Source organism: Blennius ocellaris (assembly GCF_963422515.1).
Source record: "Blennius ocellaris genome assembly, chromosome: 14".
Classification (NCBI taxonomy): Eukaryota; Metazoa; Chordata; class Actinopteri; order Blenniiformes; family Blenniidae; genus Blennius; species Blennius ocellaris.
Window position 1 is genome coordinate 13,082,064 of NC_137663.1, and position 122,367 is coordinate 13,204,430.

Genomic DNA, 122,367 nt, shown 5'->3' on the forward strand with positions numbered 1-122,367 from the left:
TTTTTTTTTTTGAAAGCACCTCCTACGACTTTCATTACGCAAGCAACACCAGATCCACCACCCTCTCTGTGTGGTTCATCCATGGTGTGAGCAGTCACCTCCATCCCACCCACTGACCGCCTTCTTACATGTGGGAGTAAGACAACTGTATCCATACCAAATGAAGTAGTGCGCAAGAATATTGCCTGAAGCGTTTTGTTTCATTTGTGCTTGTGAAGTTCGTATGATCATCCAGTTCTTGTCAGCCACAATACACTAAACTATGAAAATACCTCATAGCGACACAGCTTGTACTGTATGTATGTATGTATGTATGTATGTATGTATGTATGTATGTATGTATGTATGTATGTATGTATGTATGTATGTATGTATGTATGTATGTATGTATGTATGTATACAGCAGCCTACCTTTAACTGGTTATAAGTCGGTGGCTAATAATTATTAGCTCACAGATTATATCCTTTACTCTCAATATACGACAATGAGGTCACAGTTAAAGAACACTTCATAAAGGGTGATTTATTCCTAAACTAATCTATGACCTTATGTGGAAGACTGGCATGGCAGAGAGTTTTAGTGACAAGGGAACTGGCCTTTAACTCAAAGGGCAAAGATCAAGCCCTGGTGACAAGAAACATCAGACCAACTGAACTGTCTTCAAAGAGCCACTGAATGCAAAAAAGAAAACTTCAAATATTTTGTGTGTGTGCGTGTGTCTGTGTGTGTGTGTGTGTGTGTGTGTGTGTGTGTGTGTGTGTGTGTGTGTGTGTGTGTGTGTGTGTATAGACACACACACACACACACACACACACACACACACACACACACACACACACACACACACACACACACACACACACAGACACACGCACACACACAAAATATTTGAAGTTTTTAAATAAGATTTATTGCTAAGAAGCCTTGTTATAGTAAAGAAATAATCTACGAAAAACAATTTTTGCACTTTATAAGAGTAGTTTAGTAATATATGGTTGATCACTCAGTTTCTGTATTCCTTTATGTTAAAAATAGCAGATTACCTAGGTATTGAGATATTGGGATATGTAAGTTGCCATTTTATGCTTCCCACACTCAGTCATCCTTTAAATGAACCCAGATCTAAATCCCAATGTTCAGTAGGGTTTGGTTTTGTTCAGGTATTCAATCCTTGTTGTGCTTGGCTGTCGCGGTGCGCAATCGCAAATATTCTACAGTGACATGTTGTTGTTTTTTTTATTTACAGGTAGGGAGACCAATTTTGCCAGATGAAAGAGAGACTTGCCTTTGGCAATGAATTGGCTCACTGCTTTTTCTTCTGCACTTCTTTTTCACTCTATTTCAAGTACAAGCTCATTTTAGTACAACTCACTGTAGCCTGCTTATGAATCACGCTGCCACAGAGCACCTAAGATGTTTTCCGTTGACAGGTAAACCAGAGTGACAAATAACTCCAGCATCTGTCACAACACCATGAATCGTATTGAGGCTGCTTTCCCAGGCCACTTTACTCAGCCCCTCTTTCTATTCTCATCAAATGTAAGCTGCAAATATTGCCTGCGTGTCCTTAAGCGTGTTCAGGGGATTTTTTTTTACAAGTGTGCACGTGTTTATCCACAGGCGTGTATGAGAAGCTGTGAGATACGTCAGAGTACCAGACTTTGACAGCTTCTTCCACCGTTTACATGCCACACTGTGTGAAGTCCTCGTAGCATTAAGGTGTCATTATTAATGACAGTGTGGAAGTCGACGATCTGCAGCATTTTTCAACATTTTGAATGTGTTGTTTGCTCAAACTCCTTTTTGATTTTTGAAATTAAAGCAGTTACGATATTTCAGTTTCCAGATTGAAACCAAATTAAAATTCATCATCATTTCATCTGATTAACTGAGACAATATAATCATTACTACTCACTACATCACAGCCACACATGAGCATGTACATACTAAACTGTACTTCTTCATGTGTGTGTTTTTAAAAACAAATGTTTGAGTTGAAAAGTAACTGGTCTTGTGTTCCTAACATAAAAAGTAGTACATGTCCTCTTTAATGCGCAAAGCGAGATCGTAAAATTGCTTCATCTGCATAAATGTGTGCTACATAGTTAAATTCACAAACAGGAAAAAACACACACCTGCAAAGTCAATCCTTTGTCACAGATGTTGAGATTCTTATTCCTTTATATACAAGACAGTTATTAATGGAAATAACTGTCATGCCTCAGACCCAGACTTGGCCAGTTTGAACAATTACTACTTGAACAAGCTTTCCACTGGCATTGAATTCAATATGCTTCTATCACTCCGTTTTCTTGACAACTATAAGTCAGCTGCTCTGCTTAAACAAATATACAAATATATTGTGATATTCCAAATCGTTGACTTCTTCTAAAATTGCAGTGGTTGCTGAAATATGTCATCCAAAGCCAGAACTGTTCTGACAACTTTTTATCCACAGTACTGCTAAAATCTACTTACCATAATGTTTCCTGTTGTTATTTGAATATGCCCTTTTTTCTTTCAGGAAATATTCTGTACCACATTTGACCAGTTTTCCTGAGACTCATCCAAACATCATTTTGTGACGTACACTGGATGCTCATGTGAGTTTCCCCCAAAATAGAAACTCTGTGACTGTCTCAAACTTTCATGCATCGATTTGCTCAGGAAAACAGCCTCAGAAATATTCAACTCAACTCAACTCAACTCAACTCAACTCAACTCAACTCAACTCAACTCAACTCAACTCAACTCAACTCAACTTATTTAGCACCAAATACAACACAGTCATTTCTAGATGCTTTTAACAACCCTTTAGAAACCCAACAAATCCACATGAGCAACTGTGAGCGAGGGTGGAAAGGGAAAACTCCCTATAACAGGAAGAAACCGTAGCAGAAACCAGACAGAGTTGGCGGCTTTCTGCTGACCGGTTGGGGTTCGGGGATAGAGGAGAGAAAAGGATAGGACAGACAGACAAGGAATCATGTATTTTATTTGGATATCTTGTGCATTAGGTGACAAGTAGCTTTGAGGACAGAGATGCAAGTTACATGCCAATTATTAACACCATTTACATAAAACAGTTTCTAACAAAGTAACTGTATTCCACCGACTAAAACTGTGCCACAGTTAGCCCAGCTGGAAAGAGACAAATTGATGGAACTGACACAGATAGCTGATGGGTAACACGCACACACAATGTTTCATCAGGGATGTAATAGAGTGAGATTATGTGCTCTCTGAAGGTCATGATGTAGGTCACTGGTTTACTGTATTTCACTTTGCATAGAAAAGTTTCTGTCTAAACCAAATACAGATTTGAGTTTTATCTGCTGTAAATACTTTTGTTATACCTAGTCTTGGTTCTTTTATATTTATTGCTTAATGTGTTAGCTTTCCTTCATGGTACTGTGTTTTGTTCTTGTGCATTTATTGTGGTCAAACAGGATACTGCAGCTCCATTTCACTACTGTTAACACTGTCTTTTAACATTGCTTTCAGAGTGACAATAAATAACTATTCTATTCTATTCTATTCTATTCTATTCTATTCTATTCTATTCTATTCTATTCTATTCTATCCTAGGGGTATCTACTGATTTTCTCAGCCAAACTACTATGACAGATTTAAATGTTCCTAAAATATACTTACAAATTATTTATGAAAGCGAAATGAGTGTAAATGTAAACATCATGCTGGTGAATTGATGGGTTACATAACAACTGAGAGAGGATATGGTTGTGGGTAAGACTCATCTCGAGACATAAACCCAATTAAAGTGCTTGGAGAAGAGAAAATAGTTCACATTACGCGTCAATATCAAATGAAATATGTTTAATGGTGTATTCTCTTTCTTGAAATGTAAAAAAAAAAAATCTATTTGGTTCAGTGTTTCCTTTGGTGGTGCACCGGAGCGATGTGCCTTTAAAGCAGCAGCTATTTGAATTGACATAATAAAAATGGGTTGATCGACCCCCTAACGCGTGTCTCCGGGGCTGGGGGGGCGCAGGTCCCGGCAGCATCCCCAGCACGGGTGGGAAGCGTGGCTTCGCATCCTAATGAAGGGTGGGGGTGCTGAATCACGACTGAGTGACGTGGAGGAGGAGAGAAAAGGGGGTGGGTGAAAAAAAAAAGAAGAGAATGAGAGGGGAGGCAGCTGCTACCTTGTCCATTACTGGTCCAGCCTCTGCTCCACGCTCATTACGCACACGCTGTTCACTGGTGTTTTGTGGCGCAGGACATCAACCGGACAACAAAGGGACGCACAGGAGGGGGAGGCTGACTGCAGCCTGGACAAAATCACACATTCCCACCATCCGCAATCAGCGACAAACCCACTGAAACTCCGTTTTCCACATCTACTGGGAAATACAGCATCAGGCAAGCTGGAGGTGACCGTGACAGAGGCGTTGATTGCTCGCGTCGGTAAGCCTGTTCACAACATTTCTATCAGCTTGTGTGAAAGTGATGTTTGTCATTTGTTATTCACTGTGTAGTCCTAAAATGCACTTCTACAAGTGAAACACCAACGGTAAAAAAGTAAAGCCACCCCTCCATTTAGTCTGATCTGCGTTTAATAGTAATTGTTATGTGATCGCGGGTTAATGTTGAGCAGACCTGCTGTGGCGGGTCTTCTGAATATTTATATGGTGAAATTAATAGGTTATTATCGATTCGTGACTGTCTCGTGGTCGTCCATCCATCCATCAGTCCTGTTGGACGCGCTCCGGCGCACCACGCGGCTCGTGGTGAAGCGCACGGCTCCACCGCGCGGCTTAACGGCACTTAATCTGTCATTAGGGGGTTATTCTGAGACACCGGCTGGCTACTTTATCCAAAACTCTATCCGCCCCCTCTCTTCCTCTTTCTTTCTCTCTGAGTTGGTGCTCTCCTCTTGTTTTTTTTTTGTTTACTTCTTCAGTAGTGAAAACTTTCCGTCCTGCCGCCTCCTCTTTGTCTCAGACAGTACCGCCGTGCTCGTGAGCCTCGTGAGCGAAATGGAGATGGAGCATTTCGACGAGCGGGACAAAGGTCAGAGGCACGGTCGCTCCAGCGCGAGGATGAACGGGGTGCCCAGTCCCACACACAGCGCGCACTGCAGCCTGTACCGGACCCGCACCCTGAAGACCCTGAGCGCCGAGAAGAGAGCCAAGAAGGTGCGCTTCTACCGCAACGGGGACCGGTACTTCAACGGGATTGTGTATGCCATCTCCGCAGACAGATTCCGGACCTTTGACGCCCTTCTGGCTGACCTGACCCGCTCCCTATCTGATAACGTCAACCTGCCCCAGGGGGTCAGGACCATCTACTCCCTGGATGGCACCAAGAAGATCACCAATATTGATCATCTGGCTGAAGGTGCGTGTGCAATAATGACAATAAATCCCTCCGCTGGAAAATATACAATGTTCTGACTTGTGGCCTTCTTATCACTTACAATAGATCATAAGAAAGTTGCTTGCCTTCCTTTGACCTGTGAGCTGCTGTGTTATATGATCCTCCCCTGCTCCTCTTCCTGATACACAGTGTAAGATAACCAGCAGGGAAAATGTGAGCAGTCCCAACATCTGAACCCATTCATTACATTCACAGGCCGGTTTAAAATTAGGCCGAGCAAGATATTTTTACAGGCATAGATCCATAAAAAATGGCGAATCCAATTAACTATAAAGGAGATCACTATTATGAAGATTATATCAAGTATTTGATTACCATATGGTAACACGGATGCCTGCATTCAGATTAACTCCCTCTTGATCTGTTAAACTCTGTAACACAGTGTTTCCGAGTGCAGGTCCCCAGTGACCCCTGTCTTGTATGTTAATGTGTTGTCTTCTTAGCAATCCACCTGACTCCAATCCATGGATTGTCATTAGACCTAATCAGGTTCTGCAGAAGACCAATAACAGTTTGCCCATTTGAAGAAACTCTGTTGGAGGAGCAGTCTCAACTGACTGACTGAACTGTAGTAAATTATGTTTTAGTGCCCTATAAATTCTTGCTCTGCATTTTTCAACTGGCACAAAAATCTACAAAACACTACTATAAACAAAAGAATAAAAAACGCAGTATGATTTTGGTTAGACAAGAGAAGGGGCAAAATTATTTGAAATTATAAATGCCAAAGCACAAAGTCATCAACATCTTTTGCTTATATCATATTGTGATCGCTACTCAACAACATTATTGCATACCTCATGGATAACTAGAATCGTGCAGCAGTAGACTATACAGAGTATTATACTTAGATGAATTGTTATGAGACAAGGTGTGAAAATGCACTTACAGACTTCTATACAATTCTGTTATACTATTTTAACCCCCTTGTAATGCCGGCTTCTGTCGGGTTCTCCAGTTTTCATCTTCTAAACTTCTCTACCTCCAACAGGAGACAGTTATGTGTGCAGTTCCATCGAAGCATACAAAAAGTTGGATTACACAAAGAACGTGAACCCAAACTGGTCGGTGAACGTCAAGGCCCCGGCGGCGTCGTCCCGCGGGCCTCCCTCCCTGGGCAGCGCTAAGGCCAGCGGACCCGATGGCCGTGAGAACAAAGAATTCATCCGTCCAAAGCTGGTGACAGTGGTGCGGGGTGGGGTGAAGCCCCGCAAGGCCGTGAGGATCCTGCTGAACAAAAAGACAGCCCACTCCTACGAGCAGGTCCTGACTGACATTACTGATGCCATCAAGCTCGACTCCGGAGTGGTGAAGAAGATCTACACACTGGAGGGCAAACTGGTAGGACAGCTCCACATTGTTCTGATTGCAGGAATGTAGTCATCATTGCCTGATTTTATTTCTATCAGACATTTTGTGGTTGAAGAAATTAATGTTCACGTGTCAGCGGAATCAAAGGATGAGTTGTGCTACGGGGGGGGAAAAAATGGGGATTTAAGTTAATATAAGTATCAGTGGGACGACACACATTTAAACTCTATTATTTGCCTTTTTATGAATGAGGAACATTTGTGTCCCCGATCTTAACCAGAGCAGTTGAGAGAAAGTGTGACACGCAGCCTAAAAGGCGTTCAGGACAATGCAACGATGAAAAAAATAAATAAATCTATGAATGGAGTCTGGGTTACCTACCTACGCTGCTGTGTGATGAAGGTTCACCTCTGAACACCAGAATAAATCGGAGTCTGGTCCCCCATGGTCCTCCGCCCACCTCTTCATCTCCCCGCTTCAACTGTGGAGGAAGACGCTATAAAAAGAAACAGTTGTGTATGTGGACGTACAGTTGGCTGTGTGTATGCATAAGGACCTTTTCTGTGTTCCAGCTCTAAAATGAAGGCGTCCCTTGAGTGCGCTTGCGTGTAAATGACACTGAACTTGGCCTTCACTGCAGCTAAATGAGGGCAAACATGCCTTCTCTCAGGGACAATGTGTCTCCATTAGTATGTCATCCTTTTTTGCTTTTACATGACACCTTTCAGTCTTTTGCCTTTGCCTCTCTGTCACTGATCTTATCTGCCCACTCTGTGGACTCTGCTTTTCTTCTTGGGTTGTGTTGTCGTGATGTAGTGAATCGAGTGTCACAGCTACTCTTACGCTGGCAGCAGCATCAGAGTGTCACCATTGCTTTTTAACAGATTTTGTTGGACGTCAAGGGCACCCTGCCATTTTAGTAACACTCGAATAATCGTCCTGTAAATTGCCAATTTGTTACTCATGCTCCTGAGTAGGATCCTCTCTCTTTGGGCTTTTCATCCTTAATGACCATTTTAGCACTATTTATCTCAGTTCTGAACAGCCAGTTGTCCCTTTTCCAAAGCCGCACTGTCCATTTAATGACCCACGGCGAGCAGGAAGTGACCTGGAATTAGATCCCGGCCAATAAAATCCCAGGATCAGGTTTTCTTGAGAAACCTCCAGTTGAGGATTAAACTTGCGCCTTTGCACAATGCCCACGAACACTGTGGTTGCCATTAGTTATAATTATCCTGAAGATTACACAATAAACACTTGCCATGCTCACCCCGCTCTGATTGGAAGTAAGACTATTATGGTGAGGTTATATTTAGACTTTGTATTGATTTGGCCTGTAGGCATGGAAACACGCTCACTGCCAAACTGGCTGGGCCATGTGCAGAAGCAACTTCTTCATATTTTTCACTCAATTTTTTATTTATTTATTTGCTGAATTCTATGGAGCGTGGGTTTTTTGGGTTTATGTGTGTGTGTGTGTGTGTGTGTGTGTGTGTGTGTGTATGTGTGTGTGTGTGTGTGTGTGTGTGTGTGTGTGTGTGTGTGTGTGTGTGTGTGTGTGTGTGTGTGTGTGTGTGTGTGTGTGGGAGCATTTGTGTTTATGATAATGTGTGAAAGAGAGGAGAAAACAACAGAATGTGGGCTTCTAATACAAGAGCAGAATTAATGATGGAGAAATAAATTCATTGCTACTTTGCAAAGTGTTCTACCACAATGAAATTCACTGCAAGGCTGGAAGATTCCAGCTTTGGAATGGGTGAAAGGTCCACTCCACACTAGATAAGCTTTCAGGAAATCCAAACCCCCTATGAAATGCAGTTAATCTGTGTTGCAGCGGGAATCAGGCTTGGTTTAAAGAGACTCTACCTCAATAACTCATAAATGAAGGCAGCATGATAATGTCAAGAATACTTTCTGAAATATTAAAGAATGAACACTAAAACTGTGTTTTATAATTGCTGTCCTAATAATCATAATACTAAAAAAAAAAAAAAAAAAAAAAAACAGCTCAAAAAGTAGAACAAGTGAAGTCAAAAGTGAACGAGATGACCCGTGAAGAAACTTTGTATCGATGACACTTGAATATACATTATTAAATATCAGGGGAGTGCTAAAGGTAATTACCTGAGTATCCATAAGTATAAGGTTACAAGTTAAGTAAGTGTGTCTTTGTGAGTGTAGGTGCATGTTTTCGTATGCTTTTCTGTGTGTGGGTTGCTTTCGTCAGCTGAGCTGCGTCAGCCATTGAGACTCCAGCAGAAGTAGGTTTCTGGGCTTGGCTGCCAGTTACGATGAGTCCCAGCGGTCCCAGAGAGGAGGCATCTGACAACCAGAGCTCAGGCTTCATGCCACCATTAACCCCTGTAATGAGGCCAGTGAAGAGTTTACGTGTCTTTTTATTTACATTTTTTTCCTGAGAGGATTCTCAGAAGTCTGGTACAAGACATGCAAGATTATGATAGGAAATGGATATCTGTACTTTTTGAAATACTCACATTTCTCATAAAACTAGAGCTTTCACCTCGTCAGTCAGGTTGACGGTCCAGCCATTCTTCTTCCATACTGCTTCATCCAGCCGAGGGTCACGATGGCAAAAATCTACAGAGAATTTCAGATACTAGATGATAGACACTGGCATTTTTTGATACTCGCTTTAATTGTCGCAAAAGTAATGCAGTAACCTCGGGTATCCTTTTTTCTCACGCCACATTATGATATGCAGTTATTTCAGTAAGTGCCTTATTAAGGGTTACATTTTACTCCAAGTTTTGCAGTTCATTTGACACCTTTTGGGCACCTGAATGTTTATGTTGCTATGACCACCAGCACATTTCAGCCAGTAATTAAGTACATGTGTTTATTATGTTTGACTTAAGATTATAAATGTACATGTTTGTTAACAAATTGGAGTTTCGCTGTTCTTTACATCGGTAGTGCAAGCCTGTTTAGCCATCTATTGGAACTGGGAATAATAAGATCGTGATACGATATAACAGGCTGTGAACAAGCATCTGTGACCACCTGATACTCACTGAATCCACCATACGCTCTGTTCAACGTGAGCTTACTTTACTATGATTGTTTTGGATATCATATGTCTGTAATGTGAGAATCTGAGTGAAGTGGACCGGATGAAGTTTCACCCTCTCACTGTTATATTGCTTCTCTCACTGTTGCTGGTCTCAGAATCGTCGACCAGTGTTATTTTTATCGCCCCATCCCACCCCACCCTGGAAAATCCTCTGGGGTTAGCGCAACCTCATATATCAGTCTCTTCATTTTGACAGTCTCAGTGATGATGTGATCTAGTTGCCTAGGAACCAGCTAACCTGCTGTGATGTCATGCAGTTGCACGGTGTCATGGTGTAGAGGAGCTGGACCGATCAGAAGATAGACAACCCATAAGTGGATTAGGACAGGAGCATGGCCCGCCTATTAATACATGTAAGCTCTATTTACACACACACAGACGCAGACACGCACACGCAGACACTGTGTGTGTGTGTGTGTGTGTGTGTGTGTGTGTGTGTGTGTGTGTGTGTGTGTGTGTGTGTGTGTGTGTGTGTGTGTGTGTGTGTGTGTGTGTGTGTCCCAGCTGCCCGCCTTGAGCCTTCCGAGGCACACGCATGCTTAGGCATGGATAGTGACACACACATTTTTTTTTGTTTTTAATGGACTCATCCAGATTTCTGCTCATGCATCAATAGTCATTTACTTCAGGCAATTACCAAGCAGTGCATGAATTGATGCCATTTAGTCATCTCTGAGGTTGGTTGCGTTCTATTATTCAGAGTCTCATTAAGAAGACTCTTCAGTTTGCACTGTGGCTTCCCCGTGGACACGCGGCAAGATGAAAAAGATACATCACATACAAAACAATGTAAACAGTGAGAAAATGGGTTTCAGGGGACAGTTCAAAACTCCATGAAACATACCCACTTGAATATATTGTTATTTCTATTTATTTTGCTGAGCATTGATTGTGAACAGTTCAGGAGCCAGAACTCGTCCAGCTGACATGTTTCCATGTTTTGCCTCTGCCGAGTTCTTTTAATAAATACATAGAATTATAAAATCACATATTAATATATTTTGGATTTATTCACATACAGTGATGCAGCACCAGTTTTTCAACTGATGGTTGGTGAAGAACGCTTGTAAGCAGAGGATTGCATCCCTAACTTGAGTTGAATCAAACATGGGGCCCACACTGTTTGTATATGGGTTATCCATTCATTTACAGTCAAAGAACATGGCATTGTTAGTATGGATATACACCTGTATATGCATATTTAATTCTTTCTTTCAAGTGTAATGGAAACAAATGAAAATTTTTTTTTAAACAGCTTTAGCATCTGCGGCATGGCTTTCGAGATGATGTGAGGTGTGTTCACTCCCATTGAGTCACACAGGTTAAATAGAGGTTACAAGCAGCAGAAGAGTGAGAATGAACCACCTGGTCACTATCTGCAGTGCAGCTCTCACTTCTTAAACTGCACTGCTGGCTTATTCTTCTCCTTGGCAAGGCTGAAGCTCCTTCAGTGTCTCTTTTTGTCCCGTTCTGTTTCTTTGCAGCCATTTTTGTATGTCTCTCTGATGTTATCGTAGTCATGCCTGGTCTGCTTTTAAAATGTTTACCTCTCCTCTTCTTCTTTAGAATTTAGCTTTGTTTTATGTATATCAGTCAATCCTCCGACTATCTCTTTATTTCTTTTTCTCAGAGACTGTCTGTCGTTTGCAGGCAGCCTTCCATTGTTTTTACAGCTCTTTAGTCCTCTTTAATTAGCACACTCTGCATGCACCCACAAATCCAAAAGCTGCAACATATGGCATTGCTCCCTCTCCCCCACTCTCTTTTTCTCCTCCCCCTTCTTCAAGCTCTGTGTCCAGCTCCACAACGTCTTGCCTTCAGCTTGTATTTAAATAGTTTTTCCCATCTTTCCTTTCTTCTTACTTTTTGTCATTGTTTCACTTTCCTACCTGTTTTTTTTTTTGTCATTGGTGTGAATCCAGCTCTGCTGGGCTGCGGATCTACAGTCTTGTCAGTTAAAAGAATTGCATATCATGAGGGGGGGATTAGAGTTTATACTCAAAGCATTTGGTTGGTTTTAATCTCCACGAGATGTGCTGTGCGTTTGTGATGTCACTTTTTGTGCTGCATAGGAGGATTTTGAGAAGCGAATTCCATCTGCTCGTGCTGATTTGCTGAGTCACGGCGAGTATGACTCAGCAAACCCCCTAATCAGCTGTTATATAGAGAGTGTTTGCTGCTGTGCTGTGTATGAGACTGATGATAAATGCCATGAGCATTTCAAAGCAGGAATCACAAGGTTAAAGAGTCTTTTTTTTTCATGTCAGGAGGTTATTTAAGCCTGCTTTTCAGTTTGTCTGTGTCCCTGTTTATCAGTCAGCCAACTTGTGTGTGTGTGTGTGTGTGTGTGTGTGTGTGTGTGTGTGTGTGTGTGTGTGTGTGTGTGTGTGTGTCTCTCGGTCTACCAGCGAAGAGTGATTGTAGCAGATTGGAGGCTGATTGCAGTCTGAGAATCTGCTGCCAAATTAGGATCGATGGCAGACGTTTCCACCACTCACAGGCTGTTGCAAAGTTAGTCACAACACACACACACACACACACACACACACACACACACACACACACACACACACACACACACACACACACACACACACACACGCACACGCACACGCACACACACGCACACGCACACACACACACACACACACACACACACACACACACACACACACACACACACACACACACACACAAGCACACACACACACACACACACACTACTTGACTCATTCCCTTCCTGACTCACTGACTCTTTAATCCGTATCAAATAAATCCACATTTAAAAGATTGTGTCCTAGTTCTTTTTTTCATTTAGGTTGCTTAAAGAGATGGATTGACATCTCAGCTGGCAGATTGAACTTATTCTCATCTGAGAAATGGCTTTCAATACAAAAAGCAAACATTTAGCTGCTTGGTAAAGAACAAAAAGTGTTTCGGAAATTTCACCATCTTAAAATTAAATGTCAATGTACCACAGACCATGAACAAGGTTTTTGGAGTAACACTCTTTTACTTTGGCATTTTAACTATATTTTAAAAGCCTCTGCCAGCCTCCGTAGGATTGCAACTTCTGAACCACCGTACCACTGTCCACATAATTCTTTAATGGTTTTTCTGCCTCAAATATCTTAAATACTTCTCTCTGCTGTCAGTACAAACCTAAAGGTCAGGGGTTTACTTTGAAAAGTTATGACATGGGTTTAGATTAAATTTAAAGATTTATTCCATTCCATATATGGTACAAGGATAACTTGTATAATGACGTTGGACTTGTAGTGAACCTTGAAGATGGAATTATTCCTTGAAACAATTGATCAGTTGTCAGAGAATTTGTGTTATTTAATTGTTAATTGAGTGCTTTTAAATGTGAGTAACTGCTGTATCTTTTATTTCTTTATTTTACATTTTGTTTTATTTTAAATTTTTTTTAATTATAAACATAAATTAAATTCGGATGATAGCGGTTGATTAACTTTTTTTTTGGACTAAATTGTAACTTTAAAGAACTCAAGGCAGATTAGTAAAAAAATCAAAGTAACATTTGAAGATGCATCTAAAGACATCATCATTAAAAAGTTGTTTTTGCATTCACTCACATGTAAACAAACATATTTTAAAATTTTGATTTTGATGATTAACGTCCCTGGTTGCAACAAATAGCATCTTCAGAAATATTGTAACATTTTGAAATACTCTATTCTTTTCTTTTCATAGATTATAAGCATTATGAAAACTAAAACAGAATAATGTCCTATTTAGTTTGTAAGAATCTAATATACAGAATCATAGTTTAAATTATGTCAATAAGTCCTCTCTGTTGGTGTATCCAGTTAAATCCAAGCCCTGGGTGTGGGGTACCTGAGCTTGGTTGTCACAGGAAACGCTGCAATGCAGGTTGTACAGACTTTCTGTGGCTCTAAACATAAAGAAGAGCAGCTGAATAGACACAGAAATGTGTGAAAAAGTTTTTACATTTTGTTGCTTTTTTGTTTTGTTTGCTTATTTCTTTTTCCTTTGGAAGAGTAACTATTTGAAGTGACTCTTTCAACAGATCTCAGAATATACCATGATGCACTGCTCTCATACTTTCTCTCATGCCCATCTTTGTACGTGGGCAGATATTAAGTCATTCTTGACAAATAAAGCCAAAACTAAAATCTTAAAGCATAAAGGGGAGCTCTTAAAGTGGGAGGAAAACTAAGGAACAGCAGTGAGGCAATAAAGACATTTTGTATAAAGCAGATAGATTCAATGGAATAAAAGCAAGGCAGTGCAATACAAATCATGTAGTGAAGCAAGACAGATGAAGAGGGAGAAGGTTGAAAACAGCAGAGTTGAAGATGATGCCATGCGGCATCCTTCTGTCTCTTGGGAAACATCCTTGCATAATTTCATATTTATAATTTGTTTCATGCCTGATGAAAGTTGGACAGAAAGGACAGGAACGTGCCATCGCATTCAGAAAGAAACATATATACAACTTCACAGGGAAAAGTTTTCTCTGCCCCTGCGGAGAGCTGTAGCCGTTACATAAGCTGTTATGTAACAAAGCAGCCAGCCAGCCAGGAAAGCAGTCTGCTGCACTGGTTTGAGGTGAACTCAGCAAACCCAATGCCAACTCAGCTCGCTGAACAACTAATTGGCCTCACATCAGTGTTGTCCTCTTATCTGTTTCTTATCTGTTTTCTTTTTTTTTTCATCCTCTTCTCTCATTTCCTTTACCCTCCCTGTCACCTCTCGCCTCCCGTCGCTTGTCTGATGAAAACAAGGCTGTTCGCAGCGCAATGATTGAAGCTGTTTTGTGTGAGTTCTCCCTCAGGGAGCAGAAGATTTATGGCTGTCTTCTTACCTCTTTAATGATGCATTCTTGTGCGTCATTTTTTTTGCCAGGTACTCTGACTCTTGTCCGATTTGGAGAATTCGCCTGAAGATTTGAGGAATGTATATTGGCTGTTCAATTTCAAGACAGCAGATTCAGTGACTGATATTAATTTCAATCATGTCAATGACACTAATTGTTGAACAATATGCAGATATAGGTAGTCACATCCTTCTAATATTTGATTGGAATGGAGACAGAATGAAATGGTGAAACAAGTTTTATTACAAAACTATGAATGCAACAGTCGCAGCATTTGCAGACTATAAACAAATAACTTTCTGACAATTCACAGTAACTATCTGAAAAGTTTAGCTTTTTATTGCTTCTTGATCCCAAATGCTGTTCAACATTGTTTTCTTGTGATATTAAAAGTATTAGGTGCAGTGGTTCAAGTTCTATGATTGGGGGGGCTCATTCACACTCACTTTGAAAACCCCTGGTCTATCATACTGATTGTATAGATTGAAGCTGAATGCATCGAAATGCTTTTCCTTTTATGTTTCTGTCTCTCTGTATTGGTATGGATATATCCATCTGTGGCACTGCCTGTCATTTAGTTTTGTTCTGTTGGCCTCTTCGGTTTCTGTCCGGGGTTCGTGTTTCAGAGAAAGCATAGCCGGCTCGTTGCACTCGATTCAGCACCACAGACAGCTCCACCGTGCTAAGCTCCTCTGGCGGAGCACAGCGACAGCTCATCCCTCCAAAATGTGGTCTTTCTGAAGGCTGGATTATGTTGACCTTGCCATGTCCTCTATGTAACCATTGTGGTAAGGAAGATTAGTGGTGGGGTCTTCAGTTTTTTTTGTTGTTGTTTTTTTTAATTCTGTTTTGCTTTCTTGTGGCATTGTCAGCTGTCTGTTTGACTTAGATATGGGTTTTTTTTATTATTAAAAAAAAACACAAAAAACATTGAAACCTTGGCAAGTTTTTATACTGAAGTAGGAATTCAGTTGCAGTCCCACTTATAATGTATTTCTCTACAGATAGAAACTGAAAAATGTATAAATGTTGATTTTAGATTGACATTCCAGCAATTCAAACCACAAAGTGATACCATACAATACAGAGTAAAAAGTCAATCCAGATTACTGCTCCTTAGAAACTGTTTGTTTTAATAAAAGAAAATTCATTTTAAATGGATTAATTGATTCACTAAAACTCACAGTTTATTTTGTAGAAGCAACTTGCCCTCAAACACTCAAGCATCAGCTTCCACAGAGCTGTCAAAAAATTTCCACTCAAAAGCTGGCAGAGAAATCCTTGCATAAACCCAAACTCTTAAAGGGAGACTGAAATAGCAGTTTTGAATGAGGAGGATGAAAAATGCTGCCATCCATGATTTGTTCCCTGTGGCTGTATCACACCGGCTGCAGGTTAAAACCAGTCATTCAATGGCAAATTGACGTTAAATATTTTGTTCAACATAAGATTGTGAATCAATGTTCATGTATGTATTGATTTTGGCCACTGAAAAATATGAATCAAGATATTCTGTGTGTTTTCATAGAAAGCTTGATTACAGATCATAACGCTCACTTATACTTTACGAGATTTATGATGTTATAATCTGACTGTTACTGTGTTGTACTCAGTCATTCAAATCCACATGTGGTTTGAAGCTATTTTGAGTTCCGTTATTTGATATTTAAGCTTTCAGTTTCTCGGGAAAAAAGTTTGCATATATGTCAGACATTAATCATCTAATCTTTTCCTTTACTTTTCTCTTGTCTTTGGCCTTCATCTCCCTTTAAAATTGTGTCATATTGAGCTACTTTTCTTTCTAAATTATGAAACAGAATTGACTTTTGGTGTCGCTCTGTCTGCCTCAGAGAATCACGCAGCTTGCCCGTTATTGTGTTTGATTGTGAGATGAATCATTCCATCTGCAAAAGGTTGAGTCTGCATCTTGCAGTTGTTAAACAGTGCCACCATGTGGTGCCAGACATTGGCATCAATTTTTGATCGTCACATGCAACAATAATGTGCAAGTTGTTTTCATTGCATCCCAAATTCTGTCCAAGACAGGCAGGCTTCTCAAAGCTGAAAAACATATAGATTAAACATTAAGGAAAAGAAGGGAAAAAAAGAACAGGAGAGTGATCCACATACTAAGTAGTAGTTGTTTGGTGAATTATACACTAGGTGGCGCAGTGGCGACATGGAAAAACAGTCTGCTGAAAGGCAGTCATAATGAAAAGTCATTTGTTGCGTAAGGCATTTTCAGGAAGAGATTATGGTTGCATCTTTAAAGGGGTCACAACTCTCAGGAGCTGAAGTAACGATCCACTGGGGGTCATGTTTTGTTGAGGCTTGAAGAACTGGATGCAATCAGTTTTTCGATCAAATATCCTGAGGTCTTTCTTATCTCTGAGACTACAATAAATAGTTAATTATCCTGTCAGTCCTGGTGGGTGTAAAGCTGGACTGAAAGAAAATTCAGATGATAACTAAATTTATTCATCCTCTGTCTGCCTTTGGACTATCTTATTCATTTTAAAATAATGAATTTCAATTTGGAAATTGAAATCCCCTGGAATAACCCACTCTGAGAACCTAGTTTTGTCTTTAATAAAGATTCATGCATTTTTATGTCAGGGTTATGAAATCACTAATCTCCACAGTTTTGCATTTGATCACTATTTTGCGACTGTTTGTCTCTTTCTGTCCTTATGCGGGCATTAGCTGTAGGTGTTGTGTAACGGTGCTGGTTTCCCGACAAGAAGGGAGCACCAGAGACATCAAAGTGGCTTTCTTTGTCATCGGGCTCAGAGCAGCAGTCAGGAATAGATCGCCCCGTCTGCTGCTCTTTTCCCCCCCTGTCTGTTTGATTCCTCTCTAACTCGGAGGATTTGAAGATTTGATTAAATCTATATGTGTCTTTTTTTGTTTGACAAGTTTCTTCTCATTGCACTTTCACCAGCTTCTCTCTCTCGTTCTCTTATCTTTCCCTGAACACCGTCTTCTTTCAGGGCACAATGCGTTAGAACTAACCGGGCCGTGTTCCACTTATGCGTGTTTGTGTGTGGATTTGCATGAATGGCACAGTTCTGTGGAGTATCGTGCTCATAGTAGATGAAATATGAATGATGGTGCTCTCTTATCGCAGTGAGCACATCCTGTTGTTAGTGGCACGCAACAGCCATGCACCAGTGCCTGGAGGGCATTATCACCATGGCAACCATACTTTTTCACACCCTTCCCAGTTATATACTTGCTGTTTGTGTGTCACTCGTCGGCTTAAAGCTGCCCTCGGATTCTGGCCTACAGTAGGATTGTCTTTGTCTCTATCCTCATCAGTCTCATTACATTCTCTGCATCTTGCCTTTTGCTCCTTGCTTACCTAATATCTCTGCTGTGCTGCGCTGTCTCTCTCCTGATGAGCAGTGGTTTTCATAGAAGCAGCAGCAGTCCAGACACGATGCAATCAGACTGTCTCTGAACCAGAAAGATTCTATCATTTGCTTATATTCTACCACGATCCTTCTTGACAGGAATAAGGCTTTCAACACAATGTCTGCCGTCTGAGTTGAAGGGTTTCAATTAAAACTCAGCATCTAAATGATTTACTTAGTAAACATGTCATTCCTTTAATGGAATCGACGTTTGATATATTTACCAAATTACTTGTATTACAGAATTACAATTTTCCAAAGCTCAAAAGGGCAAAGCAAGATTAAATTGTTTTTTATGTCGGGAGACATCTGCAAGTCACTCACTCTGTTGCTTGCATGTTTATATAACATTGCTTTTTATGTACATGCACCTGCTTAAAAATAACAGGCCAATCATATCCACTGTATATGAAATATATTTTAACATCTTGAGCTGTGGTTATGTCAGTACACCAGGTTGTCTTCTCATCCCAAAGCTGGTCCATGTGTTGAAATCTTTATTTTAAGCACGACAATGAATCTCAAGTGTCCTCCAGGAAGTGGCAGCCATGGCTCTTGATCATTCAAAAACATACTGAAAATGCTCGAATGCACTGCACAAGACAGTGCTATTGCCAAACAAGCTTGTTTGGCAAGTATTTGCAGACACCATGTAAAGATTGACCAGATATTTCAAGTTAAAGCATCTAAGTAACACGTGAAGAGTTGTGCATTTTATCCAAACAGCTGTTAACCATAATATTTTGAAAAGTCTCATCACACAACTGATCTATGAAACTGCTACTCATGGACTAATCAGTTCAATAAAACCATCTTGCTGTACTGAAACTAAAATTCCCTTTTTTGTGCTGACTGTGTGACAGTAGCTGTTGGAATGAATCGACGAGGGATATAGAAATAAAAAAGATATGAAAACATATTGAATAAAACCCAGTTAAAGGTTGAAGTGGCTGGGAGTTGCCGATCCACACAAACGCACTGGGGAAATGTTAACAGCATCGCCATCTGTATCACACCCGTCTTGTTAGGAAGTCGAGCCGCTCGCCCCTAAAATAATCACGAGCACCATCAGGGGACATCAGGGAACAAAGCAATATGCACTCTGTTATAAAACGAGAATAATACCGTCTACACACACACACACACACACACACACACACACACACACACACACACACACACACACACACACACACACACACACACACACACACACACACACACACACACACACACACACACACACACACACACACACACACACAGGCATTCTGATTGACACGGTGCATTTAATGGCATCTTACCCTAACATTAGCCATTACAGCCGAGTCCCTAATGCGAACTCGAATGCTAACCTGATTTCATCCTGATCTCCTCCATCAGATACATGTGAACCCGTTTGGGAGCCTGTATTTTGAGCTGGGAATGACATGTCGGACTCCTTTACACAGTATCTTCCTGTTTGTGGGTCTGTGTACATCCAGCCACACACATGCTCAGACACCAGGCCTTCATTTGAAAAGTTAAACGAAAACGATCCGTACCCCACAGAGAGTCTGCGTGTTAGATTAAACTTGGTCTCCCCCATCCCAACCCCCACCCCCGGCTCATTTAGGGGCTGTGGGGGGTGGAGAGGGACACACACACACACTCTCAGTATTGTTTATTTTTTGCATCTTGTAGATAATGCTATTACATCAGCTGTGACTTTTGTTTGGGGTGCTGAACGGTGCCTAATAGGAATCTAAATGGATTCTGGGATGTTAATTGGCATGAAAATGCAATAACAGTGGTTTTCTGTTTATGTGTTAACTCCAGGCGGTGCGCGACATGCATGCTGCCTAAAATATAATAGCTCCTAACGGGTTTCGGGTGGAGATTTTGTCAGAGCAGATAAATGATGTATTGTGTTTTCGTAAATTTCTTACTGAGTTTTACCTTTGACTATCTCGACGTACAATTTGGAATATTGATTGCTTTTCGATTCAAATGTAAGATTTGCCACACGGGGTGTAATTAGGATCTGTTGTGCTCATCCCGCAGAGTTGAGATAAGGTACGGAATTAACTATTATCAAAATTAATAGAAAATAATAAACAGTTCATGTTTCTTAGTCTCACTTGTGATAATAAACATCACTGTTGATGAGCGAGTTTTCCCTTTGAGTTGATATGTATGTTAGAATTTGTCAATAATGTGTTTATTCAGCACCCTTAATTAACACTAATTCCAAAGAGGTTGAGGCAATTTTTAAAAAATTTAATTAAAAACATGATGCCATGATTTAATGCACAGCAGGTAAAGGTGACATATAGAATATTAAAGTTCAGACATTAAAAGATGTGACCTTTGCAATATATCCTAAAACTATTGATATTGGGGTTGTACATGTCCCAGACCCTCATTTTATAAAAACCCTGGTTTTGGTTCAGAATGCGTGTTTCTTTTTCGCTGGGCTTTCTCACTTTAGTGTTCATTACCATTTATAAGAGACTCGGAAAACAGACCCCCTACCTGCTCCTGTAGACATCAAGAGCCTGTGCCGCTGTGCATCAGCCAATGAGTGAGTCAGCAAGGTCTCTTTAAAGTCTCTCATAGACTGACTGAATGCAGAAACAGCACAGAGCTGCAGCTCAGGGACTCGGGTTGGGCGTGCAGTGCACAGACAACGAGACAGCATACAAACAAAAACAAGCATGCCCAGACACCCCTGATTCTCTTTATCAGCCCCACGGGGTGAATGAGCATTTTTGCCCAGGAAGAGAAAGTCATGTTTTCTAACATAGTCATGGAGAAATATGTTAGCACTTTGACATTATGCAATGTGTCCACACAGCCTCGACTGTGATTATACTAGTAATTGGGATAACTAAATCATGTAAACATAGAAATGTCAGCATTTCTTTCTGATAACTTCTACCTTTGCTTATAAAACAAGCTTGATCCTTGATTTTTTTTTCATCCTACTTGAATACCAATTGTCAGTCACATAGAAATGAGGTAGACTAGATTGTTTAGGTGCAATGTTAGGAAATATATGAATGAACATAGTCACTCTTTAGTCCTTAGGTTTGAAATCCACTTAAGAAAAAGGCTTCTACTATATACTTAATCATTTCCAGGGAAACAATTATTACAAGTGGCTTCCAGGTTATTTTACAAAACTAGTTATTAGAGTAAAATATTGTATTTTTTGGCTTCATTAACGACATCAAAGCGTTCTGTTACAGTGTCTGAATGACTGGATGGCTGCCTTTTGAACCAAAGTTGTTGATCAAACCCCCTGTTTCAGTTTATTTTTGTTCATTCAAAAATTGAACATTAAGTTTGGCCAAGAAACAGAGAAAATGTCATAAAATATCTATAATGGAGTAATAATAACTGAACTCTTCTATGTACGTCTCTGTTTCCAGGTGTCGTGCCTGCAGGATTTCTTTGGCGATGAGGATATTTTCGTGGCTTGCGGACCGGAGAAGTTTCGCTACCAAGAGGACTTGATGCTGGATGAAAGTGGTGAGACAGCTGCTCGTCTTTCTGACATTTCTGTGCTGACATTTCACACTTGACTCCTTTTCAGTTCTTGCTTGTCCTGCCTCTGATTTTTTTTTTTCTTTGTAAACTTTTTTTCTTTGTGGTTGTTTACAAGTAGCTGTTGCTGTGCTAATTTGGCTTTGATTATTTCATCTCCATTTCATCTCAAGCTTTTGTTTTACATTACAGTCTAGTTTTAATGTAGTGACCAGCAATGTCCTAGAAGCCAATGACAAGGGAATGTAGGTATTTTGTGTGCATGTGTGTATCCTGCGTATATGTACTGTGTCATTCATGCTCTGTTGTCCCTCTCTCCTCTCTTCTTTCCTCTCTCCTCTTCAATGCCCTGGTCCACTGCACTCCAGCCATTGTTTTGCTCCATCCCCTCTCTCTGCCTGCCTCCCCCCGCCACCGCAGCCCACAGGGGGATGTGCTCTGTCCTTACTTCACCCGTCTGTGTAGCACTGCCTGTCTCTCTCCGCCTCCTGTAGACTCCTGCCGTTTAGCGCTCATCTGTATTCTCTCTCTCTCTCTTCCCCTCTGCTACATGAGTGAATTTGTGCTTGCTTTTGTTCAAAGGTTTATTTAATTCATTTGTTTCCCGTAGTATCCCTTCATCCATTAAATAGCACTCATCCCACCTGGGTCACTGACCTCCCCCTCTTCCCTCTTTTGTATTTCTACCTCCTTTTTCCCTCCCTCTCTCATCCATTTCTTTTCTTTCATCTGGGAAGTATAATGCTTATCTGCTTCCATCAGCCAGACTCCCTTTGGTAACCTACCTTTCTCTTCAAGAAAGATCACAGAACAACCTCCCACACTGTACAAGGCTAACTGGATTTTCATTAATTACTAATGATTGTCTCCACAGGCAATTTGTCATTGTAATCAACAAAAGAGGCACGTTTTATCGCTGTGATGAAAATTTCATTATCGAGTTCTGTCTGCAGCTGCTACACGTGCACAGACCTGACTGTTCAGGAAACAGTCCTCTCTTTTCCATGCTTCCTAACATTATGGGCTTTGTTTTTACTTTACATGGGATATTTTTATCACATAACCAGAGGTCTGTGCCGCCTTGTTGAGCCGCCTTCTCTCAATTACCTTCTTGCCCCAACCGGTGCAAACAGAAAGCCATCATCTCTGAATGTGGCTTTTTCAAAGTGTCAAAGCATAAAACAAACGCTGTTTGTTTTGTAAGTCTAATAATGGATATTCTATCAACTCTGATTTCACACTCTCTCAAGACTCATTCTCACCTTTTGATATTCAAACTCTTCAGTTTACACTCATTTCAAGATGCTTGGCATTTTGGTTGTTCCAAATGTCTTCGAGAACTCGTTAGAGTCAGCATGTGCATGTAGGCTGCCTTGTTTGCTTCTGTTCCTTCATGTAGTTCCAGACTGACTCAGTGATGTTGAGATCAGGGCCCTGTGGGGGCCAGACCGTCTGTTGCGGGACTCCTTGTACTTCTTGTTGCTGAAGATAGTTCTTCATGACTCCAAGTGTGTTGTCATCAAACAGATTGCATCTGAGACCAATCAGATCCATTGTTAATTATATCATATGATTTGTAATGCCCAGACATTTCTGAACTTCTATGGAGACTCTTCATTTCATTTATAACATCATTTCTTAAAGTTATTTTGCTTCTAAACGCAGAAGTCCGACTGTAAATCTTCATCAGCACCACGTCTTGAGGTTCCTGATGACTAGATTATTATGCCTAAATGCGAAATAATATAATAAATAATGTGTGTATTAGGAGAATTTCTTCTCAATAAAGGTGATAAAAACACACAGTTCAGTCAAGAGTCAGCCACAGATAGATAGGAACGCAGCGCGACAGAGGAGACAGACAGACAGGCAGAGTCAGCGCTACAGACGACTTCGCCTCCTCTTCAGCATCACTATAATTATCGCCTCTGCCTCAGCTCTGGCACACTGTCATCATCTTAACACTCTGCGTTGTGCATTAATCACTGGGTCACAACGACTGCCACACAAGAAAATGGAGAGAAAAAAATGCCCCCCCATACACACCTATACTGTCATATGCACACACACACATTCAGACAAACAAGGGCAGGCTGTATAATTTCCCTTCCTCACTGGTCCAGAATGGTAATGGCCTATAATGAGGTTGGGTTAATGAACAGGATAGGAGCTAAGTTTTTTGGGGGGAGGGAAAAAGAAGGCTGGAACACTGTGTGTGTGTTATGTACCGTCACATGGCTCATTTATCAGGACTGTGTGCCTGCATGGTGTCAGACCTCTCTGAGTCATACCTGCCACTCCTGCAACACCACAGTAATTGCATTCAGAAAGTGGGCCCGATGAAGGTCAAGGCTCATTTATGCATGTGACCCGAGAGTCAACACATAGGTAAAACCAATTACAGTTGAGTTGATGGTTTGTGTCAGAATTAATCAAAATAGAGATAACATAATAGTTGATGGGTTAAAATCCATAAAATGAGAATTTCAATCCGGTAGAACTGATGGGTGTTAAAATATTGTGCAAAAAAGTCATGCCACAGCATCTGACAATTAACCCCAGACAGAGATTGAAGTAATTTGCTCCATTTCGCATGCAGCAGTTTAGTTGCGATGTGTGGTCTTTGAGTTCATGTGATCTGTTGAGCTGAGGGACAGTAAACAGCAAGGAAATATATGATTCGCAAATAGTCCCTGAACACGTCTCTGTGTCTTGTGTGAATGTTTGTGCACAGAGTGCCGTATGATGAAGTCAGTAACCTATGGAAAGATGTCAGGCTCTCTGAACCGAAGCTCCCCCAGGGCCATCGTTCAATCACGGCGCAGCAAGTCCCCAGCGTCTGGTAAGACAGTAATAAGTTTCTCCTCCTTTCTTCTTGTTGCCTCCTTATCTTGTTAATGGAGGATAGTCTCTTATCAATGCCTTGTAAGACGTCTGAGTGAGTGGACAAAGTCGGGAGTTGTTTTCATCCTATTGCTGCTTCTTGTAATTGCTTTTCTCGCTCGTTATGAATAAACACTGCAACGAAGTCTTGTGCGGCGAGTCTGGCAGTACCTACGCTAATGTGAGCTGTGTCTCGTTGCATTCAGAACAGAATTCAAATGAGACTGGTTTCGCAGGGGAGTGTGTGTGTGTGTGTGTGGGGGGGGGGGTACAAACATGGATGAGGGAGGCATAAAGAAAAGAGGGAGGAGGGAAGATGAGAAGAAAAGAAGAGAAATTGGGCTGGTGAGTCAATCCTGCAGCTCCCCACAAGCCATTCCCTCACCTGACTAATGAAATGTAATGTGATGTGGGGAGCTTGCACTGGCACCTGCTACATCGCCTGTGCCTGGTAATCAGTCAGAAACTCATTTTGAGGCAACAAAATGTGCACAAAGAGAGATTTAAACCATGCACCTGAGTGCAGCTTTGTTTTAATACACCCAATGGTTTGTGTCCTGAGTTCACTCTTGATACTCTCTCTTTGTTGGGAACCTGGCGGTGTTCCAAACCTGAAAAATTTTATGTATTTGGAAGCTGAGGGATTTGTTTTTGGGCTCAGCTTTAGGTTATGTGGAGTCACCAGGTGAGTTGTTAGAGTTAGCTTGAATATGCATTATGTCATTGAGATGTCTCCTCGAATATCTGCAAGTGTGCGCGCGTGCGTGTGTGTTTTCTTTGTGTACGTTTTTCTTCCATGTTGGTGCGTCTGCCAAGCCGCCAGTCTGACTTTAAGCTGGCAAGCGCCCGCAATAGCTTTAGAGCTCTGGTAAAAAAAAATGGCAGGTATTGTTGTCCTGATTGCACAGCTTGAGCTTTGGCTGTCTGTAAATGTGTCGAATGCTTAGTTGTGTAACAGTGCTCTTGTGTTTCCATCCTCATTGTAATTATCATTTTTTATTCAAGTGTACAGAGAGGTATTGAGCGGGGATGATTGGATGGGTGATGCAACTCACAGAAACTCCTGAAAATAAATGAGGTTCACCTACTGTTACACTACACGGGCATGCACCGATTTATGTATTTTTGGACTGGGGCCACATATATTACTTTAAATCGGCTAAAGCGTTGCAGGATGCAAATCGGCACCCGTCAGTCTGAGGCGTGTTATGGTTTGGAGGTCAAAACATGAAGAATGATACAGGAAGGGTGAGAGAAGAAACTTCTGGAAGCTGATGGTTTGAAAACTTTGGGGAGAAGGTTATGAGAGTGAGTCATACACTATCTGATCCTGCTGGCTGCAGCAAGTCTCCAGCGAAGGTGTTTGTGTGCGTGTGCGGGTGCGTGTGCGTGTGTGTGTGCGTGTGTGTGTGCGTGTGTGTGTGTGTGTGTGTGTGTGTGTGTGTGTGTGTGTGTGTGTGTGTGTGTGTGTGTGCGTGTGGAAGAGAGAGAGAGCAAGTGAGAGAAAACAAGAAAGGGGGGGCTGACTTCGTTCCCATGGAAACCTAGCACAGTTGAGCATTTAGCTACAGACACAATAGCTTGTGACAGCCATATATGGCAGTGACTTCCTGTGAAATGGCCTGCAGTGAAAAGCAGAGCTGACTGACGCTCTGTCCCTGAGTCAGACTGTCCGGGTGTTTTCTGCTCGGAGGAACGTCGCCCTTCTGGTGCCACTTCCACTACTTAAAATCATCAATTGCTCCCTTATTGCCGCTGACTGCTGTTTTCTGTCACGCTGCATTCACGCCCCCAAAACATTGTCATCTGGAAGCAACTTGAACTCAGAGATCTGCCTTCCAACCTCGACTGTCCCTGCTATTCGACTTTCAAGTTTTTTAAACGATATCTGTTTTTTTGGGGGGGGGTTTCACTTTCAAAGGGAAAGTTTCACTTTGTATTAGGTGATGACATTGCTGTGCTTTTATACAATTCATAAATCTTGTCCCAGGTTCACTTGCAGGTGTGTAATTCAAGGTTGAGGTTTTATCATCAGCATCAGATTAACTCATTTGTTTTGCTATACTGTCAAGATGGTTTCTCCACAGTCGAATTGACGCTGATGTGAAACATTATGACTTAATTGTGAGAGTTTTATGAAAACATGTGACTCAGTTATGTTTTGTAATGGTTCTTAATTGGACAAGTTTTGTCTTTTGGGCCCTCTTTCATAAAACATATCTTTTTCAATATCGTTTTGGATAAGAGAAAATAATCAAAGTTTGTACATTCTTTTCAGTGATATCAGTCATATGGAGCTAATTGCAAGAGCCTTTAAAATAAACAAAATGATTACAGGTCCTACCCACAACACATTTCTGGGAAAAATGGGTTGCTGCTTTTCTCGAGTTTTCAGCTTCACCTGCTGCATCTATAATTTATTGAATATGCTGTTTAGTGTAGTCAGGTTGTGTTTAACCTTGTATCGTTGGGCCTTGGCTTTTTTCTGTTTGGGTTTGCAAATTTCAGGGCTGACATTGCAGGTATGAATTATCTTCTACAATGCTACAATGTAGAACAGCTTTCATCACTCATATTCATAGAAATTATTGAATAAAATTTTAAGTTCAATAACTTTGCACAACAATGCAAAATTAATGGGAAAATGTATCCAATGGTTCAGTTTCTTTTTGACTTTGTTTGTTTGCACTCAAACCCTTTATTATTTATGTTATTTTCAATAAGATGGAAGAGAGAGACTCAAGAATAGGCAGCTCTGTCTATTTCCAGATATTGTACACCTGCCTTGCAGGATTGTATTATTTCCAACTGCTGGAGCAGTGATTCATACATCTCTGTTGGTTTTTTAACTTTGCTGCAGGTATTCAGGACTTCAGACTGCAGCCTTGGAAGTTTCGCAATAATTTTTCAATTCGAGCAGCACACAGAAAATAATTCTTTATCACATCTAATAAGCTGGTCCAGAGAACCTTCACAGAGCAGATGTGAAGTGTGAATTAGCTCTGCAAGAGAGTGAGAGTGTGGAGCGAAACACGTGCGCTGTCAAACACCACCTGGTCTCCTTCGGCGTGCCGGGCGGCTCCTCATTGTGTGCACGTCTGCAACTGAGACCTCAATGCCACTGAAGAGCAGAGGTATTTGTGGGGGCCAGATGAACAGACAGGGCAGACAGATGGGAGACACACAGACACAAGGTGTGCTATACTGCAATACTAAAAGAAGAACATTTCATTATAAAGTATTCCTCACTGTTTTATTGAATTTTTATTTTTTTACCCTGATTATTAACACACATGACATGACCTCAGAGTGAAATCATACAATAAAATGCTGGTTTTCATATGTATTTACTGTTTAAGTGAAGCAAACGTTATATTTTCTAAATCTACGGCGTCTTCCTCTCAACCAAGGATTTGCACAGTTTATCAAATGATGGTCCTTATGGACCTGATCTTGAAGTAATCAAATCAATGCTTGGTACTCCAAAGTATTTTTCTCTTTTTCCAACGTAATACAACAATCATGCAACACTCAGTTTAAAAATAAACTGGATGGATGGATGGAAGAAGAATTTTTCATAAAAATAAGTTTGCAGGAGTTGCTTTTTTACAACAAAATTATGTTATTAATTGTGCATATTTATCATATCACAGAAATATTCTGGAAACCAAAACATCTCAACATTCTGCATGTGATTATATGAAAAGGTAATTCAGAGAACAGCCCTGATGTATTGTGTTTAATGTAAATGATATCAGGTCTGCTGAAGACATTTACGGGTTCATGATAATTAAGGAACTTTTTAGGCTTCCCACCAGCACAGATTAGAATTGTGTGTTCTTGTTTCCACTGATGAACTCAAAGATTTGCGTGTTTATTAGATGAATCATGCAGCAGGTCTGCCTGATGAATCATAGCTCCACCAAAAAAAAAAGAAAGAAAACGACCGGATATTATCAAGGTGCATCAAACTGTTAGAAATGATGATGAAACGTGCATACTTTAATGAAATTGTATGCTTTCTGGTAGAAGTGACAGGTATTCCCTCTCATGTCGTGGAGAATATGATTGGACATTCGTCTGTGTGTGGGCATGGTGTCACTTCTCTGCCTGACATTGTCATCACTGCCGTTTTATTCTGAGATGATGTCACAACCCCAAGCTGAGTGTGTATTAATATATACTCTGTATGTATACACAACACACACATAAATCCGGAATAATGTGAGAAAACAATTTGCACCCAGACACAGATTCTCCCCCCTCGTCTCACCATCTGTCTCGCTGCTCTCCTCTGATGAATCTTGTCAGCTAAAATTAACAGAGGTGCAGATGGTGTCAGAAAGCGTCGCTCTCATACTTCAGGGTCTCACCTTTTACTCTCCGTGAGAACAACTCTGCATGAGGAGAGAGACTTAATAAGAAAAGCTGGAGTGTCACTGACAAATACAAGTCAGTATGTGTCCAAGAAAACTGTAGCCCAGTGTGACATTTATTCAACGAAGATGTCTGCAGCCACATGTAGCCACTCTGGAACATCTGAAACTCCTGGAGGGGGGTGGGGTACACTTTCTGCAAAAACTGATAAGCAGCAGGAAGGTAGCAACAAAGAAAAAACCAAATAACACAAACGGAAGAAGGAAAGGAAGTACATGGCCAAAGCTTGCACTAAAGACATAACGCACTGGATGCCAATTAGTCTTAAAAGTGAAAGAAAAAGTCCCCTTTTGTCCCCCTGATGTTTAAACTTCTAGCTGAACCTTTATGTTGTTGTGTTATTATGAAAAGCATATACTATAGATTAGTCATTGCATTGGTTGCATTGTTACACAATATGTGTTTGATAAGGTTGAAGCCTTGAATAAAGCGAGGCTGTTGTTTTTAAATGTCCAAGGTGCCTTGTCCCTTGTTTCAGGTAATCACATTTTTTGAAAAATCTAGTTTTTACAGATTTGATTTTCAGCTGAAATGACACCAATTATTCCTACATCTGTTGATATTGTTCTAAAAGTGTGCACATGCATTCATGTTTCTAGGTGTAGTGTCCTGATCACTAATGACATTATTAATATGTTAATTATGATCCTTTACATGCTTGCTAAAATAATTGAAAATGTACTTTAGACCCTACTTTTGTAAAAGTAACATAATTTAACCTAACATTTTCACAAATCTCTACAGGCACTTCTATCAATGTTTAGCTCATCATGAATTTGACCATATTGATATTGAAGAAATATAAAGAAATACACACAAGGTACTGAATGTAAGGATAAATGATTAAAACACAGCATTTTTGATAATGTGATGTTCCTGCTCTTCTTGTTTTTTGTGTATTTTGTCTGATAATGGTCACACAAATTTCAGTCTCCAACATAGCCGGGGGATGTGTACAAGATTCCAAATCCAAAATAAAAGCAGGCCATTTGTGTTGCGTGCTTCATGTGCACTCAGTTTTTGTTTGATTCATTAGGACGGGTAGGAACAGCCACAGGCTGAGTGAGCAACACAATGCTCCTGTAGACTTGCTTTTTGCTCGGATCCAAAAAATACACACAGTATACATACACTGAGTCATAGGTTTGACCTTTGCTGCATATAAAGGAGATATATCAGAATGCTTGTCCAGCCATTCACCACCTAATTTTAGCTGCAATTCCCCTGTATATATATTTCACAGTTACAGTGAAACCTTGTTTTTCAGACTTTTTTCCAATATTTATGACATAATGCTGTTAATAAATCATCCAACACATCACACAGCTGAAGGCAGGAGTGCACACATGTGCCGTTTCACCATATTCATCACTCACAAGGCTTTCTTAAGAAGGTTTATGCAATAATAACACTGACTGTGTTCAACAGAGTAGGTGTGAAAGATGCTGTGCTGCGTTCTGGACAAACTGGATTCACAGTGGATGTCTTCATGTCTTAATCCAAAAATCCACAGAGGAGGAAACCGTAACGTTAACTTGTTCTCTGCTTTGGTGGCTTTTTAGAAATATAGAAGCAAGTCCAGATTTGATTGTTTTATTAAATGGCTTCAACTGCTACTTCAAACTCTTGTTGACTACTATTGTGAAATATTTCTCAAGCTGGTTATCTTCTGGAATAAGCAGAGTCAGAGGAAAGTCTCCTTGAACCCTCACATTTATTATGGCTGTTGCTTTGAGTGAAATCTCAGGTCAAAAAGAGCAGGGGGTTTTTTGTTTTTGTGTTTTTGTTTTATTTCTTGAGGATGTTTCCACTACCATCAATAGAGCTTTCATAATCCAGAAGGCATTGCTTCAAGTAGCCATTTACAGAGTGTCTTCTTGGTCCATTGTGGCTGCACAAGTCTGTGCTGCCTGTCCTCTGTGTTTGGCATCCAGTTAGGATCTCAACGTAATTGGCGCAGTTGTAATAAGGACTCAGCCAAAACATATATTTCGAAACGGCAGATTGATCTCTCTCTCTCTCTCTCTCTCTCTCTCTCTCTCTCTCTCTCTCTCTCTCTCTCTCTCTCTCTCTCTCTCTCTCTCTCTCTCTCTCTCTCTCTCTCTCTCTCTCTCTCTCTCGACCGGGGGTGCGCGTCAGAGCGTGCGCAAGCAGCGTCTCTCTCTCTCTCCGCCTCTGTGTAGTACAGCTCCGCTCCGGCTCTTCCATTCACTACAGTTTACTATCGGACGGACGCAGAGCGAAACACAAATAGGTGCTGTTCTTCCTCTTCTCGTTGCCCCGCTTTTTTTTAAGGATTATCACTGTGTTTCTCAGCATGCTGGAAGTGGAAGGTAGGGAGGCTTTTCTTTTCTTCAAACTTTGATTTCACTCGGATAATTTTACGCACAATTGTTTTGTAATAGACCGGGGCATCAATGATGATACTTTTAATATCGCTCATTTTATATGGTCGTTTTGTGATGATTTGTGTCATGAAAGGTCAATGATATGTACTGTAATTGTTCATTTGAATTTTTTATTGTTGTGTAACCGGTAGGAGCGTCTGCCCGTGTGCGTAACACCGTTTCATGTTTTTCATCAATGAACCTGCCCGGGGATGGATTAAACAATGACTTCTTTCTTATACATTCACGGCGTCTTTGGTAAATAAAAATACTGGTGTGCATCGGCAGCCAAGGCTATTTGCAGTCTGTGTGTGAGAGAGATTTTTTTTTTTTTTGTAATCTTCTTTGTCTTGAATAATTCAGAAAGTTGTTTGATCTCGGCAGGGATTGTACACTGAGGTTTCACTTATCTGCTGCTCCAAGGATAGACGCGGTGGACGACAGGAATGAAATATTGTTTACATGCGGTCATCCTTTCAGATGGTGTGGTGAATGCTAAAAAGGCTGGGAGATGCCAGTGAAAGAGACAGGCTGATAAAGGGCTGGGTGTGTTTTATTTATACAAGCGGCTCTATAACATTTTCATTTTTATATTCCAACATTTACCTCTGGTGTGACTCACTGCTAATAAATCTACTGCTTTGGTAGCCATTTTTGTGTTTCCCAAGCATTTTGCGTTTTTCCATTAAACCATAAATCATGTTTGCTACATGATGACAAGCAGTCATGTCTTGAACTGGCATAATGATGCCATTGAGATTTTTTTTTTTTTAATTCAATCTTGTTTGTGCTTGACCAAATACATGAGCCAGGTGCATTTTTAACTAATAGTCTGCTCTTATTTAATTAGATGATGCTTCAGGGTCATAAGTGCACTGAATGTAGGTTCTGACTGAAAATGAGGACAGCCTGATGTTCATGTTGACTTGGAGTCATTAAAGTCTCGAACATGCTGTAATGTTTCACTGCACATACGTTTATAGGCTTGGGGAGAGTTCCATAGAGAATTCGAGCAACTGTAATTTGGCTGTAGTAAAAAAACGGAGTGAAAAAAAAGAGCCGAGTATGGATTGCAGTGCCACTCTTTCTTTTTCCCGTACTCCTCCGTCTTCGCCTCTTCCACCCCCGCCTCGTTGATATGAATGGATAGACGTTGAGGGCGGAAGTGTGGGCTGCAGTGAGAAACCGATATAACTGTTCTAGAAAACATGTGTCCGCAGTTTTGAATTTCGTCATGTATTTCAATGTTTCCTTTTCGCCCTTTTCTTATCCACTCTGCTCTATTTTCTCCCTGGTTTTCTCCCTCCAGTGAATGGGACGCCGGCCAGTCAGCTGTCCACTCCTCACTCGGGAAAATCTCCCAGCCCCTCCCCGACCAGCCCGGGTAGCCTCAGCCGACGCCGGGTAAGACAGAAACACACAGACGCAAAGACAAAACAATCACCCGGTAGCATTTAGTCACACTGGATCATTAAGTCTATAACACAAACCTTCTATGTTCTCAGGAAAAGGACAAAGCCCTGACTGAGCATAGACCAACTACATCTTAGAGTCACTAGCATATGAAGAAACCACAGCATCTTTATTATCTCAGAAAGGGCGAGGCGTTGACTTTTGACCTCGCCTAGTGCTGCTCTGGGAGTCTCACGTTAACACACGACTTTATAGTTTCCAAAGGCAACTCTTCCTATAATGCCGATATTTTGGCTCATTTCACATCTTTGTTCCTCTTCAAAAGATCCTCCCTGCCATTGACAGCTCAACGATAAACAATGCTATCTTGAATATACAGAGAGCAGCAGATCTGTCATTAAATTTGTGCAATATCTTATTGAAAGAGAAAACTGACCCATTCTCTTTTTGAGCAGCCCGCTCGGATCTTTATTGTCATTTGTATTTCACAGTTATTTGCATACTTCATTAAGCAGTGTGTTGCATTGCAGCTTATGCGTCTTTATAAAAGACGAGTTGAGTACCACCTATTGATATAAAATAACATTTAAAAAAAATCAAGTTATGTTCTTTTGTACATGTACGATTGTGTAAATTATGTAGGACCTAATTTTTTACTAGTGCATTTCAGGAATTCTTTTCCTCGGTTTTTCTGTCAGCAGCCTGGGTTTTTGAAAGGTCCACGTAAAAAAAAGAAAGAAAGAAAAAAAAACACATTAAGAAGCAAGATATGTTTTCTCTAGCTATCGGGAAATAAAAGAACATCTAAAATGCAATGCGACAAAATACTACTGTGCAGAGCAGGAGCATGCAACTCAAAAGGAAAACATTCTGCTTCACGTTTGATATCCTGAGTTCATATACAGGACATGTGCAGGTTTGCGTGTACGCATGCGGGCACATTTAAGACCAAAGTATCTGTTAATCCAGTCCTTGACAGTGATGGTGGCAAGCTTTAAATATCAGACTCAGTCCCAATCAGACACTGTTATCTCACAGCAGATCTTTAATTTGCAGGAACTGTTAAGCCTGCTGCTGATTCAGTTCCTTCTCTCTCGTAAACAAACCCAAGCACGTTCCATTCACTTCAGCAGTATATGTGAAGCAGTGACGTGTTAGTATGTGTATTTCTTTGCATGTAGCCTGACATTTTTTTTCTTCTACATGCTGATTGAAACTTGCTGCCTGACAGCAGGGACACGAGAATGATTTATGCTGTAATTATGTAGCCAGTTACTGTTACAGTATTTCTTTATATTCAAGTGTGCAGGGCTGCGTCTGTAAGTAGCTGTATACACTCAAATCAGCGCAGCAGAAAGCAATTATCTCTCAAGCTTAGTTTATCCATTCTTGTGCTACATTTGATGATTTAATGGATGGTAGAGAGTATGCCCCTTAGGCCTCTGAATCCATCAGCGATGTGGTTGTAGTGAAGTGATATGAAGGTCAGCTCGGGCAGCAGGAGCATTCCAGATTTAGGTTATAGCTACTGAGAACAGGGTGAAATAGAGAGTCCACGTTCGCGTCTATATTGAATCTGGGTCACCGTAGATTACAGTGAGAAATGCGTTGTCATTTGCATACATTTATGAACTCTACTTTCCTTTCTGTCTCTGAATAGAAAATACCTGGGTCAGTTATTATCGAACGTTACACAGACATTCCCCATGAACGTCTCCAGGAAAATAAAATTTAAACAGCATTTAAATTGCTGTTTTACTCAACACAAGTTGAGCGTGTGTTTCTCAAAAGGAGATTATTTCTAGGTTTGTACTCACTGACACTACACTAAGCCTGCCGTGGCTTGACTGGAAAGAAGGGAGGAAGCCTCACATCCCATTATCTCTGCTCTCCACTCTGAAGCTTCACATTCTTCAGCCATATTACTCTGTAATTCTCCCCACCCGCCTCTGACTTATTTCTATCCACCCTGTTAGCGATTCCCTCCCTGACAGTCACTAATTCCTCTTTCACTCCTTCTCTCAGCAGTTCTCATTTTACCCCCACCCTCTTCACCCCAGCCCCCCTCTCTCTAGCTTTTCCTTATGAAACGGTATTAACTTCACAAGGGAGAAATTATATTCCACCATTTCATGTGGAGATGAAGTTTAAGCTTCTTTGAAAGTTTTAACCAAATTCGGGACACTATTTGCATATTCTTCTACCCCCATTCTTGTTACCTCTGTGTATGCACACGGGTGATTAATGTACAACACACTCACACAGAAATCCAGTCAGGCTAGTGTGTCATAAAGCAATTTCCTAATCCAGAGACGCTTCAAATTCATATAGATCTTTTATACCTAAATTTTGAATGTTAACTTTTGGTAAATTTGACATAAAAATTTTATTTTTTAAATGCAATTGCTGAAAATGAAGTAATTTTCATGAATAAAGCAACTATGTAGCCACTGTAGTAGCAGTGACCCACCAGTCTTGTAGCTTGAAAACAGTTCCCCTCACTGGATCCTGCATTTAAACACTTAGAGGCACTTTGCTGCCTGAAGCAGGTTGCTCGCCCGGCTCAGACCATTACATCCTATCTCCCCGAGCAGAGTACAGAGACGTGGCACTGGATCATGGCACTTGCCTCCATTCCTCCTCACGCACACGCAAAGCTGTAAGCACACAGGCATGAGCAAATCGTGCAAGGAATTCCACAGAGAATCATTTACATGTCCATGCCTTGGTCGGAGAAAATGTTCCTTCATACAAAAAATTGTCAAAGAGGACAATATCTTGAGTGAGACTCGCACCTGCTGTGTGTTTTAGATGTTTAGTGGCCCCGTGACCCATTTGTGGGAATTATCACCAAGCATGAAAGAATGGTTTACATTCCCCCTCCTCCTCTTTGCAGTAATGGTGCAGAGAGTAAAGGCCACTTACCTCAAAAAGCGCCATGCTGCTGGATTCTCCTATCCATTTTATATTAAATCTAAATACACATTAAATCAACACAGGCATCCGCCCTGCTTTTTCCTGTCGATATCAGGCCCAAAGCACATACAGATGAATTGACTGACCTGGTGAGGTCACCTTCATCCTGGTCTGTTGGCTCCATTAGATTTGAAAAACACAAGCAGAGATAAATCAATAAAAAAAAATAAAAAAAAGACAATACATAGGGAGCAGCGGATGACAGATTGAAGGTGAGAAAGACAGAACGTCTCTTGTTGTAGCAGCTGTGACAGAGTCAGGTAGCTGTTAGTTTGACTGAATGAGAGAAGCAGCACTGTGTTATCTGTAGTATGTCACCTCCATCCTCCTCTCACCATTTAGTCATCCATGTCCATGATTCTCTGAGTTGCATGCTCCAGCTCTCGTTCTTACCATCCATATTTTGTGTGTCGGGTGATTCATTGTTAAATTATTTGTGCATGTGTGCGAGTGAGTGTTTGGAAGAAAGAGAAAGAAGAAAGTGTTTGTTGACATTGTTTTCATTCATCTACATGAGTGTATCGATACAAATCTCTGTATTTGTTTTGTTTTTTGGGGAATATTTGTCATTTTATGTTGTGTTGATATCATTAGACAGATTGTCCTATTTTGTTTTTATGATCGCTGGAAAGACTAGGTTGCATCACATGAGGAAACGGTGAGAAATGCCATTTTCAAGCTAAAAGTTCATTGTTTTGACATTTCCATGAGCAAATTATTGAAATCCCTTGACATTCTCATTTATAATGGATTTAAAAACCCGCATTTGTGTTTTTTTCACTGTCATTCACATACAAAGAATATATGTTGAGTGTTTTTTATTCAGTATGGCAAAACCTATTACTAATGTGGATTAACATGTAGGTTTCATCATGTGAGGCTTCCAGATCTTTTTGGCTTGTTTGTTTTGTGTTTGCGTTGCTCAATGTATTAATTTTATCAACCCATTTGTTGAAGTCATTAAATTCATTTCCATTTCATTTCCATTTCGTGTCCTTTTGTTCTCCTCATTTTGACTCGACACTTCAGATTAACAGCTGCTCTACATTGTTACATCATCATTATAATATTTATGAAGATGATGATTTTCTTTCCTCCTCAGCCGCTCTCCTTTGTTAAACTTCTTTATGCAGTCAGCAGAGCGGAGCGGCTATAAAATCACAAACTCAGTCCCAGTAGTGCATTTATCATTGATTCCCAGGTCCTGCTACTTATGATCTGGATTTTTTTGTTTTTGTTTGTTTCTTTGGGTGGGGCAGCTCAAATCTTTGGAATTTCTTTTTTTTTTTTTTATGCTCCTTAAAGCATTTAATCACTCTCCTGTGATTCTCCAGGATTGCAGTCCATTAGGATTTTGATTAAAAACCCTTCAATGTGTCCAACTGGCAGATTTCCCCAAACAGTGTTGATCTCTTCAGATGAGATAGAAGTAGATTATGTTTTCCATCTGTCTAGACATCGAAATAAGGGTGAGGGAAATATTATCTTCTGCACCGCGTGTTCCCATACGAGACAAAGCGGGAAGCCAGGACCAAACAAAGTCCCATTTCCATCAAATAATATAAAATTCCACCACCAAAGCAAACACTAATAAATCCTGCTCTTGCTCGATATTGCATGACAGTGAAAGTGTCAAGAAACGCTGCTGAAGAAAAAGGTTTGGCTCCCGCCTGAGGGGAAAAGCTCGGAGAAGGTTTTAGGACGTGTGTTGTAATCAGATTCAGACAGAGAGCAATGGAGGACACACTGGCATCACACTGGAGTTGGTTATGTAAATGAGTTGAGGATTTTTAATGCTCACTCCTGCAGTCGGCAGGCTGCCTTTTCAACAATGTTTGCAGGCAGCAATCATTATTGCTGCCTGCAAACATTTAGTTTTGAGATGAGGTTCAACTTTTAAGGTCCGCCATGGACATCCTGTTTAGATACTATTTATGCGCCGATCAGTATTCAGTTGCTGAGTGTTGCCCTTGCAGGTTTGAAGAGCAGCGGCTCCAGCCATGATGTAAAAGGTTTGTTGGTGTGTTTGTCGGTAGTGTGAGTCATAGTGTAGAGATACAGTGCTCGGAATAGTGTATGTTGTGTTGTGCAACAGGGACAAAGCGGGATTGTCTAACAATAACAAAAACAGTTCCTGCCAAATCTCATAATCAATACCAACCAGACCAGACCCCATAGATCGTTGTGTCTGTCAGTCTCTCTGTTTGTCCTCTCTGTCTTTCTTTGTTTCTCACTTTGTCCGTCACTCCATCTGTGTCATAGATTTCTACACAGGAAAGAGAGACACGGCTTTCATAGAAGGTTGAACCTCGCTCGGAGCCCGCAGACAGGAAGCAGCCATATATAGGCTTCTGTCTCCACACTGGAAGTCTCATAAGCCACTGCTCTCCTCTCTGTTTCCATAGCAACAGTATTTTGTTTCCCTCTGTGGCAGGAAGGGAGAGATACGTGTTCAAAATGAGAAAGCGAGTAAAGGACAAGGCTGGATGTGCGATAAGGCCACGAGAGTGGTAAATATATGTGTCGGGAGGAGAAATTAAAAGAGGAGAATAAGGATGTTTTTCAGTTACAGCTCAGGAGGGCCATCAGCTTTATGGGTATTAAGTGGGTTTTCTTGTTCCGGGAAGAGTGCCCGAGTAAAAACAACATTACATAAACCAAAAGCAGCCTGACTCAGAGCTACATTCACCTAGTGATTTTCGGGTCACAGCAGCAGAGATGAGTAAAATCAAGCTGACAGCTACGTTGGCAAGATATAGGGCACACCCGTCCTGTAAATTTAGAAAATTCTTTCTGAACAGATAATATCCCCTTGAGTACAATGGTCTTGCATTCAGCAATTTAATAGTATACTGTACAATAAAAATAAAACAACAAAATACAGCACAACAGGCAAATACATGATATACAAGGGTCTTCTATTGGAACCCCCCCCCCACCTATCAATTCTAGAAGACCATCATACAACTATTTATTAATGCCATTATTTAAATTTAAGCATATCAACTATACTATATATTATTGAGATTTGCCTTTGTGCCTCCAGCAGCCTGTCTCGTATAATATTTTTCTTAATATTGTGACAAGTATTAGTTGCCATAAAATGCTTTTATATTGCATAGGCAAAGTGGAAGTTTTATTACATTTATTGCCAAAGTCTCGTTCTTTCCCCCACTGCACTGTTCTTAACACTGGCTGGGTTATTCTCACAAGGACGAAAATCCATTGGTTCACCAACACTTTTTTTTCCCAATTTGATGTCCTCCAAGAGGACGGGACTGATTGATGTGTGAATTATGCAACGTGCTTTCAATTCAAGGGAGAACATCAAAAATATGTCTGGCTGCACCTGTGATGAAGTGAGATGAAAGAAGAATTTCTATTTGCTAACTTTGAATCAGGCTTTTAGAAACTCACTTATCCTTGAGTTTGATATTTTTGGAAAAGTTTCACATGCACGGCAGACTTAGTGTGTACTGCACATGTTGATAACCCGCAATATCTCATCTGCTTATGTTTTATGGCATCCTGTCCCACTGCTGGCCCAGTTGCATATTCCAGCTACACACCTCTCTGATTTATTCGAGCTCTGGAAATGTCTCAAAACCTTGAGATTCATAGTGTGCCAGAAGATGAAAAAAAAAATGAATTGGGAGGAGAAATGAATTTTAAAAAATAATAGAAAAAAAAGGCCCACTTAACAAATTAATTGTACAAATGGGTAAAATCCAAAGAAGAGGCTCACAGGACAGAACAGAAAGATGGATAGGTGCACAGAACAGACAGAAATATGAGATCCTCATTTACAGTCCTGACTAGATATCTGTTCCCCATCCCTGTTGCTTCCATGACAACCAGACAGGAGGTTACAAGGTGGAGGGCGTAATGAGTTTTTGTCTTTAGCTGGATGCAGACGCCTCATCTCAGACGGTCTTTTTCACTTTAATGACCTCCTACATACCAACCGGATGAAAGGCAGTAATTCACCTGCATTTATTAGTGTCAGCCAAACCTGTGTTTTATTAAAAAAAAAGTAGTCGTGAGAAGTAAAAGAAGGGAGCAATTACAGAAAAATTAGTTTACGCTGTGGAGTGAATAGAGATGAGCTCATTTAGATACGATCACTCATGGAAGTGGACGCACTCAGACACACACAGTGATTGCTGTGTTCTACATGTCATGGCTAGGCTTAAAACAGGGAAAACAGGTAAGGAAATAGATAAGCATAGTATTTCTTTAATTAAAAAAAAAAAGACGGGTTTCAAACACAGCAATAAAACAAGGTTAACTGCAAAGATGTGCTTGAAAGGACACATCCAGCTCAGGAGAGGCACGTCATTGAAAGTAAAAAAAAGACAGAAATACAACTTTTTCCTGGAGGAAGTGGGGCCTTTATAGGCTCGGGGGCAGCAGCAGTAATCCCCTTCAGCCTGCAACATCATTTAAATATACAAACCACCACAATAAAGAGCTGAACTCAGCATCATGGGGTTTATGTACTTACTTGTACAAATGTTTCTCATGGCTTTGATTCACATGATGCTTGGTAAACATTCACAGAACAAATTTGCTTTCTCTGTTCACATGCACAAGTATGTGTTCCATACAGGGCAAAACATCACAGCAGACAGATCTGCAAACAGAAAGACAGCCTTGAGGATAATCTGGGGATGAGTAGAGCTGCACATAGCCCGTTGTCTATTTTTAGAGATACATATTTTGTTAATTTTCACAGCAGCTGTGATCACGTCTCTGTGAGGAAGTTTACATGCTATTTGGAGAGATGTTAGGAATAATTACATTTGTCTTTTTCCACTTTCACCACACACCATGCTCAGTGTGTACCCTCTCTCATGTTGCAGGGGTCGCAGGGTTCTTCCACCTCTCTGTCTTCCACTAAAGGTTCCAGTCCAGTGGAAGATGAGGATGGACTCATCACTGAAGGTGAGGGAAATATTGATCATGCATGTGTGACTCATGTTTGTGACCGTTGATGTGTCTTTCGCTCTCTCTCTCCCCTATCAGTCTGTGCTTCTAATGTAAAAATCTTGGTCTCAGCTCCTCGTTTTAGCACTTTTCCTCCATCCTTAGCTTTATTTATTTGAAGTGAATCAAGGGAAACGTTTTCCTATCACCACAAAGTAATTAATAAATTAATATATCAACGTTTGTTTCACAAGTTGGTTCCACATTTATTCTTTCATTTGCCAGCGTGATCATCATGCCAGTACAGACATGGTAAACTACCATGGATTTAAGAAGGAAGAATTCAGTCTGTCCCAGCAATGACACATATTATTTTCCATCATATCTGCCACAGTCTGCTTAAAAGTTATATTTGTCAATTCCCATCAGCCTCGATTTTTCATTCCTCCGCTGCTCTTCTTTCCTCCCTCCAGCTGAGGTCCTGGTCGATGAGGTTCCAGCTGTGCCGTCCTACATATCAGACCGCTACAAGGTGGGGCGGATGTTAGGCGATGGGAACTTTGCAGTCGTAAGGGAGTGTGTGGAGCACTCCACTGGACGGGAGTACGCCCTGAAGATCATCAACAAGGGGAAATGCAGAGGAAAGGTATGCAAACTGTACGAGAAGATTTAACTGAGGCTTGAATGAAAAAATACATGAGTGGAGCACTGTTAAAGTACAATATCTAAGATTCAGATGTTCAGGCACAATTCTTGAGAATTATAATAGATCTGAGAAAGACACCTAGCTTTTAAACACAAACTTGTTTAGAGCCCGTGGACATTGTGCTGAAGTGATTCAATTATACCTTTTATATCGCTACTGCTGTTGGCAACCTTTTGTAAAAAAAAACACAATAAGCATATAATCCTTAAGAAACCACTTCTGTTGCCTTTTTAGGTTGATTCATTGAACAACACCTCTCATACTGCATTACATTTAAATCTAGTCACTTGAATATTTTGTGTTTGAACCCTTTCATTTTAAGTTATTCGTATTCCATCTATAGATGTGTACTGGTTGACAATAAAATCATCTATGTGTGTGTTTATTCCACTAGGAGCACATGATCCAGAACGAAGTGGCGATTCTCCGCAGGGTCAAACATCCAAATATCGTCTTACTCATTGAGGAAGTGGACACTTACAACGAACTTTACCTGGTGATGGAGTTAGTCAAGGTACGTGGCCATGTTTGTATACTGAAAGCCCATGTTTATTCCCACCATCTGCCTCACTTAGCAACAGGCTGGGGTGTTATGGCAAACAGAGAGAATGGGTAGTTGCATTGCCTATAGTGTGGGATGGTGATCATTATCTCAAATTTACACGTGACAAGAGAGAAGCAAGGAGGCTGAATTGGCAACACACACAAGCACAGCCACAATCAAACAGTGAAGCACATGATGAATAGCAAACACTCACACGCTACTGGACAGGGCAGAATCGGTCTGTGGCCCAAAGTGCTTGTGTGTTCACATTCTTCATTCTCTCTTGCTCTCTGAGTCAGGAAATGTTTTTGCATAATTCAGGAGCCAGGAATGTGATCCATCTGCTCGCGCCGTGGTGTGGAGTACTACAGAATATAGATGAGAGGCAATCTGTGAGAGAAATGTGTGTACATGTGAGCGGTTCCAAAGGAGGAGGATCAGGGGGAGGCTGTGGATGAATGAGGTGGAGGCAGTCAGCGCCAGAATGACAGGGACCGGCGAAAGGGAGAAATGTGCTTTGAAGGAGGAGGAAAATGATAAAAGCAGAGAGGAAGGGAGAGAAAGCAGTGCAGAAAGTATGGTATAATGATACTTGAGTGCAGAGGCAACACATTGTGACTGTTTTGGGAGGACACTTTCCTCTTTCAATATCACCAAGTGACGCCCATAAATTGATGTTGTTTAATGTTGTGCTGAAGAATAAATGTGGCTTGCACTGAGACCTGACTCACACCTCATCCATCATGTTTCGGGATGTGACCTGCAAGCCATTTATCACTTCCGAGGGACTGACCTCATGAATGCTGATGAGATGTCGGTGCAGCTCGGTTCCATGTCTTTGTTTAAAGTCTCGGAATTTGTAGCAGGCTATTAATGCCCATGCTTTTGAGAATAAATGTTCAACAATTGCATTCACATTTCCCTTTGGACTTTGGAGTTTGGAGATGAATATGTATGGACGTATCAGCTGGACGGTGGCATTTAACTCTCATTCAGCTCTCATACTTAAACTGTCACTGTGCAGGTCGAACCCTGACACTGTGTCGGAGTCTGTGCTGGAGGAGTCAGATTTAGTCCTATTTTGGGCCACTGTTCCACTTAGTCCTCTCAGGGAGAGAGGATGGGGGAGAGGTAAGAGGAGGGTGAGACTCAAGCAGATTGAAAAATATGCAAAACTGAAAAAAAGGCCTGAGAGAATACACAAGAGACTGAAATAAGTGTTTTTTTTTTTTTTTTTTTTAATAAAAAGGAAATATTAAAGTCAAAACAGGTGATCTTTCGGCCTAGCGAAGGAACGAGGACACACTTTATCCCTTCAGCCGCTGAGCTGACAAAACAAAAAGCCTCAGCTGCTAAATGAACTCTCCAGCCCAGAAAAAAAAAATTCTTCGGCACCAAAGACGAGCAACTGTGAAGCAAATGTGTCTGGATCTGTTTGTGTGAACACAGCAAACAATTTGCCGTGACATTGTTCCCTCACACTGACAGCCCGCCTGTCTATCATGACTTGTCCACAGGGGGGAGATCTGTTCGATGCCATCACCTCGGCCAACAGATACACAGAGAGGGACGCCAGCGGCATGCTCTACAATCTGGCAAACGCCATCAAATACCTCCACAGCCTCAACATTGTGCACAGAGACATCAAGCCAGAAAACCTGCTGGTGAGTTCACACAGTGTGTGCAGATCTTCAGTTTTTTTTTTGTCAAAATTGTTTTGGATGCACTGATGTCTAAATTGTATGTTTCTTTTCTGTGTGCTCAGGTGTATGAGCATGCAGATGGAAGCAAAAGCCTGAAACTGGGAGACTTTGGCTTGGCGACAGTAGTGGATGGACCCCTCTACACAGTCTGTGGTACCCCAACATATGTAGCACCTGAAATCATCGCAGAGACAGGGTAAGAGCCGTAGTTAAACAGCTTAAGTTGTTCAGCCGGATCACCACAGCACCCATTGGTTCTAATTTGCAGACACTGTTATCATGCAAATCTTCTTCTCTCCTTTTGCCTTGGTGCAGGTATGGCCTTAAAGTGGACATCTGGGCAGCTGGAGTCATCACTTACATCCTGCTGTGTGGTTTCCCCCCATTTCGAGGGTAAGCCATACTCCAAAAAATAAATCCTGTTTCATTCATTCCATCTGTGATATATTTTTGTCATCATGTTTGAGTCCCTCCGATGTCTTGTAGCTGTATTTGCATGTTGATTCCTGCGGACTGTGTTTCAATGAGACGATTTTATTTATTTTTTGCTTTCAGGAGCAGTGATGATCAAGAAGTGCTTTTTGATCAGATACTGATGGGACAGCTTGAGTTTCCTCTCCCATACTGGGACAACGTGTCAGAGACAGCCAAGGTTAATATCTGCTCTGTCAACATGGATTGTTTGTTTGTTTGTTTGTATTGCAAACAGTTCACCTGTCAAATATTTATAAAGGTGGTTAAAAACTCATCATTGTTTGTTTGTGGCTGCAGGAGCTGATCCGATCCATGCTGGAGGTAGAAGTGGATCAGAGATACACAGCTCTCCAGGTGCTCGAGCACCCCTGGGTCACTGTAAGTATGGTGTTATTGAACCCATTGAGTCCCTCACGTCTGGGTTTTTTTCTATGATGCTTCCCCAGCATGCTTGTTATGCGGGGGTTTATTCACGTGCTCTTTCTTATGATGTAGGATGAAGGTCTATGTGAGAACGACCACCAGCTGTCAGTAGCAGGGAAGATAAAGAAGCACTTCAACACCAATCCGAAGGCCAACGACACTGATGCAGGAGTGTCAGTCATTTCTGTAAGTTATCCTTCAATACTCCTACAGGCTGGCATGATCTAACTGTCTGGTTCTTCTAGCAAATACAGTCTGCGGAAATGGTTTATTCTGAGGCCTACTGCTGTGTTCAGCGCTCTCACAGAGAGACAGATACAGCTTTCGCAGCCAACTTTCTATTTTGTGCTATTTCTGTCCTCAAATGAACTGGTGTTTAGATTGATTTTGCTGGTTTCTCTTTGTGTTCAGTTGGATGACAGCTTTTCTATGCAGAGATCTGGGTCGTTGGATTTCTACCAGCACCCGGCCATGTACTGGATAAGGTACGCCCGGTTACCATGGAGACACAAATGGGCAGACAGACACAAACCAGCGAGCAAACAAAACAAATAAAAATAGGGACTCTGAAATTGATGTCTCGCCCCTCCCTGCGTGCCGCCCCGCTGACTGGCTGCTGCTGTGCTGCTTTGACAGCTCCATGTTGTCCCTGCTTGGCTTTTTGCACCTTTTCCTTTTATCCCTCGCTCATTATTAACACAGAATTCTCACCTGCATCATTTTGGTTTACTGCTAAAGGTTTGTCCTCGATGTTGTTTCATCTGTGTGGAAATGGCTGTGTGCAAATTATTGTGAATAATTCCCCCTAATTTCATTTGGAAGTTGTGCAAAAATGTCCTAACATTGTAAACAAACTGGGTTTGCTATGCTCACTGAGTAACTGACATTTTGTCTACAGTTTTGTTGTGAATGCTGCCTGGCCAAAGAAATAATCCCTTTTGTCCTGCCTGTTGCATTAAATATCTGTGTCACTTTGTTTTATTTGTTTCCTTTGTGTGCTGTAACGTTCCCCTCTTGGCTGCTTCCTCTAATATCAGTCCCTCCAATTTATCCTGTTGTGTAACATCATTCACTGGTTTATGAAGGATGTTGGCGTTTATGCTTACAAGAGTAAGAGAAGCCAGCGTGTATCAGTAATAAATCTCTGTTATGGCTGCTGAAACCACTTTGCTAAATTTGAGAGATTACAAAAAAAGTATATAGAGACACACTTTTGAAACTGAAAATAAAGTAGCAACATCTTCAACAAGTGCAAAGGAGTGGCTAAAAATGAAAGACACAGAGCAGCTTTAATTAAATTGGTGCCAACTTAATGTAAGTAAGTCCTTCAGACAATCATGCCACAGTTTGCTGGGACAGTAGACATTTCATTTAGCAATATTTGGAAATAATCCATCTCCAGCTTCTATTCTGATAATATGTAGAGGTGGATGTAGCTATGAATTCTGAATTTTTCTTGACAGACTTTTAAAGTCATAAAGAGTGAAGTGGATCCACTCCAGATTGAATGAGACACAACAGAGTTGTTGATTTTTCGTGTTTGTTTATTCCTCATGTGATTGTTCAGTTCATTAACTCGGAGTTCTTCTGTTCTGCCACACTTTATCATCCTTGTTTGTGTCATTGGATTTGGCTCTAACCCTCCTCTTCTCTTGTGCTTCTTGTTTTCAGGCCACCTCTCTTGATAAGGAGGGGCAGGTTCTCAGACGAGGATGCCACCCGGATGTGAAGCCTTTGCAAACACTGCCGACTGTGAATTCAGAAAAAACAACAAAAACACTTCGGGCGGAGCCTCCCAGTTGCCTCCCGGGCCTGCCCACTGCCCCTTCCTCCCTTACCCCCGACTCTTCCTCTGACCAGTCCCCAGACACCGGCCCTCCATCTGACTCCGATGATGTCTCCATCAGCTCCGCCAGCACCGTCTGCTCCCCCAACTCGCCCTTCTAGTGAAGAGATGGAGGGGAGGAGGGCGATAAAGGTGTGCAGAGAGGGAGGCGAGGAGGGTGAATCTTCATCCTCCAGCTCCTCCCTCTGGTTGGAGGAGGAGGAGGAAGAGGAAGAGGAGACAGATGTTTCCCCGCCCTCACCCACTGCTGTGGGTAAATCCTGAAAAACTGAGGGAGGAAAACAAGCAAACAAACAAACAGACACAAAAATTAGAGACATTTTCTTTCCCGAATCCATTTGTCCAAATTAGGAACAGAAATCGATCAAGGGGTGGTCAGAATAACATAAACAGTGGCAGAGTGGGTTGGGAGAAAGACTGACGAGGAAACATGATCACGAAGCAGGATTGAGTGAGTTGAAAGACTTTGTTGATTTACTTTAACGTTCTCTCATCTGAGCACATGTTCCAGAGCTCAAGGAGCAAGAAAAGGAAACAGTATTGTTCTGTTCACCTTTCAGTGATGATTCGGGCTCAACATGGAAACTTCCTAATGGTGGAACAGCTCTCCAAGGCAATATGAGAATATGGACCAATGTTCATGTTTTATTGAACCTTATTTAATCATTCTTTGTTCACTGCATTTTTTTATTATTTTTTTTTTATATGTATTTCCCTTTTTCATGAAGGATAGGTTTTTGTTGACTTGTCCTAGGAGCTTGACAAAAGAAAAATGTGTGATTAAGTAGAGTTCAGGATTGTTTAGGTAGGTCATGGTAGATTTAACGACAGTGTAATGTTGGGAAAATGACAGCTAAAGAGTGTAGTGAAAGACAATTTTCTTGTGTTTTAAAAGAAGTGTTAACTGAAAGGGGTCAAGAACTTACGTGCTATATTCCTGTGTCCCACACAGTATTGGCATTGCCTTTCCGTGACGTTGGATCGCAGTTTTACAGTTTACATTTTACACAGACTGCTATCACGACAACAATGGTGCGCTCGATTGCTCCTTGTAATTGTGTCAATTGTTTGGTTCATGATGACATCTCGATACACAAACTTCAGCAGCATTTGGGTGCTTGTGTAGCAAAATTAGCATCTGAACCTCAAACTCATAATCATCCTATAATGACTTCACAATGATCCTGGATCCTCTCATATACACATAGAAAGCCTTGTTTATATTCTTATGAACAGAAATAACATAATCCATCAACGTATTCCAGCAGAAAAGAAAGGTTTTTACAGTTGCAGCCAAAGTGTCTAACGTAAAGAAAAACAAACAAAAACAAAGTGTCTAACTCATACGGATGTGGAGATGGAATGTTTTTCAGTGATAAGCTTACACAGTTAACTGTTTATGAGAGCTGCCTATTTGCACAAAGGTACTGCAGCTTGTGTGCAGTCAAACAGGAAGGAGAGAATCTCCATTGATGCCAGAGAACCAGCAGCACTTGTGCAAAGCGGTACAGATTTTAAAAAAAAAAAAAAAGATGGAGGAGGACTTATTTCAGCTCTGTACAACCTCATTCATGGCTTCATTTCTTCAGATGAAAGCATGACACACATACAGTAGCCTATTCTTATATATATTAAAAAAAAAAGTTGATAGTGATGAATTATTGTTTATTGTTATGTAAATAACAATTGTATTTATTTTGATAGCTCACAAGACAGTATATTTCTTTACCAGTAGTACATTGAGGAGAGTTGTTTAAAAAAAAAAAAAACATCGGTCATACAAGTGTATCAGTCAAAAAATAATACAGAAGAAATCAAAGGGTGGAAATGAAATTCAACAGCATCTTTGACCTGATGTTTCAAGGATTGAGCATTAAAAAAAATAGGGGCGACCATTATCTTTGCTTATTGTTAAATGCAGAGTGATGTCACTTTTTCTGCAAAAGTGTGTATAAATGTGACTTCCAGTAGCTGCTGTGAAACAAGAATGAAAGAAAAGCAGTGCAGTGTCCAGGTTTCTGTCTTTTTCTTTTCTTTTTACAGATGATTTCCCTTGCAGTCATCATACTTGTCTCAGTTTTTGTATTTCTTCTCAACATCGCATACAGTAATGTGCCGTCATATTGACCGGATCAGTATGAACTTGCTGTGCTGTTGAAATCCAGCTGTCTCCGGCACATGTGCACATGTGGTTTACCAAAGTGCTCTCACACAGCTGCACCACCGTATTACAGTCCGTCGCAATACCGATTCATGTACCTCTGTTCAACAATGGTCTATCAATAACAATAGTAATAATTAAAATATGTTCCAAAAATTAAGTGTGGTTGTCTTTGTTTTACCGTTTATAGTTTTGGTGTGTTAAAAGTTTTTTTTCTTGCAGATTTATCATATTTTCTTTTTCCCTATTGAGTATATTTGCTATAATTGTACCCAGGTTGTATTTTACTCTTGTATACTGCTGGGTGATGCTTGACTAAAGAGGGTACTCAGCAAGTTGTTATAAATCCCAGATCGTGGGAAGGGATTTGTTAGTTTTTTTGGCACTCGACAGAAGGAGAGCCCTGCACATATGTGGGATGACAGAATGAAAATAGAGTGAAATCAATTGTGCCACATAAGAATTATTTAAAAAATGTCATATATGTATAGATTTAACCTTGTATCAGGCATGTGGTGATATTTGGTAACTTCTACCAGTGTTTCTGTTTCTTTAAACTACCAATAAGTACACACTTTATATCATTCTGTTATTATGTTTCTGTGTGAAAACGCTTTTTTTTTTTAAATGATGGATGATAAAATCTTTCCTGAGTGTTAAACTCTGATGGAACCTGGATGTCAGACAGCTTTCTCTGACTCTTCTTTAAGAACTTTCCAGGCACACAGCTATTTTTTTCCTATTTTTACCTGCCGGGATGACAATATGCTAAGCAGTGATGCTCTAAAGTATAGTGCTCTCTCTGAGAAAATTGCCTGTTGTTCTAATCTTTTTGTGGTTTAAAATTCTGTGAATCTCAAATATTATTTAAACAGTGTTCAGTTACTTTAGTCTTGTGACAGAAGAAGCTGATGGCAGTGTGCACCCTTTCTCCCACAGCCACAAAAAAGATGGCAAGCTCTCTCTGATAGATTATATGCATAAACTGAGATTTTGTTTGTACCAAAAAGCCAACCTCTTACTTAAGATTGAGTCACAGACAGCCTCACCACTCTGCCATTTTATCTTTTCTTTTTGGTGAGTGTTTGGAAACTGGCCGGTTTCCCCATCTTTAAAACTTCAGTTCAGGGTCTCTCTTTGTCATATTGAAGGGGAACATTGTCATTTAAATTTAAAAAGAAATTCGAGTCATGCATTTTTCGAGTCAATGATAATTCTTTTCTTAGGCATTATTAGATACAATTCCTGTTTTTTTAATCATATGTTCACTAGTCTTTTCAACTCATCATGTTGATTGATATTTATCACATTTTATGTTGTGTTTATGAGTTGTTTCATAGGAGCCAGGGTCTGGCTGCATATAGTTTGCTTTTGCAAAATGTGGTGTGTGATGCAAGAAGGCAAGATATTTTGTGGAAGCAATCTTATCTGAATGGTAATTTTACTTTTTGAACATTTCAGATCTTGTCCAAGGGCTGAAAACTACCTTTTTAGTCTCCCTTTATGATGATAGTTTGTCTGCGTTTGCCCTGTGACGGGTCTTGCAGTGTTCCATTTTGGCCACTGGGGGTCACTCTGGTGCAGGAATGAGCGAAGTAGGAACATGTTTTGGAGCAGAGAAGAAAAACATTTAATGGAAGCTGATGTAAGCGAGTGTAAGAATTGAACCAGAAACTAACAGTATTTCTTTGTAAAAACCATGCTTTGTTGACGACGAGCCGCCTCCAGAAAGTAGATGGACGCTGTGCACATTGAACTGAAGTGGTAAATAACAGCAGGCACGGAAAGTGGCTTAAAGTGATGAGTGAAGAAGACGCGCCGGCGGCCTCGGCCAGTAAAGACAAAGAGTCCACTCTGCTGCTCACCAAGGACGGACAGCGATACTACGTGAGTAAAAGCGGCGTGGTGGACAGCAGGAATGTGACGACGCCGCACGAGACGGACAACAACGCGTCCTCCTACGACATGGACGACGCCGACGAGGAGAGCGACGTGCTGGACACCTCCGACCCGAGAGACAGCGCCGCCAGCCCCGAGGAGCTGAACGACGAGGAGGCGTCGGAGGGCGACAACGCTCCCAAGCAGTGCATCTACGATGGCTGCACGGAGACCACCACGCAGGTGGCCAAGCAGAGGAAACCGTGGATGTGCAAGAAACACCGCAACAAGATGTACAAAGACAAGTACAAGAAGAAGAAGAGCGATCAGGCCATGTCCAGCGGGAAAGTAGATGTAAGAGAAAGCTTTGTGAACTGTCCCACTCGTGGGTCCTCCTTTATGCTTCAGTTCAAACTATGAATGGCACATTAAAAGACAATATAGGAACAGTTCTAGCCCTGATGAATTAATATGTGTGTTATTTTGTAGTATGTCTTAGAGTAGTATATCAAGCCATCCATCTGATTGATGCATTTACTCAAGAAATAAGAACACTGTGGAAAAACTGTTCCTAAACATAACTATTGCACACAATAATACTATCTTGTTTTTTTTTTCTTCCTAAATAGCTTGTTTTGTATGGCAGTAATACATTATAATGTAAAGTCAACCTTTAAAAGGGCGAAGTTCCATTTAAAGAACTTCAAACATAAGATTGATGGAATATGCGTGATTTATGTCAGGTTTATGTGGTAGTATAATTTACTTGAAATGTTATATCCTTATGCTGACTTTGAAGTAAATAATATCATGGAACAACACCTCGTGGTTAAAACTTTAAATATACACATGTTTTTGGACGTTATAAAAGGTTCATATTGGTCCAACACAATCACATGACGCTGTTTCTTCAAAACAGAAACTGTACAGTTTTGCCAGGTCATCTTTTTTTCTTTACTACCATTTCATCTATAAAAATCTGGAGAATAAATTTAATGGTTGGATTTTAATCTTTTTTTTTCTTGTTGGTTAAACCAGGAAAACTCAGAGGAGCGGCCTGTGTCGGTGAACAAACAGCGTCTGGGGGCCATGGGCGACCGTCCTGCCAGGCCATCCTTGATCGAGCAAGTCCTCAACCAAAAAAGACTGGTAAGTCTGAAATTCAGGATGTGTCTTAGTTGTTTATGTAATAATAATAATTAAAAAAAATAGCCCACTCAATTTCTGACTTCACAAATCAATAGCTGTCCTCCAACTACATAGTCTGTTAATGAAAATAATAACTTTGCAAAGTAAACAGCGTTGTGATGAAGAAAATTCCGGCAAATCATTTATAACATGTCTGACATGTGAACGTGTGTGTCCTCCAGTCGCTGCTCCGGAGTCCAGAGGTGATCAGGTTCCTGCAGCAGCAGCAGCAGCTTCTGGCCACGCAGAGCCGCAGCCAATCACAGCAGCAATTTCAGGGCTGCTGACGCTGATCGGTGCGGCATTTTACGCTGTTCTGTGTCTACGTGTTGAAAACACGAAAGAAGCACCCGATGCATGAAGCACTGGAGCCGTTTTGAAAGATGTGAACCGAAGCTGGGAGTTTTTAAAAGTAGCATCTTAAATCATGATTGGTGCTGTTCGGAAATATATTTTTCTAAATTTTAGTGTCTGCGTTTCTTTTCACTTAATGTGAATTTATTTTATGGATGCACTGATGAATTATAGTTTTTATTATTTATTTAATTTTCTTCATGCTGCGGTAAATAACACGTTTCTCAGTCGTACTTGTTCTTTATGTTTTATCCCCAAAATAACGTCCCAAATCAGCTTGATCTGTTGTTTTTGCTTCAGAAAGACACAACCTCATTCATATCTGGTTAATTTAGTTTTATTATTATTTAAGCCTGTTTTTCCCTCATGTGTTGTGTGTGTTTTAATTTTTTTTGAAAGTGTGCTTACACGTGACAATCATTTGTGTACTTTGTCTTTGTTGTCAAGCTGGGATTTCCAAACCGGTCTTTAACGCATTATTTTATACGACTTTTTATCTAAAGCAGACGGATAAACCGTTTAGAGGAGAGAAGTCATTGTATGGTGTCCCCACATTTGAGTTGTACTCTTTGTGTTGCTGTGACTGAGATTAAAAAGAAGGTACTCTCATTTCTCAAACTGTGTTTTTATGTTGAGATTTTTTTTTTAAGGAGAGTTGTAAATTCAAATCCTGGAGGGGAAAAAAGGGATTGATAAAGAAAAACTTTAATGTAGCAGGTAAAAATCAAGGAATACATGAATTCAAACATTGGTCAACATGGAAATACAGCTACATACTACTATAATAACATTTATAACATACATTTCTTTGAGTACCGACAAATATATCCCATTTTTCCTTGTATTGTGCATTTAATGTGTCCAATAGGAACAGTTGGATAAATGACTACATGAGCTGTAAATGAAGATAAATGAAATGCAATCATACTTCTGTCTCAGTTGCATATCAAAGCTGTAGCAGACGTGGCTCTACAGGTGCATCTCAAAAAAAGTAAATATAATGGAAAAGTGTGTTTTTCCCCATTATTTAATCAAACAATCAAACCAACTTGTACACCTTTTCATCCAGTGTGGCATTTCTGGGGGCAGCCGGGGCAAATCGTCAGGCCAAACCGAGAGAGACACAATCGCAACCACTCATACACACATATGGGACATTTCACAACAATTCACCTTAAATCAGTGGTTCTCAATTATTTTCTGTCATGCCCCCCCCTGGAGGACAAAAATGTTTTTAGCCCCCCCCCCCCCCCCCCCCCCCCCGAATTGTACTACCATTGAGAACCTGATCATATTTATTTATTTATCTGTATAAACCACTGTATGAGTTGCTGGCACCAGCATTCTGCATACAATTGCCTGATTATCAAAATAAATTAATAAAATGAGCTGGAGGCCCTTTTTTTTATCATTCAAGCATGAATAAAAACACTAATACTGAAAGTCGCGCCTGACTCACGCCCCCCCAGGGGGGCTCGCCTCCGCATTTGAGAAGCACTGCCTTAAATGCATGTTTTTTTGATTGTACAAGGAAAGTAGTACCAGGAAAGAAACCCACACACACTTAAGAGTACAGATTTCACTAAGCAATGCCCCAAGCCCGCCTTGAACTGAAGATATTCTCAGTGAAAATATGAGAGTGCTAACCATGACACGTACATATACTGTATTATACTTACTTTTTTTATTATTATTAATTAAATACATTTTGCAAGTCTTAAAAATGAAACACATAATAATGCAGTATCTCATTGCGCATATTTATCAGTTAAAACTTTCAAATTGGCTTTGTTTAATTAACTTTTCAATGATATTCAAATCTTTTAAGATGGACCTGTAATTGCCGATGGGGGTGGGACCCTAAAGGGACAGAAGTAGTGTACATATCAAAACGTACAGGATCTTCGACTACCTGTGTGTGGGCGTTCATATTAGGACACTGAGGAAATGGGGTTGTGGGGGGAGCCCATCTGCGTTAACACCTTGTCCAGCCACTGCAGGGGCCCGTGCAGGTGCACCTCGATCCAGCAGGGGGTGCTGGTCACATCCTGTCGGTGGTATTCGGCGCCCCAGCCCTGAGGAATGGACACAGCCATAAATCTCAACAGTGTGTTGGTGGTTCAGTGAACTATTAAAATGAATAGCTGCTAAGTGAGCGGGTGTAATCCCACCTGGTATACAGTGGGATTTGACACGCTTGACATCATATTGAGTTACGCTGAGAAGCTCCGGGTGCAAATACAACTCCTCTAATTACACCTGAAAGGAAGCTCGGTACCTTAACGAAGCTCATGCGGATGGTGCACATCTTTGTGAGCTCGTACACGACCTCAAAGCCGTGGTTGACAGACTGGGCGAGGAGCTGCGCAAACAGCTGGTTGTTGAAGATCTTGAGGCTGCAGCCACTTGGGATCTTGCACACGGTGGTGGCGTGGAAGCCGTGCTGAAAGTTACAGTTACGGCTCTGGACAAAGATGCTGCTGTCGCTCAGGCACTCTGCGTACACCTCGCCACCCACATAGTACAGGTGTAACCCTGAAAATAGGGGGAAAAGAAGAGGTGGTCCTTAAACAATGCTTGAGATGTTTCAACAAGTCAAAATAGTATAACAAAAAAAACTAAAACAATTGCAAAAATCCCAGACAAAATTTACAGCAAATACATAATCACAGACATGGGCCCATCATAGTCAATCACTTCTTTGTAAACACACTGAAATTGCAGTTTCTCATAGTCTGCCAGAGAAAACCACCGAGGCTTCAACGATTGTAAATGAGGAATGTCTGAGTGGTGTCAGTTGTGTCTGTGGATTGGGGACCGACTGGCCTCCATTCTTTGTGACGCTCCAATCCTTCAAAACCACACAAATCCTCACAGTGCAGAGTTTATTGTAACCCACAGAGATGTTTGGTATCCATCCAACAAAGGCAGGCTTTGTAAACTCTTTTACCACACGAAAAAAACATTATTTGGATTCACAGCAAGGAGGCAAAAAGGAGGAACAAAGTTGAAATTACTTGAGGGATTTTCTTTTTTACTCTGTTGCCTATGGCTTGTTTAATATATATTTGCCTGCAGGAGTTGCAGAAGTACCTTTGCCGATGTGCCTGCGTGTGTGTTCGATGGTGGAGTTGCGGTTGACATTGGAGAGGAGGCCAAGGCAGAAGCGGTTCTTGTTGTTGGACGGGTCCGTGAAGCCGTCCACCAAGACGCTTCGGGACGAGGCGTGAAACGTCTCCCCCACGCGGTTGTTGAGCTCGTAGTAAGCTATGGAGCACCAGTACTCGGGTTCCTCGTAACACACAGGCCTCAAATCTAAACACGAAGGGTTTGAACCAGAGGTAAGACTGCTGTTGATGCTGAACGTAAAAAATATTAAACTGTTCGAGAGAAAATATGCCTCATTATGAAGAGTATGTCAAACGTTTACATTCCAAATGCATCATACAGTCAACATGAAACATATAATATAAACTCTATATGACAGTACCTCAAATCATTTATCATTGGCTGATACACACATAAGATAATGTTAATGCAGATGTATTCTGTTCATTTGTATTGTTTTATATTTTGGACATACAAGTGAAGTCCTCACATATTAGCATTTGAAACAACCACTTATCTTGACCGCCACACTCAAAATAACTATAAAACTCACTAAGCAGTTTGAGATTTTCCTCCCTGCTGAAAATCCGCTTTTTCCTCATTGGTAAGCCCCGGAGAAGGCCTCTTCTTCCAACGTGGTCAGTTTACAAACATGTAGCATCAAGTGCCTGTAATTTGACACCCACCTTAATATCTTGTCAACTGCTGCTCTGTCTGAAGCGGACGACTACCTGAAGATATCGAGGCGAGTTTGTGCAAGCAGTGTGGAAACAAGTGTTCTGCACAGCCGGAAACTTGAGCCTTTCCCTCAAACGTGTGGTTAACCCTCTCTTTTGGCTATTTGGGGTATTTTTAATGTGGAAAGCTCATTTTGATACGTTGTAAATGTGGCAGAAGACACTGACAAATGTATTAAGGCCATTTAATAAACGGTTTGAAGCTTCATGTTCAAATGATGAATGATTTTAGCGAGAGTTGGGTGCGGTTACCTCTGTTTGGAACAGAAAAAGTGAGTTTTGTCGTTTCTGTGGAGTTGCTTGGCTTCACATCCTCTGGAGGGTTTGTCTCCATCACGCTGTACGGAGGCGGGGGAGTCTCAGCTGGAAAATTATGCCACAAATGATTAAAGTCACATTTGATTAACGTCCCGCATCAAATCTGAAGCTGCTGCAGCCGCAGTGACACTGCGTGTCGCGTCGTCCCACACCTGTGATGTGATATGGACTGCCGGGTTCCGCGGAGCTGTTGGGGGAGTTTGGGTAACTCTGCGAGGTGGGAGACTGGGTGAGGGACGAAGAAGATGAGGAAGAGAAGGAGGAGCAGGGCAGCGGGGGGAAGGAATCGGGGTAGGTGGCGTTCTGGGGCATCAGGGGCTCGTTGTGCAGGGAGGCGTTCCTGAACTTTGCCAGTAAACTGTGCTGGGGGTTGAACTCGCTGTGCCGAGGGACCAAAACGGGTGGCAGCACTGAAAATAAGGGAAGAAAAAAAAAGAAAGGTAGAGGGAACCGATAAAGAGACTCCAAGTAAAAGCCAGATGCTGGTAAAAGGATAATGCAAATGGTTTTCGCTTTGGAACACGGTGAGCTCAGGAGGCTTTATTTAGGAATTCATAACAGTGTCACAGTCATACTTTAATTCAATATTTACCTTAGGTTTAGAGTGTAACTAAACCTCTGCTGTGCATACCTGGAGTCTCCACGCGCCTGTAGTGGTATGGATTGACACAGATGTCCTTCTGCTTGGACCCGAAGGGGAACTCGCAGCACTCCAGGGCTTTCAGCTCGTGGTGGGACTGCAGGTCAGGCCAGCGCCACACCCGGCAGTAGATGACGTGAGGCAGACCCTTCCTGTGAGACACCTGCAGCCTCCCGTCCAGCGAGCGGGGAATCGTCACACACTTGCCTGGAGGAGTCACATCCGACAAGAGCACCGCTCAACGCTTTGAGCTTTACAAGCACATGCTGCATACTCAGCCGTGTTTTCACACTGCTGAGCCACAAAGCCATATTCATGTGACACAGTACATCTTGTACTTTATTATCTAATTGTGGAAAATCTTGACATGCTAAAGCCACTCCAGATAAGTGTCTATGAGGATTGAAGATTTCATATTGTAGTCTTCAAGTGAGAAGGATTTCTCAGAGAATTCATTGTGTTGGTTGGGCTGCTTTTTGTTTTTAAGCTTGAATAGGAACACACTGTTTCCACAATCCTGCAACCTCATCAGTGAGAAACCTCTTTAATCTTTATTTTTTCACATCAACAATGAACTGACTACATGCATCATGTGTATTACTTTTGTGAAACCTGTTTTAATTTCCGAGGCAAGGGAGAAACTAAAAATGCGAGCAAAACGACAGCTTCATGTTTTCTTTCCTATTTTTTTGTCTTTCAGTTTTTAAATGCCAGGATCACATTTTGATCCCTTGTGTGAGGTCTGACCTTGTCACTGCAAACCAAGGGACTAGATTTCACAGTGGAGATACTCACTGGGCTGCCCCGGACAGCTGAGCGCTCTCTCCAGCTCCTCCATTGCCCCCTTCTTCTTCTTTAGTTTCTTCACCAGAGAGTCCACAGCCTTTTCCGCCCACTTCTCCTCCTCATCTCCCTGTTTCCAGCCGAGCAGGCGCTTCACCGCCGGGCTGGTAAAGGAGAATAGGGACGTAATGGACGCAGAGGAGTTCATTATGAGATGGCTAAGTGGGTGGCAAGATGAGCTGATGGGTGCTGTTAAAGGGATAAAAGTTCCCTTGAGGAGAGGAGCAGGGAGGCAAATAATGAGTAGCCAGGGCACAGAAGAAACAGTGGTACGGATGAAAGAGGTAGTGTGATGAGTCCGTGTAAACAGAGGCGGCTTCTTTTTGTATTCCGCTGTTACTTCCGAGCAGCTCTGGTGGAAAAGTTGGACCGGTGCCAGCACAGTGCAAACTCTAAATCCTCCCTCTGTGTTGGCACAGAAAGGATCCGGCAACTCTGGATTGGAAGCTTCCCGCGGGGAAGGTTATTCCTCAAACAGCCAGAGAACCAGGTCGGGTTTCAATCATCTGGCAAAAGAAATGAGAGAAAAGATTATACGATAATTCAGCAAAGACAGATGCATCGCGAGAGAAGAAGTTAAGAAGTTGAGCAGGAAAGGGACATTGTGGGTGGATTTGTGAGGGAATAAAGCCAGAGTCACTAAGGTGATAAGCTGGTCTGAAGTTATGGAAACAAGAGTGTCAGTCAAATCCAAAACTGAGCGCCACATAACCAAGATCTACTCCTGTTTAATGAATTAGAAGAGGATTTCCATGATAAGGACGCTGTGTCGCCAGAGAGGTCGCCTGCATCAAACTGATATTCCAGACATGCTCGACAACAATGTTATTATTCTTTGTGGAGAAAATGAAAGGAGTTAAAGAAGTGCCTCAGAAAAAGCAGGCTGAGATGGCCGAGCTCATTTCTGGATTCACCAACAATGAGGAATGTCCTTTCTGGCCTCTGTTTCTATGATCATGCCACTGACGCCCAGGAGCCATACTGTCTGGCCAGAACACATCACAGGACAGGAGGGGGAGAAGGAGGGAGGGAGGTAGACAAGAGACAGAGAGAGAGAGAGAGAGAGAGAGTGGAGAGAGTGCTCTGTCTGTGTTTGTGTCTTTTTGACTATCTACACACGGCTGGAAATTACACCAATTCCAGTAATGAAGTATAGAAGATACTCAGGTAACCCAATAAACAGGTTTGTTTTTGTTTTTTCATTTTTTTGTTTGGGGGGGTCTATTTCTTCTATTCTATCTCAATGTCTCTTTTTAGCAATAGTTTTATATATATATATATATTTTAACAGTTATTGTAAATCATTCTAGCATGAAAGATGCACCATTTCTTTGCCGTCTTTGCAATTTTCTGCAAATTTGGTTATTTACCAGTTATAAAGAATAAATGAAAATGTGTTGTAAAACAAAGTCTTTGAACCAAATCTTTGAGGTTCTTCCACTGCCAAAGTATACTTACAGGTGTTAAAAAAAAATAAAAATGTGACCAGCACTGAGTTTCCCTGCAGACAAATAGACAGCTGGAGGTTTACAATGACAGCAGAAAGCGCACGAGCTCAATGCGGCATCAGTCTGCCTTTGCTGCTTTATGGAGCCTGGCGTCACTCAGTCTAGGGCTCAGATAGGCTAATTACCTAATGCTTTATCACCAGGACACCCCTTCCCAAAAAAGTAAACAAGCCAGCTTCCTTTTACTACTTGTACTATACTAGTCCTAATGCTGCGGAAAAAAATCCGGTTCCTTAACCTGTACACACACACACACACACACACACACACGCACACACACACACACACACACACACACACACACACACACACACACACACACACACACACACACACACACACACACACACACACACACACACACACACACACACACACACACACACACACACACACACACACAAAAATAGGTAAATAGAATACACATTCATTCATTTTGATGACATGTCACGAAACCTTCAGCCAATCAAGCACAAACAAACATGAAACGATGAAATTGCAATTTATTTGTTTTTACATGTACTATATAATTAAGAATTAATCAATACATCAACCTAGAAATAAACAGATAACAATGTTAATAAGAAAAAAATTGTTTAATAAGTTTAAGGACAGGATGTGAGAATAAACACTAAAAACACGTTTTGATGTTTATCGGAGCTACAAACCTACAACATCAACACGTGACATTCAAAATAATTTGACATATTGTGAAAATATGCTGTTAAAGGAAAATAAAAGGTTGTTTACTTACTTTCGCTCCTGTGTTGTGATAGGAAAGCGCACTGCAGGCAGACAGCCGTGTCAGCGTGGAGGCTCCGCCGTCTGTGGCAGTCACTGGGTCAGGACAACACACTCTGGCTGGAGGTGTGTGTGTGTGTGTGTGTGTGTGTGTGTGTGTGTGTGTGTGTGTGTGTGTGTGTGTGTGTGTGTGTGTGTGTGTGTGTGTGTGTGTGTGTGTGTGTTCAAGAGTCAAGACAGATTCAATAATACAAGGCAGGCATATGCACATTTCAAAACAAAAGTCAGGTATCCAAATAAATAAACATTACATTCCTGTGGAAAAGTGAAACACAGAACAACTCAGTTGTTAAATAAATGTGAGCCCTTACATATTTATTTGATATTTCATTCTATGTGAAGACATTTAGCGCTTCATTGCTCCCAGTTGGAGTGTTTTTGTCTTCCATCCGTGTCTTTATTGTGGCGGTGCCGACGCGCCCTCTTCCTGCGTGCTTCCTCCACGCGCTCTTTACGCAGGTTGGAGACGCTCGGAGGCTCCACTGCTCCAACAGCAGCCCCGCGCGAGAGCCACACAGCCTCGGCGGCGTCAGCCTGGCTGGAACCGCAGCGCCTGCATTCAAGATCCCTCCGCCTTCCCCCTGCTGGAACTTTCCCAGGATTTTCAGGGATTTCAGACTGTGTGTGTGTGTGTGCGTGTGTGTGTGTGTGTGTGTGTGTGTGTGTGTGTGTGTGTGTGTGTGTGTGTGTGTGTGTGTGTGTGTTGCGCGCACGTGAGCCACCTGAGCCGTGCACACAGACTCGTGGAGAGCAACGAGGAAAACAGTCACACCTGTCCCCCCTCCTCCTCTGACATCAACAGATCATTAGTTTTAATACATCTGTGTGGGTTAATCCTGTTATTGTTTAATAAATGTTTTGCCTTTAAGGCCAATTGCATATTTTGCTGCAGATTGTAGGCGCTACGGTTATTTATAATTTGATTGATAACATTTAATTTAGCTATAATAGCAGATTCATGAACCATAAATAAAAGTAGAAACTTATAAAAAATACATGATTCTTCCCAATATTACGAGTTTCACGCGCGCGCACGCACACTGCACCTGTAAAGGTAAATATATTTTACAGAAGGAGCGTCTGTTGTCTTCCTCTACAAAAGCACGCGTTTCCCCCCATCGGCTTCTTAAGTGCTTCCAGCATGCCAAGAAAATCGCACCTTTGTGTTTTTATCCATGTTTGAAGAGAGGGCGGGGGCTTTCATATTGCGGATGGATACGATCCTTTATTGGGAGTGCCATGACCGGTCCAGTTAATGACGCAAGCCCCGGTTGGCGACAGTGAGTCTACAAGTTTGACATTTTCACAGTTTACAGCAACTGCTGCGGAACGTAACAATACTCCCATCAAGAAGTGAGACTAGTCTGGGCATCCTGTCAAAACATTTTTTTTTTTAAATTCTTATTCCCCTTTTCGAGCCACCAGGTAAATGCGCACTGCGATGGTCTACCAAACGCACACACTGCACCAACCTGTCTGTCTCATTGAAGTGTGCAACAACAAACCCAAGTTTGGTTTTATTGCTTTGATTCCCTGCAAACAACACAACTTTTAAGCAATTATTTTTACGCTTATTATCATTACGCACAGTCGAACACTGGAATCGACCTGAATCAATGACATGCCTTCTTCATGTGACTGTTTTTTTTGTTGTTTTTTTTACAGGGCAGTCTGCTCCAGAGACAGGAAGCTAGAAATGTGCACATTATGATTCACCGTCTCTGTCTTGTCTGGTCTCACAGCGCAGACAGTGAGGCTGGGGCACAAACAGGATGCGCTCCCCGGGGCCGCAGAGACATCCGCGTCAGACCCCCCCCGACCAAAAAAAAATACAATTATATATATATTCGAGTATTTTTTTTTGTTTCTTTGATGGAGGAAAGGTCATAATAATGTTCCTGGATGACTAACTTAACTATCACGGATTACAAATTCAGCAACACAAACCGCCACATCATGCAGATATCGTCTTTTAACAGTTGAGTAGATATTCCTTGAACCATTCTGCACAGGATTTGCTAAAATAGTGAATGTAACAATAAAATCAGACCCATAAGTGAGGCTCTATGAGGCCCCACAAGGGAGCAGGACACATCACATGGCCATTACTTGCATTTCCTCCTCGAGTTGTTTATAGTAGCCTCAGGTTGTAGACAAATATAGTTGATCTCACAATGTGGCTGACAACAAAGTTACCTTACTTTTTAAATCATGGCTCATGAAATCTATTTGGATTTGACTGCTGTTTTTCACTACATCCTCCAATAAGGTAGGATGACAGTTTTTAAGAGTAATTAAGAACTGTGCTATAAATTTACATTATTGATGTCTTGCCTTGATATTTCTAACTAAATTCAAAACAAAACAATTTCAACCTGAAAACCTCCAATGTTTGATATGATTCAAGCAAAAATTGCAAAGTATTGAAATGCTTGACATACATCCTGCGGCTCGTTAATTGTGGGTTGAACTTGTAGGTAAATAAATAAATCGATAGTCATGATATTAATTCAATATTTTTTTTATTCAAATCCTCAAACCTGTCAAGTCCCATCGATGCATGTTGCGAAAGAAACCCTTTGCTTTATAAAAACTTGATAACACATTCATGCTCTGTGTGGGGACGACAACACACAGATGATCAGATTATTCACATTTCACTTTTTTCCATTTACAGCTGATTGGAAACAAAACAAACAGTAACTTATCACATGGTTCAGTTATACAGACGTCCTGTAAGCTGTGGCAACAGAAATGTATGTGTAACGGCAGCTGACAGCCGCCAGTATCCACACAGAAAAGGCAGGATTGTGAGGAACCCACAACTGTGTCATTACTTCGCATCCAGCTGTGCCGGGAGAAGAAAAAGCATGAAATTGTACTTTGCCGATGGTTGCAGTGCGTGATGGACACGGCTGGAATCCCATCTCATGCGGAGGCTGGACGGCCCTATCATATTCCATCTCCCTGACACATGGGTTTGTCCGATTGGCTAATCAGTCTTATGTGGCGACTGCAGTTTCCAGGCTCCGGTGATGTAGCGCAGGCGAATGAAGACCAGGTCTCGGCCCATCTGCAGCCAGCTCCAAAACGGGACCAGCTTAGACCCTGACAGAGCAAATCGACAAACAACAGTGATGCTTTTAAAACACCAAATATGTTTGTATTGTAAGAGTGCGGCACGATCAGGTGAGCGATGATTATAAGCAATCAATACATTTGATAAGAGAACAAAACTTCCCAGGAGTGACGATAAATAAAATTGCATAAAAGCACATTCCACTAAATCAGGCAGTGACAGCCCTGCAAACATAAGTCACACAGCTATTTATAGAACAACACATAGGTGGTCCAGGGGGACGACATGTCCACATATTCCACGAAAAACCTACCTTCTATTTCGGTCCAGTTGACGGCCACCTCTGCTATGGGGATTTTAAAACACTGGGCAATATACAGCAGCTCCACGTCGAAAGCCCTGCGAGGAGGGAGTGAAAAGTGAACAACAGATGTTCAAAAGTTACATTAAATCACATTTATTGTCTAAAGACGAGTGCCGGGTGTGGAGTCCCCTGGTTGTTTTGGCATCGGCTTCAATAAGAATTTGTGAAACAGACAGTTCAAAAATGGCATCAAATCCAAAGAACAAGATGAGGAACATTGACACATTCCAAGTAAAGCGCCGACTACGTTCACTGAGATTCCACTTAACGTGTTAATCTAAAACACCCGATGTGAGGCGGCTGTTAACACTTTAATCTGGTCTCAAGAGCCCAAATGTACTCACACGGATTATTTTTGAAGTCTGTGTAGCAAAACCAACACGTCATCAATTTGTTTGGTCAAAAAGACCAAAACCCACACTTGAAGAAGGTTTTAAATGTGATTCCAATTGAGTTTCAATGAATATATTTTACCCAGCTGATGTTGTGGCTGAAAGCGGATTTCAAAGTAAAGTCTACATCACCCACATTGCGACATGTCACATCTATCAAGACAGCGCTGCTCTTACCAGATGGCTGAAGTCAGGCGTCGCCAAACTTAGATAGTGTTTGAGACCGAATCTGTAATCGCAGCTAATCCATGTAGAAATAACACATTTTGGACTTATATATTATGTAACGTACAATTACAAAAAAAAGTAATCTGTATTATAAGGTGTGATCGCAGAAAAATCCAGATCGGATTGCAGTCAGAATGCTAGGAGCATTTTATTAGCAGCAACATAAATATGGAATAGCAGCGGTTACAGTGATCTGCAAGCAGCCACTTCCTCACCATCGCTCCACATGTAGAGAGGAAAACGTCCTGAGAGCCGCCTCGCGTGTGAACAGCTTGAAGCCGCATTGCGTGTCTCTGATCCCCCTCACACAGAAAAACCACACCAAGAAGTGGAAACCCTTCATGAGGAAGGTCCGAAACAGAGATCGCTGAGCAGACAAAAAAAAAAGAAGAAGAAAAAAGTATTGTTATTTATCGTTCTAAAACAGTCCTATAGTCGGTGCTCTTTGAAAACGTAAAAAAAAAAGACCAATACGTGAGCTACAGACTCTTCCTCTAGATGAGCTCGGGAACCGCAGGAAATGGCCATGTTCTTCTAAAAAACAAGAGAAGCAGTTTTAACCTGACCACAACACCTTTGCACCAAAATGTATTCAACACCACCAGCAACAGGAAGCCATACCGGTTTAGGGTTGAGGTCATTAAGCCCCGCCTCCACTTTCACAATATCAGAAAACTTTGTGGCTCCATCAGCATCCGCCATCAGAATTAATTTCCCTCTGGAGCTCATGGTTCCCTTTAAAAGATTCACAGGAAAAACACGTGAGCAATCAAAATAAAGGACACCCAACCCACCGCTGCTGCTGCAACATCTGCATGCTCACCATCCGCACTGCTCCTCCCTTGCCCCTGTTCTGCACCAGCGTTAGAACCCGTACTTTATCTGCACTGTACTCCCTGGTGTACCGCAAAGCGACCTAGCAGGACATCAACACAATGATCACTCATAAAACAAACCCTTGCTGGTATTCTTATTGAATGTTTAATGGGGCAAAATTTCAATGATGGGAAAAAAAAAAAAGGGTGCTGGAAACGTTTTCCTAACAAGGTTTAAATGTTATTACCTCTGTGGTTTTGTCTTTGCTGCCATCATCGACCACAATGACTTCATAAGTGAAAGAGGGATTTTCTTTCTGCATTTAAAGACACAAGATTCGGGGCTGTCAGAACAGGCGTTTTATATGTACAATGCTGCCACCTACTGACGGATTTGATAATAACATACTGAGAAACGGGAGCTGTTTTTACAGCAGTGCTCATACTTCTTTTATGGATCCCTGAGCTGATGCAAAGTTGGTGGAAAAAAAGCTTATGCTCGACTCAGTTTAACAGGACTTTTAAGATCAGACCAAAGAATGTAAACTAAATATTTTACAGTTTTTATGATTATTTAACAATGAATAAGAAATATGGCTGTTAATTTAATGTAAATCCTTCCCTAGATAACGGTAAATGAACCTGATTGAATGATGAATTCTATGTTAACTTAAAAGCCATTTAGTTTCTAAATAAACAAATAATAATTGAAATTGATTTCAAATGTGGTAACTTGAACAGATATTATACCTTGAATTGCCACTATTGGAAATTAAATCAAGGGCTCCAGAGAAAGCCCTGCGGCCTGACAGATGCTCATGTCTGTCGCAATATCTCTAGGGCTGTAAGCCGGGTTCAAAGCAGCACGAATAATTGTGGATGGATTGTTATCAACTGAATAACATTTCTAAAAAGCGTAAGAATAAAACTGTCAGGAGGTCCACAGCTGTGCACATCAAATGAAATCTTCTCCAATTATATAAGAGTTCTGAGGACTGTGAAGTCCTCTGGTTGGATCGTTGAGACTGTTTGGTGCATTCAGTGTTCCGATATGACGGAACTTTTACACACCAGGGTTTGTTTTAAATGGATCAAATCTGACAAGTGTACACAACACGCCCATAAGAATCACATGTTTCAGAGGATATTCCCCTCTCAAAGCCACTCTTTGTTAATCACGGAGTATTAAAATATGATAAGCGTATCACAATTTGAGGCTCAGTACTGACCTGCCTGTTTTCGAGGTAATCCATAGCCTCATCCAGCATCGCAGGCACTGAAATGACACAGAGACACTTTTAAGTGTCGATAACCTGCTGCAGGGGCAGTGAAAGTTCAAACTAAAGTTGTTTGGAAATTAATGGTAGGTAAATGAATGCATTTCTCCTCAGCTGATGATTTTAAAGTTTGCTGCACCTGCACTTTTATGAAGACAGTAAACCTGGCATCACTCACTTCGAAGCTCCTCGTTGTAGGCCGGGATCACCACCGACAGCTCCCTGGAGTGGGGATCATGGAGGCTGGGGAAGAGCTCCTTCCCTCCAGCGGCTGTAGGAAAGTGCTTCTCCTTTTCGTGGCGAGTCAAATTCACCATCCCTGCAGTTACATGTGCAACCACAAGCACCTGAAAAGGATGAAATATGAGAGTGGTTCTTTGGTTTCGTGATGGTATCAAGTCTGTGAAATGTCCACGTCATGGCCTGATTTTGAAACTACATTTCTATTCCTTTCAAGTTTCAGCTCCAGTATGCTCCCGAGTAAAAACTGACAAAAACATTCAACTGTATAGTAGTTTAAAACTGATATGGCACGAATATTACCATTTGTGACTTGCAGCCTAATTTGTGAAGTGTTTGGATGAGATAACAAAATCAACTACTTTGATATCACTACTGGTTGTTTGTTTTCCCAAAATGTGAATCTATCTTGTGAAAACAAGATAGATTCACATTTTGGAAAACAAACATACATATATATATATATATATATATATATATATACCAAGACTGAATGATAGAAAATGGAACAGCCTTTAATTTTACTTCACAAACAGACATGAACATGGAAAAACACATTACCCTAACATAGTGCTCAGCATCATATCACAATATTGACATAAGCAATAGGGTAATTCGATGGATGATGGAAATGCATTATGTAGTATTTCCTGGTTGCTCTAAATTGTGCGTTTTAGTATACCAAACTGAAACTGAATGTATTTGTGTGTATTTTCAACAAATGTAAAATAAATCCATTGAGGAAATCTATAGAGAAAATACAAATAAAGTAAAATAGAAAAGTCAAAACAAAACAACAACAAAAACATCCACCATGCGACTGTTACTGTCAAATCAGGATTTATATTTGCACACAAGTCAAGTAGTCACATGAACACAAGTCTGAAAAACAAGGTATAGCGTCGATTTGTAAACACCTTGTCAGTCATATATAATCCATACTCACCACAATGAAAGCCAGAGCTGCTAAAGCGACTAAAGCTTGAAGTATTTGACAGATCAAATCCATTTTCCTTCAGATGAGCCTGCAGCCTGAGCAGTACAGGCGGCTAGCTGAGCAGCTAGCTTTACTCCCTTCTTAGTTTTTCCTATTTAACACACTGCTCTGACCTCCCGAGACTCACAGAACAAAGTCAGGTTGAATAAGCTATTTGAGGAGTAGAGGCACTGAAGAGGAATCTTTATATTCACATTTCTCTGTGAGAAGTTCATTGAACTTCACATCCAATCACAGCTGCGACGCGGAAGTAACTGCGTCTTCTCGACACGTCACCAGAGATGAACAAGACAGCGCTGGGAGACGCTGCACCAGCCTGCAGCGCCACCTACCGTTCAGGAGAACACACGACGTTAACAGTAATACGATTTTAACAACACAATTTAAAAAAGAACAGTATTTTACAGAGCCCCAGAGAATGAAATAAAGAATGAAGGAATGAATGAATGAATTATTCTGTTCCAAAAGATATCAGGGGTCAGGATGGTTTCTATTCTACAAGTAAATCAGAGATTTATGCTCAAGACCATTCGACCGAGCTTTATAGACAAGAAGTACGGTTTTTACGTTGATTTCTCCGACAAAAAAACCCAAAACATGGTTGTTAAATAAAAACCACACAATACAATGCATTAGACGAAAGTAAAATCGTATTTTTTTTATTTGACAATTACACAAAACATACTTTATTTATCTCGAGAGAGCCTATATGCACACATTGATATTTGCAATCCGCATCAGAAAAGTATTCGTTTTGAATGATGTGTGGATAACAAATGTGGGAATTTTAAATTGCCTGTCTTCCTCCCTGTCGGCCACCGTAGGTCAAAACCACGTGGTTAATCAAAACATCATGGCGGCTGGTTTCAAGTAAGATTGTCTAAACTGTCACTAAAAATGTTCAATAACTGCGTGGACTATCATATTTTCCATTATAAAACGTACTTAACAGCGACTCCACATCAGCTTTCCTCACCTCGTGCTTTAAATCCCGGACTGTGTTTGTTCTAAACGTCATCCAGCTCGTATTGCGTCTCGAGCGTGTTACTGCTTCTTATCCAGAATCAACATGTGTTGATAGTTTTTAATAAGGTGCCACTAATGTGATCGTTTTCTGGTATTGTTCTGCATTTGTAGGACTGCTGAGCCTCTGGAGTATCACAGGAGCTTCCTGGTCAGTGATTCAATAAATACTTATTGCTTGTGTATTTAATGTAACAACACAGTAAGTGCAACACGTTCCATATTTCAGAAAGAAAACTGTCGACCCGATGGACGGGAGCTGTCTGAGTTCAGAACCACAACACTGAACATAGGTGAGGAGGCTTTACACCAAGAAATATTCAAATGTCTAATATTTAATCCCAGACAGAGACTCTGTGAAGCTAAAGATTGCTGATCATTGACTGTATGTTGGTGATCAGTGGCCTTTGTTGACTTATGCCTAGTGGATAAGAACCTTTTAATGTCTTTACATATGTGTCAATTTTTTTCCCGAGTGTAGTGTATTGTAAACCATATGTTCCATGACTGAAAACAGCATTATTCAGGCGCAAACCCATTATGAGTTGACATCCATAAAGTTTGCATCCAGACTCTGGATAGATTGGAACTTCCATTTGTATGCAAGAGAAAGTTTAAATTTAAATCATAACATTGTTAGACAAGCACAACACATTTTCTTTGTTATCATCAAAATCAAGCTGTAATTAAAGTAGAAAAAAAGCTGAGAACAATAAACCCCAGCACAGTCAGCTCAGAATAATGGTTTGTACCACAATTTCTCTGAAACACTTTCTCATAGTGCAAACAGCATTCACATTTTTAAATGTATTGCTGTTGCCAGTAGATATCCGTCATCTCCCTCATGTGGTGAATTGTTCATAAGGAAATACACAGAAAGTCAACAGCTTCATGCACATTTCAAAAACAATAGTTTCTCCTAACAAGATTACACAATAAGAAATGCCATCAATGAGTGAGGGACAATGTTTTGCTTTTTATGTCAACATGATGACACTAATCCTTCTTGCTTTTCTTTCAGTTTCTTGCACTGTTGTGGCGATCAAAACCAATGAGCCACTAATCTTAACTCACATCACTTAGGTTTTTGAATACACTTAAAAACTGAAAACATAGACCCTGATGAATATTTTCAAAATAATTTGTCAAGAAAGCCAATGCCATTTTGGATCAGGGTAATATATTACATTGAACTTGCGTGTTATTTTCCTCTTGTGTCTTTGTTTAGGGTCCATATCCACAGCCAACGGCTCGGCTCTGGTGAAGCTCGGAAACACAACAATCATCTGTGGGATCAAAGCGGTAAGACGAGCGCAGCCTTCGAAAACAGGACCAGTTTATCTGGAGCTGGTATAAAATTAGTTTTTCTTCAGGAACTGGCAAACCCTTCAGTGGAGGCACCTGGTAAAGGTTACATTGGTAAGTACAGATCCGTTGGACTCCAGGTACAGTCGCTTAACCATTGAAGTACTCAAGTACTAGCTAGTTGAATTTGATCTGATTATCTGAATTCTTGATATTCCTAATGCAGAAAAAATCTGGTTTCAACCAAGCAAAGTGTTTGTGTTGTCTTCTTTCCCTCCTGGTCAGTCCCCAATGTGGACCTGCCGCCCCTGTGCTCGTCTCGGTTCAGGCCCGGCGCACCGGGAGAGCAGGCCCAGGCTGCCAGCCAGTTCGTCGCTGATGTGATTGAAAGGTGTGACACTTATTTGAACATTCCTAAGACAGGCAACAGTTGTCTTTGTGCCGACCTTTTGCTTTACTTATTTTCTCTTAACGGATGTTCCAGCTCTGAGTTGATAAAAGCGGAAGACTTGTGCGTCGACAGAGGAAAGGTAAACTAGAATTGTGCACATTTCCAGGCGCTGATTATTCTTGTTGTGAATATTTGTACTAATTGTGATTGTGTTTTCAGTTGTGCTGGGTGCTGTACTGCGACATAATGTGTCTCGACTATGACGGGAACATTTTGGATGCCTGCATCATAGCGCTGCTGGCTGCTTTAAAGAATAGTATGTCCTGCATGGGCTCAATTTTCACTGCAGTGGACATTTCATTTTATTGCACAGTATTACTTGATCATCATCTCAATCTAAAACTATCTCTTAATGAATTGGTCCTTGCCGGCATTTACTACAAAGGCAGGTTTTGATACCGTATTTCTCCTTCCTCACAGCACAGCTCCCAGAGGTCACAATTAACAAAGAGACATGCGCCCCAGAGGTGAATCCAGAGAAGAAACGAGGGTTAACCATTCACAAACATCCAGTTGGTGCCTCGTTTTGCGTTTTTGATGAGTGAGTTTGTACAATCAAATTCCAAATTGCGTTTTGTTCTGGTATGTTTCATATCTCTTGTGTAATCCTGACCTCCTCTCTGTGCAGCTCCATACAAATCGTAGACCCCACCGCAGAGGAGGAGAGTCTGTCAACCGCACAGCTCACAGTGGTGACGGATGAGGCCGGTCGACTTTGCTCTCTGCACAAACCGGGTCAGAAACAGCCTGTGATGATCCGTTTCTCCCTGTGCAAATGATGGTCAGGCCATGCAGTTAACATTCAATTAGAATGGCACGTGACAATTGTGCGTGAGCAAGCACAGATGAAGATGTAGAAGAAAGAACTCTTAACCTTCTATCAAGCAAGTGACCATGTTTAGTAACTTATGCACTTATGTCACATTTTGTCTAAATATTATTACATTAATAAAATAAGTGGCGCATGAGTAAAGTTTTTAAGAAGTTATGGAAGTATGACAATTTCTGCTTTAAGGTATATTATCATACCCATTTTGCCCATTTGCTTTGATAATCTCTTACTTGCCTTAAAATATTTAAGACAATATTAAATAGGCTGGTCTTCCAAAATATGTGGTGAAATTAATTATTCTTCCATAAAACCCAAGTGTGGACATTTTCATTTTTCAACTTCCAAGGGTCAACAGGAACCCGTCCCCCAAAGTAACAGTATGGTTGAGCATTAACATTCATCAACCAACTTTCTCCTTAATCCCTTTGGGTATATTTACATTTTTTGTCTCTCATGACGTTCTTTGCCAATTGGTTGTTTAACTGGTGTATTAAGTACGGTATGTTTTTAATGTTTGTGTCATGTCATTACATCAGCATGGCATGCAAATAGATAAATCCTGTTGGAATAAATATCTAAACTTAGCGAATGATCTTTCCCTGTCTCTTAGGTGGGACGCCACTTTCTGGGGAGAAGCTGCAGGGGTGCATCACCCGAGCGACGGCCCGACAGAGAGAGATCCAGAAACTCATCGACAAAGTTATACGCAGTGTAAAGACGGAACAATAAAGACACTTGCACATACAATTTATCTAAAAGCTGTATTTTCCACTGTCAATATATAATCTTTTTTTTTTTTAACAACAATAAAACTGCTGACAAAGACCGCTTAAAAAATTATTTCTTGGGAGTCCAGAAATGTCTCTCTCTCACACACACACACACCCGCACACACACACACAGTCTCATAGTTATCGGCTCACGGCTCCTGAACTAATTAAAAGGAAACGCCTTTGACAAATGTGCTGTACAAAAGCAGGTACACCGTCTTGCATGTTGATCTCGAGTCCTTGCTTGAGCCGTGTGCTGGGACTGCTGACAGAGGAAAGACTTCCAACACACCGAAGAGGTAGAGAGTGGCCCCCAGGCACTACTCCAAGATCAGATTTGCATTTTCACATGTCGTGGTAATATGGAGGGTTTGGTGTCAATTTTGCTCAGATGGGGTCTGTGCGTAAAGGGCAGTTTGTACCACGGTCAGTCCTCCAGAGGAATCCTGAAAATGTGCATTCATAGTCCTCTTCAGTCTGGGGAGGGTAGGGGTGGGTCTTCCTGAAGAGAGTGAGTGCGTCACTGGGAGTCCTCTTCCGACAAGAATCACTTTTTCCATTTCATCTTAAAAAATATCAGCAAGGTTCTTTAAAGTTTAGGGGCTTATTTGACTTTTTAAGAAAAAGCCACCTCTGTGGCAGAAACAGCTTTTGGTTCTCCACAACCAGAACATAGAAAAAATTATCGGCTAGAAAAGGACAATGAGAAAGGACAAAAAAAAAAAGTATTCTCTTATCTGCAGTCTCCACAGTGAGCCAGACAAAGAGCACAGTATGGATCATTCACATCCTGGTGTAGCTGGGAGAAGGGGGTTTAGTGTGATTACAGTCTGTCATGACTTGGTTAGGGGCTGTGGCGTGCTCCTCTTCCTCTTACTTCTTGGTTGGCTGGCGGTATGTTGCCGTGGCGTTCCCCCCTGAGGAGCCACCGCTCCCATAGCCATTTGCTGCTGCTGCATTTGGTGCTGCAAGAATTGCAACTGTTTGGTAAAAACAGAAAGACAGAAAACAAAGTGAGAGGAGGTTTTTTTTCTTCCAAAATGTTACAAAAAGCAACGTAATGCAGCATCAAAGCTGTCAGTTTATAGAACCATTGCCAGCGATAAGAAACATTTGCTGGTAGCCTCTCTCATATTTCTTAACCGTATCTATCGGTGCCACATGTTAGTGAAGCTGTACCGAAACTTGCTCCGCACGACATACAGGAAGAGTGTGAAGAGAAACACAGGAGAGCGGTTAATGGGTTGCAGAGGGGAAAGAAGAGGATTGGGGGGGGGGGGGCAGTTGGGGCGGGACGGAGTTTGTTGAGGAGTGAGGCAGGATACAGTGAAGCAGCACCAGTGGCAGAATAACACACAACAAAACCCAACCGGCTGCGATGCTGGCAAAAACAAACGTGCAGCTTTAGCCACCGTGCTCTCTGCTTCAGAGTGAGTCAGCGACTTCAAATGGGACCAAGAATCAAACTCTGCTTCATGCTTACAGCCGATCACGTCTGCGACGATGCAACCAGCAACCTTTCAATCAGATATAGCTACGGTATCATCCTGTGGCTGAGTGCTGTGTAAGAAGAACATGCCTCTCGGAGTCCACACATTAGTCGCTGCCATTGGAAGTGCCAGAAGCTCTGATGTGTGTGTGTGTGTGTGTGCGTGTGCGTGTATATGGGAACTGGAAACTACTGCTTATAAAACAACATTTTAACCAAACATGACACACAGAATGGGATGCATGTGCAGATACACAACAAAGAAAGTGTTGGTGAAGGATTCAAATGAAAAACAGACCTGCACTGTAAGTAATTGCACTCATTAGAAATATGTCTTTTCAAATATTGTCGGGGGTTTACTTGTAATTATACAATAAAACATTATTATCTATAAATTAATTTGTCCAAATCGGTAAAAGCCCTTTAAAAACTGAATTATTGAAACAAGAAAATTTGTATTTGTCTCATCTTGTGACATACACAATACAGCAAGGTAATATTGTTTATTTAAATGGGGAAAAAAAAAAATCTTGATTAATGAATAAATGAATAAATTATATGTACAAAAACCTGCATGAGATGATGCACCTCAACTCTGTATTTGGCTCTTTCAAACTTATATATATATATGTGTGTGTGTGTGTGTATATATGAATGTAAATGTTGCTGTATTACTTGGATCTGTGGCTGGTGCTGCTGCTGAAGCCTTGGAGAAGGCAGCGGGGGCCCAGTACCATCCAGCCCACAGCCCAACTGGGACAGCACTAAGGGGAGGGGAGGGAAGGGAGGGGGGGAAGAGGAGGGAGAGAGGGAGCCCCAGAGGGAAGGATGTGATGGCAGGAGGGAGAGAAGCAGAAGGAGGAATGGAGTGTGAAGAAAGGAAGAGCTCATACAGGCAAACGGAGCGTGACAGAGGACCACGGGGGTCAGCAGGCAAACGTGAAAGGAAATGGAACAAAAGGCAAAAAGAGGGGGGCGAGGGGAACAAATGCATTTTTTTTTGAGACGGTTAAAATGGCAAAGGGTATGAAAAGGTTGTAAGCAGGAAAGATGCGAGTGAACAATTTGAAAGGTAATGCGAGGACGGTGCAGGAGGAGGAGATAAAAGGTAGGGGGGGGAAAAGAAAACAACAGAACAAAAAGAAAAGAGAAAATGTAGCAGAGAAGATGGGGAAGTTGAGTCCCTCCTGTCATCTGATAAATGCTCCATAGAGAGGAAAAATAACTAAACTTCAGCACAATGATCATGTTTATTTACACACTAATGAGGCATGAAGAACAGTAATCACATTACACATTAGTAAGATTCATCTTATTAGTACTAGTTAGTGGCACGGTGTCACTGTATTCGGGGATCGGTTAAAGGACTGATAGAAAAGAAATGTTTTAGTGGAGGTTCGTGTGGCTCTAAAGTGTATTTTCATGTCGGTGTGTGTCTGCGTGTCTCGTACCTGCCGCCTGTGGAGACATGAAGCCCCCGACTCCCAGGTTGATGACAGCTGTCTGCTGGTTTCCTAAACCTTGATCTGACCCCTGGTCGTTCTGTGAAAAGACAGTCACAGATAATGCATGAGAGCAAGGTCACCAGCAAAAAGTCAGTGAGACGTTAAGTTTGGGCTGTAACTCAATACTTACAATAAATACACAGCTTTAGACATACAGTTACAAAATCTAGCAGAACTACAAGTGCAAGGAAGAAATGGGTTTTATATTAAAAAAAAAAGAAATAACTCAAAAAGGCTTCAAGAAAACAAGAAATAAGCATAAAAAAGAAATAAACAGGAAATAAAAACAATTAACTAAAGATGCAACTTTTATTTAAAAATATAATCAGCATTAGTATTTGAGAGCCAATACTTGATTTTGTACTACTTGTACATATCCACCGTCAAATTCTGGGCTTTTCTCCCATAATCTGCTCTTATATGGTGAAAAGTTTCTGAGAGCTGGTCCAGTTTCAGACTTTCCATCGTGACTCAAGCCCTGGCTCCAGTCGTGTCCATAAGTGCTTTCAGAATCTTGTGATGAAGCCAGATTTGTCAATACACTTAGGTCACTTCAATTTTTTTGAGCGCAGCTGTCTGATCTCCTCATGTCTTTCTTCGCATTCTGATATTTTCTATGCACTTCACTGTCTTTACCCTGTTTTTTTACTGGTCCAAACATAGAATGACCCCCTCCGTTTATGAAACTCATATGTGGATGAATGTTTGGCAGAACAAATCTTGTTGTTAAGAAGAATGGAATTCATCTTCTCAGATAAATAAAAATGCAATGTAATGAAACGCAGACACAAGAGCTGTGCACATGCTTCACAGATAAACTTTTTGTATGTTTCTTCCTGATAAACTATTATATGTAGTTTAATTCTTCATTGTCTTGCGCCTGTTTCTCACACAGTTTATTTCATTCATTTCAAAATTGTTTCATTCATTTCAACAGTCAACCTTAATTATGCGTTTGTGGCTCAATCAGTTGTGATTCAACATGTGCGCCTTTTATTACATTGTACCAAGTTTGATCAACTTCATGAAACCCTTTCAACCCCAAATATTACAATTTTGGGCTTTTAAATCCACAACATCTCGCTGTTCATCATAATGAATGCTTTTTTGGACAGTGCATGTTCTTGTGAATGCTGCGTCTCACCGTCTCCCCCTGCTGTTGAGGACTGGAAGTGGCAGACTGACTCTGCTGGGGGGAGAACTGAGACAGCTGCTGCTGCTGCAGAGAGTTAAAGATGAGAGGACCAGTGGGGATCTGGAGATGTGAAACACAGACACGCAAACAAACAAGAAATGGGAAGGTAAAAGAAAAAAAAAAAAGGGAGATAAGGATTGAAGAGGGACAGGAGTAAGGCAGGAGGGAAGAAATGATGCACATATAAGAATGAAGGAGAGAGGAAGAAGGAAATGGGAGCGTTAACAAAGCAAACAACACAGACCATCGCAACTATCAGATTATCAGCACTACTAAGAACTAAAAGGGAAAATGCATGAGCACTGATCTTCAACCAAGACAAGGCTGCTTTCAGATTATCTCCTTTACTTCTTCTGCCACTAATCCTGCAGCAAAGGCGAGGAGACTCTTAGCAGCTCGAGAGGTAGAGGGGTGGTAATGATGCCGTCACTATAAGCATGTTGGTTCTAGCCAGGGCATCACACACAAAACATGTATGTCCTTAAGATACTAGAACACTTTTATTAGGGCGCATCACTACATTGCATGCTGTACACTCACCCCCAAAAGTTTAGTGTCCATTTAAACCGAAAACATTTGGGTTTTACATAAAATAATCAATGTTGGAAAAAAGATCGCCAACTCAGCTTTTAGTTGGAGATATTTGCATTTGGACCCGATCCACAGTTCAGAAGACAGCATCTTTTGTCTGAGCCCAGACATTTTCATTATGAGCAAAAGTATTGGAACAGATACATGTCAGGTTGATTAAACACATCATTTGCTTGCACAACTGACCCATTGTGACACACTGACGTCGCTCAACTTTTGCATCATTTTTCTCAATGCTTTTCCAGCCTCTCAGTTACTGTATGTTTTGGCGATTCGGTCCCTCCAGTGTCCTCCACAGCAGGTATCATACATGTTCTATAAGGTTCAAGTCTAAAGACATTCCACTTCTTGCTCTTGAGTTTTGCCACTGTGCTTTGGGTCATTATCAGGATGTCCCGATCAGTTTGGCAGAATACGTAAAACTGTTGACAAAATATTTCTGTAGAGTTCACCGTAGTGCGGTTATCATTTGTGACATCAATGAAGATTTAACAGCTCTTCCCAGAAGAAGCAACGCAGGCCAAAACCATTACCTCCACTGTGGTTCACAAAAGAACCGTTATGTGTGGGATCATGATCACATCCTTGACAACAACGGTTGTTTAAGGGTCTTTCCGTACCAGGCCTACAATGATTTTGTGGTCAACAGTTATTGTTTTCCACCTGTTCCATATCTGTACAAAAGTGACTTCTTTCTTCTTCAGGACATTGTACTGGCTATGACCAATGTTCGGACAATGATGTTCCATCTCCTCTCAGTGTTAAAAGGCTTGTTTCAACCCAGAGACATCTCTCTGATTTTTAATGTTACTTAGAGAATAGACATTCACTGCTGTTTATTGCTCCACTTCTGCACACGAGAAAAATGGGCGCAGTCAGACAAAGGGTGCCGTCTTCTGAACTTTGTATCAGAACCGAATCCAAATACTCGGAAAAAAAGTCGGTGTGTTGCTCTTTAGTCTCATTTTAATTACTTGACGTCTAACTCAAATGTTTTCAGTCTGCAGCCAAAATAGATAAATTGACCTCACCGGTAACAGTATTTTGGAGGGGAGTGTATGTAATGATTGGTAATTGAAGGGAGTCTGAAAAACCCGGCACTGCACTACTAACAGATCACTACATTAGATGTGGTAAGCGAAGTGAGAATAAGGGCAAAGACACTGAGGTCAAACAAGAAGCCAGAGGATGCTCCGTAGTGTTGAACACGAACTGGTACAAAGTCATACCTGCAGTAGGTTCAGTGGTCTCATTCCAGTGCTGCTGTTCAGGCCGAAAGGACTCCCTGAATAAGAAATCAACAGTTAAATTAACAATATAAACATTTTTCACATTCAAAATACGAAGCTTTGTATAATTTGCTTGTGTACCGTTACTGAGATAAGGCAAGCAATGTCAGGTTGTATCTCAGACTGCAGAAAAAATATAGAGCATTATTCTAAAAAAATTTCAGACATTTTAGGGGTTCTAAAAAAAATTTTTTTTTAATAGTTTCCTGCTTTTTATGTTTTTTTTTCCTACAGAATATTAATCAACTGAATATAAAACATTTTTCCCCCTTAATTCTTCTTGCAAATTCTGTCAAATGTCTCAATACATATGCTGCATTTGGGGGCATTCATCTGTTCTACCACCTTACAATCATTCAAGGTCCCCTCTACTTTAAAACATTAAAAAAAAAAAAAAAAACCTTCTTGTTCAAATAATACTCCAACATCATTTCACTAGGACAAAAAAAACCAACTCATCAATGAGCAAAGTAAATAAAGAATTCAAGATCTATAATATAGATGCTTAAAAACATGACTGGAAGGATATTTGACTGCAGGTCATGTGACCTGATTAAGTGATTAGTGCAATACAAAAGCAGTCATAGCGCTGACATCTCTCACCAGCCTGGGCTGCAGACTGCATTGTGGGCATCAACCCTCCAGGTGGCAGGATCCCACTCAGGTTAAGGCCTGGACCCAGCATGGGGTTTGAACCGCTCATCAACGTCTGAGAATTGCTACCGAGACATAAAGTGACCATCAAGACAAGTGATAATGACTCACAAGCAACACTGTGTTGTGTCACAGACTCTTTGGACTCTTACCAGACAGAGCTGACCACGTTGATGAAATTGAGGCCCGCTGGATTGGCCATGACCTGCGACGAAGTGGTTCCGGTGGTGATGGACGTACCCATGGTGGGGAGGGGAATGGTCATGACAGGCAGGGACTGGCTGAGGGCCAGCTGTTGCTGGGTAAACGGCGTGAGGAGGGCAGGCTGGGACTGGCTCTGGACCAAAGGAGAGTCTGAAGGAGTAGGAGTCAACGAGAGCGGAGCGGACAGGGAGTCGGCGGGGTGCGGGGTCGAGCACGGGGTGTTCGTGGGTGTGGGGGTGGATGGCTTGGGGGTTCCCGATCCTAGAGGAGTAAAAACAAAACAACAAACATGCCGATTAGGTTTTTCAGTTTGATTAGATGTTTCATACTTGGATACTGAGGTATACATGAGCATATCAAATGTCTTTGTCAGTTTGCTTGATAGCTGCTCTTAGTGGGATTATTAGTGTTAGAAATGATTGGCTGATGCAGTATTGCATGCTTGTCAGCTGCCTGATACGTCCCTGTAGGTTCCTGCCTTTAAATATTTCGAAAGATATGGACTCTTGTCAAAGTCATCATCTGGTGAAAAATTCCAGATCTAGAATCTGGACCTTGACCAATTTCCCACTGGCTCCACACCACTCAGCAGAGGGTCCCTCATCCCCCATCCCCATCGTCATTTTTGGCTGAATTTCACATTCTTACTCCTTGGTAGTAGGATCTGTGTTTTTATTGAGAATGATTACACAGCCATCACAATGATGTTTGAATTATATGAAACTGGGATGACATTTACTGGCTCCAGAGCTGGTCAGAGTCCGGGGAGGTCGACTGGTTGACGGATTAGTGTGAAAACAAGTAGGGAAACTGTGGTGTACTCACTCTGTGTAGAGCCCATAGGAGAGAGGGAGGCAGGCGACAGCAGGCCCACCTGGCCCAGCTCCATGGAGTGCTTCCTGCTCAGAGACTGACTTTTGGCTGGAGGGGGTGTAGGACACTTAAGTAAACCACTGGTGGTTTGTGAACTGTAAGGGTTACCTAAAAAAAAAGGAAAAAAAAGGAGGGTGCGATGTGAAGGGGGATTTCAAAGCATTTCTATTTCCCATCGTTTGCACGCTCACCAACACTTCAAGAAAAAAATAATTATCTCCCCCGAGCTATTTTCTTTGTAGGTTTTTGTGATCCTGAGACAACTTAAAACAAACTATATTTAGTGGTTTGCCTTCTAGACTTAAACCATGTGTTTGGCAGAGCGAATGCCTCCACTTTGACCTGAACTCAGAATCACAAAGCGAGTCGAAATGCAACTCATGAAAAGAAACATCCAACTCTGACACTTTCACACATCCAACTCTGAGGCTGTACGTTGGCATTTTTGTTGCGATGGGGTTTGGCTGCTGGGTTTTTCCATAAAAATTCCTCCAGTAATAAAAGGGTGCGAGTGTTGTTTTTGTTATTAAAGGTAGGATGAAGAAAGCCATAGAAAGTTACCAGGGGAGACATTTAAAAAAAAAATTTGAACCTCATACCAATAAGTCATGTCGGGCCACCACATGATTACACCTCTTTGTTAGAAACAATATCTGTACCTGAGGAGCTGCTGCCCGATCCTGAAGGCAGTTTGATGGGAGGGGGCCGGTGCTTCACCCCTTTCCCCAGCACAGACCCCTGGACCAGAGAAGAAATACCATCGCCCTGTGAACGAGGTTTTGAGCCGAGTTGTTAATCGCAGTATTCATTTTCTCAACAATGCTAACTGCTAATCAGAAAACCACGGTTGATGTTCTTCCAATAACGATCAAGCAGTACTTACCTCATCTTTGCTGGGAGAAGGAGGTCCCTGCCCCACGATGCCTGAGTTATGGGACATCTTCACCTGACATTTCACATCTCGTTCATACACTCCTTTATACTGAGTAAGAAACCTTTCAAAGGACAAAGGTTGTAGCTTCAGTAAAAGTTTATCTCTCAAAACTTAATGAGTTTTCAGGGGAAAAAAAACAATTCTTACTCACCGGTCGGCATCTATCTTTGATCCTATGAGGAAACTGAACGACATAAAAGAAACAAAGGCCAGTGTTTTTACAGAGGTCGCTTATATTGTACGTTTTTTTTTCTTCATTTTGAGCGTTCTTACGGAGGATGTATGAGCTTTAAGTCCGTACTGTCCTCTTCTGCTTTTGGTTCTTTAGCGCAGTAGATCTTGCCGTACACCAGCGGATCTCCCATGGACTGGAAGATAGACACCTTGGTTCTCTGAGCTTGGCCTCCTACCTCACACTCAAATGTGTAGTCGTCTATGACTTCCTGGGGAAACAAATGGTGGAAAAGCACATGTTTTTTTTTTTTTTTTTTAATCTTACACAGTGAGTCAAGACACCGGATGGATGCCTTACTGGGTTTGCACATTCTGCCTGTGCAGGTTTCAACAGGTTGCCTCCAAGAGTCCAAAAGCATGTTTCAGGCAATTCATAAGTAAATCTGTGATTCTACATTGCTTGTGGTGTCAAATGTGGTAAAGTAGTAAAGCAGTTAAATGGCTGGTTCAAGGGAGATCAACTTTCTGTCTCAGCGCTCCTTAACTCAACAGAACAACCAAAACAGCAGCTAGCAATGTGTATAATTAAACAGCCTCATGTGTAATGAAACGCTGGTATGAGAGACAAATAATGATTAGATTTGTGATACATTGCTTTGCTATCAAGTTACAACCAACCCAAATAAAGATGTTGGGAAACACATTAATGGATTCAGCCATTTGGTTACAGAAATGTCTCTGTATTCATAATGGGGGGGAAAAAAGCATTCTAACAATTGCAGAAGTGAAAAAAAGGAAATGAGTAGGATTTTCCCAAAGGATGAAATTTGCTAGAAATGCGCAGATATTTCAAGACTATTTGGTGATAAAAATGACATCAATCCCACATGTGACTAGAGTCTTTGAGTGTTTTTTTCCCCTTGATGTTAAAGTGACTGTGAAATGTAAAAGTGCTTTGACATTTACAGTTGACTGTAGTTAAGTTGGTTTGTCATCAAAAAGCAATTTGTGTAAAACTTCTTAAAATTAGCCATCTATTCACAATTAAATTAACAGACCGGATAATGACAACGAAGGGAATTCAGGAAGACAATTCTTAGTTTACTTTGTTTCCACGGGTGCATTGAAACAAACCATCATTGGTAACTTACTTCAGCCGGCCAAATCACAGTCGTGGGCTGAGAGTCCTCCAACTGCAACGATTTCTCAACCACCGCGTACTTTTCCACCTGGAGCAATGCGCAAGCAAAACAGGTTTTTTAGGACAGACTTTATAAAAGATGCACTACGTACTGAGCAGCATTGAAATCGTTTCAACTCAAAAGGTGACGGTATTATAAGAGATGACTGAAAAACTTACATCGATTTCCTTCGGTACGGTTAGCTGGCAGTTGCTCTGCTTCCACATGTCAACACACTGCGGGCGAAGAGGACAAGTCGGGATGGCGACACGAGGAAAAAGTTAATCAGAGCAGAGACATGCTGAGATAATCTTGGAAATAACTTGTTTTTAACCCATCATTCTATTCATGTTTGGAATTGAATACAGAATGGGAGACAGTGGTTTGGCAAACGTTGAAAAACCTAAATGCAGTTCTTAGCTGTTTTCAATGAAAAGACAAATCAAGGTTTACATGCTTTAACCAACTCTGAACTATATGAAGCTCCACCGTCAAAATTAAACTTTTAGTGGGGTGATGAGTCTGATGAACACGCAAACAAAATCAAACGAATACATGAATTAACTTTTTATGTTGAAATTCAAAGAACAGAAACACTAATATTCCACTATCAGAAGTCATAAAACACTCAGGATTTGATAAAGAGAAGATTCAGATTTCTGGCTTCAATCAAACAAGGAGAAACCAAAATGGAGAACTCCACTCTGAATTACTTTGCACTGGTACAAAATGTTACCCCATACTTTCGTAATGTCCTGTCTTAATAGCTGACAGTCACCACAGAAGATCTGCCCCCGTTAATCTTGTCAGTCAAAATGTTTGACCATCTATTTTTCCGTCTGCCAAGGATGTAACAAAATCCTCGGCGTATATCTGTTTGTCTGTCTGTATGCACGTTAGCGAGATTACGACAAAACTATAAGGCCATGAAAGATTCCATTCGATTTTGGAGGTCATCGGGAAACTTTTTTTTTCCCTGAGTCCAGGTCTTTGGCAGACGTCAGTAATCTCTGATTGCTCTTATCTTTAATTATTTCTGACCTACATTGAACATCGGAGAAAATTATGAAGACAAAACATGAGACAAAAAGCAGTTCTAATGCGTATTCTCTGATATAACTTCAACAGCCATTCTATGTCTTGGGGTAAATGTGACACAATGCGAGAGATTATTCTCATGGTATTCTCATATTAAGACCTTAAAACAGCTCAAACATGGTTTAAAGAGTCCAAAACAGCTGCACATAGCATGTTATTATGAATTTCTTTTATAATCTGCAGTTGTTGTGCCTTCCTGAAGCAGCCTTTCAATCAAACTTCGCCTAAACCAAACCAGGGATCAGTCTTTGAGCAGTTGGGGGCAAAAAAAACCACCAGCAAGAGCTGCCTTTGTAGTTCACAGTCTGCCACAAACATCAACAACAGGCTTCTCACAATACCAGCATGTCTGTACAACTCAATCCAAGTTAAGCAGCTGCCAATAAGTAAATAAAAGAACTAAAGTGCTCTCCATGTTCCTAACGCCATTACCTCCAAAAAGAGAACCCAGTGAGGCAGAAAGTGAAGTCAAGCTGTGTTGGCAGTACACACCCTGCTGACTGGCAACCACAGTGAAATCAAAAATACTTGAACTCAAAGACGAAAACATTACCGCCAGAAGGAGACAAACTGTCAGAAGGTAAATTCATCACACTTCCCAGACAAGGCATCTTTGCAGGCATCTACCAAGGCTGTTTAGTAATATGCCATCGACTGTAGGCCAATCCCTTCAAACCGAAAAGACAGACTGACGTTTCACAGTGAAAATGTAACTTTAGAAAGGTGCTGCTACATATTGACTTCGTCTAACTAACCACGGGGAGAAGCATACACTCTTCAGTTATGACTTTAGCAGCTACAGAATGTCTGACTCCCAAATGCCATGGTGTGCTTGACAAATTGTGAAGAAGAGTGACCACTTACGTTTCCAATCTTGGAGATTTTCAGGTCTATGCCTGGAGCTGGCTTCTTTTCCTTTCTCCTCTGTAGGTAGTCGTAGAGCCGGAGCTGTGGTGGAAGGGGCAGATGGGAAAGCTCTTGCTGCCTGTTCAGAGCCGCTCGGGAGTGCCTTTTGAAACACCTATGAAGCGAACAAACTATTTCAGACACAGGGCCACATCTCTTGTGTTTTCTGATACGAGTCAAAAATACATTTAGCGGCTGAAACTCCAGTGAAGATGTAAATGCATTACCGTTTCATAGAGCGAGTGTTCAGTTTCTGTTTGTTATAAAGCAGACGATTGGCTGTGCAAGTAACAGAAATGGAGGGGTCCAGGCACAGAGGCTCAGCTGTGGCCAGAATCAACTGACTCTCCAGCTGGAGTTTGTCATCCTAAAGAAAGTTAAAAAAAAAAAAAAAAAGAAGCCATGAACAACAGACTGAAGTCATATAGGAGAAGGTTGCTGAGTCAAAATTAGAGCATAAGAGTTGAATATCGAGTGATCCAGTCATATGTTAAATTCGACAATTTCTTTATATATCAACAGATCAGACGCAATACTTTACCTGTGTCCACTTGTGGTGGTCACTGGTCATGGCGTGTACGTCACAGATCAGAGTCTGTTTGCCAAAACATTTGGACATAATATTATGAAAAGAGTACAATTCATGTAAGGCAATACATTTCAACTGATAGGAATTTATATTTAAGTAGTAGTTAGTAATATAACCTGCATGGTTGGGCGCAGCAAGATGTGCCTGGTCTGATAGGTAGGAATCTTCGTATTACCAGATTGTCTGTAGTCTCTCACTTCTACTATGACACAGCCACAGTGGAAAATGTTGACCTGAAATACAATACATACAGTGGAATTCAGCCAGAAATTACAAAAGGTTATAACTAAAAAGAGCAACTTAAATTAAGTTATAAATTCAGTTTTTGGTTTTGAAACCGACAAAATCCAATCTCACCTGTGATTTCTCCAAGAGATCCACAAGAATGGGAGGCAACTCCTCAGCATCCAGGTACTCCAGCAGTTCCCTTTCTTCATATGGGAGACGGATGGTTTCAGAATCTGGAAAGCAACACAAACGTTACTGGTACCAGAATTATACCATAACAGAGATTAACGCCATGCAAATAGACGAGACTCAAGAAATGGTTTCGACAGGAATCGCTCACCAGATCCATTTTTCCCCCTGAGCATTAATGAATAGCCTTCATTCCCAGGGTACAGATTTACCACCAGACAAGACACAGTCTCCTGAGACACCAGCTTCTCCAGTAGATTCACATTTCTTCTCAGATTCTGCAAAAAGACAAGAAAGAAAACACATTAAACCTGCAAAGTATTACATATTTTTCAGGGGGGTTTTCTTTGTCAGAAAATTCATCAAATGACCATAGAAGATATTTATTCTAAGGAATTACAAAAGCAAACATGACAATTTTGATATTTTAGGCTCATAAATAAACAACAGAATGTATTACGTGAAAACCTTTTGCAATATTATACTTGCCTTGAATGAATGACTGAAATATATATTTTTAAATGCACGTCTATTATTACCCTGTCTTAAACAAGATAGGAGTTGTACACCACAAACCTTTAACTCTGGCTCTTTCTCACATTCCTCCATATAAAGCTCATAAAGTTTCTGATACAAACTCTTCCTCCCACCAGACGAAATTCTTCTTTTGGCAGGTCTTTGTCGAGCACTTTCAACAATATACTGGAAAAACAGATAATATCCTTTTAATAACTGTTGACTACAGTGACTCGGTAATGGGGCATGAAAAAAGTGGTTAGAAACACATCTATGCAAAACGAATTAACTTGTTTTTTTCCACAAAAACAAGCAATGAAGTCACAAGTACATTTTTTTTTACCTCAGCTCGATCCAATGCATATTCCAAAACTTGTTGCTTTGGGGGGAAAATGAGCGAAAGGGAATAGATTAGTCATAACTGGAACTCACGCTGGTGAAAGGGAACCAATATGGTTGTTTTATTTGCAGCCAGATAATCAGTCAATGATTATTGAATGATCTGACAGGAGCTGAAACTCACCATTGTGGTCCACAGCCAGTAGACGATGCTGTCCTTTCTGCCCAACACTGTCCCCTTCTTGAAGCGACCATTCACACCCTGGGGCAGCGAAACAAACGCACATGAAAAGAGAATTAATAGAGATACAGACAAAGTGGCTGGCAAGCTGTTGAGATTGTAAGTGATGCCAAATAGTCTGGCTGGCACTTCATCAAATGGCACACAAGCACAAACACACAAACACCTGAATTGAGAGACGAGCTCAACAGCCTCATCTAACTTGATTCAACGTTTAAAATGTTGGGCATGGGTGAGCATGTTGTACACATTATGTGAGCGGTGAAGGTTGAGGATGGCTGAGGTGGGTGGACTGTGGTGACTGCGAGCCAAAGGGAGCAGCTGAACAGCAACACGCTCGGTGATGCCTGACCCTGGAGGCTAGCGCGGCTAACGTTAGCATGCTCGCCCGCTCCGAGTGGGCTGAGCTGTAAGTTCAGAGCTGCGCTAACGGCTTCGTACGTCGTCCGGAACGAAGCGCGGCGGAGCGACGGCGGTCCGAACAAGTGGCGTCGACTTGCCTTCTGGATTGCATGGCAGTCGATTGTAGCTCCGATGCAAGGAAACGAAATGAAATTGAAATATCGGTGCTCTTCATTGAAAAAAAGTCGGGGCTGCAGCCATTTTCTTCCAGTGTGACAACAACAGCCCGACTTCCGCTTTGGGCGGTAGTGGGCGTGGCCTCAGTAAGCGCCCTCTTGACGCCTGATGCCCGATCAGTGGAGACAGACTGAGGGATGCTGTGTCCTTGATTAAATTATTTGAGCAAATAAAACAGTTAGGGTAGGGCTGTTCTATATCATGTGTTCTATATCCATTACATTTATTGTATCATGTAATGTATAGACAACACTAATTGTCATATAGAATAAATGTTACACATTTAATAGCTTTTATTCTATTATCTTTCGAACCCAAATATCGTCTACTTTGTAAGTATGGAAGGTAGTTCCCTTTATAAACAACAACAACAATAACAACAATAACAACAACTACAACAATAATATAAAACAGACAAATATACGACCACAGAAAAGGTAAAAAAATAAAAAATGACAAATGTAGAAAATTAAGCTAAATAATAGTGACTAACAGAAATGATTAAATGAAAGAAACAGCTTTATTAATGATCATGAAAAGCATATCTATAAAATTTAATTATAAACTGGGATTTCAAATATGTGTCTCGATTTTCAAATCCAGTTAATTTTAGAGTTGAGCTTTCAATCGTTACCATTATTCAGCAGTATCTGCTATATTTTATGTGAGCTGGCAATAAATAGGTAAACCTTACATGTGCACACATAATGACAAAAAAAAACGCCTTCAAGAGAGGTGTAGACATATTGTTGTTATACGTTCTTTTATAAAATTTGGAAAGTTTGGGAGATCCTTTGTTGAAATATTTATCACAGTTGTTGATAAGAACCTAACCAAGGTGACAGACTGCCCCAATGATGACTGCACGAATGCTGATTGGATTTCTCAATGCGAATCAAGATAATTAAATCAACACATAGACCTAAAGGTCAGAGACTGATGAAATGTCTTCCAACTACCTGTCTAACATTTAATTAACCTCTCGGCTTCTATTACCCATCGATTTTCTGTACCACACACACAGGGAGAACATAGAAACCCCGCACACAAAGAGCTGGCCACATTACAACCACTTCTACTATTTTTGTAGGATTCTATTTGAGCAAGTTTCTATTTGAATAGAACAATGAAGCAGTCCAAACAAAAGCAATCAGAGATTTCTGACCTCCGCCAAGGGTAGACATGGACACAGGGAAATGACACATATTCCACATTCACATCAAATGCTTTTTATTCATTGATGTAGTTGACATGATTTTATTTCATAATTTGAAAGAACACAAGATATGACAATATATTGCGAAATGAAAATGTTCAGATGTTCGGAACACCACAAAACTATAATGGGTTCTTCCTTTGATCAATGAAGATCCGCTTATTATTTTTTTGAGATATATTGCGACCAGGCAGACAGACAAACAGAAAAAGAAATCAGGTGATTGTACGACCTCCTTGGCAGAAATAATAAGATAACTGACTGACAAGGGCTACCATGGCTCTGTTAAATTACTTTACCTTGTGTTCAAAACATAGTTAGAAAAAAAATTGTGGTATCATTATAAAAGTAGACAATGTGTTGGTATGAGTTTGTTACACAAGGTCAAAAGAAAATGTTTCAAACGTCCTTTGAGGTCAATCGGATAATCTCATCGACAATATGGTTAGCCTGAAATGCCATCATTGCCCAGTAGGGGGAGGAGCAGGATCGCAGATCCATTAGGCTGACTGCCACAATTCAACAGCAGCAGCCAGCAGCCCCAAACTCAAGTTCCTTTATTCATCCAAACATGGGCAATGAAGAAAATGCAGTAAGATATACTTTAGAGGCTCGATCATTCCATCTTGGCACGGGGAAATGCAGAAAGGATGAAAAATACAGCATTTCACACTGACAAAAAAAAAATTTGATTCACAACTCCAAACAACCCCTTAAATGGCAAAGATATATGGATTCAAATTATATATGCATAAAATTACACAATGCCGACAGTTTTATACAGTTTTACATGTTGCACTGCCTATAAATGTTGAAAAAAACCATTGACTATATATATATATATATATATATATATATATATATATATATATATATATATATATATAATATATATATATATATATATATAGGAAAAAGGAAAAATACTACGTTAATCCTGAAGTGAGTGTAAGTTCCCAGAGGAAACAGTTCCAAAATTGTGTTTTAACTTAATTGGTGAAGTATCAGTGGACTTATTTTATTGGGCTAGTAATGTTAAAGGGTTTTCTTTTCATCAACCGTGTCTGAACAGCACAAGTTAGACCTTTATGAGGGTAGAAAGGGTCTGGGTGTGGTTCGGTTGGGACCAGTCCTCACCTGCTGCACACTCACACAAACACAGCTTGTTCGTTTGAATGCACGTGTCACCGATGCTGCCAGCATGTTTCTGAGGAGAACTGCTTGAAGTGAAATGGTTTGGAGTGACTCAACGATAAATGTTTCCCTAGTGACTCAAATCTTGGAGCAAGCGTTATTAAGTCACTCACTGAACAGTGCTACAGCAATGCCACTCGCTGGAAATGTATAGAGAGAAAAACAAAAGCATCTTAACCAATATTTGTCTGCTTTTCTATATGTAGACATGAATAGTGAAGAAAAAGTTGGTTCTACATGGAGTAACGTACACCATCTCTACTGCATTTAACTCTGATTTTTTGCTCTTGGTTCAGGACATTACAAAAGACCAGGGCTGTGTTGTTGAACCATATATTCTCACAATAATTCATTCTACATGTCCCCATTAGTACAGACTGAGGTTGGTTGGAAGAAGCATGAATAATCATATAACACTAAACAGCTGTGGAGTTTAGATTTGCATTGAGGAAAAAAATAGAAAAGCGACCAAATGTACTGAAGGTATTAAATATTGTGGGCCTGCAGAGCAAAGTCAGCCCTCCTGAGAGAGGTCTGCTTCAAGAAATGCAGGAAAATCTTTGCTTTGGGATTGTTAGAATGCAAGTATTCTCACTTTAACATTCAACCCCCCCCCCCCCCCCCCCCCTCCAAAACACAGCCATAATAATCTGCCCGATGTACTGCAGACATGTTTGTTATAAGCACATAGTGACAAGAGCATCCAGTTTGATAATAATGATGACAATGATGATAATGGCTCCATACACACTGTGGCTCTCCATCTCATCTCAAGAGAAGTGTTTTGCAGGCAGCTCAATTTGCTGGTGCAATGTTTTGGAAGGATCCCTGATATCAATACATTGATCGATGCCTCAATATTACAATCTAAAACCAAATGATGTGTTGGAAAATGTTTCATACAATTCAGTACTCATGAACTCTAAATTCAATTCCTGCATTGCAGCCATTTGAAAGAAGTCGCAGGGGTTTGAATTAGCTCATCTCCAAACTAAAACCTGGTATCAATTATGTATTTTACCCAGGATGCACTGGAGTAACATAGAGAGAGGTGGTAAGTGGCCCGGGCTGACTGACACATCTATAAACAGTATTTTGATTATGGAGTAAATATTAGTTTTCATTTTAGCAGGAGGGTTCAAGACCTCAGGGGAGCTGAGTTTGTGCGTTTGTGTTTATATGGACATAAGCAGATAGCGAGTGCACGGAATGTGTGCCATGTTCATTTAAGAGGATTTCTGTGTTGACGACAGGGAACAAGTGAGAAATTACAAATACTCCAAGTACAGTCATTTAAGAGTATTTGTAGGTGCTTGCATTATTAGGAATAATTGATTATGTAATTCCAGTCATTCTTAAGTACAATTTACACCATGTGTAAATATGTTTATGAGTCACTACTGAATATGTTCCTACAAATTTAAGTCTTATTCAAACATTTTGGCAATTTATTGAATCTAATAAGATTTACATTTGAATATTTACACATTTACAAATTGACATGTTGTCATTATTTCTACATATTGTTTGTTTATGGATTTTGATTTGACAATAGATTTTTAAACATCTCAAGGATTTTTGGAAAATTGAAATATGTTGTATTTTTAACCATATCAGTCAAATTGAACTGAATAGAAAAAGATAAATTTTACTTGTTTCAATCATACATTTAAAAGCAATTCAACAGTAGATATTCTTGTAGACATATCATCTGTGCTCCTTCTATCTATTGATTCATCTTCTATATTTCTTCATCCTCAGTTTTGCTGATGAGCTGATTGCAGGGGAAGAGAGGGTGCATACTGGACAGGTTGGCAGTCCATCACACAGCAAAAACAAACATACAAGTACACACACCAATACACTTTTTACCTCTCGCTTTTCGTCTGTGGCTTTATCATTGCATACAAGTATATTTTCCTGTATTTGTATTATAGTTGTAAACTTTTTTCAATTGTTGTTGATGCTCTAATATTGTGCAGTAAACAACTAAATCAGCTGAACACTGAAAGTCTTCAGCTAATTACTCAGATCTTATCATTTTGAACAAGTCAAATCTAAAAAATTAAGTAGCCAAATAGAATTCACTTGACTTCTTTCTCTTCTACATTACCTTTTCATTACATCTCCAGTTGTTTTACCAATGGATCTATTACACCTGTCTATAATTTATTGTTTCTTCTTATAAAATGTATTGCAGGTACTTTATACAAGCAAATTAAAACAATTGTCTTGTATTTACAATGTGACTGAATGAGGCTAAAAAGTAACTAATACTTTGAATAGTTTTTGACTACATTACTCTATACTTCCTTCAATATCCATAAAACGTTACCTTTATATGTCCTTAAGTAGCTTTTAGAAGTAATTTCATAGGAGTGTGCACCGGAGACTATACTTTTGGTCCCATTTAACCAGTGGCAAACTACTTTTTGATAAAATAATTGAACTTGTGCTTTCGTTAGTTGTAGCCACCTTTCTGATCCACTGTGTGAGTAAATAAAATCATCTGAACATTGCAAAAGTCTTCTTGAATATTTTCTTCTCATTTTGAAGACTCAAAATTGGGCCTTGGTAGGGGCCACTTGGAGTTCAGCTGGCTTTCTTTCTCTTAAACATTCCTTTTTCTCTACTTATGGTTTTGTATTACCAGTATAGTTGCCTTGGTAATACAAACATATTCATTAATTATTTCAATATTACCTCAAATACACTGATAAATTGGTTGCACTGGCACAGGAACAGTAATTCAACTGTCCTGGTGATTAAATAGTTTGCATAAAAAACAAAATCTGGCTCTGAAATAAACATTTTTGAAGCCTGCAAGGAAAAAACAAATGACTTCAAGAACCCTCAATAAACAATTAGAGACTTACATATCCAAAACGTACTGATGTGTGACTGATCACGCCCCACAAAAGTCTGTTCGCAATCGGACCCAAGCTGCTTGGGAAAAAATTTTGAGTGAAAAAAAAAATGCTATGGAGAAGTAAAGGAAATATTAGGTGACATGAATGACACTTTAAAGCTGCAGGAGCAGATCATGAGATCTGTCAGGATCCATACTTGAACACTTGTGCACTACAAACAGTAGAAACAGAATTTCAACAAATGTGGACAAGCACTTGAGAAAAAGCTTGTAGCTCGTAGCATCTACGTCCACTTTAAACTCTTTCCCGCCTCTATTTCTCCTCATCCTTCACCTTGACAGATGTGGGACCTGGAAACTGTGCGAGAGACGACTTTTCCAACTGAGTCTGTTTGTTTCTCCTGAGCGAAGCGATGAGGACTGCAGCTGTGTGGGTGTTTACAACATCAGTCTCAGTCCAAGTGAAGCGATGTCATGATTTTCCTCGTCCAAAACTTCTCTGGAGGATGCCACATTTAAACGTATACAGTGCAAAACAATAAAAACTAAAATTTACAGGGTGCTACTTTTATGCACTGGCCTGTATTCACAAATAATTTAAGGAAAACAAGTAAATATTTGCTGAAGGAAAAAAAAAACATGCAGTATCTGAACGAATAGGCATTTTATAATACCTGTGTGTATTACATTTCCTGAGCAAATGAGGCTTACACATTGACTATAAACAGTCAACCATGTAGCTCATTTACACTGTTCTAAACTGCCACAGCCAAATTATTAACTTGGCTTTTCTCAGAAGGAATAACTACATCCCAGTAATGACTAAATATTTACATATTTTATGGACATAATATCTACATAAATATTATTTTTACACCTTCATACATGAGCCAGATTATCTTCCACTAATTAACTTTCCGGTGTGAAATCTATTTCCATTTTTGCTCTCAGAAAAACAAAAATTATTCAGTGGTGTGAAAGAGGAAACATAGGCTGAATGTTACTAAAATTATGATTGTGAGAAGTTCATAACTCTGTGGTTCTCTGGGCCAACAGCCATTTCTTTACCGGGATCAGTTGCAGTCCTGAGAGAATTATGGTTGTATATCTGGCCCCCGTATTGACTCTGATCTTATGACTCAGCTTTTGCTCCGAACAATGAGCTGTTGTGGAACTACCCATTATTTTGCTGCAGGAAAAAAAAGGCTCAGAAGGGACAGGAGCAAGAACCCAATGAGGTTGGAAGCTTGTGACAGTGAGACACAAGAAAGAAAAAAAGTAGGTTTTCTAAAAGATGACTTTGGTTATGCAAGGGACCATCAGTTCAAAGACCAGTGGTCATGTGTAATGTCCTAAACACATGCAAAAATTAATTCTCTTTTATATGTTTTTCCCCAGCAGCAGCCGCCTGCCGCTCTGTGAGGTCTGAGCTGACCTCATCTATCACGGAAAGCCAGCAGCAGGGCTGAGAGGGAGAGAGAGAAAAATGGGCCCAAACAAAGCACATTACTCTGTAATGTGCTGGGGTTCAGTCTTGAAAAGGCTCACAAGAATTCAAAATTCTCTGAAACGCCTTTTCTTTCTTCGTATGTGTATATAATGACGCTAAGGTCACTCCCACTGAAGTAACAGTTGGACTGTAATTGTATGATCTGTATGTCTTTTGCTGAATTCATGAGTAGAAAACAGTGAAAAAGGGAGGAGCAACATTTCTATACTGGTGAGTTCTACCAACACAAGCTGGTCCATCAAACCTTTAGGCCTGATTCTCAGCTTTCAACAGCTCTGGAATACATGGGGGTCTTTGCTTTAAGCCAGCTCCCCTGCTGAATCCCTCTCTGGAGCATTGCTCCATGTGACACTCAGTCATCCACTACAACTCCCCACTGCAGCTGAGCTCAACCAACATTCCCCACCACAGCTTGACTTTCTCTTGGTTTGAGCCACTAACACTGACTTGGTCAATAACATAATAAAAAAATGATATTTCTATTCAAAATAACAAAACTGAAGTATGTCAGTGATGCAGCCAAGCGGTATCAAAAAGAATATCATTTGTTCTCATCACACTGCATTTTCGTGCAAAGATGTGTGTCTGACACATGAAAAACAGCCTGTTGACATGGAGATGAAAAGCAGGAGATTCCACCGCACACATGTGGTCACAGGCCTTACCCACAGTTAGATCAGCCAGCTTTACTCATATCCCAGCATATTTTGGTATATCACTGTGCTTGTTTCCAATTGTAAAGCCTCCAAAGTGGAAATGATCTGGTTTTACTATTCAATACCAACACTGACAAAACATTGTCTGTGAGAGAAACACAAAGTTGAAACTAAATCATTTTGCCCCTGGCATAGTTTGTTTGTGTGTGTGTTTGTGTTTGGAGTTTTAGACGATTTATAGTCAAAGGGGATCACCGCTGTGATGTTTCTGGAAAGAATACACTAAGACTCTAATGGCTGAGGAATAATATATGATCTGTAGGCAGCTGTTCTTCTTTACTTGAGATATCATAGTAACAGACTATACTGTATTTCTATACTTCACTAATGTGACCTTCAATGACATCTTTATATGATTCACTTCCAGAGAAGCAGCACAAGAACTCCTGAATAAGCAAGAGTGAACGTCAATATTGGACACTGTCCCGAAACAGCAGGAAGGATCAAGGACTCTGTCTAAGGGGGGGTACAGTTTAAGAAGAGTTGAATGAAGAACAGAGCGAGAAATGGATATCATCCAAACCAACAAAGACTGTTGAGTTTTTAGTGGGTTAGTGTATTGCGGTTATTAATCTGGGATGTGTTTCCCCTGTGGAGGCATAATAAACAGCTGCCTTGATTGATTTACTATTTAATGAGGTCTTCTCTGGCTAAGAGAATGTGTTTCTCTTTGCTTTGATATTTGAGTTTCCAAGAAAGAAACACACACAAATATAACCACAGCATTTATTGGTTAAAATTTATTTCAGGTTGCAGGGACATCTAAAACAGCTATTACTGAGAAATCTCACTGAGTTACAAATGTCGGAGGTCATTAAAATCCTTTAAATGAGTTAACATTTCAATCGAAGTCAGGCGAAGTAAAACTATTGTCATAATCTATAATTAAACCTAAATTTCAATGTTTATATGGCTCCACTTAACAAATGAACATGTCTCTGGTTTAAGTCCAGGTTGCACTTTGAGGTGGTTTGCATGTTCTCCCTGTGCTGCATGGATTTTCTCCAGGGACTATGGTTTAATCCCACAGGCCAAAAACATGTCTTGAAGCTGAAAGTTGTGAATGTGTGATGACCTGTAATAGACTTGTGACCTGAAGAGTCGAGAAGATTTTTTTGACATTGGACATCTATTCAATCCAGCTCCAGTATCACAAGAAGACAGTTCAGTCCTCAGTTTGACAGGCAACAATGAGTCATTGTCTTTCCGTGCAACTCTTTTCAGCTTCAAATTAAAACACACTCACACACACAGACATATGTCTTTCCTGTGTTGACTGCCCGATAAGCAGCTGGCTGTATTTAATATCTGGAGCAGGGATATCTCAGGAAAACCACAAACAAACATAAACATATACAGATGACTGTCAAACAAAATATGTATTTTATTGATGAAACTATACAGACACACGTCCCCCAGGTCCTTTTAAACATTTTTTTTTCTTTTTTCATGAATGACAAAGAATAAGTTTTCCCAAGCAGCACTTTATTTTACTCGGACATGGTTACTCTAACGATTGAAGGAATGAATCATATCATTACACTGGTGTGGACCATCACGAATAATCAGAGAAGAATGCATTCCACTTTATTGTTACTATCCTTTCAAAAGTAAACAGGGACAATAAAAAAAAGAAGTATTCTTTCACCCATAGTGAGAAAAACACACAAAACACATCTGCTTTGGTCTCTTGCTTCCTTCTGGTAATCGTTCAAACCAGAGACTGGCTCTGCATTATTTCAGTGTCAGAGACACACAAACTACACTTACACCAGGAAACTGAGCACATCGAAGAAGAAGAACTAAAGTGTTTTCTCATCATCACCTATGAGTTAGTGGGAGGTGAAGACATGTTTTTGATTTCCATCAGGACTTTTTAAATGTTACATAATGGGGAAAATAAGCGACTCCTGGCATGTTCTTTGTGACTTATTTATAGTATGTGTTGTCAAAAGCCGACATAAAATCAGGAGTGACACAGATCAGAAAGATCAGAAAAGAAGAGAGATTAATCCCCTACTAATAGTTGAGTTGATTTTGCATTGTGGTATGCATTTAATTCTTTCACGCTTACCAATTATCACAAACCAATGGGAACAACATTTGGCTTGCACTGTAAAGACAAAAATAGTCTTTGAAGTGACTAATGAAACGACACAGACAAACACATGGCAGGGGAAAAAAGCAACAACAAAAAAAATCCTCTTTCTTATACGTATGTACCCTGGGGTTATTTATTCAAGAAATGACATCAAATGACATGGAAAAGCAATAAAAGATGGAAATACAAGTCCAAGCAAATCAGTTTAACCTCAGGAGAGGAAAATCTATCTCGTATTCAGAACTGGAAATGGTGGTAATTCACAGCAGAATGAACTGTTTGAAATGTGTCTTTAAGGTTTCAGGCACGGATCTTAAATTGCGATGAATTGCAGCCCAATTGGTGCTTGGTCTGTATCCTCTGAGCTTCACGTGAAGAAACGCCAAAAAGCAAGTGAGTCATTGAAGTGTGAACAGACCCCCGTTAATGACTCAGATTTATTCTTTGTTCGCTGCTTCTGAGTGTATCTTTGTGTGGGCAAATGTTAGGCACTGTATCAAGTCGCTGCAGTGCTTCACCAACATCAAGCCAGAAACACCCAAACTAAGCATGCAACAGTGAATGTGTGTGAAAATGGAGAAATCAAGAAAGAAAGAAAGAAAGAAAGAAAGAAAGAAAGAAAGAAAGAAAGAAAGAAAGAAAGAAAGAAAGAAAGAAAAGGGGGAAAGAAAGCCAGGAATAATTTCGGACAGGAGTTGCCTGATGGGACAGCACCACATGGGGTGTTGGCCAAAGCAAACACACAGAGAGCCAGTAAGTGAACACATGTCCTGTGTTTTCCAAAGCAGTGACAAGTTTACTCCATTACCACTCTGCCCACTTTCCGGCTCCAATTGTCTGCGAGGATTAACTGGACAGTCAGGGCAAATGCTTGCCGAACAACCGCCTCAAACTCAACAATGGAAAGTACTGTCATGTGGCTAAAATGGCTGAGCGACTTCAGTTATTAGCGTCATTGAAGGCCTTGTCATAAGATCCCGAAATGTCAAATCACAACTAGCACATTTAAAGGTTTACTTTTAGACATTTAAGGTGGCATCTGTTGAGTTTTCAGTTCCATTTTGCCTCCAAGGAGTGAAAAGTTTAGTCATTGTACAAATATTACAGGGGAATAGCAGATTATCAAACAATGCTCATTTCAGAACTCACATTTCTGTTCGATTATGTCATGGCACAGTTGTGTTTTCCTTTATCCTTCTTGGCAAAGAAATGTTACAGGGCGAGCCAAAGCACATAGACTAAATGGATCTATAAAGTTGAAACGACTGACAAGGGTTCAGGCCACTGACTTCAGGTGCTTATGAGACATATTTTAGTTTATGTTTCAACTTTTGACAGGTGGGAAATATTTCGTTTTCTCTGATTTAGCTGCCTACTGGCTTCATGGAAATGCCCACTAACTTCACAGCCCATACATTTGCCTAAACTGTGACATAATTCAAAAAGTGTCACAAACAAAATCCCAAAATCTTAAATCAGAAGACCAAAATTTAGTGTTTCCAATTATTTTTGTTGCCTGTTTTCTCATGTGAAATCTCTTTCAAGACCAAATTGAAGTCAGCTTCATGATTTATACTGGCATTTTACTCTCTTTGATGATTCAAAACATCAAAAAGTGTACCGACCTCTTCACATTTGATGTTCTTTTTGGCCTGCCTCTTTTAATGTCCCGTACAGACTGGGCCAGTTGACACAGCGCAGTACAGTAAGTGACTCACACTCACATCTACTTTATAATATCCTGCTTCAGCATGTTGGACCATAATTCACCTTGTTCTATTGTCTCTGTCTTTTTCCCAAAATATTCTGAAGGTCAGGAGGAAAGTATGATCCCAGAAAACAAAACATCTGCTCCATTCATTGCGCTGACTGTGCAGCATTAAATTATACTCTTGTACCAGTGTGCTAAATGACACTGCCTACTCATTTATGCAGCTTTTATTACAGTGACATTAAAGTAAAGGATGTTGGAGCTTATAGGGAAAAATGGCTTTCATCGCTGGGAATGTATGACATAAAACTCAAGTTTGTACTATCAGCAGTTTCCAAATTACAACGTGAAAACAATGTGAGAATGTGGAACACACATCATAGACCTATCGAGAATTGTTACATGCGTCTGCAGCTCCTCTGGGTCACAGTCAATAGCTGTCGGTCCTGCAATTTTACTGCAAAGATTCACCATCACAACAGCACTTCTACTCTCAGCAGACAGCTGCTTTTGTTCAAATCAGCAGATACATTATAATGACTAGCAGGTACAAGCTGCAGATTCAAGCATTTGTCTTGAGAAGTTGGTGGAGACCAAAAAAAAAGTGGAGTAATAGAAGCCATATCAGACTTAAAGAGGACCTCAGGGGCCGCAAAACAACTTTGTCAACAACATTTCCCATAAATGTTTACTACTATAATAACTTGATCTATAAAGCAGATTTCATTCGACATATGCAGCTGAATGTGCTTTAGAAGGAAAAATATATAACTTAAAGAATGAAATCCAATCATCAATAAAACAGAAACATTTTAACATATTGTAAAACGGACAAAGGGCTGTGTATGAATCAAATTGTGGCAGTAACCATCTGGCATAAATAGAAGAAAAAACCATACACATAATGGCTAGACATGTTTTATGAGGGTTGTTTAAGTTCACCATGCAGTCTGAAATTTTAGTATCAATCAGGCAACACAGAACTGTGTTGGAGAAACACAGACTGATGAAACCTCATATATCACTGCAGCTGAGCTATTTTGGCCAAGTGTTTGTGAATGAGTTCAAGGTTTGAGGTTACATAAGGAGACGTCCTGGTGGAGGAGGACGTCTGAGGGCTTCCTTTTTCTGTCTGAGGACAACTTGTGGGTCAGGTCTTGTCAGGAGACTGGGATACAGCTGCCTGAGGTTGCTGGAAAGCCAGCAGATTCTCACACCCAAATTTAATAACTCTCCGCTCTGTGAAGTTGTATTGTTCATTAGTTTTATGTTTGGACCACAACACTGATAGACGATTTATAAAACTATGTTTAGGACACACAAACTCCAGCAGTTACACATATGATCAAACATCACAACTTCATTCTATAAGAAAATTTTAAGCGAGACATTTGTCACCCATGTCTGTATTTAAAGTGTATACTGTAATATGTAATCCTAGTTATTGCAAGACTGTATTCCACTCTAATAATTTTGGAAGTGGGTAATAATACATTCACGGTATCATGTTATAATGTTAAAATTGAAATGAACCACATCTCATTTAAACTTGGGTCCATCTTGAATGAAAATGATTTGAATTTGAATTGAATGCATTTACTCTTGGAAACTATAAAAGACTGCTGTCAAATTTGAAAAAGAAAAATCAATAAAATTTACTTTTATTATTTCGTTCATCTTTTTTTGTCTGCTGCCTTCCTATGATAGTTTTGGTGCTGCTATGCTCTTCCAAAGCTAATGGACCTGAAGACCAAATTGTTATTGTAGGATTTGGCTTTGGTGGTAGGTTACTTTCCAACTCTTTTAATCGCCATAATAAAGAGTGCCCCGGAGGAAAGTGTTAAAATGATGGGATGACACTTATGCATGCATGAGTGCATCCAGATGGCCTGTTCAAACATGCATATTCAGTTGCATGTATAAACCGCACACGTTACATGTTCATCATACTGCCAACGTCATTAATTAGCTGCAAGATACATGGAGGAAAAAGTCTACTATTATTTGGTAACTCAGGGATTCTGTTGGAGTAAACAGTGAATTACCTGTAATCACTTGAGAGAAACAAACCCAGTAACCCGAGAATGGAAACAGCTTAGAGACCGATCTCCTGTAGCTTACTGCTGTGAATAGTCTGATATGTAAGACTGGCGTTTGAATGGAGGCCAGTTTGCTTTCTCAACAAGCATTTGTCAAGAAATTATGTCCTCTTGAGATAATGAAAAAAACCCAAACATATATATGTTTCAGAACTTTTTAAATAGCCCATTACTTCTAAATATTAGCTCATGAAAAACTGTTTCTTAGTTTACATTTACTCAATTCCTCTCAAAGTAGGGCCAAAATGAAAAAGAAATACATATGAATGCGAGGGATCATGTACAGATGCTATGGCAGAAAATATGTGCGGCGGAAATTTACCATTTATCAGTTACTAGTGCATCTCATGCATTTCATTTAAGAATAACAAAAAAGTGTAACAGCAGCACAGCGTCTTGTAATAGTCCTCTGAGCTGGTAGCAGGCAGGGTCCCAGTTGGACTGGGGCTTTGTGTCCTTTCTGTGTGGAAACATGCCTGTGGGTGTGTGGGTTGTCTTCAGATACTCTCGTGTCCTCCCACAATTCAAAACATTCATTTGAGGGCCAACTGGAGTCTAAATTTGCCCATAGGTGTGAATGTGAGTGTGTGCGGTGGTTTGTTTTCTGTGTATGCCCTGTGAGCCATCCAGAATGTACTGTGGCAATAAACATGGCTAAGGTTACATGACTTTGAAAATCTGAACTATGGGTTTGAAGCAGGGAGCGAACACATTATGTTATAGTATCGCAAACTATAAAAGCAACATTTGCATGAACTCAGTCTATTGAATTATAGAGAGCTTGTGAGTAATAGTATTCAGGACTTTCTGTGGGAGATTCTCAGTTGGCTCGCTCTGCCCTCGACCACTTTTCAAAGACAGCAGTCTTTAGCATTGAGACAAGGTCCACTGAGAGATAGATGGTATACAAAAGGCCAATGTAAGAAAAAAAAAAGTAGAAAAATACCCATGATTCTAATTGAAATTGAAAAGCAGGATGTGTTGGCTCTATTGATCTTATAAATTACATTCTGCAGTTATTCATTAATCCCCTCAAAGGAGGAATGGTTCTTATTTGTTGGAACCCCCCCCTATCATGTTTTAAAGACAGTTGGCAGCATGAACAACGTCTGTCACGATTAGATTTTACAAAGTCAAACTGCTGAACTGAATAAGTCTTTGTTGTTAAAATGGATGACTCGGATCTTACAAAGTCAAGAGCTGCAGCGATTGCCCATATATTATTTGATGAATCACCCTTGCGAGAAGCGCAAATACGTCACATCGTGGAAGAAGAAAAATATTATTTGCCTCAATCCATATTGCAGTGTCGTTTGTTTATTGTTTCCAGGAAATCTGGTGTCACTTAAGCAGATTGCAATGAGCTGTAGTCGGGGCTTTTCGGGTCGCCATGCTCAACACCTCACTCCTTTTCCCCCAATTCAATACTTAATTTACGATCATCTGTTTTTTGAAGCTTTACAGTTTGTGGCAGAGGAAATTGGCTTGATGCAAAACGTGTCAAAAAGATGATATTTTATGTAGCTTTAGTTGGAGACAATTCTAATGATTATGATGGTGCTGATGGTGCATTTGAGTGCTATTCAAAAATAAACACAAACTGAATTTGACAACTCACAAAGATAAAATCTGGAAAGCCCCAGAGTGGCTCACACTTGGTCAAAATATTACAGTTCCCATCTCTGTATTTCACTTCTTTCACTCCCTGAGAGTCTTTTTGGACTCTGTGACACTGGATTATCCTTCAGCTCACCTGCTGTACCACTGCCAAACACAACTTCCCGGGTCTGCAGGTTCGAGACGGGACTCGCTCAGGCATGAAGTTTGAACCTGCAGGCACCTGCACTAACATTTCAGTCCAAGATACTCAGCCTTATCTCTCTGCTGCACTCGGATTGCTTTGGTTAACCAGTGTAATGACTTCAGCCTATGTCACAAAGAATTTTCACAGAACTGGTACATATTAGTATAAATGAGTTTCATTCCAGATGATGGCATCTTTACAAGGGAAAAGGGGGGGAAAAAAATCTGAAGCACAGAAAAAGAGTAGAAAACTTTCATCCTCCAGCAATGACCACTTAGAAAATGTTTGTATAATACAATCAAGGCAATACAGTCATCATTACTCAACTTAAGAAATGTCTCTGTCCACATTGCGTGCCGCGCAGCGCTCACTACATCAAACAGTAAAAGCATAGTGTTGTAGTGAAGCAGTGTTTGCACAGACAACAAACCTTGAACCCTTCACTCACACTTGAGCGTCGCATAACCTCACAGGGCAAAAATCCCATGATGACTGTTGTCACACATCAGCGGCAACAACTGTTGGTCACAGATGGAGGGATTTCAATCATCTCCATGTTTGCTCGTAGAGTTGATAGTCACCTTCAGTGTTTTGTCACTGGTTTGATTGAAGAGCTCAAACAGAGATTACATAGTAATGCTTTGTGTTGGTTTAAGGTTAGCAAATGTTTGGCAATTTGAAAAAAAAAAGGTTTGAGTTGGAAATGTAATGCGTTACGGCAGCATGTATGTTTGTAAATTGAATTATTTAGCTATTTGCAGAGGAGGGCACCAAACAAAAAAAATGTTTACCCTCCTTAATTGTTTAAATGTCTGGTCTTGCTATAAAAAATGTTTTTTTAAAGGTAGTGTTCCACATGTAAAATACAATATAGTTAATGCTAACTACTATAGGTTATGTTTCCTTAAAAGAGAACATGATACCTTTTATGTAGTTGAAACCATCTGATGTCTTATACTTAAAGAAAAAACTTTGATATCCACCAATGAAATGAGCAGACAAATTGACAACAGCTTAATTTTCATGGTAACTCTGAGTAGCTTTATTTCTCAAAATAAACTAAAACATTTCTATTAGAAATTAAGTTTCCAAATTGTCAATATACATTTATATACACATTTGATGTTTGAAATAAAACGGTTTGCTGAAAACCCCATACATTTAATAGCTTACACTGCTGAAAAAACTGCTGCCAACAATGTTCATAAAGCTGAGACCAAATCTCAACCTTAGAACTGCACACAAATGATTAGAGTATAGAGCACAGGTTCAATCTAGGTATTATGATATATGAAAAGTAGTTTCTTTCTCTGGAAGGTATGTAGATTTGCTGGCTCAGCAGTATTCTCTTTCAGTGAAAGCTGCTGTAAATGTTAATGTGAGGCGAGGTGTGTGAGACGTGTTCAGCTGGGCTAACGTTTAAATCGCATTAGTTTACCCTCAGTGCGTCTTGAAATGATATTAAGGAGTGTTGTGGGTGGAATCCACTTCCAACTGCTAAGCTGGTAAGTAAAAGAAAAAAAGAAAAAGAGCTCTTTCATGCATTACTTGACCTGACCGTGGAAACTGTACAACTGACCACAAAAGGTTAATTCACTTTCTATGCAGACATTGAACAGCAGCGCAGGAATAGAAGCACTCCTTCCCGCCTGTCATTCATCAACGCAACCACAACTTGCTTAACTAGCGAATTAGAGTCGGGTCTAAATGGGCTCTGCGAGACTTATTTTTTCCTGTCTGGAATGATTATGCACAACAACATGATACATTATCCATCCAAAGCAATGAGAGTACTCCTCTGTCAGCTGTCACACTGAAACGTTCAGCACAGAGCATGCTCATCGTGAACAATTGCACAGGGCGAGAGTGTGAGCTGTCATACCTCAAAAAAAGGTTTTATTCCGTCAGAAAACAAAAACACACATTTTATGAAACACATAAAGCGCCTTGGAATGAGTAGCCAACAGTGTGTTTATCACAGTATGTTGTTATTTACGTACTATTTAAACAGACCATAAGACTCTCAATAAATGGGTTGGCAAAAGAAACTTTTCTCCAGTCACAGTGTGCTCTATCAGAAAATAATATTGCTCTGGCCAATTAACTTTTTCGATGAACACTACCTGTTAAGTTTGACAAATTTGGATTGTCATTTAGTCCCATTAAATTTCTGCACAATAGATAGTGTCTATTTCAGAGGAGAGGAAAGATCTGCAGCAGACCATCAAGAGAGATCACTGGTGGCCTTTTCCCATCCATGTAAAAAATCGGGTCAGCAGTCACTCTAAACATTGTCTTTTTGCAGATCTTCCTCTGGCAGGCTCAAGGTTACGAAGAGAAGGACAGAAAGACTGAAACACAGTGTTTTTCCTCTACCTGTGCTGGAAGCCTGAGCTGAAACTCAGACACTGCACCCTTCAATGTGCATCCTATCTTTATTTTCATATCTATTCATCTACATGTAGACCATGCCTCCTTACAAGCCTCAGTTGCTCTCCAGATGCAGCCCCATGTTCCCTCTCTGACTCATTGTTCAGAAGAACTGAGTAATGATGGGAAATGGGACCAGCAACCCAATCCAGTCTGGGCCACTCTCTTCTGGCCCACTGTGCTATGCCCCCCCAACACCACTACCTTACATAATCATTCACGACTGTATCCAATGAGAGTGCACCTTCGGATGACAGCCAACAGCAGGCCATAAGCAACACATTCTCTGGAAATTATGAAAAAAAATTCAACAAGGTTAAAAAAAAAAAAAAAGCCATATGAGTGATGGTAAATGTGATATCTGAAAATACTATTCCAATTTAGAAGCGATTCAAAATTAACTGATTCCCTATTGAGTAAAACAATGTTTTTTTTCTTCACAGATTGGAATATAATGAATCTGTTTGACTGGAAAATAATAATATAGTGTGTGCAGAGTTTGGCCCTGGAGAGCCTTTTTTCCACATTCATCCACTGAAATGGGGATTTTTCTTGGTTCTCACCTTGTGACTGAAGCTAGTTTGGTTCAGATGTGTTTGAAAGTATGACCTCAAAGCTCCAGTATAGTCAGAGTGGAATTTTTCATGGACTATGCATACAGATAGTTTTAGACAAGAGAAAAACATGTGATTAAAACAGTTAGACATTTGTGTAAATTTATAATCTACAACGTAGTTCCCAGTTTCACAGCAAATACTCCACAAACTTGCCTGTTATGACCCGGCTATGCTAAGAGAGAGATGTAGATAATAAACAGGTGAGCTTGGGTGAAGTGAGGGGTTTATTGGTAGTTCTCAGGTTTACAAGAATAACACAGAACCCCAAAGACACAAAAATACAACAAAGGAGAGCCAAACAGGTGTTTGACTCTATATAACAAAAAGGCAGCTTCTTCACGAGAAGGCCTTCAACCAAAGTTCAACTAACACTCATTTACTAAACAAAAGAGCAGCAAAATGGAAGCAAACAAATCTGCTAATTAACACAAAACAAAACAGCTGGTGCCGTCACCAAACTGTAAGACGAAGGGTCCTGTTGACCAAACTTTAACTCACACACATATCCACAAGCTAGAGTGGAGCAGAGTTCAAATGATCACACAGCAAGTCGATCACACACCAAGTTTCTGGCAGACTGAACAGACACTTCCTGCATCAGATGCCTCGAGAAATCTGCTGGAGCTGGTTAAATAGTCTCAGCTGGTGGGAGGAGCTGAGCCAATCAGCAGTCATCTTCCAATGAGAGTGCTGCGCATCAGGATAGGAGGAGGAGGAGGAGGAGGAGGAGGAAGTCGGTAAAGGTGCCTCCTATCAAACATATATACAGAGGTGGAGGCAATACAGCCTGTGGGCCGTAACATTGCCTCTCTGTTACACATAGATCTAATACATTTTATCCTAAAATTTGGCATTGAATGTAAACACATGTTGGAAACTCGGAAACAACAATTCCCTGTTTGCCCAAAACATAAATTTGATATTTGAAGTGCAAGTTGTTGTAAAACGTACCATAAAAAGTTAAATATCATTACAGGAAAATAGTGTCCAGATGAAATAAACTCAGGATGTTACATGTTATAATAAAACGTTTATTGAGTTGGACCACAAGAAACAGCACCTTGGACAAGTTGCATGTGGAACACTTGAATAACACAAAGAATGACGCAATAATTCATGCATATACATGAACACTGTATATACCTACACACTGTTTTCCCGAAGACAACCAAAAAGGTTTTTTTTTCACTAATGAGCTCAACCCATCTGTTTTCAAGCCTCAACATATTCAGAAAGTTCACTTATTGACAAAAACAAACTATGTGCTGCTGTTACCATGTCTACAGTGAGCAGTGCTTTTATAGAGATCTGTTCCAACATCATAAAGTAAACTTTTTTTATGCCAGGAAGCGGTGGAATGGAAAAATGACACAATGACTCTTACTGTACCAACAAGTGAATTGCATGCTTCTGTAGCACCAACGATTGCTCGGAGCAATTCCTGTGAACATCTGCCATGTATTAATCATCTACTGGTCTGTACAGGTTACCAGTATCCACACCAGTATCCATCCATCCATCCATCCATCCATCCATCCATCCATCCATCCATCCATCCATCCATCCATCCATCCATCCATCCATCCATTGCTTTTAAGTAAATAAAAGTGTGCATTGTGTACATTTCCAGTTTCTTACTTTTACAGCAGCCATGCTAAGTTTAAAATGCTGAGTGTGACTCTTGGCAGACATGCATGTCAATGATAGCGATAACATTTCCCTGCACATGCAACCTGATATGCACACATTTACAATACTGCTAAGTACCTGTGTCTGTCAGCAATGGTATGAATTTGTTTAATCTTCCATCAATGTTACACAACTTTCCTAATTCTTTGAGATGTAAAATACTCCATTCTGCTTCCTGTGTCTTATCTCCAAGTAGGAATAAATCTGTAGTATGTTTCTGGCTTTAAAATAATTTGTGAGGGGTGTAGTGTGAGACAAAAAAAGTCTTTGCATCTTGACAGATGTTCAGAATCTGCACTGTGACCAGGCTCCATGCATCACATGCTATGATCATAGTCTGCTATGAAAACGTAATCTGTTAATCTTTGGACATAGATGCTGCAGCTACACTTGAAAAAGTAGAATCTATACTCATTAGTGAATTGTCATTTAAGAAATGTTGATAGGGATAGGGTGAGATATGTTGATATCAAATAAAACATTTCTTTCAGCAATGTGTTGTTGAGCAGATCAAAGTGTCAAATATATGGATATACTGTTTGTGAGTTTACCCCGACTCATAAAAAGCTGTATATAGGATGTAGCTCAGTGTTGTGCTGTGCTTCAAATATAATCAGATTCCATGTGTTCAATTGAAGCTGCATTGGAGCAATAGAGCAATTTCTCACTTTCTGGGCCAGTAAAATACAGAACAGTAGGAAAATGTGAGTGATCTAAAAAGAAATATGCCCCCCCCCCCCAAAAAAAAACCCCAAAAAGAAAACACAGTGGTGATCAGTTATGTGATCGGCAGTGTGTCTACACCCACCGTTTTGATCCATGCTGCATCACAGCCATTTACTTCGACAGGAAAAATACATTTGCCCACTCTGTTGGAGCTTCTCTCAGCACAGTTGTGGAAAAATGAACATGTCTGTCATTGCAGCAGAGGTGGGGTGTGCGGTATGCTGGGTGTTGGCCAGCTGGCACCTCAGCATAGATAGATTGACAGTTACATGGGGCAGTGATGAAGGTGCTGTGTTAAAAGAGTAAAACAAACACAATATTTAACTGTTGTTATAAGGTTAAGGGAAGCATACCAATGAATGTCCATGAGGCAAAAGTTACAAAAGTTGTTTCACTGTGGAAAAGTACGCAATATCATTGATGTAATAGCATTTCTGGCTTGAGGATGAAAGAAAAAGCACCGTGGGTGACCACTGATAATTATATTGTGAAACCACAACTTTCCATGCAGGATCTATGGAAGGAAAACAACTCTATTGTTTGATCAAACGAGATCAAGAGGAAGTTGGTTTTAAATGAGTGTAGGCTACTTGTTCTTTCCACACCAAGTGCCAGGTTAGGATGGAACCTACATTGTGTGTCAGCCACGTCAAACAAACCCCCAGGTGAGACTTCAAGAGCTGTCAATCCCCGGTTTTTAATCCAAGCGCCACACCGTTTGAAAAGGATTAATTCTAAATTCCTCAACTTAGAGCCACTCAACAAAACTGTCAAGTAAGTGGGATGCTGGAAAAACTGAGAAGGGGATAAGTCACAAAAGATAGCGAAGGGTTATTCATCATGGTGTGTACATTGTGGGTGCAGGAGCTGGTGATGTGCGTGTATGTGTGTGCGTGCGTGTGTGTGTGTGTGTGTACACGCAATGCTCTTGAGGAAAATCTCTGCAATTATCAGTGAAAACATGTATAAACCTTAAAACATACTTTGATGTTGCTTGATAAAAATGACTCCATATCATTTTTAATTATTTCAATTGTTTGGGACATTAAAGAAATTAGAAACCAAAATTCCAAATATTAAGTTTCTGTCATTGTGCAGTAACAGTGTAAAATCAAGGAGACACTGATCACTTTACACATCAATTGAAGTAAAAGAAAAAACGAATGACAGGACTGCACAGTGGTGTTGTGACAGGCAGTTTCCAAGCTCCAGTCCGGCTGGGCCTGTCTGAGTGGAATTGGCCTGTTTGTTCTGTGTAAGCGTGGGTTTTCCCTGGAAAGTCCGATTTCCTTTCACAGTCAAAAAATATGATATAATAGGTGACTTCAATTACATGCTCAATGAATGTGTTTGCTGTGTGAGGAACTGGCTGTTACCTGCCTGTTGTCAGCTGGGATTTGCTGCCTCTCCCTAAATTGGATAAAATGATATAGAAGATGGATGGAAGGCAAATTGCATGCCGGGCCATGGGGACTCTTTTCACTGAAAAAAAAATACATTGCCCAAGAGGGAAATCAATCATTTTTATTTGTGTGTTGACATGTTTTTTAGTTAGACTAAAGTCAGAGTTATGTTGAGGTGACAGTGAGTAGTGGTTACGGCAGGAAGTACAGAGCGTGTGTGTGTGTGTGTGTGTGTGTGTGTGTGTGTGTGTGTGTGTGTGTGTGTGTGTGTGTGTGTGTGTGTGTGTGTGTGTGTGTGTGTGTGTCACTCACGATGCCGATTTCTATATCAATTCCCGTTCTGTTTGCAGACAGAAGAATAATCCAGAAATAATGGGCTCAGGGGATTTCATGCTTTCTTCAGTTTATTGGCTGCAAATTCATCCTCATTGACCACAGAAACTGACCATGGTGATTTGATAAAAGAGCGGAACTATTAAGTAGGCACTTGAAAGGAGACTGGCTTTAATGAAAGGTCACTCTCCAGTCAAGTGCCTACTTTGGAGAGAAAAGAAGAATGCATTAGTCTTGTCTTGTTGGTCTTATTGACAAATGAGCTGGTGAAGAAAGAATTTAACACACAGTGAATATGTGAATAAATGTGGAGGCTCAATTTTTTTTGAAACAAAAACCTTTATTGACAAGACAGAATAGTCTTGTACAAATGATGTACAGTATTTGTCATGTTGATGCACGTTGTACGTTGTTTCATTATGAGTAAGACAGGTTGAATTTACTGTCCTTAAGATAACAACAGCATTTCTTCCATCCCTTCCATGTCAAAGAAGAATTACACTGTGTCAATCGCCACAATAAGACAGTAATTCTTCTTTTTTTTCTTAAAGTTATGTTTAACACTTTCCTTCATCTGTTGATTGGGTTCGTACACTCTAAAATGTTTAACAAGAACTCAATGTGTCACTGTATGTGTATTTGTCTTTCAACAAAGCAGTACATGCCTTTTTATTTTTTCGAGTGGCTGCTCATCACTTATCTAAGCAGCTTTCACTGTGTTTCCTGAACTGCGTTCAAGGCTTCTCAAAACAACCGAAAGGCTTGAGAGTGAAAGGCAACAGCTGGGATATCCCACAGAGGTCATAAAGTGCAAATAAATGACGGCAGACAGACATGATTTTGGAGGCTTGCATTTATTTTTCACTTCTTTGTTTCTGACTTGACATGAAAAAAGATCACATGATAGTCAACATTTCATTGAAATCAACATGCATTAAGTTAACGAAGAGCAAAATAACTTGTAGAAGGTCCACCATCATACAGTAAAAATTTATGAAATTTGACAGAGGTTGTTCCAATATTTTTGTTCTCAGCTCTTTCTGTCTTAACATCCAACCTTATAGCAATGATTCCAGCATGACACAATCCTCTTTTTGAGTTAATAAAAAGTACATCAAATCAATGCTTAAGTTGTGTAACCCCATAGTCCAGATAAAAGCACTCAAACTACTATCAAATCTGTGCCGCTGTCTGGTTAGTCAGTAAGTCTACAGTGTGGGAGGCTGTATGAACTGTCTGAGAAATAATTTGAGAGTGAGTCCAATACATACGATATCTTTCTGCACATCCCATGTGACACACGCCATCTGTGATCACAGGGGCGTTACAACACTGCCAGGAAGGAGCTGAGACTCCTTTTTGAATGGGGGACAGCTTCTTGGCTCTGACGAGGAACATTATAAGGTGTTTGATGGGCATCCAGTTTATGATCCAGTACAGACGACACTGGGGGTGGGAGGAACAGGCCAGAGTCTGGGGCTTCAGGGCCTGGGGATGTAATTACAGCTTAAAATGATCCTGAGTGGGATTTGAAGGTGGGAGAGAAGAGAGCACAGGCAGTACACTTTATGTTTCTTAGATTCTGCTAAACTACTCAGCAGTTCCTCTCAAGTTTCTGAGTACATCCATAAAAGTCCATACATTCACTTGGTCCATTCCACTTCAGTAACTTCATTTAAATAAATGGCTTTTCAATTTTTTTTTTCCAATTTTTTTTTTCTTATTCACTCCCTCATGAGGAGTGGTGGTGGTCATGCTGGGGGTCTACGTGTGGTGGCGGCGGCGCCATGAATTGATTTCTCAACATCTTACATCACACTGTGGCCTTGACCTTTTCACTGTTTATAGATATTTACATAAGGCTCTCCGGTGTTAACTTAAAGTTACAGCGATCCTTTAACAAGGTGTGACTGAACTATTCTCTGTTCTGCACGAGGTCCTCAGGGCCAAACACAGGCCGGGTTCATTCAAAACATTGCTGACTCAGACTTTGCATGAAGCACACAGACCCGTGCTTCTTGGCTCGAAATGTAAACTCATGACAACATATTTGTTTTCCAGTGGTTCTGTACCTTTTCATAGCTGCCATGCTTGTTTGCTTTGTATCCTAATGTTTATAGGTCTATAAATCTTCATAGTTACATGTTGTGCTTTTAGAGCAAATTGACCATTATTGTTTGGCTGAAAAGCAGAGGAAATGGATAATAGGTTAACATTTTGAAAAGACTGCATCACTTCTCACTGTGTTTAGGGAACTCTGGACAGACCAGTGTCTCATATCAATAGAAAAACATTCAGGAGTTTAATTTGGCATTTGAAACCCAAATTTGAAACCCACATTTGAAATCCACATTTGAAACCCACAAACAGAATTCCAAAACCCATTAAGAGAGTATGGACCTGTTTGTCATATGAATAGCTCTCTCAAGTCGTCATCATGAAAATAAAAGCCTCTGCTGAATGCCCTGCAATCAGCGGAGGTAGAGACTTATATCCCACACAATTTCGTTTTCAGCAATGTGCATATTAAACACTTGATAATTTGATCGGGGTTGACAGCCACTGACAGACACTGTAAAGCTTCAAATTCAGCTTTTATTATTTCCTAAAAAGGACACAGTTTGGTGATTAAAGTGTTTCAACAAAGCAGATTTTTTTTTTTAACCAAAGAGGAAAAGAAGCTCCCTTGAGGGCTGACATACAGTGAACATGCCCTTTCCTTTTCCTGTGGATGTTCTTTGTAAGTCAGTGAATGCTGGCCAGAGACTTCATTGTTGTTGTTTAAGATTACAGTGAGAGAACAATCTTGACGGACTGTTTGTTGTTGTTTTTAAAAGACCATGGGAGATATGTTTGATAAACCTTCAAGTTTGTATTCCTTCACACAATAGTATTGTGGTCTGGACTTTTTGTTTCCCTATTTCTGTCCTTGATCTCTCTTGATACTTTCTCTCATAATCTGAAGACAGGTATGCTGGAATAAGTATGTCTCTGCATATTTGTCCAGATAAGGAGGCATCAAGTCCAGTTGACCCGATTCAACTGCTTTGACATGTTGACAAAAAAGTCGTGACGCTGAATTGAGTGGGCCTGCAGGTGTATGTGCCTGAAATCAGTTAAGCAAACCTAAAGATGTCCTTTAACTGTTATTATTTGCTGTCTTTAAATTTACTTAAAGCAACATTTAATGTGTTCATATCAGTTTGTTTGCATGAGTTGCATGCGAGTGTTTGACTATCCCGTCCAGGAAGCTGTCAGTATCACAGTGACCTTCATCGCGTTCGTGCTGCCAGGCACAGCGAGAGCTTTGAATGGAAATAAAAAAACTATTGCTTCTACACGTGTGTGCATGTACACACACGTGTGTGTGTGTGTGTGTGTGTGTGTGTGTGTGTGTGTGTGTGTGTGTGTGTGTGTGTGTGTGTGTGTGTGTGTGTGTGTGTGTGTGTGTATGTGTGAGGGTCACTGTAATGTCATGCTGAATCACGTACTGGGATGAAGACGGCGAAATGGAATGAAATCATACACAGTTTTTGATCTTCTCCAGATGATTTAAGTGACTGTATGATGCTAAAAAAATAAATGAAGAGGCTGACATTGTTGAAGGTTCATACACTCAAGGCCTTCATAAGAATGCTTTCCATTTGAAGTAATCCTGATTTAAGTTGGTTTTTTTCTACCTTCATTTTCTGTAAATTCCGGCAAAATACCCTTTTACTGTCTTTTGTCAAATAAACTGAACACCTGAGACAGTTTGGGAACCAAAAACAACACAGCTCTGTCTGTGTTGGCTGTTTTCACACTTGAACTAGAAATTATGCAGATGTCAGCATTAATCTGTAGAGTCTGCACAAACTGTTTCACATTATTTTATGTCTGTTCAAAGGCCTTGATAATGGATTGTACCAGATATTTCTTTTCCACAATTATCTTTACCAGAAATGTCTGATATATTGACAATATAGTTGAAGTTGGGATAGCAATTCCAATGTGTTGGGTCACCAGGTCAGTAATATAACTGGGCACCAGACCATGAAGAGCTTTAACAGTAATTAGCAACATTTTAAAATCAATTCTACTTCAGGCAGGGAGCCAGTGGAGGGGAAGCCAGGACATGATGTGCTGTTGCCTATTAAAACCCGTAAGACGACGAACTGCTGCATTTTGGACAAGTTGGAGGCGATTGAGGAGTTTTGAATGGAGACCAGATAGGAGGGAGTTGCAGTAGTCGATGCAAGAATGTATCCAAATCTAGTCGAGAAAGCATTGACTTCAATTTGGAGATCAGTCGGATTTGGAGGAAACAGGACTGGATAACCTTTTTGATGTTTTCATATTGATGTTTGAATTGATGTTACATTTTCTTCAGTTGTGAGCAGGAATTGTTGTGACAAGTTTTCTTTTTATATTGGCATGGCTCCTTTCAGGAGGCCAAGACATCTAAAATATTGTAAATACACAAACGACAAAGAAATTAACTTAATCCTTTTCATGGGATCTATGTCTGCTGTTTGTTTGTCTTTGTAGTTGATTTGGCACATAGTATTCTTATTGAAAAAGGTTTTTGCCAGTGAACCTTGAATGATTGCTCGCCTCACCAAAGCACAAATATCTGTGCTTGAAATTCCAAAAATACTGAAAAATTATAAGTGAAATAAACCAAATCACAATATTTAAAAAAAAAACACAACTATAGCACAAAAAATTAAACGTCAAGTTAAAAAATGTTACAATCAGCACTTTGAAAAAGGATCTCATGTGAAAAAAAACAACATATAATGTAAACTGCAGGATTTTTTTTCTAATGCATCCTACATTTGATATAGTGAGAATATTTATGTTGCACTGCACACATCATCATAAATATGATACGACCTAAATAGTGTGTTCACGTCTCCACTGTCGGATGTCATGTAGTTATTGTGGTGAGCTGGTCTGATCCCGTCTTATCCCTCAATAAAACCAGCTCTTCACATGTAATTGAAGTTAATCCAAAAGGTTAAATTGAAATAAGCAACTAGAGAAAACAAACATACTGAATATCAAAGGCAGTAAACTTAGACCGAGTGTGTGATCAGTTTTGTATTTTGGCTTCGACAACATATCTCTTCTTTAATTTACTTTGTTTTTAGGAAGTCTGACAAATTAAAGGTCACTTTGTTTATTGGCATCAGCACATATAAAAAAGCATCTTGGGTGAGTAAATAAAGAATTTTTGTTCATTGTGTAAATAGAACTTGCTCATTTTTCATGAAAAAAACTATCCATCATTAAAGGAAAATAGGAGATCCTTTGTGCCGTGTATTCCTTCCTCGAACAGGTTGGTACATGAGAGAAAACCTTCATCAGGGTGTATTTTAGCTGTGTTTGTCTTAAAGGTCTTCATTTATCTGTCAGCTGCAGGATCCTGCTACAACACACTGAGATCATCATCATCATTATCATCATCATCATCATCATCATCATCATCATCATCCTCCTCCTCTCCACCCCAGAGAAAGTTCAATAGCCTCCATTACAAACGGACAGAAACACATAAAGTGAGAGAGACAAGAGCAAGTGTGGACCTGCTCTATCTCTGGAAGGAAATGGAAAAACCAAAAGAGGAATGTGGTCTTATTTTCTGACTAGATTGATGTGTCCTTATTGGACACTTTATGACCCTTGAAAGCATTTTTCCCATGAGGTTTTCCTGAATTCCTGGAAACAACTGACCATCAACACTCCAAGTCTGAATATTGCAAATTCATGGATTTGCCATGAAATGTACCATCTAGAAATGACTGCTAAAATTATGTGAAGAGCTTATGGCTGAATTACACATAACAATTTTACAAATCAATCAATAATTATTACATCCATGTTTAAAAACTGTATAAAATATAAAATTACAGCTTAACGAAGTTACTTGGTTTCAACTTTGTAATATCATTTTAGTCCTAATTATAATTATGTACTTTAAATTCCTCATATTGCCTGTTGCATTTATGCATACATGATGATACATTTATTATCAGATTACAGTTAAACTCAACAACTAGTTTGTGACAACAGGCAACTATGTGTGTGTGTTTTTTTCAGGAAATTTGAATGTTAAAGACATGATCAACTCATCAACATAACTTCATATTTATCAAAATTATATTATATCTGATTTATTTATCTCTTGTGCATGGCTTTAGATTTTAAAGACACACCTTACTTTTACTGATTAATACTGTTTTATTCATTGTAATTTCATTTCCCAACTGAGCTGTACTCAACATTCCTGACCATAGACGGAAAAAAGAAATGTTATTTGATAGTGATTAAAGGAGATTGTGCAACAAAAAACTGCAGGTGAGAAATGTCTTATTCATTCATCCATCTGCTCTGATAATCTGAGCACTGCGGACTGTTGGGATTTTCACATTTATCACGTGCAGCACTGTTGAGATCCGTCAGTGATGCATGAGTCATCCCTCGGTTTCCACGTGGTAATTACACTGTCCAGAAACCTCCGGAAAAATGGAAATGGCTTGTGCAGTATAAGTGAAAAAAGTAACTTTTGTGATACTGTTATGACAACTTTGATTTACTCATCGACTCAGCTCTTCTATAAGACAAATGACACGTCATGCTCATATGAACATGACAGAGCTGGCTGGTGTTTTAAAGTGTTTTTTTCTATTTCCATTTAGCTGTTAATACATTTTAACTTCGATGTGAATTATTTGATGGTTGATGGCCTGCTAATAGATAATGGTGTTTGCTTTTCTCCACCAATGTTTGAGAGACTCAACCACCAAACTATGGGAAACACCTGGAAAAATAAGGCACACAGATTGTTAAAACTGATGGGGGGGCGGTTTCCTGTAATGTCTGCACATTGTAAGTTAAACATTGTGGTAGGCAAAGTGACTGTGAACAAACGTTCAATGTGTTTTGTAATGGCTAAAGCTTTGAGTCCTATAAAGCGTTTAAAAAATGTAAGTTTAAATATTCTGTGCAGAAGAGTCTTTGAATATAATAGAGTGCAGACTGAGACCCATTTTTATGCAGAATTGCATGTTCTTCCTAGGCTTGCATGGATTTTCTCAGGGAATTTATGTTTTATGTGAATTTTGTGACTCTTTGTGGCCCTGTTGCCTCCTCAGTCCAAACCTTCGGAGCACACGTCACAGTGAATAAATGAGGTGATCCGGAAAAAAGGCAGCTGCAAATTAGCTTTTACTTTAATTTAAATGTTTATTATGTGAAACTTGATGAAACAAAATTGCATGTGTGTGTGGACTCTTTGTCTGCCTCACCTACTCTTAACTCTGAGGCCCCGTTTACACGTTTTTGTTTCAGTAAGGTTTTGCATTACCATGGCAACAGGGTGGGCTGTGAAAAAAAAAAGCATTGCTGCACACTACAAAGCGAATCCCACCAGTTTATCTGAGGGGCATCAAATATAAGGCTCGTGGGCCAAAATCGAACCGCAACAGGCTCAAAACCGAACAAAGCCCCAAACTTTCCTGCACCAGGTACTTTTCTTGTTCCTCCTCCAGGTTCCCAGTGAGCTCAGGCCAGTAGACGATGTGACTTGGGCAGACAGTAGATGCTGATTGGCTGATATATCTGTACCTACATTTATATGTATGTAATCTATGTTTGTATATTTTTGATATAGTCAAAAATCACATGTAGATGAAGACAAAACAGATTTATTTTGGCTATTATAATAGAGTCAATGTATCAGTAATTATTTGTGATATTTAGAATAATATCCTTCAATAATCATGATAACTTTATTATATTTATTCTATATCATATATAATGAGTTACTTAAAAATGTTTGTAGTTTACTTTTACTCTTTTCATCTGATGATTATTCTGCATATAATAGTTCTAACATGTTTCAATGTATTGATTATTAAATAAATGGAAGCTAAAAGTAAAAAGTAATATCATGTATTATTTATGGAGAAAGGGTGGCATTTATTAAGCTGTACTCCCCCAGTAGGAACGAGACCATCCAGAAGAAAAATTGAATTCTCTCCCCAATTTCGCCTCAATTTGCTGACTCACATTGTTTTCACAATGATTTTCAGAATCTTTCAGAGGTTTCAAATGTCTTGTCACTCCGTGGGATTTGTAAAACCTGCATACAAGTTTGACAACTCCAATCTTTTTCAGGTTTCTTTCTTGTTTTCAAATGTTTTATGAGTTTGATTCTGTTCCCATGTCTGTGGACAGAACCGCAGCTGTGCTCAAGTGGTTTATTTATGAAGTTCAGTTCAATCATTCTAAGAAATTGAACGGTTTCTGCTCGGTAAGACCAACGGTGAAAAAAAACTAATTGTATGTATAAAAATTAGAAATACTAGAATAGCACAAACACAGAGGAGCCAGACCTTTTTATCCAAAGGCCTCGAGTGTCTCTGAGGGATTGGAAACGTTGGAGGGGCTCATCACTTTATGCCCTACGTCGTCATTCGGGTCTTGAAAAATGAGCCTCATATTCGTGGTTCAGCCAAAAGGGGTCCCAACATGTGAACACAGATTATCTGTTCTGTTCCATCTGCTTTCCCGCTGGTATCAATTAAATATATCTTGTCTGTTTTCTTCAGAAAGAGAATCAATATTTTTCACATGAGACTTGACTCAATAAGTGATGAAGTGAATCGTGAACCCAATCAAATGATCTGCATTGACAGGCGTCAAAATTTCATTGGGGTAAAGAAACCAAAGAGCTGGATGAACCAGCAGGTGACGATCTCCTGGAAACGTCTTCCAAACTGCAGCAACGTCACTGGTTTAACTTCTCTCTCTTCTATTCCGAGGCAGAACCTGGACCATTCCAGGAGGCAGAACCCAAACCATGACAGGAGGGGGAACCTGAACCTCGCGAGGAAGCCGAACCTGAACACCGTAAGGATGCCGAACAGACCAAGAAGAGTCGGCAGACCAAGATTTGTCGGGAGGCTGAACAGCTTCAGGAGGCCGAACCTGGACTGACTTGGGAGGCCGAACCTGGACCGCATAAGGAGACTGAACCAGACAGTTGGTGTTGTCACTTATAAATTGTTGTGCTGCTTCGTATTGATGAATCAGAGATTAATCTGTCCCATAACTGACTCATCTTGGAAGGAGCAGTTCTACTTTAGCAAGGATCCAGTTTTTCATTTTTTCCACATTAAGCTGAATTAAAGCTGCAAACAGAGTTGAACGGGTCTTCGTATCCTTGCAGGTCAGCAACTGAAAGCATGTCCCCCTGGTGGCGCTGCCTGTGATCATACATGCTGCAGGTGCCTCCTCTCTTTCTAATGTAATAGAGTGCAGACTTTGACGCATAGAAACATAGAGGAATGTGCTAGACAAATCACTGACCATATTATAAAGACAGCAAATAATAGTATCCCAAAAAAGAACAACAAAGGGAGATAAAAAAGTAGTTCCATGGTGGGATGATGAATGCAGTAGAAAAAGAAAGCATGGAGCAACTACTGCTCATCAATAGGAAGAGAAATAGAACTACAAAGTGTCTGGGCAATGTTACCAGCGCTGGTCCAGGAGCAGAGGATAGTAGTAACAAGCAAAGAAAAGGCAGATGTGCTGGGTGAGACATTTGCAGCTGTGCATAGTGGTGAACATCTGGGAACGATGCATAAGCAGGAAAAGGAGAGAATAATTAGAGAAGTGGGAGACATTGGGAAAAAGAAAGAGACCTCCACTACGGCACTGGACATGGAGTTAACAATGAAAGACGTTAAAGCTGTGCTAAAAGGCACGGGGTACACAGCCCCAGGGGATGATCAGCTCTGTTACGCCATGTTACGGAAGCTGTACAAAGAATCGTTTAGGAAAATACTAGAATTCTTTAATCAAATATGGAGAAATGGGGAGGTTCCAAGTAGTTGGAGAAAGGCGACTCTTCTGCCATTTAACAAGCCATGTTTGCTAGTTCTTCTGCACATGCACAGCAGAGACAATCAGAGCAAAGTTTCTTCCGTGGTGTCATGACTCCCAGTCCATATTCTCCTGGACTTGGTGCTTATATCTTGACAGTCACCATAATAACAATCCATCTTGCTCATTTTATTTTGACAGTCACCGTAATAACAATCCAACTTGGTAGTTTTATTTTGACAGTCACCGTAATGATCATCCAACTTGGGTAGTTTTATTTTGACAGTCACCATAATAACAATCCACTGGCCTGTCCACAAGAATGTCCATGTTCTCCCAGTGTTAATGTTTAGAGTGTTATGTTCTCTGCTGTGTGTGTGTGTGTGTGTGTGTGTGTGTGTGTGTGTGTGTGTGTGTGTGTGTGTGTGTGTGTGTGTGTGTGTGTGTGTGTGTGTGTGTGTGTGTGTGTGTGTGTGTGTGTGTGTGTGTGTGTGTGTTTCTGCTTGCCCTTTGGTTGTCATGTGGTACTCCTGTGTGTTTGCTAAAAGAGAATTGCTCCATTGATGCATGTTTGCTGATTGAAACCCTTCCTGAATTACAGACTTTGGGAAGTTTTTGGAGACAGTGTTACTTGCATCAATAAGGAAGGAATTTGTCACGGAGGGAACTGACAAACGCTTTTGCCCTCATCCATCAGACTTTTTAAATCATGCATGGGAAAAGCTGTTTTTTTGAGTGCGCTGTAGTGAAATTGATTTGCTGTGGCGTCTTGAAAGAAACCGATAGTGTATCCAGGCAGATTCCATACTTCGCATGGACTATCTCCGCATTCAGGCCACTTTGTAAATCTGCTGTGTTGTCATGTTTTCTCAATGCTGTGACAAAATTGTTTTGACGGATGTCCACCATGACCTATCTAAACAAAGAAATATCAAAATAAGCTCTCACCTTTATTTTATTTTTTTTAATCAACAACATCTGAATAGACATTTATTACAAAGTAACTACTTGCATCTAAATTTAACATTAATATATTTTATGTGGAGATGTGGAGTTTATTTTCTTTTTTTTTTTCACTAGCCAAACTACTGCAGACTAAACTTTTTCCTGCTGTTGAAATTGATCCATGTAGTGAGTACTGGATTTTTAAGTAGACTGTAATGTTTTTAAATGAGTACTTTTAGTTCCCTCCTCAAAAATTGCTTCTTGTAAAAAATATCTTAATACTTCAGAAGCCCTTGAAACTCTGTGGTAGGGACACGATGCTCCTGGCAAGAAAGCTCCCCCACCCCCGCTTTTGTATGAAAACCCTGTTAGAAAGCAACTGTGAAATGGTTGAACTTGGCAAACAATCATTGGCCTGCACTCGTCATTTTCAGGACAGAAATCCTCAAGAAACCTGAAGTGTAAATATCAATTTCTAGCATACTCTTTAAACTACTGGTAATTGCATAAGGCATTGTTGTTGTTGTTGTTGTTGTTGTGGTATGTTTTAAGCACCATTCAGTTTTCAAATGACTTAAATAGAGATTTATATGTGATCTATATAGAATAATGTTTTCAAACGAAGAAAAATCAGACTGATTTGACATTTAAGCATGGTTCACAAAATGTATGTAAAAAATTAGGTTCAGGGTTTCAATACAGTGTCACCATACACCATACACCAACTGAACCTGTTTGAAGGTTTCACACAAAGAGTCGTATCATGTATCCTCATTAACATACCGTCTTTAGTTTGAAAAGGAACGGGAAGATCGTCTTGAGTTACTTAATGTGGGCACTTCCCCAATGTTGGGGTCAAACACAAAAAGTTGAGGATTTTACATATGTATTATGCTGCAACCAAAACATACCTTTTTAACATCCTGGCTTGGGTTTTAGGCCTACTCTTATTGAAGCAGTACAATTCATATGAAGAGGCACCAACTTTAACCTAATATTTAAAGTTCATGTTTTATGTGTTGGGTTTTTTTCACACTTTGCAATAGTATGTCACAGGCCAAAGTAGATGCTCTACTTTATATGCAAGTACCGAATATGAGCAATATGTCTTCCTTATGTTCAGCTGTGAAGCTTTGTAGCACTACCTCATAAATTCCTTTTAACTATCCTTTTGTAAGGACAGGTTAAGGTGACAATGGAAACACCCAGGTTGCCCTGGGCAAAGCTTTATTAGAATGGGTAGGCGATAGGACCCAGCAAAGACTCCACAAAGGTTGCAGTGTTTTCATCTTGCTAAGTCTCTAAAGCTGATTTTACTTCGGACTTTGTTTGTGGAAACCTGTAAATCCAAGAACGGACTCCAGCACTGGAAATAGTATCATGGAAACCAACTGACAGTTCTTTCAGGTCAGATTGAAAATATGTTGAAAATAATGTAGCGAGAATTATGATTAGCGGAACACAAACCTAATGTGTATCACTAATTATAAAAATGTCGTTAGTTGGTATGCAAGATGTTCTGCTACATAAGAGTATAGAGGAATGTTTCCCCATTTAATATGCTATTGAACATTTAATAGCACCACCAGCATGTGTCAGTACACAAGTGCACATTTCAGATGTCATGTTATACTCACTCCAACTTATTTAAAATTGTCACACTGATAATTTGCTTCCTCCATACTCATTTGTAAGCATTCAGTGCAAGAAAGGGTGATGAACAGTAACTGCACCTGACAGTGATGACAATGATGATGACAATGGTTATAAAAATGTAACTGTAATCAAACTGATTTTTTTTTTTTTTTTTTTTGGGGGGGGGGGGGGTTTCGAAGCATATTAAGATAATGTCTAGTTAGTTTATGTAATTTTTAGAAAATCAGCCAGAATTACGGATGGAATCATTGAGTAAAATATACAAATACAATATATTCGCTTAATAAATGAAACATAACACTGAACACACTAATTTTCTTCATACAATCTAGTTGTTAATCAGTCAGACATCAAACCAAAGACTTTAACTTTTTTGTACATCAGATAACACAGTAAGTAATACCTGCAAACCATATATGAGAATTTGGGGGTTTTCTTATTTCTTACTGCTTCATTTTTTGGACAATTAATTTCAACAATGAATTTTTGTAATGACCATCCGGCGAGCCAATTAATAATGAGACTAATCAGTTGAAGCCTTTCATAAAACGCATTGTAAAAATAGCTTTTTTTCATCAAATACTGCACACATTACTGCAGCATTAATGTAATAGTATATAATACTGTGAAAACATTCATATGGGTGTGTATATCTGATTGAAATTACACTTCACAGAGATTATTTGCTCCACTTTCTTTAATTTGCTACTGCTCATGGTAGTGATACAAAAGTACATGCCTCAATTGAGTTTTGAGAATTTCCACTGTGGTGGTAAACAAACCCTTCAGAAAAAACAAGTTAATTGTTTTTCACCTCTTACCTAGTTGGAAACTTACATGGCTGAACATTACTTAACCCACTCTAATATTGTTATGAAAGAGGTCACAGGTTTGCATGGTGCAGGTGCAGTGGCCTTGGAATTACAGGAAGACATTCACAAATTGTATTTGCTGTAGTGGCCATCACTTAACCTCACTGGGTGAAGTCATGAGATGATAAGTGTGGGATTGAGAGGAAATAATCACTTGATTTGAGAATCGATAGTAATTTACAGCTGTATGTAT

The 122,367-nt window shown here is 40.3% G+C and overlaps 6 protein-coding genes across 9 annotated transcripts; 3 read left to right on the forward strand and 3 right to left on the reverse strand.

Annotated features, from left to right (window-relative positions):
- Nucleotides 1-5,002: 5,002 nt before the first annotated feature.
- dclk1a (doublecortin-like kinase 1a) lies at nucleotides 5,003-46,428 on the forward strand (the record flags this gene model as incomplete). 3 transcript variants are annotated; one of them, XM_080509520.1, is made up of 16 exons in its annotated part: nucleotides 5,003-5,363; nucleotides 6,394-6,743; nucleotides 21,495-21,609; nucleotides 24,344-24,451; nucleotides 32,626-32,720; nucleotides 40,568-40,649; nucleotides 41,105-41,277; nucleotides 41,732-41,851; nucleotides 43,399-43,545; nucleotides 43,647-43,780; nucleotides 43,900-43,977; nucleotides 44,140-44,236; nucleotides 44,356-44,436; nucleotides 44,554-44,667; nucleotides 44,893-44,966; nucleotides 46,153-46,210. In XM_080509520.1, 16 exons carry the CDS (start codon nucleotides 5,003-5,005, stop codon nucleotides 46,208-46,210), a joined length of 2,187 nt encoding a protein of 728 aa, XP_080365646.1. The 3 variants fall into 3 exon arrangements, with proteins under 3 accessions (XP_080365646.1, XP_080365647.1, XP_080365645.1); XM_080509521.1 differs by having other exon boundaries at nucleotides 21,495-21,594; XM_080509519.1 differs by lacking the exon at nucleotides 44,893-44,966 and having other exon boundaries at nucleotides 21,495-21,594; nucleotides 46,153-46,428.
- A 3,704-nt stretch (nucleotides 46,429-50,132) lies between these two features.
- Nucleotides 50,133-52,453, forward strand: rfxap (regulatory factor X-associated protein). Its single transcript, XM_080509451.1, has 3 exons — nucleotides 50,133-50,720; nucleotides 51,405-51,515; nucleotides 51,737-52,453. Exons 1-3 carry the CDS (start codon nucleotides 50,289-50,291, stop codon nucleotides 51,839-51,841), a joined length of 648 nt encoding a protein of 215 aa, XP_080365577.1. The 5' UTR covers nucleotides 50,133-50,288; the 3' UTR covers nucleotides 51,842-52,453.
- A 669-nt stretch (nucleotides 52,454-53,122) lies between these two features.
- Nucleotides 53,123-59,885, reverse strand: smad9 (SMAD family member 9). Its single transcript, XM_080508602.1, has 8 exons — nucleotides 59,817-59,885; nucleotides 57,507-58,060; nucleotides 56,703-56,918; nucleotides 56,224-56,481; nucleotides 56,006-56,116; nucleotides 55,002-55,223; nucleotides 54,187-54,443; nucleotides 53,123-53,983 (listed from the first exon to the last, which is right to left on the reverse strand). Exons 2-8 carry the CDS (start codon nucleotides 57,700-57,702, stop codon nucleotides 53,840-53,842), a joined length of 1,404 nt encoding a protein of 467 aa, XP_080364728.1. The 5' UTR covers nucleotides 57,703-58,060; nucleotides 59,817-59,885; the 3' UTR covers nucleotides 53,123-53,839.
- A 2,493-nt stretch (nucleotides 59,886-62,378) lies between these two features.
- alg5 (ALG5 dolichyl-phosphate beta-glucosyltransferase) lies at nucleotides 62,379-67,484 on the reverse strand. Its single transcript, XM_080509477.1, has 10 exons — nucleotides 67,205-67,484; nucleotides 66,197-66,365; nucleotides 65,971-66,017; nucleotides 64,990-65,058; nucleotides 64,750-64,842; nucleotides 64,548-64,661; nucleotides 64,401-64,460; nucleotides 64,142-64,293; nucleotides 63,256-63,341; nucleotides 62,379-62,971 (listed from the first exon to the last, which is right to left on the reverse strand). The coding sequence occupies exons 1-10, from the start codon at nucleotides 67,265-67,267 to the stop codon at nucleotides 62,856-62,858; spliced, it is 969 nt and encodes a 322-aa protein (XP_080365603.1). The 5' UTR covers nucleotides 67,268-67,484; the 3' UTR covers nucleotides 62,379-62,855.
- Nucleotides 67,485-68,093: 609 nt separating this feature from the next.
- Nucleotides 68,094-71,706, forward strand: exosc8 (exosome component 8). Its single transcript, XM_080508371.1, has 11 exons — nucleotides 68,094-68,125; nucleotides 68,393-68,429; nucleotides 68,508-68,571; nucleotides 69,507-69,580; nucleotides 69,652-69,697; nucleotides 69,869-69,974; nucleotides 70,068-70,113; nucleotides 70,194-70,290; nucleotides 70,455-70,575; nucleotides 70,663-70,769; nucleotides 71,477-71,706. The coding sequence occupies exons 1-11, from the start codon at nucleotides 68,109-68,111 to the stop codon at nucleotides 71,593-71,595; spliced, it is 834 nt and encodes a 277-aa protein (XP_080364497.1). The 5' UTR covers nucleotides 68,094-68,108; the 3' UTR covers nucleotides 71,596-71,706.
- Nucleotides 71,707-71,840: 134 nt separating this feature from the next.
- On the reverse strand, nucleotides 71,841-85,836 carry supt20 (SPT20 homolog, SAGA complex component). 2 transcript variants are annotated; one of them, XM_080508369.1, is made up of 23 exons: nucleotides 85,775-85,836; nucleotides 85,595-85,630; nucleotides 85,312-85,437; nucleotides 84,887-85,013; nucleotides 84,676-84,779; nucleotides 84,435-84,551; nucleotides 84,271-84,324; nucleotides 83,957-84,096; nucleotides 83,688-83,844; nucleotides 81,905-81,961; nucleotides 81,696-81,773; nucleotides 80,644-80,813; nucleotides 80,522-80,554; nucleotides 80,320-80,431; nucleotides 80,096-80,201; nucleotides 79,389-79,544; nucleotides 78,512-78,824; nucleotides 78,309-78,424; nucleotides 77,646-77,701; nucleotides 75,775-75,885; nucleotides 74,577-74,667; nucleotides 73,801-73,889; nucleotides 71,841-72,616 (listed from the first exon to the last, which is right to left on the reverse strand). In XM_080508369.1, the coding sequence occupies exons 1-23, from the start codon at nucleotides 85,775-85,777 to the stop codon at nucleotides 72,470-72,472; spliced, it is 2,499 nt and encodes an 832-aa protein (XP_080364495.1). In that variant the 5' UTR covers nucleotides 85,778-85,836; the 3' UTR covers nucleotides 71,841-72,469. The 2 variants fall into 2 exon arrangements, with proteins under 2 accessions (XP_080364495.1, XP_080364496.1); XM_080508370.1 differs by lacking the exon at nucleotides 73,801-73,889.
- Nucleotides 85,837-122,367: the final 36,531 nt, after the last annotated feature.

Coding starts and splice junctions, on each gene's coding strand:
- rfxap (XM_080509451.1), top strand. CDS start 50,289: ATGAGTGAAGAAGACGCGCCGGCGGCCTCGGCCAGTAAAGACAAAGAG. Junction 50,721..51,404: donor TGTCCAGCGGGAAAGTAGAT/GTAAGAGAAAGC, acceptor TGGTTAAACCAG/GAAAACTCAGAGGAGCGGCC. Junction 51,516..51,736: donor TCCTCAACCAAAAAAGACTG/GTAAGTCTGAAA, acceptor TGTGTCCTCCAG/TCGCTGCTCCGGAGTCCAGA.
- smad9 (XM_080508602.1), bottom strand. CDS start 57,702: ATGAACTCCTCTGCGTCCATTACGTCCCTATTCTCCTTTACCAGCCCG. Junction 56,117..56,223: donor CAGTCCATATCACATCACAG/GTGTGGGACGAC, acceptor ATAATTTTCCAG/CTGAGACTCCCCCGCCTCCG. Junction 53,984..54,186: donor TCCGCATGAGCTTCGTTAAG/GTACCGAGCTTC, acceptor TCCATTCCTCAG/GGCTGGGGCGCCGAATACCA.
- alg5 (XM_080509477.1), bottom strand. CDS start 67,267: ATGGATTTGATCTGTCAAATACTTCAAGCTTTAGTCGCTTTAGCAGCT. Junction 64,843..64,989: donor GCAAAGACAAAACCACAGAG/GTAATAACATTT, acceptor ATGTCCTGCTAG/GTCGCTTTGCGGTACACCAG. Junction 64,461..64,547: donor ATGACCTCAACCCTAAACCG/GTATGGCTTCCT, acceptor CTTGTTTTTTAG/AAGAACATGGCCATTTCCTG.
- exosc8 (XM_080508371.1), top strand. Junction 69,698..69,868: donor ACCTGGTAAAGGTTACATTG/GTAAGTACAGAT, acceptor CCTCCTGGTCAG/TCCCCAATGTGGACCTGCCG. Junction 70,291..70,454: donor GCTGGCTGCTTTAAAGAATA/GTATGTCCTGCA, acceptor CCTTCCTCACAG/CACAGCTCCCAGAGGTCACA.
- supt20 (XM_080508369.1), bottom strand. Junction 85,014..85,311: donor AGAAAGAGCCAGAGTTAAAG/GTTTGTGGTGTA, acceptor GTCTTTTTGCAG/AATCTGAGAAGAAATGTGAA. Junction 83,845..83,956: donor AACACTCGCTCTATGAAACG/GTAATGCATTTA, acceptor TTCGCTTCATAG/GTGTTTCAAAAGGCACTCCC.